The 133047-nt window shown below is 57.6% G+C and overlaps 39 protein-coding genes across 39 annotated transcripts; 16 read left to right on the forward strand and 23 right to left on the reverse strand.

Annotated features, from left to right (window-relative positions):
* Positions 1-4435: 4435 nt before the first annotated feature.
* Positions 4436-9881, forward strand: SLS55_001395 (uncharacterized protein; the record flags this gene model as incomplete). Its single annotated transcript, XM_066772889.1, has 7 exons — positions 4436-4753; positions 4805-5890; positions 5939-6360; positions 6591-7126; positions 7177-7534; positions 7590-7749; positions 8088-9881. 7 exons carry the CDS (start codon positions 4436-4438, stop codon positions 9879-9881), a joined length of 4674 nt encoding a protein of 1557 aa, XP_066635456.1.
* A 97-nt stretch (positions 9882-9978) lies between these two features.
* Positions 9979-13452, reverse strand: SNQ2_1 (ATP-binding cassette transporter snq2; the record flags this gene model as incomplete). Its single annotated transcript, XM_066772890.1, has 5 exons — positions 9979-10110; positions 10162-11763; positions 11813-11868; positions 11922-12136; positions 12185-13452. The coding sequence occupies 5 exons, from the start codon at positions 13450-13452 to the stop codon at positions 9979-9981; spliced, it is 3273 nt and encodes a 1090-aa protein (XP_066635457.1).
* Positions 13453-13944: 492 nt separating this feature from the next.
* Positions 13945-14473, reverse strand: SNQ2_2 (ATP-binding cassette transporter snq2; the record flags this gene model as incomplete). The annotated part of the gene is made up of 2 exons (XM_066772891.1): positions 13945-14253; positions 14306-14473. 2 exons carry the CDS (start codon positions 14471-14473, stop codon positions 13945-13947), a joined length of 477 nt encoding a protein of 158 aa, XP_066635458.1.
* Positions 14474-16578: 2105 nt separating this feature from the next.
* Positions 16579-18885, reverse strand: SLS55_001398 (uncharacterized protein; the record flags this gene model as incomplete). Its single annotated transcript, XM_066772892.1, has 1 exon — positions 16579-18885. The coding sequence occupies one exon, from the start codon at positions 18883-18885 to the stop codon at positions 16579-16581; it is 2307 nt and encodes a 768-aa protein (XP_066635459.1).
* Positions 18886-22948: 4063 nt separating this feature from the next.
* On the forward strand, positions 22949-24726 carry SLS55_001399 (uncharacterized protein; the record flags this gene model as incomplete). The annotated part of the gene is made up of 2 exons (XM_066772893.1): positions 22949-23519; positions 23651-24726. 2 exons carry the CDS (start codon positions 22949-22951, stop codon positions 24724-24726), a joined length of 1647 nt encoding a protein of 548 aa, XP_066635460.1.
* A 244-nt stretch (positions 24727-24970) lies between these two features.
* ABHD8 lies at positions 24971-25837 on the reverse strand (the record flags this gene model as incomplete). The annotated part of the gene is made up of 1 exon (XM_066772894.1): positions 24971-25837. The coding sequence occupies one exon, from the start codon at positions 25835-25837 to the stop codon at positions 24971-24973; it is 867 nt and encodes a 288-aa protein (XP_066635461.1).
* A 1495-nt stretch (positions 25838-27332) lies between these two features.
* Positions 27333-28185, forward strand: SLS55_001401 (uncharacterized protein; the record flags this gene model as incomplete). The annotated part of the gene is made up of 6 exons (XM_066772895.1): positions 27333-27416; positions 27469-27654; positions 27705-27727; positions 27776-27908; positions 27961-27976; positions 28022-28185. 6 exons carry the CDS (start codon positions 27333-27335, stop codon positions 28183-28185), a joined length of 606 nt encoding a protein of 201 aa, XP_066635462.1.
* A 357-nt stretch (positions 28186-28542) lies between these two features.
* Positions 28543-29085, reverse strand: SLS55_001402 (uncharacterized protein; the record flags this gene model as incomplete). Its single annotated transcript, XM_066772896.1, has 2 exons — positions 28543-28675; positions 28733-29085. 2 exons carry the CDS (start codon positions 29083-29085, stop codon positions 28543-28545), a joined length of 486 nt encoding a protein of 161 aa, XP_066635463.1.
* Positions 29086-31267: 2182 nt separating this feature from the next.
* On the forward strand, positions 31268-32458 carry SLS55_001403 (uncharacterized protein; the record flags this gene model as incomplete). The annotated part of the gene is made up of 1 exon (XM_066772897.1): positions 31268-32458. The coding sequence occupies one exon, from the start codon at positions 31268-31270 to the stop codon at positions 32456-32458; it is 1191 nt and encodes a 396-aa protein (XP_066635464.1).
* Positions 32459-33121: 663 nt separating this feature from the next.
* On the forward strand, positions 33122-34202 carry SLS55_001404 (uncharacterized protein; the record flags this gene model as incomplete). The annotated part of the gene is made up of 2 exons (XM_066772898.1): positions 33122-33236; positions 33376-34202. The coding sequence occupies 2 exons, from the start codon at positions 33122-33124 to the stop codon at positions 34200-34202; spliced, it is 942 nt and encodes a 313-aa protein (XP_066635465.1).
* A 577-nt stretch (positions 34203-34779) lies between these two features.
* Positions 34780-37080, forward strand: SLS55_001405 (uncharacterized protein; the record flags this gene model as incomplete). Its single annotated transcript, XM_066772899.1, has 1 exon — positions 34780-37080. One exon carries the CDS (start codon positions 34780-34782, stop codon positions 37078-37080), a length of 2301 nt encoding a protein of 766 aa, XP_066635466.1.
* A 3060-nt stretch (positions 37081-40140) lies between these two features.
* SLS55_001406 (uncharacterized protein) lies at positions 40141-44557 on the reverse strand (the record flags this gene model as incomplete). Its single annotated transcript, XM_066772900.1, has 5 exons — positions 40141-41960; positions 42021-43210; positions 43417-44018; positions 44196-44369; positions 44429-44557. 5 exons carry the CDS (start codon positions 44555-44557, stop codon positions 40141-40143), a joined length of 3915 nt encoding a protein of 1304 aa, XP_066635467.1.
* Positions 44558-45032: 475 nt separating this feature from the next.
* SLS55_001407 (uncharacterized protein) lies at positions 45033-47372 on the reverse strand (the record flags this gene model as incomplete). Its single annotated transcript, XM_066772901.1, has 5 exons — positions 45033-45474; positions 45521-45765; positions 45822-46256; positions 46310-46605; positions 46652-47372. The coding sequence occupies 5 exons, from the start codon at positions 47370-47372 to the stop codon at positions 45033-45035; spliced, it is 2139 nt and encodes a 712-aa protein (XP_066635468.1).
* A 2252-nt stretch (positions 47373-49624) lies between these two features.
* SLS55_001408 (uncharacterized protein) lies at positions 49625-50313 on the reverse strand (the record flags this gene model as incomplete). Its single annotated transcript, XM_066772902.1, has 3 exons — positions 49625-49819; positions 49877-49981; positions 50041-50313. The coding sequence occupies 3 exons, from the start codon at positions 50311-50313 to the stop codon at positions 49625-49627; spliced, it is 573 nt and encodes a 190-aa protein (XP_066635469.1).
* A 1173-nt stretch (positions 50314-51486) lies between these two features.
* On the reverse strand, positions 51487-52354 carry SLS55_001409 (uncharacterized protein; the record flags this gene model as incomplete). Its single annotated transcript, XM_066772903.1, has 2 exons — positions 51487-52077; positions 52346-52354. The coding sequence occupies 2 exons, from the start codon at positions 52352-52354 to the stop codon at positions 51487-51489; spliced, it is 600 nt and encodes a 199-aa protein (XP_066635470.1).
* Positions 52355-52933: 579 nt separating this feature from the next.
* Positions 52934-53429, forward strand: SLS55_001410 (uncharacterized protein; the record flags this gene model as incomplete). The annotated part of the gene is made up of 2 exons (XM_066772904.1): positions 52934-52940; positions 52981-53429. The coding sequence occupies 2 exons, from the start codon at positions 52934-52936 to the stop codon at positions 53427-53429; spliced, it is 456 nt and encodes a 151-aa protein (XP_066635471.1).
* A 1709-nt stretch (positions 53430-55138) lies between these two features.
* On the forward strand, positions 55139-58756 carry HST2_1 (Sir2 histone deacetylase Hst2; the record flags this gene model as incomplete). Its single annotated transcript, XM_066772905.1, has 7 exons — positions 55139-55258; positions 55320-55380; positions 55435-56483; positions 56528-56694; positions 56744-56892; positions 57320-57546; positions 57623-58756. The coding sequence occupies 7 exons, from the start codon at positions 55139-55141 to the stop codon at positions 58754-58756; spliced, it is 2907 nt and encodes a 968-aa protein (XP_066635472.1).
* Positions 58757-62057: 3301 nt separating this feature from the next.
* Positions 62058-63676, reverse strand: ERG4 (C-24(28) sterol reductase; the record flags this gene model as incomplete). Its single annotated transcript, XM_066772906.1, has 4 exons — positions 62058-62069; positions 62124-62341; positions 62409-63592; positions 63663-63676. The coding sequence occupies 4 exons, from the start codon at positions 63674-63676 to the stop codon at positions 62058-62060; spliced, it is 1428 nt and encodes a 475-aa protein (XP_066635473.1).
* A 1320-nt stretch (positions 63677-64996) lies between these two features.
* SLS55_001413 (uncharacterized protein) lies at positions 64997-66055 on the forward strand (the record flags this gene model as incomplete). Its single annotated transcript, XM_066772907.1, has 1 exon — positions 64997-66055. The coding sequence occupies one exon, from the start codon at positions 64997-64999 to the stop codon at positions 66053-66055; it is 1059 nt and encodes a 352-aa protein (XP_066635474.1).
* A 3692-nt stretch (positions 66056-69747) lies between these two features.
* On the forward strand, positions 69748-71653 carry SLS55_001414 (uncharacterized protein; the record flags this gene model as incomplete). Its single annotated transcript, XM_066772908.1, has 4 exons — positions 69748-69981; positions 70203-71076; positions 71172-71402; positions 71466-71653. 4 exons carry the CDS (start codon positions 69748-69750, stop codon positions 71651-71653), a joined length of 1527 nt encoding a protein of 508 aa, XP_066635475.1.
* A 425-nt stretch (positions 71654-72078) lies between these two features.
* SLS55_001415 (uncharacterized protein) lies at positions 72079-73782 on the reverse strand (the record flags this gene model as incomplete). The annotated part of the gene is made up of 2 exons (XM_066772909.1): positions 72079-73552; positions 73580-73782. 2 exons carry the CDS (start codon positions 73780-73782, stop codon positions 72079-72081), a joined length of 1677 nt encoding a protein of 558 aa, XP_066635476.1.
* Positions 73783-74243: 461 nt separating this feature from the next.
* On the forward strand, positions 74244-76919 carry SLS55_001416 (uncharacterized protein; the record flags this gene model as incomplete). Its single annotated transcript, XM_066772910.1, has 1 exon — positions 74244-76919. The coding sequence occupies one exon, from the start codon at positions 74244-74246 to the stop codon at positions 76917-76919; it is 2676 nt and encodes an 891-aa protein (XP_066635477.1).
* A 4083-nt stretch (positions 76920-81002) lies between these two features.
* SLS55_001417 (uncharacterized protein) lies at positions 81003-81727 on the forward strand (the record flags this gene model as incomplete). The annotated part of the gene is made up of 2 exons (XM_066772911.1): positions 81003-81471; positions 81537-81727. 2 exons carry the CDS (start codon positions 81003-81005, stop codon positions 81725-81727), a joined length of 660 nt encoding a protein of 219 aa, XP_066635478.1.
* A 533-nt stretch (positions 81728-82260) lies between these two features.
* SLS55_001418 (uncharacterized protein) lies at positions 82261-83443 on the reverse strand (the record flags this gene model as incomplete). Its single annotated transcript, XM_066772912.1, has 2 exons — positions 82261-82637; positions 82708-83443. 2 exons carry the CDS (start codon positions 83441-83443, stop codon positions 82261-82263), a joined length of 1113 nt encoding a protein of 370 aa, XP_066635479.1.
* A 5376-nt stretch (positions 83444-88819) lies between these two features.
* SLS55_001419 (uncharacterized protein) lies at positions 88820-90195 on the reverse strand (the record flags this gene model as incomplete). Its single annotated transcript, XM_066772913.1, has 3 exons — positions 88820-89296; positions 89422-89697; positions 89788-90195. The coding sequence occupies 3 exons, from the start codon at positions 90193-90195 to the stop codon at positions 88820-88822; spliced, it is 1161 nt and encodes a 386-aa protein (XP_066635480.1).
* Positions 90196-91532: 1337 nt separating this feature from the next.
* Positions 91533-95849, reverse strand: SLS55_001420 (uncharacterized protein; the record flags this gene model as incomplete). The annotated part of the gene is made up of 4 exons (XM_066772914.1): positions 91533-92303; positions 92365-92546; positions 92605-95749; positions 95802-95849. 4 exons carry the CDS (start codon positions 95847-95849, stop codon positions 91533-91535), a joined length of 4146 nt encoding a protein of 1381 aa, XP_066635481.1.
* A 4153-nt stretch (positions 95850-100002) lies between these two features.
* UGA2 (succinate semialdehyde dehydrogenase NADP+ linked) lies at positions 100003-101655 on the reverse strand (the record flags this gene model as incomplete). The annotated part of the gene is made up of 2 exons (XM_066772915.1): positions 100003-101481; positions 101542-101655. 2 exons carry the CDS (start codon positions 101653-101655, stop codon positions 100003-100005), a joined length of 1593 nt encoding a protein of 530 aa, XP_066635482.1.
* Positions 101656-104843: 3188 nt separating this feature from the next.
* On the reverse strand, positions 104844-105710 carry SLS55_001422 (uncharacterized protein; the record flags this gene model as incomplete). Its single annotated transcript, XM_066772916.1, has 2 exons — positions 104844-105642; positions 105691-105710. The coding sequence occupies 2 exons, from the start codon at positions 105708-105710 to the stop codon at positions 104844-104846; spliced, it is 819 nt and encodes a 272-aa protein (XP_066635483.1).
* Positions 105711-107885: 2175 nt separating this feature from the next.
* Positions 107886-108927, reverse strand: SLS55_001423 (uncharacterized protein; the record flags this gene model as incomplete). The annotated part of the gene is made up of 4 exons (XM_066772917.1): positions 107886-108294; positions 108375-108391; positions 108566-108839; positions 108899-108927. 4 exons carry the CDS (start codon positions 108925-108927, stop codon positions 107886-107888), a joined length of 729 nt encoding a protein of 242 aa, XP_066635484.1.
* A 1243-nt stretch (positions 108928-110170) lies between these two features.
* SLS55_001424 (uncharacterized protein) lies at positions 110171-110825 on the reverse strand (the record flags this gene model as incomplete). Its single annotated transcript, XM_066772918.1, has 3 exons — positions 110171-110526; positions 110578-110723; positions 110794-110825. The coding sequence occupies 3 exons, from the start codon at positions 110823-110825 to the stop codon at positions 110171-110173; spliced, it is 534 nt and encodes a 177-aa protein (XP_066635485.1).
* A 2479-nt stretch (positions 110826-113304) lies between these two features.
* Positions 113305-115456, reverse strand: NOG2 (GTPase required for pre-60S ribosomal subunit nuclear export and maturation; the record flags this gene model as incomplete). The annotated part of the gene is made up of 3 exons (XM_066772919.1): positions 113305-114222; positions 114564-115305; positions 115359-115456. 3 exons carry the CDS (start codon positions 115454-115456, stop codon positions 113305-113307), a joined length of 1758 nt encoding a protein of 585 aa, XP_066635486.1.
* Positions 115457-115776: 320 nt separating this feature from the next.
* On the forward strand, positions 115777-116727 carry SLS55_001426 (uncharacterized protein; the record flags this gene model as incomplete). The annotated part of the gene is made up of 1 exon (XM_066772920.1): positions 115777-116727. The coding sequence occupies one exon, from the start codon at positions 115777-115779 to the stop codon at positions 116725-116727; it is 951 nt and encodes a 316-aa protein (XP_066635487.1).
* Positions 116728-117216: 489 nt separating this feature from the next.
* On the forward strand, positions 117217-118398 carry SLS55_001427 (uncharacterized protein; the record flags this gene model as incomplete). The annotated part of the gene is made up of 1 exon (XM_066772921.1): positions 117217-118398. One exon carries the CDS (start codon positions 117217-117219, stop codon positions 118396-118398), a length of 1182 nt encoding a protein of 393 aa, XP_066635488.1.
* Positions 118399-120383: 1985 nt separating this feature from the next.
* Positions 120384-121496, reverse strand: SLS55_001428 (uncharacterized protein; the record flags this gene model as incomplete). Its single annotated transcript, XM_066772922.1, has 1 exon — positions 120384-121496. The coding sequence occupies one exon, from the start codon at positions 121494-121496 to the stop codon at positions 120384-120386; it is 1113 nt and encodes a 370-aa protein (XP_066635489.1).
* Positions 121497-122023: 527 nt separating this feature from the next.
* On the reverse strand, positions 122024-122737 carry SLS55_001429 (uncharacterized protein; the record flags this gene model as incomplete). Its single annotated transcript, XM_066772923.1, has 1 exon — positions 122024-122737. One exon carries the CDS (start codon positions 122735-122737, stop codon positions 122024-122026), a length of 714 nt encoding a protein of 237 aa, XP_066635490.1.
* Positions 122738-123637: 900 nt separating this feature from the next.
* On the forward strand, positions 123638-124381 carry SLS55_001430 (uncharacterized protein; the record flags this gene model as incomplete). Its single annotated transcript, XM_066772924.1, has 1 exon — positions 123638-124381. One exon carries the CDS (start codon positions 123638-123640, stop codon positions 124379-124381), a length of 744 nt encoding a protein of 247 aa, XP_066635491.1.
* Positions 124382-126291: 1910 nt separating this feature from the next.
* SLS55_001431 (uncharacterized protein) lies at positions 126292-129140 on the reverse strand (the record flags this gene model as incomplete). Its single annotated transcript, XM_066772925.1, has 6 exons — positions 126292-126707; positions 126801-127368; positions 127486-128073; positions 128140-128394; positions 128564-128919; positions 129077-129140. 6 exons carry the CDS (start codon positions 129138-129140, stop codon positions 126292-126294), a joined length of 2247 nt encoding a protein of 748 aa, XP_066635492.1.
* Positions 129141-130382: 1242 nt separating this feature from the next.
* SOD2_1 (Superoxide dismutase [Mn], mitochondrial) lies at positions 130383-131534 on the reverse strand (the record flags this gene model as incomplete). The annotated part of the gene is made up of 4 exons (XM_066772926.1): positions 130383-130505; positions 130692-130773; positions 130846-131246; positions 131487-131534. 4 exons carry the CDS (start codon positions 131532-131534, stop codon positions 130383-130385), a joined length of 654 nt encoding a protein of 217 aa, XP_066635493.1.
* Positions 131535-132153: 619 nt separating this feature from the next.
* SLS55_001433 (uncharacterized protein) lies at positions 132154-132656 on the forward strand (the record flags this gene model as incomplete). The annotated part of the gene is made up of 2 exons (XM_066772927.1): positions 132154-132359; positions 132419-132656. The coding sequence occupies 2 exons, from the start codon at positions 132154-132156 to the stop codon at positions 132654-132656; spliced, it is 444 nt and encodes a 147-aa protein (XP_066635494.1).
* Positions 132657-133047: the final 391 nt, after the last annotated feature.

The following is a 133047-nucleotide window of genomic DNA, read 5'->3' on the forward strand; positions in this document are numbered from 1 at the left end:
GGTGTTAATCTCTCTTAGTAATAATCTATCTAAAGGCCCCTAGCCTCGCTTTAGTTAATAATCGAGCCTTCGGGTTCTAATCTCGCCTTAGCTAACGGACGGGGGCCTGGCCCTAATCTCGCGCTTTACTTCTTTCTAAAAGAAGCGCTGGTAAGCGGATAGTAATAATCGGGCGAAGGGTATAGAGAAGGTAGCTAGTTAGGGGACGTTAACTCTACGAGAGGTCTTTCTCTAGAAGACTATCGCCCTGCGCCTAGAGCTTTAGGCGAGAGAAGTTATAGACTACGGCTAAAGAATAGATACGGGCCCTTCGGAAAGATCTCTTATTCTTTAGCCACTACTCTTCTTCTAAGTTAAGATCTCCTTAAATTCGCTAATCTATAACCTCGGCCCTGCAGCTAGAGGACCTAACCTAATACTACCCCCTAAGAATAGCCTCTAATACTACTAGCCGGCTACTGGCGCGCGCATCGGTTTCTTAGATGTAGCTAAGAGTGTAGTAAATATAAGAACGCCTAACTCTAGGGCTAACCCTCTCTCGGCCGTGCTATTATCCGCTAATACGCTCTTTTTCTAGAGCCTTCGCTTTAGTACTCTCTACGACGCATCTCTATTAGGCCCGTTAATAATTAGTATCGATACGGTTATTAAGAGGGCACGAAGAACGAATATAGCGAAAGCTTATCGCGATATTCTTTTATCTACTTCGTCTATCTCTCTACGCGCTGTTTCCCGCTTCTTTCTTACCGATAATCTACTAGCAGCGCCTACGGCCGATTAGAAGCTACTACTAAGCTACCGCCTAAATCTTTTTAGCTACGGCCGGCGTTACCTCTACGGCTTCTAATTTCGCCGCACGCATATCGATAAGAGGGCCTGCCTTAATCTACCTTAGTCTATTAATAAAGTAGCTAAGCGGGCTATTTTTAGTAATAAGATTAATCTAAACGATATTACACGGGTTAACTACTAGATAGTAAAAAAGAACTTCGTTAAGACGATAGCCGTTCTATATACCGCTTTACGTAAACTAGATATCTTATTTTCGAATAGAGCCTAGGCCAATTTAATATAGAATGCTACACTAGCCGGAGCTAATAATAGTAGTATAAAAGAGAAGTAGAAGGGATAGTTACTTTTCTTTCTATTTTCTTTATATTCTACTATTCTTTTCTACTTTTTTCTATTTATATATACTAAACCTACCCCGCCGCGCGCCCCCGTCGGCACCGTAGTCTAGAGTCTTTCGAATAAGGTTCTCTTTTAAGAATTTCTTCGAAGAAGACCGAGATTAGTAGAAAAAGCTAGGGCGAGACTTCGTAGATATCTATATAGAAAGGTCGAGATATCTAGTAGATAGTAGCTTCGGCCGCTAGGGGGTATAAATACCTACGAAGAGAGGGGCTAGAAAAGCGACTACGTCTTCGAATATTCTAGTTCTAGCGAGCTAGAGAACTTCTACCTACGCGTAGACCTCGGGCCTCGCTAAAGGCACGGAGAAGGAAGGGAGGAAGTAACGAGAAAGAGATAGAGAAACTATAGAGCCTAGCGAACGAGTAGATAGAACTTCGGCCTAGCCGACGTAGATAGTAGAGAGAAGAAAGAGGCTAATAATCGGGCTAAACGGGTATTAATCTCTCTTAATAATAATCTATCTAAAGGCCCCTAGCCTCGCTTTAGCTAATAATTAAGCCTCTAGGCTCTAATCTCGCTTTAGCTAAAGAACGAAGGCCTAGCCTTAATCTCGTACTCTACTCTTTCTATAAGAAGCGCTAGTAAGCGGAAAGATAATAAGCGGGCAAAAGATACTAAGATAGTAGCTAAATAGAGGGCGTTAACCCTATAAAAGGTCTTCCTTTAGAAAGTTATCGTTCTCCGCCTAAAGCCTTAGGTAGAAGGGGTTAAAGACTGCGGCTAAAGAAGAGAGTAGACCCTTCGAAAAAGATCTCTCTCTAGAAGGCTATTACTTTTCTTCTAAAGCCTTAGATCTCTCTTATCCGCTAATCTATAACCCTAGCTCTATAGCTAAAGGATCTAACCTAATACTATCCTCTAAGAATAGCCTCTAATGCTATTAGCCGGCTACTAGCGCGCGCATCGATTTCTTAGATGTAGCTAAGAGTGTAGTAAATATAAGAACGCCTAACCCTAAATACTCTTAGTAGAGAATACTAATAAATCGCACGTAATCTTAGCGCTTTAGATAGTTTCTAGAATTTTAACTTTCGACTTCTATCGCTACTAAGTAGTTATAATAACCGCCTTACTTACGTTCGTATCTTCGCGCCTATTTTCTACTTTCTAGATCTCGTATTTCTTACGAAACTATAATCTAACTAGATTATTAAGTTTCTACGGCCCTACTTTTCGCGCGGTCTTTTCGTTACGTATAGTCTTTTATTCTTCTTAGGTTCTCTATAGGCGTTCTTTTCGTACGGGCTTTAGCTACTATCTAAGCTTAGTCTCGTAGGCGCTAAGTTCTTCTACGCCCGTTCTTTTCGTACGAAATTTCTACTTATACGGCTCTATCGTTCGTAGGGCTTATTAGTTCTTATAGTACTTTCTTCCGTACGGGCTTTTAGCCCTTAGAATTATAAAGCCCTTATACTCTAGGGTTCGTAATATCTTAGCGCTTTAGATAGTTTTTAAGATTTCGACTTTTAGCTTCTATCGCTACTAAGCGGTTATAATAACTATCTTACTTACGTTCGTACCTTCGCGCCTCTTTTCTACTTTCTAGATCCCGTATTTCTTACGAAACTATAATTCGACTAGATTATTAAGTCTTTATAGCCCTACTTTCTACGCGGTCTTTTCGTTATATATAGTCTTCTATTCTTCTTAGGTTCTCTATAGGCGTTCTTTCCGTACGGGCTTTAGCTACTATCTAAGCTTAGTCTTATAGGCGCTAAGTTTCTCTACGCCCGTTCTTTTTATACGAAATTCTTATCTATACGGCTTTACCGTTCGCGAGGCTTATTAGCCCTTACGATACTTTTTTTTATACGGGCTTTTAGCTCTTAGAGTTATAAAGTTCTTATACTCTAGGGTTCGTAACAACTACTAGATAATAATAAGACTTAAATTAGTAAATAAATAAATTCTTAAAAGATTTATCTCTACTAGTAAGGCTAGAGAAAAAGAGATTATATATTAAGTATTATATAGCTAGTATATAATTCGCGTAAACTATATATATAGACTATAGATTTATTATATAGACTACGTAAAGTCTTTATATAGCGAGAACCTCGTCTATTAATTCTAATATAAAGTTTAAAAATAATTTCTTTTAAAAGAAAGATATTATTATATACTAATAGCTTATAGATAGTTAACTAGGCCGAAGGCTAAAATATTTAAACTATTAATAATTCTTAAATAGCTAGCTAAAGACTTATAAATAGCTTAAATATAAAGAAAAAAAAACTCTTTATATAAAAATAATTTATAGACTTTCTCTTCTTATAGATTTATTTATTAATTAGCAGCGAATATACTTTCTTCTACTATTTAATTCTCTATCTGCCGACGTATCTTATATATAGACCGTAGACTTATCGTATAGGCTACGTAGGGTTCTCGTAGGGCGAGAATCTTATCTATCGGTTCTAATAGATATTAAATATTAAGAATAGAGGTATTAAATTTATAGGCACCTAATATTACGGCGGCGGCGGCGGCGGCAGTAGCTACGGCAGCAGCAGCAGCGGCAGCAGGTTTAACACCAGGCCAAGAATCGTAACACTAGTAGGCGGCAGCGGTAGCGGCAGCAGCGGCAGCAGCAGCAGCGGCAGCAGGTTCAACACCAGGCCAAGAATCGTGACACTGGTAGGCGGCGGCGGCGGCAGTAGCGGCGGTAGCGGCAGTAGCGGCAGCAGGTTCAACACCAGGCCAAGAATCGTGACACTGGTAAGCGGTGGCGACGGCGGCGGCGAGGAGTTAAGCCTTACGAAACTTAACACCATGCCAAGGATCGTGCAAATTACTAAACGCTCCGTGGCGAGCATTACCGTCGGCGACCATTATCAGTAGCGAGCGGCGTGCACTATCAGCAGCGAGCGAATACTACTAACCACCAGCGGTATTACTTCCCACCGGTAGCGAGCAGCGAATACCGCTAGCTACCCAGCTACACGCTTCGCCGGGACACTTAACAGCCCGGATTGGTCGGCGATTAGGCTCCAGCAGTGCTTCTTCCTCGAAGTAGAAAGCTTTTCGTCGTCTAGAGTCTAAGTGTACAAGTTAAGCAACTAGTGCAAACAAATACGAGTGTTGCCTGGCGCACGACCACGTGAAGCCGCAACCACCATTACTCGGGAGCCAGAGTCCCGTCACTATAAAAGGGTTGCCAATTGTCGCCCTCTAAAGTTTTAAGACCACAGACCACTTCTCTCCATCACTTCCGCCCAGTCCAGCAACAGCCCACGAACAGATGGAGAGTGCTACCGACGGCGAACGGCGCCTGCAGCGACCGGGGGTGGGGCTCCCTATCGACCACAAGCCGGACGGGCCCACCTTCTGCAGCGCCGTGCTCGGCTGGAGCCCGCAGCCGTCGACGGTGCGCGAGCGGAGCATGCTCGCCGTCATGAACGCCCTCACCGACAAACCGGATTGGGAGCGCAAGGTCTTCGACGACACAATTGTCGCACGATGGCGCACCGAGGCTGTATATGGGCCGCCGCCGCTGAGTTCGTGGTCCGAGTGGACGTTCACCACGCGGCAGGGCTTCGACGATGCCATGTTCGACTTTGTACGTACACCGTCATGGAGCTGTGTCTACATGGCTGATCCTTTACTCTAGTGCATCGCCGAGATCCGCGATAAGGCCACCGTCTACGCCGAGAAGCGCTTCGTTCGTGTCTTCGACAATGCCGCCGCCGTGGCCAAGTCAGATGTCGTGGTTTCGGCCAGCCTCCGGCAGGAGCTCGTGCGGGTGGCGGCGGAACTGCTCGAGGACGGCGTGCCAGACTCGAAGAAAGACTGGCACCCGGGCTCGGACCGACAGGTGCTGGACCTGGTGCACCCGTCGCTGTGTCCTTTCGTTTACGGACGCTCCAGGATCTTGGGAAACAGCTGCACGCTCGGGTTAGATGACTGCTTGGCGGCGGCCGGCCGCGGCGAGACGGTATCGCGCTCGTGGAACAAGAAGATCTGGGGCTCCAAGAAAAACGTGTGCAGGTACTGGGACAAGTCGCTGTGGTCCAATCGCTTCCAGTGGCTGCCATGCGAGGTCGACTTTACGGAGGGGAAGGCGCGCATCATCAGTTATATTAACAACCTACACCCCGTTCGACAGAGGGCGTTGTACCCCCTCATTGAGCAAGTCATGGATGCCGCCGTCCCGCTGTGGGAGGAGATCTTAGGATATACCGGGACAGATCACAGGCCCGACACGTACCTACGCATGGTTCACGATAGTCCCTACTATATCTATGACGACAGGTACTATGACGATGACGAAGATGAGGACGAGGACGACGAAGACGAAGACGAGGACGAAGACGACGAAGACGAAGAAGAATACGACGAAGAACGTTGGGAAACCAACAGCAGAGCTGCTCGACGAGAGAAGCTAGACTCGAACCGCGAGCTCATACTTCCGAGTCCCAAACCTTACGCCCAGGACGACAGGGAAAACGTTTTCAAGGAATGCAAAGCCAACATCCGCCAACAAGGCCTCCAGGTCATCGTCAAGCTGGCGAACATCCACCTTACGCCCGACAAGCCCGACTACCCCGGCGGGTCATGGCACGTCGAGGGAATGTCAAATGAGTGGATTTGTGCGACTGCCATCTACTACTACGACTGCGATAACGTAACCGAGAGCTACTTGGGGTTCCGGCAGAATGCGGACTCGGAAGCGTTGGTCCAGGGGGCAGAGGGCCAGGTACGAGTAAACGCATCCCGATGCACCATGCTGGCTGACATGATCTAGTACGATTACGGTGGGATCGAGTATCTCTATGGTGTCAGGCAGGAGGAAGCCTGTGCTCAGAACTTGGGTCGCGTCTTGACGCAGGAAGGCCGGCTGATTGCCTTTCCAAACGTCCTGCAGCACCGCGTTGAGCCGTTCAGCCTGCAGGACCGTTCCAAGCCAGGCCACCGCAAGATCCTCGCTCTGTTCCTCGTTGACCCGCATCAGCGCATCATCTCGACAGCAAATGTTCCGCCGCAGCGTCATGACTGGTGGGCAGAGGAGGTTGTGAATGGAAGGATTGGAGAGCTTCCGGATGAGCTGACAGAGATGATCACCTTGAGTGCGGATGACTGGCCGATTGGTATGGAGGAGGCAAAGGAGTTGAGGGAACATCTCATGGTCGAGCGAACGGGGCATGTGCATCACGTTGATGACGCCGTGTTTGATGCGGTCAACTTCTGCGAGCATTAACAACTACCTATTCATAGATAAGATCGAGATCGAGGTACAAACATTCGTCACAGTAACAATCGGATTCAGCCAATTGCGTCGGTCCGCGATGGCGAGCTTCTGACCCCGCACCTCCGAGTGACACCTGGATTTGTAATCTACCTGTCAGACTATAAGTCAAGCTTACACGGCTGTTCTTTTCTGCCACGAAGTGAAGCAGTTCAATCCTGGAAGCGGACATGGCGAATGTCCAAATCACAACCCGCCAGGCCTACCGCCGGACAGACGACCACACCCCCGGCACACCAAAGGTGAAGCTTGTCACCGAAGACCTACCGCTCCCTCTCTCAGCCACCTCGGTACTGATCAAAGTCCACGCCGTCTCCCTCAACTACAGAGACGCCAACATTGCAAACGGCGGAAATCCTTGGCCAGTCACTCCCCATGGCGTACCGTGCAACGACGCAGCCGGCGAGGTGGTAGCCGTGGGTGAAGGTGTGAGAATGCTGACACTTGGCGATCGAGTAGCCCCGATTGTTGACACGGAGAATCTTACCGGCCGGGAGACGGCACGGTCCTGGCTGGCAGCGGACGAGGATGGGGTGCTGGCCGATTACCTTGTGTTCGACGAGAAGAAAATATGCAAGCTTCCAGCCCATCTGGATTGGATTCATGCCAGCATCATCCCTTGCGCCGGAGTGACAGCATGGGCTGCGTTGAAGGATGTTGGCTTTGGCAAGTCCGTGTTGATCCAAGGTTATAAGCCCACCACTCTCTGGCACCAGATACTCGCTAATGCTTGCAAGGCACCGGCGGCGTTAGCATGTTCGCACTGAAGCTTGCTCGGGCTGCTGGTCTGAAAGTCATCTTGAGCTCCTCAAGTGACGAGAAACTCAAGAGCATGAGGGAGCAGTTCCCAAGCCCGCCGCTCTTGACTGTCAATTACGCCAAGAACCCCGCATGGCACGAAGACGTCTTGGAGTTTACCAATGGCGCCGGTGTCGATCTCGTGATTGAAGTTGGTGGCACTCAATCATTGGTGCAGAGCATGAAGTGTACACGACGTGGCGGCATCATCAGCCAGGTCGGATATCTCAGCAAGCAGGATGCCAATGAGTTGTCGGAGCTTCTGCCACTCATAATCGACAGAAGAGTGAATTTGAGGTAAGGTTCAACTCTGCTTCGAATGCGTCGTGGGTGGAGCTGACTTCAACAACAGGGGAATCAATGCAGGGTCAAAGCAGGACATGGACGATCTCTGTGCTGCTCTGTCTGCCGCGGAGATGCAGTTTGACGACATCATAGACTCAGTATACCCATTTGAGAAGGCCGACGAGGCAATAGAGTACATCTGGCGGGGCAGGCAGGTCGGAAAATTGGTCATTCGTCTGTAGATCAGAGTCCCGACTAGGGAAGTAGATGGCACGTGCAGTAATGTGTATTTCTCTTTCCCCCTGGTCGGTAAAATTGGTTGCCTGTCTGCTGAGAAATCAACGGGCAAGATAAGTAAGCACATACCTGTCCATCCAGGACCATCCATTCTCCAATGTTCTTCACTTTCGTCTCCACGCCCAACACGGCGCCATCGAGCTCCAAGGGGCGGGCGCGCGTCCGGCACGCGTGTGAGCACTGTCGTCTTTTTCGCGTACGCTGCGACGGCCACCAGCCCTGCGCCCGCTGTCGCGCCCAGAGCCGCCGATGCCTCTATCTCCGCCAGTCTCGGAATGCTCCCAAGCAACAACTCTCATCCTCGTCCTCCGCCGACTCCTCTGCTCCGCCAGCTGCATCGCCTACTCCCGCCCCCGCCACCGTGGATGCATTGGGCCCCGAGTTCGCTGTCAAAATCAACCACTACTTCTCTTCCATTGCCACCGTCGTGCCCGAACAGGTGCTCGACAGCCCGCCACCGCCGCAGTACAGCGCCATCGCCTCGACCCTGCAGTGCGCTGACCAGCCTGCGCTGCACCTGACCGGGCCCCAGCGCGCTGCCCTGCTCCGCCTCTACGAGCACCGCCTGCACCAAGCCGCTCCCGTCGTCGACCTTGGCCAGCTCCGCGCCCGTTGCGACGACGAGAGCCCGCCGCCGTTGCTGTGCGCCGTGTTTGGGCTGTCCATCCAGCATGCCGCCTGCTCCGGTCTCGCCACGCGCATGCTGGACCTGGCCATGCCCGCCACCACCGCCTGTGGCGACGCCTCGCTGGCTGGCTACGAGCTGATGGCGCGGTGCAGGCGCGGGCTGGCCGCCGCCTCGCTCGAGCCGTCCTTCACCGACGTGCAGTGCCACGTGCTCATCGCCCTCTACCTGGTCAACGCCGGCCAGCTGCGGGCCGCCTACAACCTCCTCGGGTCTGCCGTGCGCGCTGCATCCTGCCTCGACCTGCGCGCCGATGAGCCGAGCCGCCGGCTGTGGTGGTGTCTCGTCCAGCTGGACCTGAAATGCTCGTGGCTGCTGGCCCGCCCGCCCGCCTTCCGTCACTCCGACATGTCGTGTCCCTTCCCGGCCGACTCTCACCGCGAGTGGAGCCTGCACGTCCACTCCGTCAAGCTCACTGCCGCCGTGCTTTCCGCGAGCAGCCCCGATGCCTACTGGAGCTTCGACGAAGCACACGCCCGAAGCCTTGCCGATCACCTGGGGCCTGCTCTCGAGTGGGAGGCCGCTGTGCGTCAGACGACGCTCTTCTCCGACCTCGAGCTGGACCCAGACGGGACGATGGCGGCATTCGAGCAGCAGCAGGATCTCATCTCTCCCGGCGGCCAAGACGAATGGTCCATGCAGCGCGTCCTGTTGAAGATCCACTACCACGACAGCCTGATGGCTCTCCTCCGCTCCTTCATCCGCTTCCCCTTCAAGTCCATCAGCCCATTGCGGAGTCCCGGCGTCGACCGCCACGCCACCGCCGCCGTTGCCCACGCACTCGCTCTTACCGCCACCGTCCTGGACAGCTTCCGGCGCGGCGATCTGCTCTACGGGTGGTGCGACGTCTACCAGTCTCTCTGGAACGCGCTGCTGACCATGGCCGGCTTCGTGCTTTCGTACCCCCTCTGCCGCTACTCGTGCAAGGCGCGCCGCCTGTTGCCCGAGACCGTTGCCGTGTTCGACATGGTCTCGCCGCGCATCTCCACCGCCGCGCGCTTCGCGGCCTTGGGCAGGGACCTGCTCGGCCGCATCGAACGGCTGGTGGCGTTCGTCAAGGAGAAGCAGAGAGAGAAGGAAGAGGCTTCGAGCTCGTCAGTTGCGATGAAGATGACGGTGCCTTCCTCGATGTCGGGAGAGAGCGTGTCGGACGCGTTTGGAGATGTCGAGGGGCAGGCCGTCATTCCGGCGTCTGCACAAACCGATCAGCAAGCCTTCCTCGACTGCCATCGTGATCAGGAGGACATGTGGAGCTGGATGGACATTGTCGACCCTTCAAACTGGCCCGATTATCGAGACGGTGCTGACCAACTGTTCACGGACATGACTGACTTGGATTTGCTGATGGACGAACCGTGGCGGGGAATGCAACAATAATAACTATTCTCTTCTATTTATAGATGATTAGAAATGTAGAAAAGAGCAAGTAGAAAGATTTAACTTCCATTAGTAGACCGCAACGACGCCTTTTCTTTTATGACTTCCTCTTGCGGATGAAGAATAGCCAGGTCACGGCAAAGACGATGGAGAAATTAAACAGGATAAAGCCGATGAAGATGCCGACGTTTTTTAAACGCTGCGAATACTCGAAATTGTACTGTCGAATCTAGAGCAAAGGTTTGGTCAGCAACGAAACGGGAAAGAAGGCTGCACATACGTATTGATCGCCATCCAGGAACGGGCAGTATTCACAAAGCCCCGTTGCCGAAGGATCCAGGAGGTAGCCGGTGGAGTTGTCGGCAGCGAAGTAGTCGGCGGCGTACTGGCGGCAAGTGGTGCCATGGTCAGGCGGAGTGAAGAAGGTGCTCCTCTCGGCGGGGGTGCAGGCGACGTGCTGGGCGTGCACGGCGTTGGCGGCCATGGCCTCGACGAAGTAGAAGAGCGGAGAGACGTCGTAGATCCAGCGCCAGCCGCGGGGGGTCAGCGGCGGCGGCGACAGCGGGCCGTTGAAGGTGTTGACGATGAGGAAGACAAAGCCGGTGGCCATGTGGGCGCCCTGCAGCGTGGGGAAGCTCGCCGCCGTCATCTGGGCGATGCCGGTGACGAACAGCGTGTACAGCTCGTACATGGCGAAGGCGTAGCCGGGGCGCGGGAAGCCGACGGCGAAGTGCCACAGCAGCCAGTACACGGCGCCGGCCGCCAGGGCCCACGGCAGCTCGACGGCCATGGCCGAGGCGACAAAGACGAGCCAGTGGTACGTGTTGCTGTCGCGGTCGCGGGCGAGGAAGTGGTCGCGCAGGCGCGTGAAGCGCGGCTCGACGGCCAGGGCGATGACGGGCCCGGTGATGACGCCGACGAAGATGGAGAACATCTTGCTGCGCGTGTCCGTCAGCGAGTCGCCCAGCTGCAGGTACGTCAGGCTGTTGACCAGCCCCATCCACACGTTCATCTGCACCTTGCCCAGCACGTAGTCCGGATCGCGCCAGTAGTCCGTGTACGCCCGCCGCGTCACCACCCGCAGCTGCTCCCACCACGATGCCGCATACCGCTCCGGCTCGTCGTCGTCGGTGTCCGCGCCGCTGCTGCCGCTGTCGGCCAACTTCTGCTGCAGCTTCTCGTGCTCCGGCGACGCCCGCCACACGCCGAACCAGTCGACATCGGGATTCACCGACTCAGCCAGGAAGTAATCCGCCGGGTTCTCCCACGGCCGGCACCTTCTCGTGTGGCGGGCGAAGTACTCCAGCACCCCAGCGCAGTCCTCACCCAGAGGCCCAGCGTAAGCTGTCTGGCCGCCGGGCACGAGCAACAGCAGGTCGTCAAAAGCGCGCATCAGGCGGGCGGCGGGCTGGTGGATGGTGCACAGCACGGTCAAGCCGGCGTCGGCCAGCTTGCGCAGCAGCCGGACAGCCGACAGGGCCGAGTCGCCGTCCAGCCCGCTCGTCGGTTCGTCGAGGAAGACGAGCATGTCGGGGCGCGCCGCCAGCTCGACCCCGATGCTCACCCGCTTGGGCCGCTCCAGGCTCAGCCCCGCCCCGGGCTCGCCGATCAGCGCGTCCGCCACGTCCGCCATCTCGAGCAGCTGCAGCACCGCCTCGACGTAGGCGTCCTTGGCGGCGTGCGGCACCGACGCGGGCTGGCGCAGGTAGGCCACCAGCTGGAGGGCTTCGCGCACTGTGCTGGACGAGAGGTGCACGTCCTGTTGGTGTACGAAGCCGGTGCGGCGTTTGAACGAGCGTGGCACCGGCGCGCCGTCGACGAACATGCTGCCGGTGAGGACGCCGATGCTTGCGCGTTGGGAGATGGCGTTGAGCAGCGTCGTCTGTCAAGTGTCAGCGGCAGAGCTAGCACAGAAGAGAAGAAATGCGGACCTTGCCTGCTCCAGACATGCCCATGAGGGCCGTCATGGAGCCGGGCGCGAGGTAGCCTGGTTCCAATGTCAGCACACACCGTCTTTGCGTGCAAATTACTGGTACTGACCGGACACGTTGTCCAACAGCCGCTTCACGCCATCCGCCGTCTTGACGTCGATGGACAGGTCCTTCCAGGCGAAGACGCGCTCCGTTTTGACAATCTCCGACGGCCACAATTCTTTGGGGGACTCTGTCTCGGCGTCTCCAAATTGCTCCACCTTCCCGCTGAAGAAAACGGTGGCGAGCTTCCCTGCCGGCATTTTGAACTGCTCCATTCCGATCCTGCGTCGTCACGTCAGCCTTCGTCTGGAGGGATGGAGATTAACCAACATGACGATGGCAGAGAAAGCCAAAAAGAAGGCCAGCATGATGCCAACGTTGCGCCAAAGATGTGTGGCGTGGAAGTCGTAGAAGGCGGCCAGGTAGGACTCGCCTCGCAGGGAGTCGGTGCCGGGCTCAAAGCCCTGGATGGCGCAAGTCTGGTACCGGCTGTCGTTGTAGCTCGCGCCAACCGGGACCGTGTCCGGCTGGCTGCAGCGGTACTGGGCCCCGGCAATCTCGTTGACCATGATGGCTTCGAAGCCGTAGTACATTGGCTGTTTAGGGTCAGCGTGCTGGTGGAGAGAGAGACGGGGAACACTTGCGTTCAGATACCTGATCCACCCCAACCACGCCTTCATGCCCGGCGGGGTGATGTAGAAGCCGGTGTAGATGATCAGCACATTCATCAGCATCCCGACGGGCAGGATGGCGCGAGTCGGCGAGATGGTAAACACGGCGATGGTGCGGAACATGACACCGAGGGCCATAACGGCGCAGTACAGGACAAAGAACCAGGCGAAAAACGAGCCCGCATCGCGCTGGAAGCCGGCCAGGAGGTAGACGGGCAGGTTGTACAGGACGATGGCTGCCTTCCACGGCATGTCGGCCAGGATCTGGCCTAGGGCGTAGGCGGCGGGGCGGTACAGCATCATGGCCTCGTGCCGCAGCAGGATGGGCCGCTGCGCGAACGTGTTGCCAAACTCGGCCGACGCCTGCAGCACCATGACCAGCACGTTGAAGAACAGGGCGGCCGCGCGCGTGTACAGACCGCGGGTCGCCGGCTGCTGGTCCCAGTACAGGGTGCCCAGCATCAGCGCCTGCGCCACCAGCCCCGCCGCCTCGGCCACCCACGGCCCGCGGTCCGTCAGCTGCACGCGGTGCTGCCGCAGCATGCACTCGTAGGCCTGCCGCCAGAACGGCAGCGCGTACCCCACGCTCCCGCTCCGCTGCGGCGCGTCCGGCGCGGCCGCCGTTTCGTCCATCAGCGCCGCCCAGTGCCTGCTCCGCCGGAACGCGGCTTCGAACTCCTCGGCCGTCGCTGGCGGCGGCGGCCCCGTGTGGTCGTGGCGCACCGCCCGGCTGCGGCGGTCGCCGGACATGGTGGTGAGGTAGTCGGTCAGGCTCATCCGCGCGTCGCAGTGGAAGCCGAGCTCCTCTTCGAAATACCGCCTCGCCTCGCCCAGCGGGCCAAAGTAAGCCTGCCGCCCCGCGTTGATGACGAGCACTTTGTCGAAGAGCTGCGCCATGGCGTCGCTGGCCTGGTAGACACTGGCCATGGTTGCGGCGCGGCGTCGGGTCGTGTAGCTGCGCAGCGTGTGCACGAGCTTGAGCGCTGTGCTCGAGTCGAGGCCGCGCGTGGGGTTGTCGAGGCAGAGGACACTGTCGAGGAGTGAGAAGAATCCCGGTGTTTGCACTCCCTAAGCTCACCCCGATCTTGTGCTGATTGCTTCCGCTACCGTCACTCGGTGGCGTTGGCCCCCGCTGACTCCGTGCTTGTAGTCGTCGCCGACTCTGGTGTTACGCACGTGCGAGAGACCGAAGAGGTCCAGCAGGCTATGCAATGTCCCCTCGACGGCCTGCCCCCGGTTCTGCGTCGTCTTGGATGTACGCGCGTTCACTGAGAATCTACACGCATTCGGTCAGTTCCTTGTGTCCAGGGCCGAGACGATTGCTCACTTGAGAGTCGTATCTACGGAGAGTGTTGGAAAGTGGACGTCATCCTCGCCTGGTCGTGGTCCTGTCAGCAATACCCCCTCTTCACTGTTGCATCACTTACTAGAAAAGGCGAATTCGCCAGGGAAGTCCTTCTTCATTCTGACTGCGTCGTCGCCGCCGACCAGAACCTCGCCGCCGACGGCATAATACTCCTGCCGCATGTTCGCCAAAGTCTTCAAGAACGTCGTGCATCCGCTCCCGGGCTTGCCCAGAACGAGCAACATCTCACCACCGCGCACAGTGCCACCGAACTTGTGGAGTAGCGTGCGTGTTGGAGCGGGCGCCCTAGACAACCATTTGGCCGGGTTGAGGGCCTGCAAATACCCGCTGATGGCATTCGGTACCGTGGGCGTCGTTTGTGTCTGTTTCCGTAGTCAGTAAAAAGCACTGTTGTGACTCCGCAATGGACCTTACCCCGAGACCTGCACCGGTGACGTCGAGATCGCGGAAACGGACGTTAAACCCTCCCTGGGCGTGCGGCGCCGGCGTGCCTTGGAGGAAGAATGCCACCTGCTCGTCGATCTGCTTCTGCGTGTCGTTGCTGCTTTTTTCATCTTCGTTGTTCATCGTCTCCGGTGCCATGTTTCGTTACTCTCTTTTGTCCTCTCGAGACGATTTGGAGTATGCGATTGGAGGTATTCCGAGATATTTAATGGCCCATTAGGAGCTGACAAACCACCCTTTCTTTGATCGTTAAAGTATGATGCTACCTGTTTAGGCGCTAATGCAGGCATTGTTTGGCCGAAGGTGCTTTGACCCGATTGCCGAAAGGGGAATTGCCGAAAGGAGATGTTCCCTTTCGGAAGTACCTTACTCCTTCCGGCGCCGGCGCGGAACGGCTGCGTTAAGTTCGTTCCACGCGGAAGCAACATCATTGCACATATGATACTGATGGGGGAGCATGTACATCTACTTTCTTCGTCTATGTGGGAGCTGGTAGTAGTCTCAACGTCAGGTCGCTTGACAACATCCCCGAAGGCGTTGATGCCGCCAATATCCACAGATCGTCTTTGGCGTTTATGGATGACTCTAAGGACACTTCGGTTAGAGGCACTGGTACTTCTAATCTTTAGAAGAGAGATTTTGCGTTCTGCTTGTAGTGAAGATTGAAACCTTTTGTCTATCTGTGTGGTAAAAGCCTCTACTCGAGCTCCCGAATATAACTACCACCTCCCAGTTCGGCGGCCCTTTTGGCATCTTCTTGACCGCTGTGTGTAGCAGACGAGGTCGACTGGCTGGCCTGGGTTCTCTTCTCAGCTTCGAGTGATCGGATTTTTCTCCTCTATAGAACAGAAATCCCGATGACCCCCAACAAGGCCAGGCCCAGAAGGCCCACCCCTACCCCGAGTCCAATCTGAAAGTGTCGTATATGAGAGTTGCAGGTAGCGATGTTGGAGCTGGAGGCGACTGGGGTGGCTGACAGGATTGACCGTCCATCGCGACTCAAGTAGATACCAGAGCGGGACGGGCAACACGTATCGTTTAAGCCGTTGCAGTAGAAGCTACCATCGTTACACTGCGTAATCACAAGGTAATTGTTTCCAGCATCTGCAATGCGTTAACCATACGAACTGTTAGGCAACCCTGCCTACTTACTGCAAGCTCTGATAAGCGGTAAGCACCCTTCTCCCCAGAATTTATCTGCGCACGAGTCCACGTAAAGCTGTGGTAAAGTGATGGCGGCCGATATACTAAGGCCCTAAGGAGTGCATGTGTCATTCTGGTATGAAGCGTTGGCAAGCCGATTTGTCCAGCAACACATTTGGGTGTTGAGAAGCGGGGGGCATGGCTGGGCCTTAACGCTAGGATCTTTGTCTCTATTGGGTTTGTAGCAGGTTGGGGTGGAAGACATGGGCGAAAAAGGCTGCGAGGAGACAATGAATTAAAGATATAATTGTTTTTATGTAGATGTAGTCGCCATAGGCAGGTATTGCATATAGGTTGTCAGGCTATAATTGTGCAAGAGGATGGGGCCGCATATCTTCTTATACACGTGTGCGGTAAATGTATTTCTAAGGATGAATTAGCCGATGTGGCGTCTCAACTCGGGAGTAACTAACAGGCACTCCTGCGGCCATATTTATGAGCAATATTTCGTACGAAATTCTTCTGCATTATCTGGGCCATATTTCTAGAAATCCAATTATCCCGCCTATCATGTTGGAGGATCCAGCTCAGCCAGCCACTATTCAGCTCCTCCTGCAAGCCCGATGCTTACAAACGGTTGTACAGATATCAGCCACTTCCAGAAAAACGCTGAGAGAACTAACCGGGCGTGAATATGGGGTCCCGGTGCAGTACTTGGCTGCTTCTACGAGAAATCATTACTCCTTATAGACAGTGTTTGTGAGGTGTAAGATGTAAAAGGCCTCGCGTGGGGGCGCATGCAACGTGGCTTGGCTTCGTGGCTTAAATCCTCCATTTTCTTTTGCCGACATAACCTAGTCCCCTTCCACAAAGAAGCCAATCATGCTTGCCAGACTCGGACATGGGCAAGGCTGGCTACAAATTACTGGACGTGGTACGCAAGTAGCTGCAACCACTTGCACGGCTCACCCCAGCGGCATCGGCGCGGGACTTGTTCGGTTACAGATGATTCCTCTATATTCTGTACTCAAACTCAACTGTAAAGCTCCATACACTGAGCTACACAGGATTCCATCCAGCGGTGGAAAGCTTTAACGCCACTATGATATACACACTCTGTGCATCCCCAAACACGACGCCCGAACAAGCTCTTCCTCGTCGCCATCGCTGCCTTCACCACGCTGAGACTTACTGATCACCAGCCTGGTCCCGTAGGCGCAACGCAGGACGTCACCTTCCCCACCGTCTTCCTTCTCAACGCTGCCACAAACCCCCAAACAAAGCTGCTGCTCGTCTCCCGGCAACTCCGGGCCGGTGCAAAGGACAAAGCCACAGCGATACGGTCCCGTCTCCATGCGAGTCCTCGAGACGGCGAAGCTCTCCCTACCGCACCGCAGCATCCAGTGGTCACCCTCGGCACCCTTCATGAACCGTCCCGCCCCACCATCCCCATCAAGACCGGCGCCATCTCCATCGACCAGCGCAAAAACCCAGAACGAATCCACCAAGCCATCCGGCGTGACCAACGACGAGGCAGTAGGGCTCATATCCCTGCCGCCCCTTTCCTGACCCGTCGCCACCGTCATGAACGTGGCGGGGGCCCAGCGGAAGCCGACGGTGTGCAGCTTCGGGCCGGAGAGGAAGACGACGGACTTCGGCACCTTGCGGACGGCGGCGAGGAGCTTCTGCATGCGCTCGGCGACGGGGGCGTCGAGCACGCGGCGTCGGGCGTCGCCGTCGCCGTCGTCGGAATCGTCCAGGAGCAGGCTGGCGACGGCCGGGATCTCGTCCGAGGGGCGGCTAGTGGCGCGCCAGCGCAGGGCGCGCGCGACGTCGGCGAAGCCGAGCGTGTTGCGGTGCAGGCGGAGCTTCGTCAGGCGGTGGATCTCGGCGGCGAAGCCGGCGAGGGCGGGGTTGGTCAGCAGGCGCTCCTCCGCCGGGAGCAGGCTGAGGAAGGGGACGACGGCGTCGCGGAGGACGAAGTGGAGGCGGCGGGCGAGCAGGGCTTCCTGCAGGGTCCACAGGCGGCGCATCCAGGGCGAGGCGAGGATGCGGAGGAGGATCTCCTCGCTGGAGGCGTCCTGGGAGCAGGCCTCGACGGTCTGGTCGCGGACGATGACGCACTCGGCGTCGCGGTAGGCGCGGCCCATGAGCCTGAGCGCCTGCTGCCGGGCGTCTTTCTGCTTGGGCACGCAGAGGGCGTCGAGCCAGAAGCGGCCGGTCGGGATCATGGCCTGGGCGAAGGCGGCGAGCTTCCACACCTGGCAGGAGGGCAGCCCGGTCTCGGTGTTGCTGCCCATGCCGTCGACCCAGACGTGCGAGATGGCGATGTAGGGAGCGTCGGAGCTGAGCGACACGGCCAGCTTTTCGCCCGACGCTGCAGCCTCGTCCTCGGTCGGTAAACGGATCACCGGGATGGAGCCCCTGGACAGTGCGCCCACGACGTCTTCGAAGGGAGGTTTGATATACGAACAGTCGCACTTGTCCTCTTCCTTTAGTATCCCAGAGTGTTTGGGAACGTAGTTCTCCACGTCGACTGACTGGAGCACGCAGGCATATTCGGAGCATTTGTCATGGCTTTCACCCCGGTTTCTCGGTCCTCTTCGGAGTGCATAGCGGAAAGCTGACACGTTGCTACGCTTGATCAGATACTTGACCGTAGAGGGACACCATTCCTCTTCGTCCAAAGAATGGCTCGGATCAAATCTGTCCGCAACGGGTACGTAGTTCGGAGATGAGAGGGGATAGAAGGCGAGCACAAAGTCCCACGCCAACGAAACGTGCAGAGCTTCGTCGAGTTCGGGATTCAGGAATTGCATTGCGTTGGTCAAGGCCTCTCCAATGCAGCCAAGGAAGCAGAAAGTAGCCGGGATGAGGTCGTCAACCGCGCCCTTGTACTCAAATGCTCGTGCACGCTTGAGATACTGAAGAGTGCGATGGGCATGGCTGAGACTCTTTACTGCACGTTCTCTGTAAGAGAGCATTTCAGTGGTGTCGTGTGTAGGGAGCTGGCTCTTCCAGGTCGACAGTAACGCGGGCAATGCGTGCAAGCTGAGCACAGGTCTGCCGTCCCTGGATTGACAGATGAGTTCGCTTTCCGGCACCGATCGCTCCAGCACAGCTTCCAAGAGACCAAACGATAGCCACGCTTGCATGAAGGCGGCGTGCTCCCGGTTGAACTGCAAGGGGATTTGGGTTCCACGAGTGACACGATACTGAGTGATAGGCACAACGCCGTAGCCATCGTGCTTGAACCTCAGCCACAATGGATCTCGCGCAATAGAAGGCACGTATTCCAAGCCCGTGGTTGCTGGTAGGCTGGTGTGGCTGATGCTCCAAGTTTTGGTCTCTGAAGAGAGGGTGGGGGCCGTAACAACGTTGAGCTGTGAGGCTTTGACGTTGGCCATCTTTAGCGGTGAGATGCTGTAGCAGAGAAATCTTTAGAGCGAGTCTGGTGTGAATGTTTTGTTCCACCGTTCACTGAGCTTGCAAGGTTGCAAGAGAAGAGTTGTGCGAACACGTCAGCGACGAGGCTACATGCCGCTTACCAAGGATCCCTGCAGGAGCCGAAGCCAATCAATACTCACATGCGTTATCCAAACCAACCAGAGACGTTGATCCGTGTTTGAGGCTGACAGCTTGCACTTGGTGCAGTGTGATGGGATTTGGGAACCTCATTACCCTGATATCATTGCAAGACGAATATTCTCGACACTTCAGCGTGTCCATATTATTGGCTTCGATGCACAAATCACAGATTGGGAAGTAATTTCGGGTGACAGACACCAAATGGACACATAGCCAGTATTCCGACATTGCCACACTCCACTTACGTCGGCATTTGAATGCTTTGTCTGAAATGTTTCCACAATGTGGAATAGAGATCTTTACGTCAACTACTCACGAAAGAAGACTGTACCGAAATGCATTCGATCCTTCGCTGCCCTCCAGTGCGGTGGATCCTCGTCACATTCAATCGAAGAGGGTAAGCCGAATTCACAACACAGGTACTTCTCACCTGAGACTTAAGACTAGCGGTGTTTTGGTCGCCCGGCAACGGAAGGTGTCACCGGTTTCATGGCTGCACCATTTTTCCCCATCAATCTTGGAACAATCTGGACGCCTGAACGATGATGGTGCTTAGGTCATGCGGTTGATTGGAACAATTGCCGATGTGTGACTACAGCAAGCTGACCCCAGTAAACGAGGCAAACGCTGTGTCAGCGCGCGGGCTATGAGGCAAACATGGGGGCTGTTTCTATCCTGCAAGATGTAAAACGTGGAACAGCGCTCGTCATAGCACAAGTCTAGCGTTGTACCCAGTCGTAATTCCGATGTGGGGCGACAAATCCTGAGCTCATCCCGACGAGGCTGTGACTGCTACTAATTGGGGTGGTGGCTGCGGGGCCAGCCGTCTCTCAACGCTACTTTCCGGCCCTTAAGACATTTATGTTGCACAAAGAATTGCCGATTCCTTCGATTAAGGCTTTTTGGGGCTCTTCTCATATGACAGCCGCAGACAGTTGAGTCTTCTTGTCCATGGAAGTTCCAGTGATGCACAGGATCGGCTGTAGATATGATCGAAGCCTTTCTTGCCTTCTTGAAGCATTGCACCTGAATGGATGGCGGAGTTTGCATGACAATTTTATAATCAAATCCAAGCGCGGCCACAACAAGAGCCGTCTTCTTTGAGGTGATGCACACAAGCCTCACAACGGATCAGCATAACGGTCACCAGGAGAAAAAGCAAGTTTGGAATGGTTCTGGGCGCATTAGTTAGATAGATGTCAGAGTTAAATCCAAGTTCGATTGCCAGCTCAATTGAAGCAATGTCGCGATTTCGTAACATGGCCGTTTCGCGTCATAAGACAGGCAGTATCTTCACTTCCAAGTATAGCCTCTTTCAAAACCGACAATCCCTCAGACACTCTAACTTGAGCCATTAAGGAGTTCCAGGATGTCGTACTTAATGCTCAGGCCGCCTGCGAGACAAGATGGTTAGCTTCTTTGTATCGAGCTTTGGATCTCATGACATACGAAGACATTGCTGGAAGAGCGGTTTCCTGTGAGAGTGGCTGAAGAACTGCCGGAACTTGTCGATGCAGTACTCTCTGTGACAAAGCGTTGGTGTTACTGTTGGCGTACTGCTCAAGCCAGTTGGGTGAGTGGAGCTCGACGTTCCATCATCGCCACGTTTGAAGCCGGCAAAAATGGTGTAAGTCTGCTCATGCCTGGCCTCGGGAGCTTCGCCTACAGCCCGAGGTGCGTACAGTCGCGTGAGTGGCGTGGCTGCTTTTCGCGGAGGATATCCAGACTGGATGAAAGTGTTTGGAAGGGTGTATGTCGTGGGAGGAAGCTGAATGCACGATGGTGGGGACGGACTGCCAGTGGTGCATGAGCTGACCGATTGAAATCCCTGACGCCAGGCATCACTCTGCGCGTCGGTGGCGGTGCAGGTTGCGATGTCAAATGGAAGAGAAATTGAGGGGTCATGGATGAGTGACTCGACCACCTTCGGCGGGACAGGAGCAAGGTTCCCCAGAATACCCGATGTAGGGTAGAGAATGGGGCTTTGCGGACAAACTGTAGTTGGATGGATGGTGCACTTGGAGCCACTGCAATCGCTGCTCCACGTCCCAGCTTGGAAGGTGCCGTATGCAACGTACGTGGTGGGCCAAGTCCTGATATCGGTTAGTATTCAGCCTCGATGTTGATCGGGAATGGATGGCCATACAAGCAGGTGCCGTTCACACTCCATGTGATGGAAGTCGTGCTGATTGGCCCCGTGGTCGGAGTGTATGCACTGTAGCCGTAACTAGTACAACCATCTGGGGCAACAGTGGTGTATCGAGTGGACTCTGGAACTGTCGAGATGATGTATATATCGACACAATAAACGGTGCCTGGATATGACAGCGCAGTTGGCTCAATCGCTTGAAGAACGCATCCCGTGCACTCCGGCCCACTAGTGACGGTGCTGTAGGAGGTTTGCGAAGGGACGGGGGCGACGTTAGACTTAGGGGAAGGAAGGGGAGAAGGTCCCTGGGCGAAGGCGTAAGCAGATAGTAACCCGAGGGGGAATATCCCCCAAGCGAATGACCGCATTGTTTCTTTAGTAAAACGATGGAGCGTGGTGAATTCCTATGAGAGATGCAGAGGCGGGACTTAAGGCTTTACTTCTTGTCTAGATTCTGAGCTGCCATTTCGGCTGCTCGCGGAGCCCGCAAAAAGACCGACCTCTACGGGACGTTACGCATGCCCCACTCAGGTACGTGCATTGAGTAACAGCTGCCGCCTGGCGATAATCACAGATACAGAGCGGTGACATTTACATGCAAAGGAATTTGGCCTCGGGTGAAGGGGTCAATGCCTTCCGGACTTGATAAGCCACAGCATCTAGAGGGCCAAGGAACCGAGAACAGTGTGAGCTGATGCTGCTATGTCCGCTTTGTACGACCACTGCTGACAAGTCTCACAGTGCTACAGCCCATCAAGCGGCTTGTCTCGAAGTCTCCAGCCCTGCATTGGTTTCCTGCGTGCCTGGTACAAACCTACAGCGATGCACAATCCAATAGATTGAAAACAACCAATGACGTTTCTCGTGGAGCTTTTGCGCAGTTGAAACGGTCCTTCTCCTTGTGGGTTGGTATAATATGGGCTTGTGGAGATTGACTTTCTGAGTCATAAGCGATGGAAACCAATTGAACTGGTAGAACACCCAGGGATGGTGGCGTCTCAGCAGGTTTGTGTAAGACGCACACCGGCCGAGCCAGGGTTCTCAACAGCCGGACGGTGCCTAGCCGTAAGGAGTCTGAGCCGCATTGCTGCCTGTGTGCCACTTTGTGCCTCAGGTGTCGGAAGCTGGCCATGGTACAGCTGAGCTACCCCGCTTCATTTCCTTTCGCGGCGCCGACTCTGGTGTAACAACACTCATCGATCTGGGAGGCGTGGGGTACCCGACGAAGTCAATGTAAGCACACTGGTAATTAACCATCGACCATATGGTGATTTCGCGCTCCACACAACTCACCGCAGATTCCACCCAGACTGACAGAAACAATGTCCCAGAAAGGCTGCACCGGGAGAAACAATGCCAGTTGCACAGTTTTAGAGGTACAAGGTTCACCGCATAATTACCACTGCCTTCTACGCCTTCGCTTCGCACTACCTTCCTCGAATGTCTAGCGCATCCGCCTACACCTGCCTCCTGGCTATACCCGAAGAGTAGAATGGTTGCCTTGAGCTGGCTGTCTACTTCGGGCCTGATAGCAGCGATACAGTACTCATACCCGTCAGCTTTCTGTTCAAAAGCGTATGTGCTAGGGTTGACACTTGACAGTTCTCCTGCCCCCCTCACGCGGACACTCTGCCTCACTCGCTAATTCAATCGTCCCAACGCATTCTCTTTGCCAAACAATCGCAGCTCGCTGTGGCCGTCCACGGTGCCACTCAATCCATTCCCTAGCACACATGTCGGCCAGACCGGCTCCAACACCTTACGCTGCCATCCGGTCGGAGAAATGGGACGGAATTGACGGGAATTGGTCAAGCTTCCGCATATCCATCGGCGACCCTGGCCAGAACTTCCGCGTGCTGGTCTCCACACGTGGAGCTGCGGCGTGGGTACCAGTTCCCGACGGTTGTCAGGGAGATGACGCGACCTGCCCTTCCTCACGTGGCGTTGAGCTCTTTGACAGCAGCCCCAGCCAAGGATTCGTGGGAAACCGATCGAACGCCTGGACCCTGATAAATTACTTCAGCAATAATCTCGAGAAAAATCTCGAACTCAAAGACAGCGGTGGCATGGATGGCTACGACGCAATCCAGTTCGGGTTCACCGAAGACACCGGCGCAGTGAAGGTGAATCAAAGCCTAGTAGTAGGAGTCATCGACACGGACTACTGGCTAGGCTTGCTGGGCATGAGCAATGCGCAGGTAAACTTGGACGAGAACGACAAGCCCCCAAGCCTGATCCAAGTTCTCAACGACACCGGCACAATTCCAAGTCAATCATACGGACACACGGCTGGTGCCCATTACCGTAAGTCCCCTGACTCCTTTTACCAGAATACTCTCTGACCAGTCTCTCAGGGGGCGTTCACGGAAACCTGGTGATAGGCGGCTATGACCAATCCCGCTTCCACCCTCCCGCGCACAGCTTTACCTTTGCAGAGGATCTCGACCAATTCCTCGTTGTTGGCGTTCAATCCATTTACACAAACTTCAGTCTCGCGGGCATGGGTGATCAGAACCTGGTCAGCAACGGTCATGGCCACCTGTCAGCCATTGATTCCACCGTCTCACAGCTCTGGCTTCCGGGCGACGTCTGCGACAACTTCGCGGCGGCCTTCGGCCTCACCTACGACAAAGACAGCAACTACTACCTGGTCAACAACACGGCGCACAACAAGCTCCTCGCCGAGAACCCAACGCTCAAGTTCCGGCTGGGCAACCACGCCAGCAACGACCCCAACAACAGCGTCGACATCGCCCTCCCCTACGCAGCGTTCGACCTCTACCTCGAGCCTCCCGCCTACCCAAACACGACGCGCTACTTCCCCATCCGCCGGGCGCACAACGACACGCAGTACACGCTCGGCCGGGTGCTCCTGCAAGAAGCGTACCTGACGGTCGACTACGAGCGCGGCAACTTCTCGCTCGCGCAAGCCAACTACAGCGACCCGATGCCGGCCAGCGACATCCGGACGATCCACACGCTGGGCTGGTCTCCGCGCTCCCCCTCCCCCGCGCTCAGCAGCGGCGCCAAAGTCGGCATCGCCGTCGGCGCCGTCGTGGGGGCCGTGCTCGTGCTCGTCGGCGCGTACCTGTGCTGGTGGAGGCCGCGGCGACAGAGCAGCGAGGACGAGCGCAAGAAGAGGCCGAGCGTGGCGAGTGCGGCTCCGACGTCGACGTACCTGCAGGAGCCGCCGCCGCACTACCAGGAGGGCAAGCATTACGACTACTGGGCGACGATGCAGCAGGGTGGACAACAGAACGACCAGAACGACGGGAGGGGGCGGCATAACTCGGTGATGGAGATGGCGACGGGGGTGGAGCATCAGGCGAGGAGGCCCGAGCTGGATGGGGTGGGGGTTGGGGGTGGGTCGTATGAGCTGCCGGTGGAGGAGCAGGGGAGGGGGAGGCCGGTGCACGAGATGGATGTTGGGGGTGGTGATGCTGCTGCTGTTACGCCTGCTGCTGCTGCTGTTGCTGGAGAGGGGAGTGAGGGTGTGGAGGCAAGAAGGTAGAGAGAAGGACTTCTACGAGATGCTTATTTGAAGGAACGTGGATTCGCCGCCTACTGTTACATAATCACGCCCTGCTTCCTTTCACGTTATTCTTCGCAATGCCGTTTCGTATGTAGAACATAATCGAATGCTACCCCGCCATCAAGTTGTAACAACCTCCAAGTGAAGAGGCCTCAAATAAGACTGCTTTCGGACATGAAAGCAACCCTCCACGCCCAGGAAAAGCCCATCACCCTCTCCAAGATCAAGGCAAGAAATCCCTCTCCCTCAACCAATCCTCCAAAATCCAATTGAACGTCTCGGCCCCCTGCTGATGCAACCAGTGGCTCTCATTCAGCACCTCGACGCGATCGCCCGGCCCCAATCCAATCTGTTCCTCCTTCTCCACCCTCGCGCGATCCTGCACGACCACCAACCGCGGCACGCCGCCGTCGCCCAGCCCCTCCCTCAAGAGCGGCTCCGCATTCTCCCACAGCCCCTCGCTCTCCGCGTCGCCGAACAACCCCTCGATCGCCCCCCTGACCACGTCCGCGCGCGTCCCCCACGTGCGAACGCGGCGCCACGCCTTGATCCACGCCGGCGTGCGCTCGCTGTAGCCGGCGCCACCCGCCTCGAACCCGGCGGCCGCGGCCTCGGGCGACTCCCGTCCGGCGGCCAGCAGCGGGGCGGCGGCGGACTGGTTGAAGTAGTACGCCGAGTCCACCAGCACCGCGCCGCGCACCTGCTCCGGGTGCCGCACCGCCAGGTCCGCCGCGATGGAGCCGCCCAGTGAGTGCCCCATGACGAGCGCCGGCGCGGCGATGTCGAGGTGCGTCAGCAGCGCGGAGGCGTCGGAGGCGAAGGCCGAGGGCGAGTAGTACTGCGAGAGTGACGTGTAGTTGGATGGGAGGGGCGTGGGGGCTGGAGAAGAGCGCCCGTGTCCCCGCAGGTCGAGCGATAGCACGCGGAAGCCGAGGAGGAGGAGGAGGGGGAGTTGGAAGGACCAGTCGGTCACGTCGCAGGTCCAGCCGTGGAGGAGGAGGATGGCTGGGGTCGTGGTGGTGTTGGGGCCGGAGTCGGTGTAGAAGAGGGAGGTGTTGGCGGCGGCTGGGGTGAAGGTGTGGCCGCCCATGGTGGTCGGGCTTTTGGTTTTGTGTCGGGGGTTGGGTTTGGGGTGGTGTGTGTGTGGGTGGTTTGGATGGAGGACTGCAGTTGTGCTGTGCGTGGTGGCATTTTTATATCGTTGAGTCACGCCTCCGGAATCGTGTTGTAAATCTTGCAGGCGGATTGTGCATGGTGGTGTGAGGTTCTACTTGGCGTCGGTCAGTACATGGATTGGTCACTTTGAAAGCAGTATGCGGAATTCAAGCCACTCGAGAACGTTTTCTGAGGTAAGCAAGGCATCTTGAGGTCATTTTAGTGCCACTTGAGCCTGGGGCCGGGGTTGAAAGAGCCTCAAACACGAGAGGATGCGGGATGCGAGCCGCTCGATTGGAAATGCTACCAGTGCAGGATGCCAGGAGCTTACAAATTGCATGCGTGACCGGAAAACCAGATTAACCGTGTTGTCTATCTGCAGAAGGATCGACGGCTTGGTCCGTCGTGGTTTGTCCGCATGACCATTTCATTAGCAAACAGAATAATGGCTCTGAGTGGACGAATTCCTGCAATTCATCTTCATTGGCCTCGATCAACGAAATAAAACGACAGATGCCGCTGGACCTGGCATTTCCCCGCCAGCTGGCCTTTGTCTACATGATTGTGTCATTTCGCTTACAAATCGGGGTGCAGTTGTCGTAAGATGGGGTCCAATAACGCTGATTGGCTCTGTATATGCCTGCCACTTTCACCCCCCGCTTCTGCATACGGGCCCCTGAAAGCTTCAGGCTTCCCCACCATCATTGCTTCCCGCTATAGAGTCTCTGGGTGACCATTCGCGGCCACAAGGGCCTTAATGATTGCAATGCGTAGCCCCTTCTTGCTTCCAAGTTGATTGCACGGGGAGCGATTGAATGTTTCAGGGGTATTCATTTGTTTCTGTTGATTCGGATTGTATGATAGGCCAGAATTTGGGAACTTCGCTGGAGTGGTTGGATGCGGAACACCTTGCACCGACGGGGCTTAAGCCTGTAAATCATCCGTTCCTCTGGGCCATATTTTCCGTATACCAAATATAGACGCGGGTGGGTAGAATCTCTTTTTTTGTAACACAGATGCCTTGTGTAGATATGGTCCGACATGCCCATGGCTTTGCGAAAGAAAATGGCCGGACATGTCGTTCGTTTGGGCTGGGATGCTCGGGTTTTCTCTACAATACGAAGGGCCTTGTGCGAATGAGGCAGGCAGCAAGAACAGCATCCCTACAGCCAAGGCCCCAGTCGTGCTATCGCTTTCACGTTCCATGACCGCTTTGCCACATAAAGAAGCTGTTCGTTCCCACGGGGCGATGAGGCATTGTTGCTTTCGTTCCTCGCTCGCCCGACATGCTGACGAAAATCGCTTTCCGGCTCGGCCTTTTGGCTTTTCTCGTGGGTGCGGCTGCTGCTCAATCGCGATGCACCACGCCGGATCCTCCAAGTGAGGTGCTGGCAAATGTGGCGGAGATGAAAGTGAAAGATGGCGGCGTCATGCGTGCCAAGGCGCCCATCACAATTGATGCGTGGTTCCACGTTGTCGCCGCTTCTGACGCTGTGGAGGATGCAAACATAACTGTAAGGAACCTTGGCCTAATTCGAATCCTTTGGTTTTCTAATCCCGTCGAAGGATGCGATGGTTCAGGATCAGCTCGAGGTGCTCAATGCCAACTTCGCTCCCCACGACATTAGTTTCACTCTTTTGGGAACCACGAGGACCATCAACAGCACTTGGTCCGACAACACCGACATCCTTTCCATGAAAACAGAGCTTCGCAAGGGCGATTATGCCACTCTCAATTTATACTTCACGAGGGTGAGTTGCTGGCCTGGAAGATACAGGACCAAAAACTGACGGGTAGGCAGGCGCTTCCCGGGGACTCATCAGGGTAAGCCATCATGATTTTTTTGTAGATTGATTGCTCATCCATCTGAAGCTACTGCACCTTCCCCGGAACGGTTGAAAACGGGACCGTAGACTTCTTCAACGACGGCTGCGTCCTTGACGCCCAGACGGTACCCGGAGGCACAAAGGTACCGTACAACGAAGGCAAAACGGCAACCCACGAGGTGCGTCCACTCCACTCAAACCATCTGACAGTCTCTGACCACGTATTCACAGGTCGGCCATTGGCTCGGTGTGTCTCCTCTACGACAGGGTACGACCTAAGCTAACGGTCCAGGTCTGTACCACACGTTCCAAGGCGGCTGCAACGGCGGCGACGGCATCGACGACACTCCCGCCCAGGCCACGCGCAGCGAAGGGTGTCCCGTTGGTCGGGATTCGTGTCCTGATTCGCCAGGATTGGACCCCATTCACAATTACATGGACTATTCAGACGAGTGAGTCGTGTTCCGCTGTCTTCCATGAGATTTTGATTGACACCTGCATCAGCGCCTGCTACGAAGAATTCACGCCCGATCAGGATGCTCGGATCCGATCCAATTGGGATTGGTACCGAGCCACTGCGCAACGCAGTGGAAGGTGAGAAGGGTCGGAGTTCACCAACGTTTGCACGAATTACCGGGCCGTGGGCGAGTAATTAATAGCTCTTTATGCGCGGCATTCGTCAATGGCATTGATATGGCACGTCAAATAAAGCAATTAAACCAAAGAGATTCGTCAATTATTTGTCTATGCTATGGTTACAGAAGAGGCTTTCGTAAAACCGTAAGAAGGGAACCGTCGATCGGCACCACCACTTCAAGCACCAAGCTTCTCAAGAGTGACAGCGAAGTAGACCTGGTCAGGGACCTGGCAGACGAGGTCGTTGATGGTCGAGCCGCCAGCACGGCAGATGGGCTCGTCAAGGAAAGCGCTGCCGCCAATGGTGTTGCTGCAAACAAACGGTCAGTACGTAAAGACGTTGAGGGTGCCGTCGGAGATGACTCACTTCTCGGCAATGTCCTGCCACAGGAACAGCTCGTTGGTCTGGTCGACGTCGTTGCCGTCGGTGTAGCTGAAGCTGAAGAAGGAGTTCTCGCCGCAGAAGTACACCTTGCCGCTCTCGAAGTGGTCGGTCGCGCCGTTGACGACGGGGTCGTAGGGCGAGCACTCGAAGTCGAGCGTGCCGCCGTTAGTGGCCAGGATGCGGAACGACATGGTGCTGATGGTCTTGCCGTCGTACTTGCGCGTCGTGAAGTCCTTGATCTGGTACGTCGTCGTCTCCTTGTCGGTCGACGCCGTGGGTGCGGCCAGGGCGGTGGCGCTGAGCAGGGCGGCGGCGGCGGCGGTGAAGAACTTCATGGTTGTGGTGGTGGGGTGATGAGTGCGGAAAGTGAAGGAGATGGATTGAGTGATGGATTGAGTGGTGGTTGGTTGGGATGTGACGGTGCTGGATGCAGACCACAGTGAGCGTGCGATCGGTCAGTATATATACGCACCAGCTCGTAAAGTCTGGTAGAGAGAGAGTCGTCGTTTACGAGTGGCGTTGGATGCGGGGAGTATGGACCGACGTCATAAACGCCAGCGTGGTGTCGTATTTTGCTCCAGGTGCCGTGACCAGCCGGCCCAGCGTTACTTCGCCCAAGGCTGGCGTAGGGCTGCGATTGGGTTCTTGGCGAGTGCTCGTATAGGCGGGGACGGCGGAGCTATACGGATGATCCGTGGTTGTTCCGGTGGGAGACAACTACGTCACACGCCTGAATGATGTCGGACAGGTTGGTCGTCCCAAGCCGCAAAAAGACATCGCTTCTGGCATAACACAGACGCAGCAGACGCCGTGTTTCGGTCCCAAAGCACATGCATCTGGGTTCGTAAAGAAGCACGCCGGGTTGGTTTGATGTTTTCGTGACCTCGTAAACTAACGCAAACTAAGAGTAGCTAACCCACACTCGCCACCCAAACGGTCCCTGTTCTTGAAGATCGGAGGTAAAAATAGATTTCGCCTCGGCAATTGAGGACAGCACGCAGTAGCAGCTAACGAAGCCTCGACGTAGGTCGTCATGCCACAAAAGAGATCCTAACGGCCCGAATGAGGACTGCGGTTCTAAAGAGTAGCACCGTCATCAAAAATAGACTGAGCAATTCGAGATGAATACTTTCCTCACAGGTGTTTGTGTAGTGCCTTCAAAATCCGGAAGTAGGTATGCGCATTGGAAAACTGGGGTTTACGTCCGGATATTGGATGCAACTACGATTAGGAAGAACGTGTCGACATCTCTCGCACTGCGTTCCCGTATTCTCGACATTTCGCGTACCAAAGAAAGATGGTCCCGGTGATGGCCACGACCGTGGTACGTATGACAATCTAGAATTGCTGCCGCTAGTAGGCTGGGCTTAATTTATAACGAAAGGAGATGGTTTCCGGTAATTCTAGTGAAGGTAACGCAGAGATGTGGACGCAGGGCAGTGGAAAGTATCTCGCTCTACACTTCTACCCGTATTACGCCTCCCTTCCCTGGTCCCCATCTCCGGCAACGAGATATCCACAACGCACGGTGTATTTGAAGTTTGGCGCAGGTATAGAGGCACACAAATGCTTGCAGCAGAGCAGCTGCTACTGCGAATGGAATGGGACTGTTAGCTTGGTGATGCGGTGCGATCATTTGGGTTGTAGCCGCCGGCGATGGAACTTTCCGTTCAATCAAGAGCGCAGATGTAACTGCATCGTTGAACCCCTTCTGATTTCTCAGCGATGACGATGAGGCACGATGCGGTGTGGCGCTTTGAAAACGGTTTGAGTGTGGGCTCGTGATTGAATTATGGTGTGCCAGTAAGGGCTGCTTCAGACTACAAAGAGGAACTGATATGGACTGTGGGGAGTAACAATGAGGTATTAGATTAGTGAGATCGGAAGCTGCTTGGACTGAGCTGGAGCGAGTAGTGGGCTCTGAAAATCGTTGTGTGGGTCATTTTTTAGTAAGTCGCACTTTACTGTGGCACCGATGCATACGGAATCACCTCGAGCCATGCTTGTGACATGACTATCCAATTCAGACTCAATGCACAATGGTCGAATCTTGCCGTCGCAGTCGTACTGCGTGCGTTTGGCTTCCCTCAACATATCCGGCACACCAGGTGCCGCATTCTTGTGAACTTGCCAAGTTTGTTTCCATCCTTTGGTTTCAGAAGACTCCAAGATATCCTAAGGGATGGGATATCAGCGTGTGAGTATAGTAGAGAATGGTTCAACACGAAATATCGTGCCTCAATTTGTTCGCAACGTGGTGCAGACCCTGCGTGGGCCGAATTTTCCGGACCCTTGTTTTGCTGTCCAGTCAGAAACCTGATCGCTATTCCGGTACGGTGATGTATTCGTCCCCGTCCAGCCTCATCTCACTTTCGCCCGCTGTCACCCTGTAAAGCTTATATGACGGCGTGTTCTCTGTTCTCTCACGCTACTTTTTTCTCACCCATCAACCCACGCGTCCCCCGCAAACGTAGCACGCAACCCGCAGCCTACGTATCAATCAAACGAAAGGCCAAGATGACGGAGAGCACCTACCCCAACTACGCCGACGGCGATGTCACAATCACCGTGAACAAGGACCTCACACTCCGGCTGCACAGCCAGAAGCTGCGCTCGGTCAGCAGCTACTTCGCCCTCTTCATCGACACAGCCACCAAGCTCGGCCTGCTCCCGATAACTTTCGAGCCCCCACCCTACCGCGGCCACACCGACGACGACGAAGGGGGCTCCGCGTTCGTCGTCCCGCTCTGCATCGACGGCTCGAGGCCAACAATCCCCGGCGTTCCCAACAACAACCACGAGACGATGATGGCGCGGCGCGCCCATGTCGCCAACGACGCCGTCTTCCGCGCGCTGTACAAGCAGCCGATCGCAGACGGCATGACCGCGGCGGACTTCCTGGACGCCGCCGAGCTCGCCGCCGCGTACGGCTGCCTGCCCGCCGCCCGCGCCGGGTTGATCTTCGCCGTCATGCGCCGGCCGGCGGAGGCACTCTACCCCAAAGACCCGTGGAGCATGCTGGCCGCGGCGTACGCGCTGCGGAGCAAGCTCGTATTTGAGGAAGCCTTCATCCACGTCGTCGGTCGGTGGTGCGAAGGGGAGGACGAAGAGAACAAGAAGAAGAAGCGGAAGCTGCCGAACGTGGTGGCGGCGATGGTGGCGCGGGCCGCGGGCGGGATGGAGATGGAGGTGCAGCGATGCTGGCGGGCGGTAACGCAGCTGCCGAGTAAGTGGCCCAAGGATCACAGCATCCGAAGCACGCTGGCCGTGGCCGTGTTCCGCCTTTTCCTCGCCCACTTCGTGGGCGGTAAGCTCGACGGCAGCGCGCTGCGGCCCGGGGTGTACCGGGTGCTGGAACAGCTGCACCAGATTGATCCGGACCATGATGATGTGCTGGTTCAGTTCGACCCGGACAGGTGGCTGATTGAACGGGCGAACGGGCGGGGAGTCCAAGAGGGCGGGACCATCGTCTATCAGGCTTTGTCAGATTATTGGTTTGGTTACAGAGGCGGTTTTAAGCGCGAGCGCGAGCGCGGCCCCGGCCTCAGGAGCGAGCTGGAGGCCATGCTGCGGTTGATCCGGCCCCTGATCAAGCCGCTCTTCAAAGGGGAAAGGCACCTGGGATATTTCTCCTACCTGGGCTTTGAGGGGCCATTTCCATGGGAAGGCGGTGAACCAACTGAGAACTGTCGATACAGCTTGCCTTAGTCTTGCTTGACTAAGTTGAATGCACCATGAAAGTTTCAAACGCGCGCAGTTGGTCTAGATTTCGAGTTTACTTTGTACTTGGTTGTTTTGAGGGGCGTTATGGCGGCGGATCAGTCAGGAGATTCAATCAGATAGTCTGTTATATACCACAAAGCAGAATGCACGTTACCGCTCATATGTACGTTGACTCTGTCTACTCTAGCTGATTAATTCAGTGGCTGTCCGTGCTGTGCAGGGGCGCTACCCAGCGAAAGAAGAGCGAAGCCATTCCGTGCTTACAATTCTTGCAGGTCCGGAACCATTCCGACATGTGACCAGTCCCCTCTGCTTCTGTCCAAAATACTTCGGGACACTGCACTGGAGTGTTTGGGAATTGAGTAAACATGCTGGAACGTGGGTCTTCCGGAATCTTCCGGAGGTCTCTAATGATCCAGCTCACCACTCTTTTCATGGGTATTTGTCCACGTGAGAACATTCTGAGCTGAGTGACAATAGTGGACCTATGTAGGTATCCTGCTATGATGACGTCGACTTACCCGAGGTCGGAAACAACCCGGTACGTGCACGTGCCATTCACTACTTAATAGCATCATACCATCATCACACTCCACACCACTCTACACCATCACCTCTACACCATCCACTCTACACAGATCCAACACCATGGGTGACCATGTATATGATTGGCTGAAATACACGGCCAGTGGCTGGGACCAGCAGGTCCCTGTGAACAAAGTCGACACGCACCACCATTTCGTGCCGGACTTCTACCAAAAAGGTTAGCGCCTCAGAAGTGCGTCCGATTGAGTTGTACGACTAACTCGGCCATCAGCCGTTGAAGACAGCGGGGGTAAGGACACTCTCCCTCTCCCCCCGCAACCCCTCTGTAACCAGCACTGCTAAATGAGCAAACCAAGGAGACCCAAGCGGCTGGCCCACGCCGCGGTGGACACGTCTCAGCTCCGAACTACTCATGATCCGGCTCGGCATCCAGACGTCCGTCCTGTCCGTCACCGCGCCAGGTCCCTGCATCCTGCAGGGCCAAGCATCGTCGGAGCTGGCGCGAGCGCTGAACGACCGCGCCGCCTCGATCCGCGACGAGCGGCCCGACCGGTTCGGCTTCTTCGCGTCGCTGCCCAGCCTGCTGGACACCGAGGCCGCGCTGCGCGAGCTGCAGTACGCGCTGGACACGCTGGGGGCCGACGGCGTCACTCTCTTCACCCGCTACGGGCCCGCGAACACGTACCTGGGCCACCCGTCGCTCGAGCCCGTCTGGGCGGAGCTCAACCGGCGCCGGTGCGTCGTCTTCGTCCACCCGACACACTCTGTCGACACGTCCAAGGTGAACCCGCGCATGCCCCAACCCATGATCGACTACCCGCACGAGACCACGCGGGCGGCCATGGACATGATCACAATGGGGACGCGGGAAAGATTCCCCGACTGCACCGTCATCCTCTCGCACGCCGGAGGGACGCTGCCGTACATCGTCGGCAGGGTGGCGACGCCGCTCGACGTGGCGCCCGGCTTCCTGGGGGGCAACGCGGCCTTCGGCGGGAGCGGCATGACGCACGAGAAGGTGGTTGCGGCATTCCGCAGCTTCCACTACGATCTCGCCCTTTCCGCGAGTCCGGCCGTGCTGAAGCTGCTCTTGGACATGGTGCCGCACGAGCATATTCTCTACGGGGTGAATGATCCAACCCACTGGCGAATCCGCCGTCGCTTTCTCAAAGGGGAGCGCTGACATGTCTTCCCAGAGCGACTTTCCTTACGCCCCGCCGCCGGCTTACCCGACCTTTCTGCGGGAGCTTGAATCTTTCGAGATGGACGAGGACTTGAGGAGAAAGATCAACTACGGCAATGCGCAGAAACTGTTTCCGAGGCTTGCGAAAAAGCAGAGCAACAGCAGCCACGTGTAGGGCTATCAATGGCTCACTCCCCCTTGTGTATACCAATCGCGTTGCGCAAACCAAGGTGTTGGGAAAGCAGAGCTGGGGAAAGCTTTGAGCGTTACGGACAGCAAAGTGATCGGCGCGGCCCCCACACAGTCTTCGCCGACAGTCGGAGGACTTTCCGCACTTGAATATGCCTGCCTGTGTGTTGTGTAACATTGAGAAAGAAACTGTCAGCTGCCACCCAAGGACTTCCAGGACAATCCGAACGCCGCCATCCGTCGTACTTATACTGCAATCGACCAATAAGAGTTCTTCTTGAAAGCCATCAAGCCCCTCATCCAGGTGGGGGCTGTTGCAGCCTCGCCATGATAAACACAAGTACTTGTTCGCAGTCTCATCTGATACGACACAGAGTCCTACGCCAGTATGGAGCATCTACTACTCAACGGAGAGAGTATCGCGCCTCTGTCGATACCCTACATGGGCTCCAAATTCGATGGCGGTGATTTCTTTACTTTTCCAGATCGTAGGGGATGGAATGTGTCGTCCTGGGAGTATGCTGACCCCGAGACGAATGGATTCGACTTGAACGACAAGAGCGTCCAAGAGATGGCATCATTTCTCCAGGCTTGGCTATTTTTCGGCATGCTTACTGCTTTTTTCGGCGACGAGTGTTCTCCAGACGACTTCATCCGCACAGACGATGCGGGGAACAAATTCATCACCACCAAGATGTTGGACAGCTACCTTGCAACATGGAGCCGGAAAATTCAAGACCCAGCAAACGTGGATGATCTGGAAAAGCAGGAAGATCGATTGCAAAGTTACCTGATGAAAGCAAGAACGGTTAACAGCACCCTCAACTTTGTGCTGTTCTACGAGAAAGAGCCCTCGGATTCGGAGCCACTGAGGCAAACGCTATTCGCTCAAATGATTTTGTTGGAAGTATTGTTCGGGGTTACCGCAGACGTGTTCGCGGTTCAACCTTTCAACGAACATCTCTTTCACGACACGTATCTTCGAAATCACTTGATGCGGTCCGGATGGTGCGTCACCACATTGGAATACATGCAGTCAAAGCTTCCCCTCCAAGTTCAAGCGTATGCCTTGACCGTCGGTAGTACGAGAACTCGACTGGATCATGGGGAATGCTCGCAGTACGATCCCGCCGGGTGCAAACGGAACCAGATGGGCCCTGACTTCAAACAAAAGCACGCTACTCCGGACTGCAAATGTGCCCAGATTGCAGTTCCAACAGATAAACTCGTCGGTATCCTGCAGCAGGACAGGATCCCAGTTGTGGCCATGAAGCGGCCAGAGAGCTCTCCACTTCCGATGGAGTTGCTACTTGACGGTCTGGACCTCGACCATCCCGATTTCGAAACCTATTCTCCGTATTTTGCCTTTTCTCACGTTTGGTCGGACGGTCTCGGAAATGAGAATGATAATGCGCTGTATCAATGTCAGCTGGAGAGACTTGATAGCATGCTCCAGTCTTTGGAGGGGGACCGAGTCACCATCGCAAGGCACGGCTTCGATACGACAGCCAGAGAGCTTGGTACGGTAGCCTTCTGGCTTGATACCCTATGCATCCCGGTACAGAAAGAACACAAGGCCTTTCGAAGTTTTTCCATCCAGAACATGCACAATATCTATAGCAAGGCGGCTGGAACTGTGGTCGTTGATCCAGACATCCAGACGGTTTCCGCAGACGCAAAACCAGCGCAAGTTCTGACTCGAGTGCTTTGCTCAACCTGGAGATCTCGCATGTGGACTTACGAAGAAGCTGCCCTCAATCCATACGTGTTTCTTCCCGCAGAGTCTTCATGTTTCTCCTTCCAGAGCGAGGATCAGCTCTCCGAACTTCCATCTTGCGCTCCACCGTCCTTGGTGGAACGGCAACTTCTCCGTGCATGCTGGGAGAGATACTGCGATCTAGTTTGGGACAACCTGGCCAGCTTCTGCATTGCGAAGAAACCTGCAAAGTCTTTCGTGCGCATGGTCACAGCGGCCTCCAACCGGAACACCACAAAATCAGGCGACGAGACCATTTGCTTCGCCACATTTCTCGGCCTCGACACGGCCCAACTTGTCCAAACTCCTGTAGAGGACAGGATGCCGCTCCTTCTATCGCTACTTCCTGCCGTCCCATCGGAGATACTTTTTGCTTCAGGTCCCCGCCTCGAACAGAAGGGGTACCGTTGGGCACCCAAGTCTTTCCTTAGCCCCTTTGGACTTCGTGAATACCTACAAGTTACCATGCCTCGAGACTACAGTCCCGAGGGAAATCCCTCCAACGGCAGGATACCTATCCCCCCACCGTTCATCCACCCCCAGAATCTCGGCCTTGGCGTTTTCCTCTCGGGGATTCAGTTCCAGCGCAAACCTTGCGTTACCACTCCGCTTCTCTTCACGATTGAAACGCAGAGCCGCACGACACATGTGGTGGAGGCTGTAGACACCGGCTCCGAAGTTCCTTGGATGCTTTCTGAATCAAACCCCGGGATTGAAACGTTTGCCATCCTCTTGACAGACATCAGCCAGTGCAGCGTTGGGCTGCTGGTGAAGGTCACGGGCGAAACTGCGGATGGTAAACTGTTGTGCAGATGGAGCAGCGTCGTGGAAATGACTAGCAACGAAGATGCGGACGAGCCGTGGATAGGCTCGGCGAAGAAGTCTTGCTTTCAGGGTGCTTGTACTGCGTTTCAATGGTGGCTGGTTGACTGAAACTCTCCATGAAAACGGAATGCGATATCATTGTCCTGTGAAGTGCGTAGAAATATGGTCGTGATTTGCGTAGCCGTCCTGGTCGAGCGTTTGCAGCCAATCAGAACCTCCGCACGCCGCAATCACCCGGCGTATATCGATACATGTCGACTGCATACTAAGGTAAAAGACAAGAGTACTTCTCCCTCACCACAATCATAAGGCGAGATCCTACATAAACCTTGTTATAATCATTCTCGCTAAAGCTGTATTCTATGTGAATAATCTAGCGAAGCCTTCCTCGTTGTTAATAAATGTTAACGTAAGTGGCTTGAGGACTCTGAAACTCCTCACCATTGACACCATAGGATAACCAATCAGTGACTCCCCACAAAAAGCACTCGCCAATTAGAACAACGCCATCCGCGGAGGGTCTGCAGAGAAAGACGCCTTTGGAAAAGAACCACACTTGGTCTCCCACTCTTCCTTTGTTCATGCTGACCCCGAACGAAGTTTTAGTAGTGAACCTGCAGTAATTTTTCTCTTCAGCCCAATCCAAGATCATAGCTATCCATCCCTGGTAGCGTTCGCACCACTGACCTACGCTCAGCAAGTGATCAGTCAGATCAGCCACCGAACCAAGACCAGTCACCAAAGCCAGGCATTGGCCGCGGATCCTCAACTGTCGCCCGCTTCCGTAGCCGGCTTCCACATCGTCTTCGACTCGTATATTTTCAGGGACCACATACCGATATCCAGAGTTCGATCCGACCAGTTCCTTAAGTTGCTTCTCTAGTGGACATTCGCGTCTGGTGCTCCAGTCGGGTACCCATGAGGGCAAATCCAAGCTCGACTGCTCGCCAGCTTAAGCGTACAAGAGGATTCTTAGGTCTTGTTGCTGCTCTATAATATATCGAGCCACCTCGCAGTAGACCTGCTCGGGAGGTTTGCTGTAATCAGCTTCGAGGCCATGGTGGGCCGCGCCAACCATGATCCCGTAGAGCGCGAAGACTTTGTCTCTAGGGTCTCCCGCATTGCATCCATTCGCGAGTACCAGCAGGTCAAGGAACTGCTTCGGACTGGCGAGATGTCGTAATTGGAAGTTAAGTGGTCCCGGAAGGGTTAGGCGAGCCAGCCTGCCGATTGCTGAGTCGGCGGCGCTGGCATGATCAATCACGAACACCAGCGGGCCAAGGGACTGCTCCTGACTGGCGAGATGTCGTAATTGGAAGTTGAGTGGTTTTGGAAGGGCTCGGCGAACCAGCCTGCCGCTTGCTGAGTTGTCGGCGTAGGTACGATTCATGAAAGCCTGGAAAAGCTCCCATCGGATGCACGCGTCCGAGCTGAGTAGAATGGCTTCCTTGGCACAAGCTATTTCCTGTAGAACCCAGACGCGAGTAAACCATGGGCAGGCTAGAATTTCGTGAACTTCTTGAATATCGAAAACAACTGGAACTCTCTCAGGCGCGCGAGCCAAGTCAAAGTTGGGCTCCTTGTGAAGCAAATCCTGCGACTTTGCTGCCCACGATAGGAGTGCCGCACCAAAGCAGGTGTTTCGACCGAGGTGTACTAGGACAAGAGCCGCTCCAGCATATATTTCCGGCATTAATTCGACCTGATGACCTCTCTCTGCTACGTCGGACTGATCAATGCAAAGTTGGTCCATCCAGATGCGTCTGGTTTGGTGGCGCAGCCGCACTCTCTTCAGTGCATCCTCGCAGTTCCTTGTGATTTGAATTTCTTCTTTCCCGCAGCGGATTTTCCGAGAAAAAGTGTAGTCCCCTTTCTGATCGGCCCAAGTATACGACACGGCTTCGTAGCTCGGCTGATTCCAAGATCCCAGAACCGTGTGAAAGATTCTGCACGTGACTGGATCTTCCAATTGGCCAGGCTCAAGATAAACGAGACGAATCTCTTTTTTGTTCATTTGCAGAGCGGTGAATCCGTAAGATCCCTTTTGTCTGGCGAACTTCTCGTTCAATCCATGTGGTTCGAAAACGGTGGCGGCAGACGATTCCTCAGCCCGAATGTCCCATACATCGTCATCCGGCTCGTTTCTTTCGATTTCTTGCTCTTCCTCATCCGAGGTCGACTCGGACCGTGAAGTACGTGGCAAATGGGAAGTCGATGTACAATCCACTCCGCAGCTGAGACAGCATCTTGTTCCGCCGAATTCTCTAATGTCCGGGTGGCCACAGCAGCGGGGCTTTTTGGTGTGCAGATGGAATGATTCGTCGCTCGGGTCGGATGTTGGACTCTCTTGGTCTTCGTCAAAGCCCCGCTTGCATCCACGTTCCTGCTGTTCCGACATGCCGTTCATGATGTGCGAGGCAAAACTCGGTAGAGCGTTGGGGGGCGTATGTGGAACTTGGTCGGAACACCACGGGTTCCAACGGCTAAGCGGCAGCTTTTGATATCGAGTCGTGTCACTGTAGCAGAGGAAATCAGGTTGACGTGAACGTGTCAAAGATGGCCGGACTTCATGGGGTGATACTGTCATGTCCACAAGGCTTTCAACAAGGCAGCTCGACCCCACTTCAGCCTCACCGCGTGGCATGACACGATAGGTCCGCCACCAATGCATGTTACCTAGACCCAGCAGTAAGCTTACAAACCATGTTTATCAGCATGAGCGCCTCAGATCTTAACCACTCAGCCTCGTCCTTAAGCACAATCTTAGCATAACAGTAGTAGTAGCCATCGAGCTTCACTCCTGAAGCTGGCCACTTCGAAACATTTTCAAGACAAGCCATGCGCACATTCCGCCTTGTTCCAATACCACACCGACAACGATCAGCCTCGCCCCAATACCAAATGTACGGATCAGAAGGCTGAGAGCAAGGTCGAGACTCTCAACACGCCTAAGCCCAAGACTAATGGCAAGGCACAAAACGACGAGGAAGGATTCCAGGCAACAGCCACCAAGATCGCTGAGCTGGCGTATCAGCTCTCAGCCTCGACGATGGATCTTGTATCTAAAATACCACGATGACCCAATAGAAAATCGACCTCGAACAGCCATATTCAGAGCGGATCCAATGCCATTACAAGTACATATACACACCCACCCCCAGCCCACCCCTACACATCCCGATCCAACCCCTGCGCCTCGCACATGCCGCGATACAACCCGCCCACCCTAGCAATCAACTCGCCATGGCACCCCTCCTCCGCCACCCTGCCGTCTCGAAAAACATATATACGATCAGCATTTCTGACCGTGCTCAACCGATGCGCCACCGCCACCGTAATCCTCTTCCCACCCCCACCACCGTTCCCTCCCCCACCACCACTCCCTCCCCCACTCCCACCACCACCACCTGCCCCACCACTTCCTCCCTTCGCAGCCTCATCCAACGCCCCCAACACGACCCTCTCGCTCTCCGTATCCAACGCGCTCGTCGCCTCGTCCAGCAACAGCACGCGCGGCGCGCGCACGAGGGCGCGGGCGATGGCGACGCGCTGGCGCTGGCCGCCCGAGAGCGCGACGCCGCCGCGGGCGCCGGCGTGGGTGTCGAGGCCCTCGGGCAGGGAGGCGACGAAGTCGGCGAGGTTGGCCTGCCGGGCGGCGCGGGTGATGTTCTGGTTTCTCTGCTCTTCCGATAACGTGTCGTCGTCGTCCAGGCCGAGGGCGATGTTTTCGCGGATCGTGCCTTGGTAGAGTGTCGGTTCCTGCTGGACGAGGGCGACGTGCTGGCGGTACAGGCGGGGGTTGAGGGTGGCGAGGTCGGAAGAGGAAGAAGACGAAGAGGAAGAAGACGACAAAGTGATGCGGCCGGACGACGGGTCGTAGAAGCGCTCGAGCAGGCCGATGGCGGTCGACTTGCCGCAGCCGCTGCCGCCGACCAGGGCGACGAACTGGCCGGGCGCCACCGCCAGCGACACGCCGCGCAGCACCCTGGCGTCCGGGCGGGTCGGGTACGTGAAGCCGACGGCGTCGAGCGACAGCGAGAGGTCGCCGTCGCCGTTGCCCGGCGGGAAGGGCCCGTTGTCGCGGTTCGCGGCCGTCTCGGCGACGGTGGGGCGGAGGGAGCGCAGCCAGGCGATGTAGTTGCCCGCGCCGACGGCCTTGGTGATGCTGGTCGTGTACGAGAAGAACTGGCCCGCGGCCTGGCCGGAGAAGAAGACGCCCAGGAAGACGATGTAGAACTGCTTCATGTCGTACTCGCCCGTCGAGAGCAGGCGGCAGCCGTACCAGAAGCCCAACGCCATGACCAGAAACTCGATCGACTGCGTCAGCGCGAACCAGAACATGGTGTGCACGATCGACGGGATCGCGACGCGCACGATGTCGTCGACCCTCTCGCGGTAGCGGTCCAGCACGTTGCGCTCCAGCGCCAGCGACGACACGGTGCGGATGGCGCCGACGGCCTCGCCCGCCAGGGCCGCGCTGTCGGCGAAGCGCCTGGCCGCGTCGTCGTTCATTTTGAACTCGAGCCGCATGCGCAGGTAGCCGGCCGACACGAGCGGCGGCATGCCGCCGAGGACGACGACCAGGCCCAGCTTCCAGCCCGTGGCCAGCCCCAGCGCGCAGCTCGCCGTCACGTTGACCATGACGATGAAGATGGTGGCCAGGTTGAAGCCGAACAGCTCCTGCAGCTGCGTCGGCTGCGACGACAGCCGGCTCGCCAGCGCCCCCGTCGTGTTCTCGGCGCGGTCGAAGAACTCGATGTCCTGCCGGAGCGTGGTGTCGAAGATGACGCGCCGGTAGAAGTGCGTCATGTGCTGCGACACGACGTTGGCCACCCAGCCGATGATGAAGTATGCGACCAGGTTGCCGATGGCGATGACGAGGAACATGAGCGAGTAGAAGTCGCCCTCGTCGGTCAGCTTGCTGCCCGTGTATGCGAACACGCTCATCAGCTCGCTGAGGACGAGTGCCTGCCCGGGGTACGTTGCGCCTGCAGAGCTCCCGTCAGTCATCGGATATCATCACCCTTCCCCTCCGCACCATCACTCACCTCCAATCAGACAGGCAACCGCAATGAGAGCGAACCACGGCCACAGCTCCCGTTGCTCCCTCAGCATTGCGACCACCACCCACAATATCCCTCTCTGCTCGTGGTTGCTGTAGTCCAGCATCTCCTGCCGTTCCCTCGACGAGGCGTGAGCGGTACTCGCCCGCGTCGGCGTTTTGGACATATCAACCTTCTCCGCGACCTCCTCTTTCTCCTCGACATCATCTCCCTCCTCTGCGCCACCACCCCGACCATTCTCCTCCCCACCGCCCAGATCCTGCGCCCGCACCAACCGCGCATACGCCCCGCCCGCGCGCAGCAGCTCGTCGTGCGTCCCCTGCTCGACGATCCGGCCCTTGGCCATGACGACAATGTTATCCGCATGCCTGACGGTCGCCAGCTTGTGCGCGATGACGACGGTGGTGCGGTGCTCGGCGGCGCGGTCCAGCGCGCGCTGCACCACGCCCTCCGAGTGCGGGTCGAGCGCGCTCGTCGCCTCGTCCAGCAGCAGCACGTCGGGGTCGGCGACGACGGCGCGCGCGATGGCCACGCGCTGCTTCTGCCCGCCCGACAGCAGGCCCGCGCGCTCGCCGACGGGCGTGTCGTAGCCCAGCGGCAGGTCCGAGACGAAGTCGTGCGCGTTGGCGACGCGGCACGCCTCGACGACGCGCGCCATCTGCTCGGCGCGTGGCGCCTTCTCCCACGCCGTGCCCGTGAGCCCGTACGCGACGTTGTCGAAGACGGTGCCGTTGAAGAGCACCGGCTCCTGCTGCACGAGCCGGACCCGCGTGCGCAGCCAGTTCAGGTTGAGCGTCTCGATGGGCCGGCCGTCGAGCGTCATCGTGCCCGTCGCCGGGTTGTACCACCGCTCGATCAAGCCGACGATGGTGCTCTTTCCCGAGCCGCTGGCGCCGACGAGCGCCGTCGTCTTGCGCGCCGGGAAGCGCAGCGTGAAGTCGTTGAGGACGGGAACGTCGGGGCGCGTGGGGTAGGAGAAGTTGACGTCCGTCAGCTCCATCTCGCCGTGTACGGTTGAAGGCTGCTCGCCACCGGCTTCGAGCGGGTTGATAAGAGAGCGCCGGTCGATGGTCTTGAAGAGGGCGGAGGCGGCGGACGTCGAGTTGGCGAAGGCTTGGAAGTAGGGCGAGATTTGCGTCAGTGAGGTGGCGGCGATGACGACGGAGAATAGAACGCTGGTTTTCTTGTGTCAGCTTTGGCTCTTTGGACTGGAGTGTGGAAGGGTTGGGTCTTCCTGAGCCCTGCCGGGGGTGCTATGCTTGGTCGATGTGGCTAGTTGAATCCGATGTTGAAGTCTACTATCCGCACAAGCATGGCGCAGTGTGCCTATAACACCGAAGGAGATAGGCTCAATCCTCTCGCAGCAACCGGTGATACTCACGTAATAATAACACCAGGGTCCTCAATCTCGCCCTCAGCATACATGTGGACGCCCCTCCAGAAGGCCAGGGCGAAGCCGGCGTAGATGCAGAAGAACTCGACGCTGAACATGAAGCCCCAAATGGGGCTCTTCTTGCTTCCCAGCCGGTGCGCCTTCTGCAGGTAGCCGTCGTACTTCCTGACCAGCTTCGGCCGCATCCAGAACGCGTGCACGTTGCGCACCGACGAGAAGACGTCCTCGGCGAGGGCGCCGGCCTGCGAGTAGACGTCCAGGATGCGCGCCTCGAGCGCGGCGTCCATGCCGACCGTCACGCCGATGACGAGCAGGATGACGGGCGCGATGGTGATGGTGATGAGCGTCAGCTTCCACTGCGTCGCCAACGCGACGACGACGGCCGACACGAACGTCGCGATGGCCTGCACCGTGAAGCCCAGCTTCTCGCAGATGCCCTGCTGCACCTGGTTGCCGTTGGTCGTCACCTTGGCCGTCACGGACCCGCCGTCGCCGCTGTCGAAGTAGGCGATTTCCTGCGAGAGCGTGGCTTGCAGGAACCGGTATCGGATGTTGCGGGTGATGCGCGTGCCGGTGATGGTCATGCACATCTGGAGGGGGCGTCAGACTCGGGACACGCTCCGGAGAGCACCGGGGAAGAGCGCACCGTGAAGATGTAGACAAGACAAAACCTGCCGATGAAAATGTACACGAACCATAGCCTGCCAGCATGTCAGAAAACGGTCCTTCCCACTCGGTCATCTCCACACGTACGCATATTTGCCAACCTCCTGTCGAAACTCAGCAGGCGTGCTGATTTCTCGCTGGAAATCCGAGATGACGCCAACGAAACCGCCAAAGACGAGCTGGATCAGGGACATGGCGACGCCAGAGCCGCAGGCAGCAGCAACGGAGATGGCATTGAGCAGCCAATCCGTCTGCTCGGAGAAGCTGAATATCCTCTGTCGAAGCCGAGTCAGTCTCGCCCAAGATCAGACCAAAGGGCGGCGTGAAGAATCACCAAGTAGGTTGCAAACGCTCCAGCATCTTTCCGAATCTCATCCGATGTATTGATCCTATCGTTTGATGAGGTGGAATCCCCTTCATTCGAGGTCCCGTCGTTGAATTCTTCTGCCGTCTCGCGACCCATTGGCGTTGACGAAGGTGGCGCGCAGGGCCGATCAGAGGAAAAGATGGGCTGGTAGCGAAAGGGGAGCGACAGGAAAATCAAGAGAGAACAAATGTGTGTGGCATCCTTGACCAGGTCGAGGACAGACCATGGAATATAGCCGGGGCCATTCTTTCATCTACAACAAGACATGTCGTGGTTGCGTGGAGAAGGCAACGGTGTGGCGGACTAGTGTCCACGGACTCCGCGGACTCCGCGTGCGATGGTCCGGTGCGGCCAAGAGCCCTGAGCTTGGCACCCATGCCGACCGCGTTTGCTCGGACGGCCCAGAGGTCCGCGGATTGGCCCGCCGTGAGTTCGAAAAGAGCTCTGAAAGTGAGTCATGATAAGTGGGTGCCTGTCCCACGCCAACGCTCCCGCTGTGAATCTTGAATTCCGTCAACGCCTCCACAATCACCGCAAAGTCGACCCTACCAAGACGCCAACCCGAAGTGTCTTACATGCCCAGCTCTTGGTCCGTCCCGTCGAGGTTCAGCATGTCCATGACCGGCCTGTTTGCGCCCAGCCAGTTGCCCAGAAACATTGACATGTCCATATTGCCCGCATCCAGTCCATGCGCCGGCACCGGCCACGTCGGCCACACAAAGTCTTGGGCGGACATGGGTGGGTGAGGGTCCGTCACGGCCGGAAACACCAGGGAGCCGTCGTCGTGCTGCTGCATCCCGGTGAGCGTCTGCCGTGAGTTTATCAGAACCTCGGCTGCGTCCGTAAACGCCTTGCACACCGTGTACAGCCGCAGCGCGCCCTCCGAGACGTGCTTGGCCTGGTCCAGGGTCCCCGTTGTCTCTTGCAGCAGCTTGAGATCTTCCGTCGACATTGTCGCAATCGCATGTGTGAAGATGACGACGAAAGGGGTGAAGGTGGGGTAAAGTAAAATCCTGCTCCCGTCAGCACATCAGGACAAGAGGATGATTTGGGTTCCACTGCGCGAACCAGGTAACATAGTCCATCTGCTCAAGCATGCTGCTGCTCTGGAACGATTCGAAACATTTCAAATGCGCTTGCAACCCAAGCCGTGCCGTCTCGAAGCACTTGGAGCTGATCTCCGTACCCGTGCCGGTTGAAGTTTGCGCTCGGTATATGGTGGTGAGGACCGTGTACGCAATAAAGTCTGCCGCATGCACCATGCTATCAAGGTGTTCTCCATACTCGGCCCCACTGGCGTCGATCTGATGTCAATATGTCAGCTGTGCATTCAAACAGCAAAACGGGACGTGGTCCGTACCGCCACCAGCTCGTTTCGCAGGTCCACCATTCTTTGCGTCAGTTCTTCTACCGCCAACAATCTCTGCTCGGAAGATGCTTTGGATGCACCAATCGAGTATAGCCGATCATAAACCTCGCCTTGGACTCTCGCGAAGCGGATCGATGCATGCGCAATCTCATCCCACGCACGAAACCTGACATTCGGCGAGACTTTATAAAACTCAACGTCAATGTCATCGTCCTGGAAATTGCTTTTCCGCCCGAGACAAAGAGAGAGATTTTTGTCCAGCATGTAAAGGGTCCAGAAAGAGTGTCGTTTTACTTCAGCAGTCTCGAAATTGTCATTCTTCAGGTGTGACGCTCTGTGGTAGCCGAGAGTCTGGCACATGGCGTGACCGGCAGCTACGTATGTCCAGACCAGCTGGACTTTGGACTGCTCTTGCGCCCTTGTAGCCTTCCAGGAGTCAACTCACAGCCAAGAACAAGCTGGCAAAGGAGGGTGCATACCGCAAGCATCAAAGACTGGATGTTCTCAAGCGTTGGGACGACAAGGCTCTCGTATCTCTCCAGGCATTGGTAGAAGTTGTGCTCGCAAAGCTCGGCGTAGGTATGGAGGTCCCAGTTAGAAAGGGCGTTGTCGTTTTCAGTTATGTAGTCTCTCAAAGTGAAGAAAAGAATGCCGTGCATGAGCGTCAGGGAGCCGGGTGCAACAGAGTCGGAGGGGAAGTAGATTTTCTGGCAGAGCTTCTCGAGCTGCTGAAGGTCTCGCCAGCAGTAGCCGACGAGCGAGAAGGGCGGGTGGACTGGGGTCGAGGTCAGTATGGCCCGAGAAGCATTGACTAGACGCACCCTTGATCCTCCGCACAATGGCCACAACAAGCTCGACGGGCGGCAGGGTTAGCTCGGGCGGGCCGGCGCGGGGAGCGGATGGGGAAAGGTAGGCGTCGTGCACGCGGGTCGACGAGTCGTGCGTCTCGAGGCTGTCCCGCAACGACGAGAGCGCACTGCGCACCTCGGCCGTCGAGGCGCCGCCAAGCACACGCGCGATGGTGCGATCGGCCGCCTCCCCGGCCTGCAGCGTCTGCGAGCCGAAAGAGGAATCTCCCTCATAGGCGGCGATGAGGGTCGAGGGCGAATCGTGGGCCGAGGCCGAGGGGCCGCGTTCGTTCCCGGGCGACGAGCGAGCAGCAGGCGTGGTGCCGCGCGACAGCGAAATGTCCTTGACGCTCCTCTCGATCGAGGCAAGGCGCTGCTGGATCAGTTCGATCTGCTTTTCGTACTGGCTGGAGATGACAACACGCGGGCGGTGCTCGGCGGAGCGGGCGGCGGCCTGGCAAGCGATGCCCAGCGTCTTGCAGCTGGAGCACGGGATGGCTTTGTCGCATCTGATCTGGGCTGTGTCAGTCCATGCGGCGCGGCGTAGGCAGCTGGAGGACACACTTTTCTCAAGCGACAGTTTTCGCACTGTAGCAGCAGATGGCGTCAGCACGTGGCGCAACAGGGAGGGCGTCGTGCATACCGCTCGGGACAGGAACGAGTTGCGCTGAGCGCCATTGGAGGATTCAGACATGGCTTGGTGGGGGGATGGTAGCGTGGCAGCGAGGAATGCGAGCCTGTCGCTGCAATGGAAGCTGTGGAAGGCGGAGCGAGGCGTGCTGGCCGCTTTCTATGGGCATGACGGCGTGCGGGTTGAATTGTGGCAGCCTGGCCCGCGCGCAGCAGCTGGAGAAGCGCGAGGAGCGAATCGAGGCTGTGCGGGAGAGCTTAGGAGAGCTTGGAAGCCGCCGAGTCGAAGCTATAAAATCGCGCGCTGACAAGGCCTTAGGGTGCCCCATCCCTCAGCCCTACCACGCTTGGCCTCTTTGCGTGCTGCGGCGAGCTGCCATGCCAATTGACTGCAAAAGGATGCCGGCGTGAGGCGGAGGATGCGATGGTTGTGCGCGAAAAACGGCCCGCGACAACGGCGGCGAAACGACGCCCCTGACTCGCGTCGCGCGCCGAACACGAGGCAGCCCATCCTCTTTCCCAATCTGGTAACAAATTTGTAACATTTCGGACGTCATCCGCCTGGAAGCGGTATCATTGCTGCGGTTAGGCACTGGATCAAATGCCCAAGATTTTGATGAAAAGGCAAGTCCGCGCAGGCGTCTCGATTACGGGTACTACCTACCTCGGCTACACCTCACCCTTCCGCGCTCCATTCTGCACTTCTCAGCTAACGTAATTGGCCAGCCTCACACTAGTGTAGACTCTGCACTACACTGATGCAGGCTGCACTGTCTGAGCTGAGTGGCTGAATTCCTGTATCACTTGCAAGACCCCGAAGAAATAACGACTCAATTACCATCACCGAAAAAGCGGAGACCAAATACGACATCTCTCATTGCTGTCGGGGGGTATCTCATTCTATATCGTCGACTCTCATTCACCAGGCGAGCGCCGCCGCCCATCCGACGTGGCACGCGTCGCCGGGCCTCCTGGCATGTCATGCACTCCCGACGGCCAACCAGCCCAGCCAGCTCGCTACAAAAACAGCAAATCACGTGGCGCGACGGATCGCCCTGCATACTTCGCCAGCTCACTTCTGCTTCTGCGGCTGCCAGCAGCGTTGAGCCGCACCGCGTAGTCGACGACCTCGCCTGAAGCTTCCGCCTCTGGTGCCGCGGCTGCAGGTGCTCCAGCTCCTCCGCCGCAGCTGCCAATCCCCTCCTCATCCACCTCCTGCACTGCGTCCAAATCCAAATGCGGTATCGCGTCGCCGAAGGGCCCCTCACTGTGCCTCAGCACCATTCGCCGACGGGATGATTGTGGCGAGGGGCGAGACGATGCTGCCGCCGGTGGTGCGAAAGGCGGCAACGACTCCCACCGCTCTTGAGGGAGTTGTTCTTCGGACAGGATGATCGCCAGCTGCAGCCCGAGCTGGGAGTCGGACAGGGTGCGCATTTCCTTGTCGGATCGCTGCCGTTTCGCCGCGCGTGGCGAAAAGGGAAGGAATGCGGAGCAGGCGGCAGCCGACGTTGTATATTGCTTTCCTCCGGGTGTGATGGGTGTGATGGGCGACGGCGGACTTGATGAGTCGCGGGTCGACAGGCCGCTTTCGAGCGCGGGTGGTGATGAGGGTGATGATGAGTCGAGCGAGAAGCTTGACAGGATCTGGCTGCAGTAGTTGAGGGAGTTATAGATGGTGCGGTTGCGGAGCAACGCGAGGGGCGGCCCAGCGGGCAGCGCCGGTTGCTCTTTCGGGGAGGCGAGGCTCCAGTCGGAAGGGAAGGGGTTTGACATTTTCGCGTGTGAGTCGCGGTGCGGGTGTTGTGTCTTGGGGAGAATGAAGGCCGTCGCTTGTTGAGACAGTGCGATGGCGGCGGATGGGCGCGGCGGTGGTGTGGTGAGGGGGGCAGTCGCTGCTGGAAGGCGCCTTCTTAAAGTACGACAGACGGGGAGCAAAAGTACGGCTGTGAGAGAAAAAACGACCTCTCCGGCGGGAAGGAACTGTTTTCAATTGGCTCTGTTCTACTTTGGCCCGTTGGCAGGCGACGTACCACGTTCAGCACCGGGGCAGTCAGAAGTAGAACCATGGCGCCCATCAGCACAGCGACAACGGTAGCGAGCAGCGAACGGAATGTAAATTGGTACAGCTGGAGATAGCAAAAGGCGTGAAGCTGTTTGGATATGGGGGCAAGCAGGAGAAAAGAAGCCACGCCTCGCTGAAGCCCTGACATCGTACCACGTCAAGCCATGTTAACCTTATTTGAACCACGTCGAAAGGTGCGGGCTGAAACAGTGGACCCTGGTGTATGTGTCCGCGCCGCAAGGGGAGACGCATCATTCGTCTTCCTCACTCGTCGCTTCGTGATTAGCCTTGCCGCTGTCGCTGCCAGCCTCGTCGCCGGCCACAGCACTGCCCGACCCTTCGAAATTCGGTCTTACCACTGTCTGACCCATTTTTGCCAGAGCGGCCTCAACCTCGGGGAGCAGGCCCATCAGCGCGTTGTACTGGTCGAGGCTAAGAGAGATTCCCTGCAAGGGTCGTATCAGCCAGGGTACGAGTGTGGAACGATGGGGCGGCCGACGCACCTTTCTGCCGGGCATCTGCGCGCCCTCTTTCTCGTAGTATTCGCGGACGCTAATCAACGGCTTTCCGCTGTACTCGGAGACGGTGACGCGGCGTCTGCTCGACAGCTGAGTGAGAGGCGGGTGGGGTCAGCACAGTCTCAATTGCGGGCGCGTTTCGGTCTCACCTCCCAGTAGACATTGCCCTCGTTGTCCACCTGCTTTCCTTCCGAGGGCTGGCTGTTCTTCGCTTTCTTGGCCACGGATCCCTCGTCTGCTACGACGAAGCCATCGTCCTCGTAATCGTTGGCGGCGGCGCGTTTGCGACCGCGAGCGGCGGCAGTTCCCTTGGGCATCTCGTCGTCTCCGTACAGGTAGCGGTAGCGGCCGATAGTAGCAACGCGCGAACGGGTGGAAAACCGCGCGATTGGGCTGAAGCGGCGAATGGCAAGATTGAGCATGGAGTTGGTTGGATAAGTGAGAAAGGGCTTTGGCGGAGGACGCGTTTCGTGCAACAGCGCGTCGGTCGCAATGACGTGATGTGGGGCCCAAGCTTCTGCTGTGCTTCCGCCCCCGCCGCCACGCTTCACTTACCCAAATCAACAATCTCACAAGTCGGGCATTGAAGTTACGAGACAAGAGAGTCGCGGGGAAAATCAGTTGATAACTACTGCAAGAAGACCTTTCTTTTCCCATCCGACAACACAGTTCCATTACAGCCGTCCGCCACCACCCGCAACAAGCAAGCGTGCGTTTCTTTCCGTCAAGCGCACCAAAGCAATGCCACCGAACCCCGACTCAACAAATCCACCCACCTCTCTCCAACACCTCAGAACAACCTGAACACGGCAAAGAACCCGGGGAACTGATACCGCCGCGACGCACCACTCGACGCGCTCGCCGATGCCGCCATCACCGTTCCCGAACCCGAGCCCGAGCCTGAAGCCGACCGAGTCGCAGACCGAGTCCCTGTCGTGGTCAACGTCGACGTCGTCTTGCTCCCGAGCGTGATCTCAACCGTCGCGCCCGAGGACGAGCGAGTACCGCTGCCGCTGCTGCTGCTAGTGGCCTGTCTCTTGGCGACAGCATCGTCCTTTGACGTCGTCGTCTCATCACTTGGCTCTTCCGTCGTCGACGTCGTTGTCGTCTCAGACGAGTCGTACGTCGTGGTCTCATCGCTTGGCGCGACCGTCGTCGTTGATGTCGTCGTTGACGTAGTCTCAGATGAATCGTACGCCGTGGTCGTGGTCTCCCCGCTTGGCTCGTCCGTCGTCGTCGTGGTCTCCTCGCTCGTGGTCGTGGTGCTATCAGCCGGCGCTTCCGTGGTTGTGGTGGTCTCCTCGCTGGTTGTGGTGGTATCCTCTGGCTCTTCCGTCGTCGTCGTCGTCGTCTCGTACGACTCGTCCGTCGGGCTGGCTGTGCTCGTGCTCGTCGTCTCATACGACTCGTCCGTCGGGCTGGCTGTGCTGGACGTCTCGTAGCCAATGTCGGCCCACGACGCCGAATCCAGGACCGTGCTGGTCTCGTACGACGTCTCGACCGCCTCGTCGTCGTCGTATTCAACATCGCCGCTATCGATCGTACTGTTGGCGCTATCGTCGACCTGGAACAGTTCCGCGGCGGCAATGGGAACACTACCAGCCGTGCCCGTAATGGTGGTCGAAGCAGATCGAGTCAGCGTTGATCGAGTCAACGCAGATCGAGTCAACGTAGATCGAGTCGACGTAGATCGAGTCGACGTTGATTGAGTTGACGTGGATCCAGTCGACGTCGATCGAGCCAACCCAGATCGAGTCGACGTAGATCCAGTGGACGTAGAGCGAGTTGTCGTAGAGCGAGGCGGCGTCATACCGCCGTACGTCGGGTCGGAGATGTGGCTCCAAGTCGAGGGGTCGACACTCGTGCTGGTCTCGTAGGAATGCGAGGCCCGCAGTGTCCGCGTTCGCGTCACTGTCCGTGTCACTGTCCGCGTCCGTCGCGACCGCGATGGCTTTAGGGTGCTGGCGATGCTGATTTGGGATGGTCTGGATGTCTGGAAGCCAGTGCTGTACGAGTACGACGACGATGACGGCGACGACGAAGACGACCAAGACGACGACGACGACGATGATGATGTTGAAGACGACGCGAGTGTTGTTGCCGCTGCGAGGGTTGTTGCCGCTGCAGATGTTGCTGCAGCGAGTGTTGTTGCCGCTGCGGATGTTGCTGCCGCCGACTTTGATGCACTGTCGTCGGTCACTTGACAGTGCACGGCGGTGAGGGAGAGGCTGCTCAGGAGGAGCAGGCGGCTTGGGGCTGTGAAGCGCATTTTGGATGTTGGTTCAGTGTTGGCTTTGAAGAGATGGTCTTATGGGCACGCTGGAAGATGCGGTCGATGCTTGGTGAGTGAGTTGGTGCTCAGACAAGGTTTTATACGCTGCTTCAACAACAGCACGGTAAGCTACCTTCGTTTGACAGGGCTACAGTTGATGGGGAAGGGGCCACCTGGGTAACCCCCTGCATGAAGACAACGGTTTCGGCGAGCTTGGCACGTGATAGCGCCAACAAGGGATGTCGCGAACGTAGCCTCGTGCGAATGTGGCATGTCCGAGCCGAGCCAAGCAGGTAACAGAGAAGAGTGATTCGAGGACGCGAGGCATCAAGCGAACCCGGACCGGGTATAGCATGCCTTCCTCTTTCGGCCTTTTGTTCTTGGTCCAGGTTTGGCCATGGCACTACTGACAGGGCGGGTGAAGTCCACACCATTTCCGATCATCCCTTGCCCTGTGGTGAACACTGACGGACTTGAAGAATAATTGCGACATCTTCGTTCGACTTGAAGAATGTGGGAGTGTCAAGAAGAGAGTGTCTATTTTTACAACAATGATCAACACTGAGGGTTTGCCTGCGATAGGTGGAAGGTCAGGCGATCAAAAGGTGGAAGGTGGCGTTTTTAGTAGCAAAGCTGAGAAGCTCGGGTATAAGTCGAGCTGTCTCCGACTCCGGCACAGGCTACAACGACAACGGGAACGATGGCTGCGAAAATCATGATTCCGGAAACCGATCATACGACCACTGCCCAGGAGAAGGGAAGTGCGGTCCATGGGTCGTCAGCAACCATCGAAACGTCGGAGATGGCTGACACGGAGCACTTTACGGCAGCCGGCCGGCCGTGTGTACCTTCCCGCTGTGCCCCATGTCTATTCCGCTCACAACCTCCTGCAGGAAACCGGACTTTCACCCGGGCATCTCGAACATGGACTGCGGATCGTTTAGCGGCAGCGGTGCGCCGAACCTGCTGCCATTCAGGTTCACCGACGAATCCATCATCAACGTACCGATACCCGCAGAAGACCTGGAGGATCCGGAGTCAGAGTCCCATCCGCCGGCAACCGAAAGGCGGTCGTCGTGGATGGCAAAGCTCGGCAGGAAGCTTGGTAACAAGGGAAAGCAGCCGATTTTGAACGTGAAGATGACGCGAGGGGAGTACTTGAAGTACTGGGCCAAAGACGAAAACGGAAATTACGTCGGCACTGAGCCTGAGGGAGAGGGCAAGCGGATATGGCGCGAGAAACTCGGAGCTGAGCGCAAGGCATGAGCCGGTATTATTGTTGGGATCTGTGAATCTGTTGATGAAGATGCGACTCGGGGTGGAATTTCCGGCAGTCGTCAACCTGACAGTAGATGAATTTGAGGACAGAGCCAGAGTCAAATGCGTATCATGACGCCGGCTAGTCACGACCGGACATGACTCGCGTTATCATCTTGAGCTGTCCGGAAGGACTTTGCGATTGGCCGTCAGTCTGTGCCGCAGCCGCGCAGGATTGCTTTGCGGCGAAGGATTGCACTCGCAGATCGTTTCGACCACAGGTATAAGACGCCGTACCCACCCACCTTTCATCGCTTTGTCGCGCGAAACATGACCACGAAGATGCACCTACCGTACCGAGGCGAGAGAAGGCGCTGATTATCGGAGATTTCGTTGAATGGAAGTCGGATTTGAAAGCCTATGGAAGGTTCACGTGAGTACCAACGCGACATCTCCGCGATAGCAAGAGTTGAAAGAGGAAATACATGTCATCGTTCGGCTTTCAATATCAGCCTGTTTGCAGAGAATCTGACGGACGAACAGGGCGAATGGCAATGGAGCATTGGCGACAGTTGCCGAAGCGTACCGAAGCGAGCCGACAGGAGCGCAGAAATGGACCATTCCAAGCAATGCAACTCAAGAGCGGCCAGTGTCGTGGCTATGGCATACAGTGACAACCTCCGCGATAAAAGACGAGGGAATGTTGGATCATAAGAAGCTTGGAAGAGCAATGGGTGGGAAGAGAAGAAAGCAGCAAGAAAGTGGGCATTGGCCGTTACTTCGGCAGCAACCCGACAGGGGGGCAGCAACACATGCTCCGAGACCCGCATCACATCTGTCGCTTTCCCCGGCCACGGGACCAGCATGTCCGTACACGGCTGCACAATTTGGCCTTGACATGGCACCGGTGCTTCGACCTTGGCCATGAGGCCTGTCGCGGCCTACACGAGCTACCCCGCTCTGCATCTATAGGCGGCCTGATAAAGTTATAGCGGCTGACGGCAGCACCGTCACCCAGAAGTACGCTGCTGATCGACAAGGCGGTGCACCTGCCCATGTCTAGCGTTGCTTCGCCGTTACACCGTTCTGCTTCGTCAGCTCCGCATGTGGGATTATCCCCGAGTCGCACCATCCGCGACAGGCCATCACTGATAACCGGAACGAGGCATAGTATGCCATCGAAACGGACGTATCCACTTTCTGCGGCTCCAGTTTCACCACTTCATCCTCCACCATGCACCTTGACGTTACTCGCCCACCCGGGCCAGAGAACTGCCTCATCCGAGCCAGTCGATTGTGTCGATGGGATGCGGGGTCGAGATTGGGAGGTCATGGACCAGCCTCGGGGGCTTGCACTGCGCACCCGTTTAAGATCTGGCTCCCTGCGGCCCGCCACGGCGCATCTCCCGTCAGCCCACTGAGGATGCCAAACACGGCTTGGCAGCGGCAAGGCCATCTCCCGCCTGCCTTACTCCACACTAACACCGATCCCTGCAGTGCCATCACCGCCTCGCACAAAGGCCGGGTTAGTAGCCACCCGTCTTCCGTTGCAGCAGCGACCAGCAAGGTCCCAGGGAGTTTCGGCAATGGATTAGGGCGCTCCGTGCCGTGGGGAGTGATTCGTGCTTGGCCTTTCGCAGGCCTATATAAACCCCAACAGTTGGGACGGGACCAGAAACCAAATTCCCGTCACCAACTCTCCCCTCGTTACCGCCGCCATGGAAAGCCTGGGTTCCCGAAACATTGCGGACTTGGGAAAATTCCCGATTCAACAACTCCCATCCCGGCTTGTTGTTCTTCAGAACCTGCCATTGCTCTTGGCCGGCGTTGCGTCCCTGGTATGCTGACCTGCCTGCTTCCCATGCTCCCGAAGTGGGCCGCTGATGTGTGCCATGGCAGATCGTTGTTAAGCTCATTGCCACGGCCGTGTACAATGTCTACTTCCACCCACTGAGTAAATGTGAGTTACTCGGGTGTCAAGATGGATCTCGGTCGAGTTAACGATCATCGGTAGTCCCAGGACCCAAGTATGCCAGTGTGAGCTCTCTGGTCTGGTGGTCCATCGGCTTCGGAGGTCGCATTGAACGATGGACCCAAAGGCAACACGAAAGGTACGGCGAGGTTGTCCGGCTGGGCCCCGACCGACTCAGCTACATCAGCCCCCAAGCCTGGAAGGACATCTACGGCCACCGGACGGGCGGGCGCAAGGAGAACGGCAAGGACACGCGCTTCTACGAACCGGATCTGAACGGCGAGCGCCACCTGGTCTCTGAGGGCGACATACAGGAGCACGGGGCGGTGCGGCGCATCTTCTCCAACGCCTTCAGCGACCGGGCGCTGAAGCTGCAGGAGCCACTGATCAAGGGGTACGCGGACCAGATGGTCGCCAACATGTACCGCACGATCAAGGCGGACGCGGCGGGCAAGCTGGGCATGGTCAAGCTGTACAACTGCGCGACGTTCGACATCACGGGCGACCTGACGTTCGGCGAGCCGCTCGGGCTGCTGGAGCAGAGCGAGTACACGCCGTGGGTCAAGGCCGTGTACGGCAACATCAAGGCGCAGCACATGACGCGCATGCGGCTGGAGTACCCGCTGCTGGGCAAGCTTTGCAGCCTGTGGCTGCCGCGCGGGCTGGGCGAGCAGATGATGCTGCACTTCCGGCACGCGTACGCCCGCGTCGACCGGCGGCTGGAGAAGGGCGTCAACGGCAAGCCCGACATCTGGAGCCTGGTGCTGGAGAAGCACAAGGGCCGGCTCAGCGTCGGCAAGATGCACGCCAACTCGTCGCTGTTCATGATCGCGGGCACCGAGACCACGGCCACGCTGCTCAGCGGGCTGACCTACTACCTCCTGCGCAACCGCGACAAGATGGACCGGGCGGCGGGCGAGGTGCGGGCGCTGGCCGAGGACGAGCTCACGGTCGAGCGGCTGCCGCGGCTGCCATACCTGAACGCGTGCTTCGAGGAGGCGCTGAGGATGTACCCGCCCGTGCCCATTGGCCTGCCGCGCGAGACGCCGGCGGGCGGCAACGTCATCTGCGGCGAGTGGGTGCCCGAAAAGGTATGTGTTGCCCTTGGCAGCGCTGGCGATGCTGACCTGTGTAGACGCGGCTGTCGGTGCACAACTGGTCGGCTTACCGGTCGCCGCGCAACTTCAAGGACCCCGACGCCTTCGTGCCGGAGCGCTGGCTGCCGGACACGGGCTACGACGGCGACCGCAAGGAGGTGCTGCAGCCCTTCTCGTTCGGGCCGCGCAACTGCCTGGGCAAAAAGTGAGATCCCCCTTCCTCCTTCTCCCCGTGGCGACGCTGACGTCGACAGCCTGGCGTACCACGAGATGCGCATCATCATGGCCAAGGTGCTGTGGCACTTTGAGCTGGAGCTGTGCGGCGAGAGCGCCGACTGGGCGGACCAGGACATCTACACGCTGTGGCAAAAGCCGGAGCTCTGGGTGACGGCCAAGCCCATCCGTTGAGCGGCAGACGCGCACATGCAGGCGGTGGACGCACGGTCGGGGATGCTTGTTGGTTTCGGCAGGCGGTAGGGATGTAGTTTAGATGAAATGCAGATGCTTGGTTTCAGCAAGCTTGTTGTTGCAGCGTCGTTGTCGTGTCACGGCGTTGGTGTCACTCGCCGCACGTGGGGGTGAGACGCCCGACTCATGTGCGCCGGCGGGCGGTGCGGCATGACTCGTGCGGGCGCGCGGGGGCGGGACTCAAGCTGAGCTATGACGCTCGTTGCGTTGCGACTGCGCGCGAAGAAATCCCATCATTGCTTGCTGCCTGCTACAACTCCGCGACCATCGCTCCGCTCCCTGAACCACTGCCGTCGCCTTTCCAAGCTCGCGGCCCGTCGTGTATCGCCGACTCCGCAATCTCGTTTCACTCGCCACCATAGGCCGCAAGCACAAGCCGCACCGCCAGCAGGCCCCCCAGGGCAAGCCCGGCAAAGACAAGAATCCGAACCGCGGGAAGCCTGGACGAGCTGGGCGTGGCTGGAGAATGGGCCAGGACGAAAGCTCCGTCGTGGACGAGAGCGTGCCGCCCTCGACCCTCGACTCCCGCTCCCTCGACGGCATCGCAAAGTACATTCGCGATGGCCGCGCCAAGCGCGTCGTCTTCATGGTCCGCCTCTCTCTCTCTCCCCCTCCCGAATAAATACGCCCAACCACCGCCGGCTAACAGACACGCCCATGCCCAGGTCGGCGCCGGCATCAGCACCTCCGCGGGCATCCCCGACTTCCGCAGCCCGGACACCGGCCTCTACGCCAACCTCGCGCGGCTGAACCTGCCCTACGCCGAGGCCGTCTTCGACATCTCCTACTTCCGCAACAACCCACTGCCCTTCTACACCCTCGCCCACGAGCTGTACCCGGGCAAGTACCGGCCCACCATCACCCACTCGTTCATGCGTCTCGTGCACGACAAGGGCCTCCTCCACAAGCTCTTCACCCAGAACATCGACTGCCTCGAGCGCGAGGCCGGCGTGCCGGGCGACGCCATCGTCGAGGCCCACGGCAGCTTCGCCGGCCAGGCCTGCATCGACTGCGGCCAGGACTACCCGGACGACGCCATGAGGGAGCACATCCGCAGCATGGAGCCGCCGCGCTGCCGGCGGGAGGGCTGCGACGGCCTCGTCAAGCCCAAGATCGTCTTCTTCGGCGAGCAGCTGCCGGCCGCCTTCTTCGACGCGCGCGACGCGCCGGCCGAGGCCGACCTGTGCGTCGTCATGGGCACCAGCCTCAGCGTGCAGCCCTTCGCCAGCCTGCCCAACTTCGTCGGGGACGCCTGCCCGCGCGTGCTCATCAACAAGGAGCAGGTCGGCTCCCTCGGCGCCCGCCCCGACGACGTCCTGCTGCTGGACGACTGCGACGCGGGCGTGCGCCGGCTGGCCGAGGCTTGCGGCTGGCTCGACGAGCTGGAGGCGCTCTGGGCCCGGACGGCGCCCAAGGCTGCTGCGGACTCGGGCAAGAAGGAGCCGCCGCGGACCAAGGACGAGGCCGTCGAGGACGAGGTCGAGCGGCTGAGCAGGCAGGTCGACCACATGCTCAAGCTGGCCGACAACCAGCACAGGTGGCTGGAGAACCACGTCGAAAAGAAGGCGGGAACCGCCCGCACCACCGCCGGCCCTCCTCCTCCTCCCGGTGCCGAACCTGAACCCGAAAAGGAAGTCGCCGCCGCGCCCGACTTGGGCAACGTGGCGGACGACGGCGAGAGCAGGGTCGAGAGCGCGGGCGATATCAGACCCGACGCCACGCCAAAGGTGCCGCGCGACCAGCATAATGGCAGTTTGGCGCACGTTTTTTCGCATATTGCGAATAAGCCGTCGCTGTAGGGGGATGAAGCTTGTGCGAGGAATTGAGCCCGTGACGATGCTCGGGTGGGATGGGTGAATCCGTTGGCCTGAATGTGGTAGATGTGAGTATTGGATGCGGATGTGTGTTTGGCTGGTTGTTGGACTTAATTGCTCGCGCAGGAAGAGTGCATGAGTGTATAGAATCATGCCCACGCTCTGTTTTGTCTCCCGCCTCAGTCGGTGCGGCCCACCAGCACGCCTATCGGCACCACACCAATGTCTTTCCACGTGGACAATTGATGCAGATGTCCCGATGTAGATGCGAATTTCAACCCATACAGACTTATATACGATCACGTCCAGATAGAATTTCACGACCTATTTAATTTTCAACCCGCTGTCGCACGTTACTGGCAGATAGTCTTGCAACCCGTCGGTTGGAGCGTCCATGCACATTCTAAAGACTGCCGAGACACGGCGAGGGTTCGCACGCCGATAGAGGCCAGCGGTCGGGTGGTTTTCCGCCAGAGAGTCACAAAGCCATGCAGCTCACGTCACGTAGGGCTTCTACTCTAAACCAACGCTCGCGAACCGAATACCCGGAAGTACCTGCTGCAACGGTGACGCCACTCGTCGGTAACCCAAAGAAGGTCTGCGGCGACGACGAGTGAATGCATTTCATCCCCGCCGATGCCCGGCCCCGCGTCACCGCAGTACTCACCTACGGAGCGGGCACAGCCGTCGAACACCGAGCCCAATCTCGACATGACGCTGCGCAAACAAGCCGATCTGGCTCACCGCCACCGCCGACACCGCTCCTCAAACACCCTCCTCCCAAAAAAAGGTCGACAGTCGAAGTGCCTTGTCTTATCTGATGATCAACGACAACGATCAGTCAGCCGCGGCCCGCCCGCCGTCCGCCTGCGAGTGGCTGTCGTGCATGCGGGTTATCCGAGCCGTCCCTTTCCACGACTTCCCAAAGTGGGGTAAGCCCATGCAATCAACCGCAATGGCGCAACCCAGCCGCTGACATCTGACCCCGCCCCCCTTCGGCAGGAGACGCCGAGGGCGGAGCGTGTTAAACGGCGACCATCTTGTTCCACACGAAGAATCATAAAACATGGGCGCCCTCTGATGGCCTTGTCTCCCAATCGAGCTGGACATCGACCGCCCAGCTTTTCCGACACTTTCTGTCTGGAAACCCCGAAGTTGGTACCAAGTTGGACTTGAGCTTCGGCACATTTCGTACCTGATTCTCGCTCATTGTTGCTACTTGCCGCTTCTGCACACCATCACCGCCAAGCCCCGCCATCGATCCAAAGAGTTAATCTTGCAACGATGGGCAACGACACGGAAATCTCAGGCGTCGCCGCGGCCGCCACAGCTACGACCGACCAAGCAACCACCGACGGTAGTAGCGTCATCGTCGAACAAGACCCATCTGCCGCGCCACCGGATGGCGGATACGGCTGGGTGTGCGTAGGTTGCGTCTTCTTCTTGAACGCCTGCACGTGGGGCATAGCAGCCGTAAGTGAGATCAAGATATTCCGTCCATCTATCCATGTAGCAGCAGCCAGCAACAACCTCGAACTTTCCCCTTCCGACCTTCCAATACAACATCCTTCCGAGCCCCTCGACCGCCACACCTACTCACACATCTAACACCAAAAAAAAAAAAAAAAAAAAAGACCTACGGCGTCTTCCTCTCCCACTACCTCACCTCGGCCACGCACCCCACCGCCACCCCGCTCGACTACGCCTTCATCGGCGGCCTCCAATTCGGCTGCGCCCTCTCCCTCGCCACGCCCATCACCGTCCTCACGCGGCGGTACGGCATCCACGCGCCCATGCTCTTCGGCACCTTCGTCCAAACCGGCGGCTACCTCCTCGCCTCCTTCGCCTCCTCCTCGTCCATCTGGCAGCTCTACCTCACCCAAGGCGCCCTCGTCGGCGCCGGCATCGGCCTCGCCTACCTGCCCTCGGCCGCCGTCACGTCGCAGTGGTTCGCGGCGCGGCGCTCGCTCGCCAACGGCATCGTGTCGGCGGGGTCCGGCGTGGGGGGCATCGCGTTTTCGTTCGCGTCGGCGCGCGTCATCGACGCCGCCGGGACGGCGTGGGCGCTGCGGATGCTGGCGATCGCGTCGGGCGCCGTCAACCTCGTCGCCATCGCGTTGGTTCGGGGGCGCAACGAGGCGGTGCACGCAAGGATACGCGGGTTCGACGCGGCGTTGTTGCGGAGGGAGAAGGTCGTCCTGCTGCTCGGCTGGGCTTTTGCGAGCATGCTGGGGTATATGACGCTGCTGTATAGCTTGTCGGCGTTCGGCCGCGACGTGCTGGGGCTGGGGGATGGCCGGGCGGCGGCCGTGACGGCGTTTTTGAATCTGGGGACGGCCGTGGGCAGGCCGGCGTTGGGGTGGGCGAGCGATCGGTTCGGCAGGGTCGAGGTCGCGGGCGGGGCGACGGCGGCGTGTGCGGTGCTGGTGTTTGCGGTTTGGGTCCCCGCGGCGTCGTACGGGGTGTTGGTTTTCTTTGCTGTTGTCAGCGGCGCGATTTTGGGGGTGTTGTGGATGGTGAGTTGTTGTTGTTGTTGTTGTTGTTGTTGCTGCCCCGAATTGACCTTCTTTCGATGCGGCGGTGCTAACTGTTCTTGGTATTGTTCAGACCATCTCGCCGCTCTGCGTCGAGGTTGCCGGATTGAAGGATCTCAACTCCATGTTGTCACTGGCTTGGGCGTCGACCGTTTTGCCTTGCACTTGTACGTTTGTTGTTGTTGGAAGGAAAGAAGGAAAACAAAAAGTTACCACTCGCGGGCGTTGCGAACGGAAGATGATGAGCTGAAACTCCTTTTTCCTGTTTTTAGTTTCCGAAGTCATCGCGCTCAAGATCCGCCGGCCTGACGCGGATCGGCCGTACCTATACCCTCAGATATACTCGGGTGTCGCCTATGCCGTTGCGGCCGCCATCATGTTCCGCCTCTGGCAGGTGCAACGCAGGAAAGACCCGGCGGGGTGTAGGTGCAGTGGGGTATAGGGGGGAAGGGGGAATGTTGCGCTGTGGGTTCATTTAATGATGACGGCGCCATCGGTCTTCAGAGGCAGTGCGCTCGGGAACATGAACGGAACGGAGGGTGGGCATGGTCCTATCTTCTCTTCAGTCGGGGCAGTCCACGCTACAAGGTCCACGGCACTTCCAAGTGGTACATTGTGCCAGGTGTAGAGATGATTGATTAGGAAGGTATATTAGTCGCTGACGCACACTAGATACAAGGAAGCTAGTTCGGCCGCAAATGATGCCAATACGTGGGTAGCTGAACGGAACCGGCGAAGTGATTCCCCACTGTTCAAAAAACGTACTGAGAGAGCGTTAGGCAAGGTTCCAGTCCGTCTCCGATATCACAGTGACTTACCGGGATGAAGAGATACGGCACGCGGCGCTCGTACTCTTTCCAAGCCTCGCCGTACCTTTCACGGCACCTCTCGATATCCCTCTTGGCGCGGTGGATGATCATGGCGGTGAAGAAGACGGAGTAGAACCAGGGAAACGGCGAGTTGAAGCCGGTAATCAGGCCCCACGAGAAGGCGAAGAACCAATCGCACGTGTAATGGATCTTGCGCGCCATGCCATCTGCAGAGAAGAGAGTTCGGGTCAGTTGCTCGCCACATTTATATCCGCGAAGAGAGGATGGACTTACACCAGCCATCGCACATGATGTTGTCGCCCGTCTTCGTTCGGATGACTTGCGGGTTCTTGACGTACTTCCACGGCAGCTGCGGAAACGTCTTGCGGTTAAGCGCGGTGCCGCGCTCCATGGCGCGGAACATGTTCTTCTGGCTATTACCCGTGTCCCACACCCAGTAGGCGAACAGGTAGGCGGCGAACCATACGACCAGGACGGCGCGGTTCCAGCGGTACTCGGACGGGTGGTGGTTGGCCAGGTAGATGGTGCAGTGGCAGTAGGTCAGCGGCACGCCGGCGAGGTTCCAGAAGATGAGCATGAAGCCCCACTTCTCGTAGTACATGTCCCAGCTCGTGATGATGAGCTCCTCGCCCTTGGCGCAGGCGTTCGCATACAGGGCGTGCGCCATGAGGATGAAACAGACCTCGCCGGACACGTAGCCCAGCTCTTCGTACTGCCGCAGCGCGGCGCCGAGCGACAGCAGGAACAGCGTGTACCACGGGATCCGCACCTCGAAGAACATCTTAAAGTCCAGCCAGCCCAGCAGCCGCGGATTCAGCTCGGCGCCCATGAAGAAGTCGTACACGACGTTGCCCGTCATGCGGTGCTGCGCGCCGCGCGCAACTGCGGATACGTACGCGGCCGCCGCCACCAGGAACCCGCTCAGGATGGCCACCGACATCAGCGGTCCGAACTCGTCGAGCAGCGTGTCCAGCTTAAACACCCCCGACACGTGCAGCGCCAGCGCCGCGCTCACGGTGATGTACCACGACCAGATGCCGGAGCAGTAGTACGGCAGCTGGGCGCCCAGGTGCGGCAGGTACTTGCCCTTGCCGTACACGCCCGGCAGGTACAGGTAGCCGAGCCCCTCGAGCACCAGGAAGGTCCAGTAGATGGCCCACGCCTTGGCGTGCGGGAACGCGTGCGTGTAGGCCAGGGACGCGACGTGCGCGGCGAAAGAGGGCAGCGATTGGCCGGCGGCGGGCAGCGGGAGCGCCCCGTCGTAGCAGATGGCCCCGACGTACATGTACCACATCAGCACCGGGAAGCCGACCATCATGGCGCTGACCCCCAGCGGCCCGCCGAACTCGTACCCGGCGTGCGAGTCTGTGTCGGCGGCGGCATCGATGGGGAGGGGTTTGGTTCTCGTTTGGCCTGATGTCCGTTGGGGTGGTGCTTCCCTGCGCTGCTTCGGCTCACTGGTCGAGGCGAGATGATGATGTCAGTGGATGCATGTTCGGCATCGAAACGATGTCTTTTTCCACGAACCTGTGGATTGCCATGATGCTTGCAGCTGGAAATGTCCTCTCCGAAAACCCAGACGTCCTGATCGGCTGCAAACAACATGGCGGCGGCCGCGGGAGATGTATGTACCCTCGGCCGGAGTCCGCGGGGTCCGTGGAGTCCGCGCGCCGCCCGTCCAAGGAGGTTTAGCCTCGGATTCGCTGTGTAGTTTAATTGCGCCCTTGGGCCGCTGCGCGATAAACAGCCGCTGGACGGGGTATTTGCGAGCGACCTGGCCGTCGATTGGTCGGGGTGTTTTGTCCGGTGGTGGTACAATGGTCAGTGCACCACACCATCATCAGACTTCAACGCCCAACTACAGACACGATTGGATGCGCTGGCAACGGTACCACTACTACTTCACCTGGCGAGCCGCGGAGATGAGCCTTATGGCCGAGGGTGAATGAGCGTGTTCAAGGAATGGTCACTCTCAGTTGTCCGCCTCTGCGCAGAGCACGGACCACATATTGCCATGGTGTGGTTATCTCAGATGAATTGAGCTCACCAGTCTCTACCTCATGGTGACTTTGCGCCGTACTCAATTTCAGGTGAGTCTAACGTTTGGGCATAATACATGTGCGTTTTTGAACTCGTTTACGTCCTAATACAATCCAGCTATACGGATAGTGTCGTCGGTGGTACTTACAGCGCTCAAATATTCTGTCACCTGCTGTATTGGTGTAGTTTCGTTACCCCGTAACTGAATAAAGCATTGCAGTCCGGAGAAACACATGGATTGGAATATTGTTCTACAGGGTCTTGGTTTACTGAAACGAGATGACCAGAATGAAGAGCCCTCAATTTGTGGACCAGTAATAACAATCGTAGAAACACTAATATCCATACTACTAAGCTGTTGAGGGAGACGAGGCACACCGCCTAATTGAAGTATTTCGATAAACATTGTCTCTTTTCTGTTCAAGTCATGCTTGAGGCCAGTTCCAGCCATGAACACCAGCAAAGGCAACCCCGCCCTACTGCCTACCTGGCTCATTGAAGAAACGATGTGATGGCGGCAAATCTCAAAAGGTGGGGTGATCGGTGCACATCACCGCGTTCAGAAAGACAGCCGACGGGCCCGAGTCGGCGGAAGCGGAGGAGATCCACCACAAAATCGAGACCAATTCTCGTCGCGCCCCCCTAAAGACCATGTTGTCTGACCGTCCCGACGCCGCGCAAGCGGAGCACCACAGCTCCGATGAATCCCTCCTCGGCCGCCATCTGGAGGTGGACGTACGTCGCGAACACTGCCATCCCGCCCATGCGCTGCTGACCCAACCATCCTCAGGACGCCGACTCGGCCCTAGGAGACGACGAAGATGCTGACTCGTAAGGATGATCCCGTCCCGAGACCGGTCCGCCTCGTTGATGATCGGCGCAGGGCCTTTACGTCTGCCGCGAGCAAGGCGGTCGAATCGCGATTCGAGAACGGGCGTCGATACCACGCCTACGACGACGGCAGTGCGTACCCACACACCTCCACACCTCCCACCACCACCACCAGCCTGACCCCCAACCCACAAACCCCAGCCTACAACCTCCCCAACGACGAGCTCGAGCAAGAGCGCCTCGACCTCCAGCACATCATGTGGCTCATGACGCACCACAACGCCCTCCACCTCTCCCCCATCTCGCCGCAACACACCCACCGCGTCCTCGACGTCGGCACCGGCACCGGCGCGTGGGCAATCGCCTTCGCCGAGCGCCACCCATCCGCGCGCGTCGTCGGCACCGACCTGTCGCCCGTGCAACCCGCCTTCGCGCCGGCCAACTGCGAGTTCCTGGTCGACAACGCCGAGCGCGACTGGGCCTTCTTCGACGAGTACGACCGCGGCGGGAGCAAGAAGAAGTTCGACTTCGTCCACGCGCGCATGCTGTGCATGGGCGTGCACGACTGGCCGAGGTTCCTGCGGCAGTGCTGGGACAACCTGGCGCCCGGCGGCTGGCTCGAGTTGCGGGAGATCACGTTTCCGTGGGCGACGGTCGACGACGACGACGACGACGGTGGTGGTGGTGGTGCGGGAAACGACTCGTCGTCGGCGCTGTTGAGGTGGTCCGAGGACGTGAGGAGGGGCGCGGCGAGGGCCGGCATCGACACCACCGCCTGCCGCGTCTTCGACACGCATCTGCGCGCGCTCGGGTTCGTGGATATCCGCAAGGAGCGGCCGGCGTGGCCGTTGGGCGAGTGGCCGCGCGGGCGGAGGGAGAAGTTGCTGGGCAGGTACGCGCTGAGGAACCTGGAGACTGGGCTGGAAGCCATTTCCACCGCCGTGTTTAGCAGGTACCTGGGGATGAGCAGGGAGAGTATAGAGCTCAGTCTTATGGAGGCGAGGAGGGATCTGCATGATCCGACCATGCACCATTATGCGCCGCTGTAAGCTTGATGGGTTGGTGGTGTGTTTTGCGTTGCAGCGTTTGGCTGATTGCTGCTGCAGGTATGTGTACTCTTGCCGAAAGCCCGTGGGCCCAGAGAGCCGGCCGGAAGACGCTTGAGAGACGATGATTTCGATGGTTTCTGTCGGTTGATTATCGTGTGCTTCCGGAACCTCCAACGTAGGAGGGCCTGGAAACTTACAGCTGTATCGGGTCATCTTTTTTTTGATAGTCTATGATGGGGCTGGACTACTCTGAAATATACGTGGTGAGATGGCCCTTTAATCCGCAAATGTTTCAATAACAAGCTGAAGTGATCTTACATGGAAGCATCCAATACCACATTTGACTTTAATCTTGCAACCTACCGATTCTATGGTTATTTTGAAGGATTTTCACGGCATAAGAGGACACTATTTGCTGGCTTCATCAGGTCTGTTTGTTTAAAGTGGGATCGGAAAAGTTTCCGCGCTCCATCAACAGTACAGAAGGCTGCTAGTAAAACCCCACCAGAATAGCGTTCATCATATTTGTCCTCAGTCCAAGAGCAAGACAATATCAGCCCAGGATGGCCGTCGGACGCTTCCACAGCTTAGAATTGGATGATGGAGGCTATAACTTTGCAACGATGTCTACGTTCACTACTCCCGCAGTCATTTCTAGCCGCTGCGCTCATGCTCAAGGGCGAACTCGGCTACCGATCCACTGCGCTAGTCTCAAGCTTGACACTGCTCATGCCCCTGACTTGATGCAGCCGAAATGGAAAGCGGAAGCTTGAATATCAAGCTACGGCGATAGACGGACTACTCCGCCTTGAGACCTACAAATACCTCACGATCCATCGTCCTCACAACGGAACGATAGACTAGAGACTGCGACACATGGCATGACTGTCTGCTCCGGTCGTGGCGAGGCCGAGGTCGAGGGCGAGGGCTGGGCCATGGGAAGCGAGGGCGGAGGGCGTTGGGGATCCACCCCGTTGCGCGGAGCTTCTGCCAGCGTCGGCGGCCACTGATCGGGCTGGACATCGCTGGCTAAACATTAAGAGGGAAGGAAGAGAGCTGCACACTACTCCTGGTGGTGGTGGTGGTGGTGGTGGCGGGAAGGGGGGCATGGGAGAGGGTGGTTGGAGGAGCAGGGGCGTGGGCAAGGGCAAGAGCAAGAGGGGACTTGGAGAAGGCGAAGGGGAGGTGACGGCGCATGTGGAGAGGGTTTGGGGGTTAAGAGAGGGAGGGAGGGAGGAGGCAGAGAGATGGGGTTTTGGTGAGAAGAGGTAAGGACCTATATGTTGATGGCTTCAGTTGCAATGCTATACGCGCACTTGCTTGTTTTCCGCGCTGCCGTGGCGAGAGATTGAGCTTGTTGTGTGGTGATTTGGGAAGGTGTTTCTCCCCCTCGTGATCTTATGTATATAACACTTCTTGCAGATCGTAGCGTTTTTCTCCGAAATATAATGGTTTATGCGTCGTGCACTACACCAAGCCACTATAAGGGTCTCACTGAGGGAAAGTGACGGGTGGGAAGGACAACATAATTCATTGGCGCGTACAACAAACAAACATACGTACTTGATGTCCGTAGCACAAGATGTTTCACTAGCTTCTCCTGACATGTGCCAGGTGTGTGGCATCACTTCAAAAATGCTGGCAGTTGCTTCATTTTAATGGTCTTGCGGAGACACGGACACTAAGTCACTGTCGAGTAGATGGTGATTTAGTCTAAATGGGATTTTAGTTATGGCTGTCCATGTACTTAATGGTCGTTTATCTGTTGACAACTTCTTGCCTGAACACGAGTGGCCACATATACACCCCATACCGACAATTCCACACTTTGGATGGGCCAAGATGTGTAGAGAACAAAGTCATTGGTATCCATTCCGCTGGTATCCTTTACAGATTATCGGTAAATGTATCGAAGTGATTTTAGTAACCTCGAGAAGGTGTTTGGTATAGTAGAGTATTTTGAACTTCAAATTGTTCTTGTAGAGTGGTGTGTGCGCACCGCCGTCTGGTTTGAAATTTTGTGTGAATTCCAGGATTGTAGGAGTGTGGTGTTAATAATGGAACTCCAGCATGGCAGGAGGCTACTCCACGAGTGCGCATCTTGTGCTTGGGTATTGTGGGCTCGTGGAGCTGTGAGCCTATCTCAAAATCTCAAAATTGAAGTTCAGATTCTACCGGTGTATGTTGATGAATGACAATATCACAAGACCGGATTTTACACACCAAAAAGACCGGTCAATATGGGACCCAGCTAGCAGTTGCCACACTCGCCAGATACGAGCCTGGTCTCACATCTTGCGAGGTCGAATTTGTGTGGGGTGAAAGTGCATTGCGGCAGCTTTGGGACTGGTGGACTGTAGTGGCCGCAGTCGTTGAACCGCTCCCGGATCCAGTTACAAGTGCACTCGGTAACCGACATTGTGGGGCGTGTCAAACTCAGGAGAGCGGATGTGTCGTGTATTGGATAGGCGTCGTGTGTCTTGAGGTAGATTGCTGCATTACGCGCAGTGGGTATGCTATAAATACTGGAGGCGCCAGAGAACCCGGCTTCGCTCCACTGGTAAGCCAACTCGCATTTAGACACGATGAGGGGTCATCAGCTGTAGAAGGTCTATGTTGCGACTTGCAAAGCATGCCTAATCACCTCTTAACAGGTAATCAAGGTACCACGACAGAAGCGAACACGGCTGTAAGTACCGTCAGCCTATAGGTGAACATGTATGGCTCCATCAGACCTCGTGCATGTATTGTCAGGACAGACAAAGGCCTAGAATGTAGTCGGTGAAAGGTAGAATGTGGGGCGGCAAGCTGTTAAAGACATAAACAAGACGTGTCTCTCACTGAGGAATGTTCGTGGTGGAGAGAACGACTACGTATAAGAGTGGAATCCAATTTGTATGTACCCTCCGCTCACGCTTGCGTCATGACTGTGGGTGGGGTGACGTGGGTTGTTGTTGCATGACCCAATGGGAAGTGTGGTCGGAAAGAAGAACACGTCGACGGGCTGCGGGGCGCCTATTTTGTACGGGTGCTTTGTATATTGAATGGCTGGCTCGGCATGCTTGTTCCGACGACGCAGCAACGAACATCCGTGGCCCGGGTTTCACGGCAGCCCGGGGGTTGCTTGGCCAGGGAATCCGAGATGACGGGATGCTGGGATACGAATGCGAGGGAGCACAACGAGCACCAATGGCCGAAAAGAGATTACGCACCTGCAGATCGTCCAGCCAAGACGAGTTCCAGTCCCCTTGGCTGCAGGCGATTCAAGGCACTTCTACTTTGCGGACGGCCTGAGTCAATCACTATACACGCATGCGGTAAGGAGAGACCAACACCGGAAGGCAGCCTCCCCTTTCCCGGCACGAAGTCGCGACCCGACGAGCGATCGGCAGGCGGGACCCACGGTGCCAACGCCGTCGCGTGCGGGACCGTACCTGCCAGCCAATCAGCGCCAGTGCACTACGAGGACCCGCGTGCAACCCGCGCGCGGACATCTCTCCAGCTAACCCTTAGCCTGTCTGAAACGACGATCGACGGTTTGTGCAAGCGGGAGGGCTCTGATCCGGCTCCCGCGTGCGCCGTTGTTTCGGCTGCTACGGGGTCGTTGCGGGCCGTATATATAAAACGTGGGAGAAGCAGTCTTTAATCCAGAACCGATCTACGCTTCCTCTTCCGGAGGCCTACTTGCAAACATGGTCTTCGACGTCATTTCCACCAGCACCGATAGCAGCACCCTCCAGTTGGGGTCGCTGCTCTTCGCCGGCTTCGTTATCATTGTTTCTGTCTTCAGCTACTACGCAAAGGAGGAACGGCCGTATCCCGGCTTCAAGCTCGTCGGGAAGGAACCAGGAGAATGGACCAATGCAAAGGCCAAAGCACGCTTTGTCCAGAGCGCTGTCCAGATCATGAAGCGGGGCATGGATGAAGTAAGTACCCGTACAAGTTGCAAGAAATGCGCCCTTTTAACCTTGGTCCAGTGCAAGGGGAAAGTGTTTCAGGTCATCGGTAGCAACGGGCCTGTCATCATCATTCCTCCTTCCTTTGCGGACGAGCTTCGGAACAACGAGCACCTCTCACTGACCGGCTTCGGCGAAAGGGTCAGTCAAGCAGTCTCCAACCGTTGCTCCCACTAAACCATCCCGCTCAGAATTTCTTTCCCACCTACCCGGGTCTTGAGGTGTTCGGACACGGCATTGGCGAGGATCACATCTTCCACGATGTCGTCCGCAAAAACCTCACTCAAGCCCTCGGTACGCTCTACACTACCCAGTCAGCACTTACGCTAACACTCGCAGGCGGAATGACGGCCAGCCTATCCGAAGAAGCCACAAAAGTCATCGGCGAACTTATCCCCCCCGCAAAAGGTAAGCTCTTCGAGGGACATCCAACACGGCAGAAGAAGCTGACGAAAGAAACAGACTGGACCCCGATGCAATTCGCCCACATATCCCCCATGCTCGCGGCGCGGCTCTCGGCCAAAGTCTTCCTCGGCGAGCCCATCTGCCACAACCCAGCCTGGCTCGCCATCTCGATCCGCTACACGGTCGACGCCTTCAGCGCGGCCAAGCGGCTGCGCACCTTCGCGCCGTGGGTGCGGCCTTTCGTCTACCCCTTCCTCTCGGAGCTGCGCGTGGCGCAGGACCACATCGCGCAGGCGCGCAGCATCATCGAGCCCGAGGTGGCGGCGCGGCGCGCCGCCCGCCGCGCTGCCGCGCTGGCGGGGACCAAGACCAAGTCGACGGACGCCATCGGCTGGTTCGAGGACGTGGCGGCGGGGCGGCCGTTCGACGTCGTGTACGCGCAGCTGCTGCTGTCCGTCGTCGCCATCCACACGACGTCGCTCACCATCACGACGCTGCTGTACGACCTGACGGCGAACCCGCGGTATATTTCTCTCTTGCGCGACGAGATTGCGCGGGTGCTTGGGGAGGACGGCGGGTGGAAGAAGACCAGCCTGTACAAGATGAAGCTGCTGGACAGCTGCATGAAGGAGAGCCAGCGCGTGCACGTCCTCGGCGCCAGTAAGTCGTCGTGCCCCTCTTCCTTTTCCCGCCGAGCCTTGTTGCCTTTTGTCGTCGTGCTCCGTGTGCTGATGATGGGGGGGAAAACAAAACAGACGTCATGACCCGCCGCGTCGAACAGGCCGTCACCCTCTCCGACGGCACCCGGCTGCCCAAGGGCTCCCACATCGCCATGCCGACCTTCCAGATGTACGACCCCCGACACTGGGGCCCCGACGCCGACAAGTTCGTCGGCCACCGCTTCTTGGACATGCGCAACGAGCCCGGCCAGGAGAACCGGTGGCAGTTCGTCACCACCAGCGCCGAGCACATGGGCTTCGGTCACGGTAAGTGTTGCTGTCGTGCGATTCTCTCGGTGCGTGTTTTCTGATGTTATTTGAATGTTCTAGGACAACATGCCTGCCCCGGCCGCTTCTTTGCCAGCAACGAGATCAAAATTGCTGTTGCGCATTTGCTGTTGAAGTACGACTGGAAGTTTGAGGGTGAGCAGCCGCGCAGCTTGACCGAGTCGGAGTATGTGCCGGATCCCAGCGCAAGGATTCTGTATAAGTCGAGGGAGCCGGAGATTGAGCTGTAGGTAGGATGTTTAGGGTATATATATCTGTTAATAGGGATTAGCATGATTGAGCCATGAGATAGTGAATCTGTCCCATTCGCACCCCGTCTTCCTTAAAGAACTGGAATGTACCGGTGCTTGAAGCATCCCTCTTTTTAAGAGACGAGCCACATATATGGCAATACTAAGCCTCTGTGGCTGACTTTTTCATTACGTGCGAGACACGCAATGGAAAGCTACATATTGATCCACTTGACCGGTCAGCGGCAAATTTAGCGGTTGATAGTTAAGATGGCGTCTAGATATCATCATCGGGTTCGAAAAACTGGACGTAACTCTATGCATTTACTTCAGCTATCCATAAACCGGTATAGTCGTGCGAAGGGAATGCAAGGCCAAAGTCATTGCAGACCAATATGCCCCGAGCTCGACCACATCGCTTCCCTTTACGGATCCTTCTTTCCTCGCCCGTCCACCGCCTCAACGGTCAAGCCTGCACCTTCCGTCACGCCCTCAACAATCTCCTCGACAGTCCTCCCGCTCTCCCTCGCAACACGCACCAGCTTCCTTTCCTCAACATACTTCCTACAGTTCTCCCTCCCCTTGTCCAGATCCACGAACCAAATGACAACGCTCGCGGCGGCGCACAGGGCGACCAAGAACGGGAAACCCAGCCAGTTGTTGTTGGTTTTGTTGACGATGGCCTGGACGACGTTGGGGCCGATGATGGAGCTGGCGCGGTTGGTGATGCCGTAGAGGCCGAAGAACATGTTCTCGTAGCCGCGCGGGGTGACCTCGCTCATCATGGTCTGGGCGTAGGCGTAGTAGGGGGCCTGGAAGAGGCCGAAGGCGACGTTGTACAGCCAGAAGTCGTAGAGGCGGTGGTAGCCGACGCGCGCCGTCCACAGGCCCAGCATGCCGTAGAAGGGGATCAGCACCGAGAAGGCGTTGGTCACCATGAACATGCGCTTCGTGCTGATGCCGAAGTACCGCTGCACGTACCAGAAGGCGAAGGTGGAGAAGGTCGAGCAGACGGCTTGCGACAGGTTGAGGTAGGTGATTTGCAGGAAGCTGAATTGCACTTGTGAGGCTTGGATAATGCTAATAAGCGCGCCCGTCGTGTTGAGGCCGTCGGCGAGCAGGAAGAAGGCGACGAGGTAGGTGAAGGTTTGCGGCAGGTGGCGCACCTCTTTGAGGGCGAGGGCGACTTGCTTCCAGCCGATGGTGGCGTAGCTGGAGCCCTTGGGGAGCTTCGGGCCCGGGCGGCGCTGCTGGAAGATGAACCACCAGATGCCGAGGGCGATCCAGTAGGTGTTGGTCAGGAAGTGGGCCCAGTTGTTGGCGTAGTCGTTTCCTTGCAGGGGGAGCAGCACGCTCAGGTTGATGGCGAGGGTGAGGAGGTAGCCGATGTTGGAGTGGGCGGTGGAGATGTTGGACAGATGGTTCTTCTCCAGGCTCTCGATCTTGTCGTACTCGTCCTGGCTGATCCTGCCCTCCTTCAGGTCCTCCTCGCGGGCCTTCCTCACGTGCGGCATGTACCGGGCCAGGCGCGGAAACAGGGCGGCGTAGAAGACCAGGGTGGCGCCATAGGCGATATAGCTCACAACGAATAAAGCCATGGCCGTGTGCCATTGATCGGGGCCCTTGACGCTCATGAAGGCGTACTGGAAGACCCAGCAGATGACGGTCAGGACGAGCAGCAGCCAGCGGCCGAAGGAGCCGTAGTCGGCGGCGCTGCCGAGCCAGACGAACAGCAGCGTCATGACGGCGAAACAGAGGCCGTTGGCGATGAGCACGACCGAGGCAACGCTGCGGGTGCCGCTGCCCCACGGCACGACGCACGCGCCATCGCCGCAGTTGCCGGCGACGGGCGGCGAGACTTTGGGGTCGTGGCCGGCGGAAGTCAGGGCGGACTGGAATCTGGTGGGGTCAAGTCAGTGTGGGGACACAGGCGAGGTACCCGGCGAGACTTGCAGTGTCTGGCTGTAGGCGCCGGGGCCCACGCCGTTGTCGCCGTTGTAGTAGAGGTAGTAGGACCAGAGCTCCCTGCGCGTGGTGGTGGGCTGGTCAAAGGCGTCCTCGTCGGCCCCGAACAGCTGCTCGTACTGCTCGAGGTTGTCACGCAGCTTCTTGTCGTTGGCGTCGGTCATGGCGGGGGCTGGGGGCAGCAACGGCTCCAGCGACGGGCGGCGAGCGGACGACGAGGAGGCATGGCCGGACATGCAGCGGGGTCGCCAGATATGTAAGGTACGCGGGCGAGGGAAGCGAGGATGCACAGCTGGGCACTGGGTCCGGCGGGTGATGCTGTCGTGGAGTCGCCGGCGTCGATCGGTCGATAAGCCCCGCCCATGTCATTGCCCCCCGCGCCCCACTCCCGACCACATCACACCTCCTCCAACCGCTATCTCCTCACCACCTGCACCGCGTTCCATCAGAGCTATCATCCGACAACTGACTCGCCCGATCGCCCTCGCCGTCCGGTCGAGATAAGTCGCCACAGCTGGCCAGTCACATGCAGCCTGTCTCATTCCCTCTTCTGCTGCTGCACGCTTAGTCGGGCCCGGAGTTGCCATATAAGGTATCGCGTTGGACCCTGATACACTGCCTGATCATGGCTCCGGACGACGACCGCCTGCGACGCCTCATTGGCCGCTTGTTCATCGTCGGCTTCCACAGCCAAACGGCTGACGAAAACATCAAACGCCTGATCCGCGCTCCCTACTACGTCGGCCAGATCGTCCTGTTCCAACGCAATGTCCGCGACGCAAAACAGCTCCAAGCTCTCACAGCCGAGCTGCAGCAGATTGCCAAGGACGCCGGCCATGATCGCCCGCTCACCATCGCCATCGACCAGGAGAATGGTCTCGTTACGCGCATCACTCCTCCCATTACTGCCCAGCTGCCCGGCTCCATGACACTGGGCGCTGCTCGCTCCTCTGATGACGCCTACAATGTCGGCTGCGCTACGGCAAGAGCGCTGCGAGCCTTGGGAATCAACATGAACTACGGCCCCGTCTGCGATGTCAACAACAACCCTGAGAACCCCGTCATTGGCGTCCGCTCTTTCAGCGACGACCCCTACGCCGTTGCTCGCCTGGCTTCCGCGAACCTGAGCGGCCTGCGCGCCGAAGGCGTCATTCCATGCGTCAAGCATTTCCCCGGCCACGGCGACACCGCTGTAGACTCGCACTACGGCCTCCCCCTCATTCAAAAGAGCTGGACTGACATGGAGAAATGCGAGCTGGTGCCCTTTCGCCGTGCCGTCACTGAGAATGTCCCGGCCGTCATGACTGCCCACATCGTGCTCGGCGCCTCGAAACTACCCGCTACCCTGGATCCCGCCGTCCTGCGCACCCTACGAAACGACCTCAACTTCGCAGGCGTTATCGTGTCTGACTGCCTGGAAATGAATGCCATCCGTACTGAATGCGGCGGTACTATTCAAGGCTCCGTCACCGCCCTCAAGGCTGGCTGCGATGCCGTCATGATCTGCCATACCATTGACCTGCAAGTCGGCGCTCTCCATGCTGTTTTCGATGCCGCCAAGAAGGATCCGGACTTCGTGCGCCAACTTGAGCAGTCCTATGCCAGAGTCGGTTCCTTTAACGACGAGCGATATACCCGCTCTCAGAAACCCCTTGATCTTCCAACAATAAACAAGCAAAACTCCGAGCTTGCCTCGAAGGTGTATGCCTCAAGTACCACCGCCGTCCGCATGGAATCAGATGTCCTCCCCCTGACCAAGAGTCAACGTCTCGTCTTCATCTCGCCCGGAGAGAAACCTGTTGCCAGTGGTGTGGTCGAGTACGGCCAAGTCGAATCGCGTGGTCCATACACACCTCCTGGATTTGTCGACATACTGAAGACCCACAATCCTGGAATCCAAGGTTTTCGTTTCTACGAAGATGGATCAAACCTGGACGAGGTGCTCAAGGCCGCGAAGGCCGCAGACGCCGTCATTTTGGCCACCAGGAACGCGCGACTTGCACCGTATCAAAAAGACATGGCTCTCAAGTTAGCTGACGCTGTCAAAAAGCTGGTCGTAGTCGCCACATGCGATCCCTACGATTTCCTCTCCACCGAACGGATAAAAAACTATTTGGCAATCTACGAACCAACACCAGCCGCCTTCACTGCCACCGCCCACGTTCTCTTCGGCATCAAGAAAGCACAAGGCCATCTCCCCGTTGAGCAAAAGGCCCAATACGAGCACACCGTCCAAGCCTTCTCGCCCGAGCGAGACATGGATCAGGTCTGCGCCCTGTGGCATGAAGTGCTCCCAACATATCTAGTCTCCAAGCCGCGACTGGCAGACCTCCTGACCCGGCCGCGCAGCGCCCACTTCGTCGTCCGCCGCCACGACACCGTCGTCGGCTTCATGGCAACCCACACGGAGCCACCCCCTCCCAACGCATCCGCCCACGCCCCACCCAAAGGGCTCATCAGCGTCCTCATCGTCCACCCCTTCCAGCAAAAGCTCGGCATCGGCACCGCGCTCCTCGCGCACGCCCAGCACCGCCACTTCGGCGCCAGCAGCCCCACCCTCTCCATCGGCTCCTCGTTCCCGCGCTTCTTCCCCGCCCTCCCGCGCGACATCGCGCCGTCCAACCGATCCTTCTTCCTCCACCGCGGCTTCGCGCCCGGCACCCGCGACTCGCCCCACGCCCGCTCCGCCCGCTGCCGCGACCTCTGGATCGACCTCGTCGCCACCCACACCCCCGACCCGGACTCGTCGATGCGCATCGCCCGCGCCGGCTCGAAAGGCATCGCGTTCCGCCCGTGGACGGCCGCCGGCGAGGCCGAGTGCCTCGAGAAGCAGCGCCTGAACTTCGGCGCCTACTCCGGCTGGGTCGAAGGGTACGAGGCGCTGGCCAAAGCCGGCCTGCACGGCCAGGTCATGGTCGCGCACGACGACCGCCGCAAGAAACGCGAATCGGACCCCGCGGGCGAGCAAGTCGCCTGGACCATGATGCTGGCGCCCGGCACCCCCGTTTTCCTCCCTGATCTCGCCTTCCCGGAACTGCTGGGCGCGGAGCAGACGGGTTTGATCGCGTGCGTCGGCGTCGAGGCCGCGCGCAGGGATGCCGGCGTCGGGCTTGCGCTTGTTGCCGCCGCGCTCGAGGAGCTGCGCATGCGCGGCGTCGGCCGCTGCTTCGTCGATTGGGTCACGCTGGACGGCTGGTACGAGAAGGTCGGGCTGAGGACTTGGAGGGAGTATCTTAGCGTGGAGTGGAGGAGGGCGGGGAGTGGTGGTGGTGATGGGGGGAGTGATGGGGGCTCTGTGTGAGTCGTTGGATTGAGTGGGGGGGATTGTGGGTGGAGGTGGGGGGTCCAGGGTGTTGGAGATGTGTCGGTGCTGGTGCTGGTGTTGGTGTTCGATGTTCGAAGTTCGAAGTTCGATGTTCGATATTCGATTTCGAAGCAGAAAAAGAATGGGGAGGGAGGGCAGGGGATTTCTGTCCGGGAATGAGGGCGTGGTATCGTGATCTCCCCAGAGAGCCTCTATGCACAGTAATGTATGTATGTACGTGGTTGAAGCGGGAGAAAAGTCCAGCCATTTCGCCGGCAGAAAAGAAAGATAAAAAAAAAAAGGAATTACAAGCAAACAGTAGCCCAACAGAGCAGAGAAAAATTAAAGTCATCTTCATCTGTACGACCCGATGCCGACGCGCTCCTGTGTGTTCTGTCCTCCGCATGGCTTAAAGAACCGCCAGCATGTTTCTTTTTTTTTTCCCCCTTCGTCGAAAAAGCCTCCATCCTCGCTACGGGGAGTTTTTTTCCATTTTGCGCTACCAAATCAAACTCCCGACCCGTGCACAATATGACTGAAACCGTCGTTTCGTCGTTATTGTTCATGTACCCCGCAAATCATCAAGCAAATTGTCGCCCGACGACGAGGAGTCGTACATCCTCCGCATCCGCTCCCCCGAGCGCCGTTTTTGATGTCTGTCTAGGAAGTAGACGATGGCGCCGATCAGGGTGATGGCGAATGTTCCCGCGATCGCGGCGGCGACGATGGTTTTGGTGTCGCTCCATTCGGTGGAGCTGTCGTCGGAGGAGTCGGAGGAGCGTTTGGGGAGGATTGGGATTGGGAGCATTCTGTGCTTTGGCGTTTGAGTTTGCTCTTTATCTAGTGTCTGGTGTTGGAAGGAGGGGTGGTGTTTTTGTGGTCGTTGAGAAGGGAAGAAAAGGAATACGTAAGGGCGCTGCTGTTATTACTTCTGCGCGGGACAGCATCGTTAGGTATATATTAAGCCTCGGCCCAGGACAGGGATTGGCCAATTCGGTTGAAGCAGGGTACATTCGCGGCGGCAAGACGGGAAAGCGTCACGACGAATGATGCTGCTGGTAACCCCCCGGTGAAAGTGGGCCGTGCCCTCGTATTGGAATCCTTCCTGCCGCAGCAGTACCAGTTATGTTACGATCGTAGAGCTTTTTATAGAGTCGTTTGTCGAAAAGTATATACGGCGATGACTGGTTGACGATGATGCAGAATCAGAATGGATTTCGTGAGGTGGTGCTGCGGATGCTATCTGCGTTTGAAGTTGGTTGGACCGTTTGCGGTGTTGATGGATGGTCGTGCAGTTTGAAAGCCGTGTTACGACATTCTGCTCTATATATTGCAACTCAAGCCTGCTATTGGAGAGCTCCGAGCGAACAACATAACATGTGTTGTGTTGCCTACAGCACTCCTACTCCCTGCAACCAATCAGAACCTCCGCACGCCGCAATTACCCGACGCACACAAAGCCGCAGCACGTCGAGCCAAGAGATTGCTCGCACTGATTTCTAACTTTCGTTTCTGTCCATTAGAGAATTTTCAATCTGACTCTTGGATCAATTCATATACCGTCTCGTCTTCCATCTTCAAGTCATTCACTTCTAGATTTCAATGCGGGCCGCCAATGGAAATCACGGCAACAACGAGGTTTCAAAGCTTGTCGAAGAGTGCCGGATGGTACGGGGCAAGCGGGCATGAAAGGCACTGCAATGGCAAAGCGGAACAGCAGAAGCAAGTCGAGATACCAAGCAGCTACTAATACCATGCCCCGACGGCACATATCGCCCATCAGACCACGGTAGCTCCGGAGGAGGTGTCGAGTTGTTGCCGGTCATCCTCACGCATGGTCAAGCTCGTTGGAACTACTCAATAAGTGTCGATTCCGGCCGCGCGCGCGTCTGATGGCGAGCAGCCGCGTGTTTGAAGAGATCTAAAAGGTTCAAGTCACTCACCGACTACGTGTTCGCGGGGTGGGAATCCCAACCGAGTAGTCTGGCCGATGCCCGCAGTGTCGCTGTCCGCAGTGAGTACCTCGGCAGCAACAGCAGTAGCATCAAAAATAGCACACCGCTCGCAATGCATATATGGTTGTGGGGTGATTCGCAGCTACGTATATCTGGCGCAGCTTTTTGCAGCCCGACGACCGACCGCGGCAACGGGCTGCTCGCCCATCGAATCTGGCAAAGCTTTCCAAGCGACGCGACCCTCGCCAACCGTCTTTTTTTTCTCTTTCACCGCCATCGTTATCGACACCACTCTCGGAATGACTGCCTGCCGCATTCGCCGATGACGGCGCAGCACCGCGCCGTCGCTGACAAAGTGACGACTGCACAGTGTGCGCACAGCTTGGGTCGATGCCAACCAAGGCGAAAAAGATGGTGAGGGAGGGAACGGGGGACGGAGGTAGAGCCCGCTCACGACTGATGCAATTTCGCCCGTCCAATCCAAAGTCTTCGTTCGGCGCACATTCGGTCGTTCATGCATGGGGTGTGTTTGCTGCTGCGAGATGTACACGTGCAATGACTTCGGTCTGGTTTTGCAAAGCTCCTAGGTTCGTCGGGGATGTGGAAGTAGATATTGGACCTGTTTGACTTGGTATGTAGGTACATGACCATTCGTTGCGAAGGCGGCGTACGCGACATCTCCCGGGTGCCCGCCGCACGATCTAGGAACCCCTCACTTGCCATCCTATGGAAATCCGAAAGACTAAGCCGATAAACTTTCCTCATCCCCGATGGCGACTTGAGGTTAGCAGTTTGGCACCTACGCGCACGCGTAACAATATGCAGTCCCATACATTATTCACAAGATGTCCCTCCGGGACGTTGCGGCGTGCGGAGATTCTGATTGGCTGCGCGGTCGTGATCACCATCCGTTACATAGTCGCGAACAACACAGCGGGCTGCGAAAAGATTGCGCTTACCTATGTTGTCGCATAGAGATACAAATCCAAATGGGAAGGGGGCTTAGTCGTCTTGAAAGTGTCTTGTTGAGAACTCGCATTTACTTCCAGCTATTTACACCTGAACGAGGCACATCATCGACACTGAACTCTACTCTGGAAGGTCTTGTCTATCGCAGATCGTTTGTCTCTGGTGAGCAAAATTGAGGAGGAAACTGATCCAGAAGATTCGAAAAGCTGAGAACACGGTTACTGTTCTCCATGATTTGGTAACGAACAAAGAACAGCGGCCGAACTCAGGAGTATTGATCCTCAAGCAGAAGAATGCGAACTTTCAACTTTGTGTTGAGTCGGTAGGAAAACTCATGAAGGAAGCCTATAGTCAGGAGAGCAACAGAATGAAAACTGTCAATGACGAAAGCGGAAGCACTGCTTGGATACTAGCGAACCAACATCTCTCACCGAGTGCGTAAGTTGAAGACTTCTATTCAAGGGTCTGAAGTACAGTACATTGCAGACGGCTTACTATGCATGAACCTGACCCGATTTACGTTGCAAAACTGCGCGGACTGACAATTCAACCCCGTTTTCATACAATGTCACGTTGGAGATTTAAGGGGTACTTTCATCTTCTGCTACGCCAATCGACTTGCTGTGTGGCGCCATCGGCTACGACGGCATTTTGCACGCCCATCTCTCTGTCGTGCACAGCCAGGCTCGAGCTTTGGAAGTATGTGCAGCTGAGCGCAGCAAAGAATGTTCGACGTTCGGGCGGATACCGCGGGGTCGGGAAAAGCGAAAAAGCCAGCTGTTACACAGACAGCCGCTAGAAGACATTGCTTCATGCCTTTTGCGGAAATTTTCACCAAAGAATGTGGAAGACAACGGGGACGGCAAACTACCGGCACTGGGAAGCAAGGGGGAAGGGATTAACGTTTTGACCAGTGGAGCGGCCCGCTGGCACCACGCGAGCTTGGTGATGCTTTCGGACATCAACATTCGCGCCTGGTGCAGTTCGGCATTTCCTTCAAGTTCAGTTTGTAGAAGCCTCCATGAGACATGTATTTAATGCTTGCTGCAGAGGACATGCTTCTCCCAGAACACAACATTCACAGTTCCTCTTCATCAAGGCATCACTCCAACCCAACAGTCCCCCCTCGTCAAAAACACTCCCACGATCCGCCAAAATGAGAATCACCGCCGCCGTCGCCGTGGCCTTCGCCACGCTCGTCTCCACCGTCTACGCGGTCCCCGTGATCGACGACGAGCTGCTCAGCCCCGTCTCCGAGCCGTTCGACATGGAGAAGCGGCAGGTCAGCGCGTCCGGGTCGGCGTCGGTGTCGGTGTCGGCGTCGGTGTCGGTCAACGCGGTGCTGTTGTCCAACTACGACCAGGTGCGGGACCACACGGGCAAGATCAACGACACGCTGGCGACCATCAACGAGAACTCGACGTGGGTGCAGAAGAACAACGCGATGATGATCATCCGCAGCGAGCTCAACGCCATCGGCGCGGTGCTGGGCGCCGGCACCACCCAGATCGGCACCCTCGGCGGCCAGCTCGGCGGCGACACCGTCACCATCGCCAACTCGGCCATCGCCATCGTCAACGAGGTCCTCTACACCCTGCAGTACGCCGTCAACAAGCTCGGTTCCGGTAAGTTCTTCCTTCGCCCCCTTCACGTATGATGACGGTGGATCGAACCTGACGCTTCTCGATAGGTGTCTTGATGGTCCTCGGCATCATCATCAACAATGTCATGAGCATCCTTGCTGGCCTGCTGCTTTCGGTCAACATCCTGGTTCACGGGTCGCTCCCCGTCGTCAACTCGTCGCTGAACGCATCCACTTCCACGCTCTCGCCTGCCATCCTCTCGCTCATACAGGGCCTCAAGTACCTGATCGGCTATTGAGCGGAGGAGATGAACCACAGAGCTGAGGAGTGCAGGAAACAGTCTAGGGGATCTGGGCGGCGTGTGAAGGAGGCTGACTGGCTTAGTAGTAGATAGAGATAGAACACCAAAAGTGTCGCGGAACCCTCTTCTCATCGCTTACTTTTGTGACACTTGGCATGTCTGTGTAGCCTTGTTGACAAGTGGAGCTGGAGTGGTGACCCGGAACGAACGTCATGGATTCCTAGGGAAGTGTCTGCGCTGCCAAGGCCCGGTCGTATCCTACCCTCCCCTTAGCCGGTCAGCCCGGTGGAAAACGACTGGGTAAAAAGAACTCCATCCGCCAAACAGAACGCGCTCAGTGTATCAGTGTGAGGGTATTAGCAACTTATTCGCCTCCCTCCCAAACCTTGCCGTAGTGAAAAAGAAAAGGCCAAACCCCAATTAAACGGCACGAGCTGCGGTCCCAGCATCCCCCAGGCACCCAGCCCCCTTCCAACCCAAACCCCCACCCCAAGCCGCCCGTCATCGTCTGCTCCCCCTCCCCCTCCCCCCTAAGAGAAGTGGTCAGGGTCACAGACGATGACGGGCTGGCCGGCATCCAGCGCGAGCCGCTCGGCCGCGAAGTCGCGGATCACGGGCTCGCAGTCTCGGCGGCAGCACTCGTCGAGCTCGAAGCACTCCTCGACGTGCACCTTCCGCAGGGTGGCGGCATGGCGCAGCAGGAGCCGCTTGACCGGGTCCGGCTCGACTTCGAGCCCGCTGATGCTGACTTCCCGAAGGTTGGGGCACCGGATCGCGCCCGCCAGGTAGTTGGCGCCGACGGCGGTGCCCCGCCAGAAGCCGCCGTGGGCGTTGGTGAGCGAGAGCGAGGGCACGCCCGGCAGCCCGTTGATCACCTCCAGCAGGCTGTCGTACGCGGGCTCGGTGTCTAGGTGGTGGTCACGTATTATCTAACATTCAAGAAGTGGTGGATGCGGGGTGCGCAGCAGCAGACTTACCGACGTTCAGCGGCAGGCCGACACACAGGCTCTCGAGGCCGGCCAGGCCGCCGGCATCGACGGCGCCGGGCAGTCGCTGGCGGCGGCTGCGGAGCGAGCCGGGGAGGTGGTAGTTGTCGCCCAACACGGTGAGGTGTTTGAGGCGGATGTCGGCCGCGGCGGGGAGGAGCAGGGCGCGGCTGAGGGCGTTGACGGCCCACGAGGCGACGGGCTCGTTGCCGTGCACGACGTGGGCCCTCCACCACGGGTCAAAGAAGGCGTCGCGGAGTTCGATCTCCTCCAGCGCCGGGAAGCGCGCGAGCGCGGCGGCGAGGCGCGGCACGAAGGCGGCCGTCACCTCGCGCCGCCGCGCGAACACGTTGTCGGCGTTGTCCTCGACCCACAGGTCCGCCTCCGCCATGTAGTCGGGCGCCCGGAAGGCCGACACGTTGAAGCTGAGCGCCGGCAGCACCGGCCCGAAGACGGTCGTCGTCGCGAAGTTTTCGAGCACGCGCAGCCCGGTCATCGAGAAGTCTGCTTCCAGCGTGGGGCAGTGCTTCTGCGGGAAGTCCTTGTCGATGAGGTCGCGCAGCGAGCGGCACGTGCCGCGCATGCCGCAGAGGCCGGCGCAGTCGAGAGAGTCCATGAGCACGAGGAAGACGTCCTTGGGGACGTTGGATAGTGGCGAGCGCCCGTGAGCAGGGGGTCGCGAGACGCGCGTCAGCCAATCGGCGTTAGAGGAGGTGTTCGGATTCATTGTGGAGGGCGTGGAGTGTGTTGTTCTGATCGTTGGTTGGAAGAACGGTCAGAGATCTGGAAGATCTAAGAGTTCGCAGGGAGGTAGAGAAGGTTGTATACGCTCGTAGCGATTGATTCAGGGGTGAGGAGAGGGCGTGTATGGTTCTGTGCTGATCGTCGGTGCGAAGAAAGGTTGTGGATGACGAGGAGGTGGAGTCGGCGGATCAGTCACCACTAGGACTTTCGATGCGCGGCAAAAACGCGTGCGCCAGGCTCCAGGTTTTTGCGCGCTCGCTTAGCGAGGTCCGTGGCCTCCTGCTCAGGGCTGCGCTTGCAACTCTGCCAACGCCTATCAGCCGCCACCGTTCTTCCATTTCCATGCCCCTGATGCCCTCCGCCTTCCGCCTCGGCGTGTGACTGGACAACTACAGACATCTCTGTTCTCCAATCACCCTGCAGTATACAGAGAGAGCTATACCAGGAAGCTGCCTTTAAAGTGTGCAACAGAGATCGGTGCCACAGCGCGCACATTTTGGTACATGATTTCATACCCTGACACGACAGACAGTGCCAGTCAACGACAGCATCTGCCTTCTTCCAAGCTGCTTGCGCTATTCTACGGCACTATGTGCACTCCTGCTACCTTTCTACAGTGATTGCTCGTGAGGATCAAGTCTTGATGCACTTCTAGCACCCGCTTTGCCGTCGCTTTTACAAGAATCCTCTCCATGGCGTACCGCCAGGCAGGCCCGCTCATGCTTGCGAAAGTACCTTACCTACAACCTACTGCTAACTCTTTCTGATGTCAGGTTAACCGCCTCATCGCATTTACCAAACACTCCTGCCGCTGAGCAACCAGTGTGCCTTCCAGCGCACAGCAAGCGCGACAGCCCCTCTGACTTGCCGAACATGGACTCCATTGTGTCTGCCACCTCTGCTCCCCTCGTAGTCCCTCAGCCGATACTCGTCAGCGTCCCTCAAGAGGTGTTTGACGAAATCTGCAAGCACATGGTCAGCAGCTTGGATCAGCTCGAGTTTGAGCTGCGCCCAGCTCGTCCCGTCGAAGGCATCCTGGCCTTGCGTCGTACGTGCAAAGATCTTGATTTGACCGGGACCGGGACCGAGGCGCCGTGCCAGTTGAATTCATTTCTTGCTTTCGTGTCCTAGTCCTGCCAGGAAGCGGACATGGTTTTCTTTGGGAGGGGCTTGATCTTCTTTGCGGTGCTTTTTGGTCATGGAACGATACTTCTCGCTAGTTCGCTTCAATGCGTGACTCCGTCTTTGCAAACCTACTTCGCTGACATACGTAGAGTGCGCAAACATAGCGCCTAGCAGCAGACAAACGTCTTGGGAGGGCGATGCTTAGCGATGCGAAGGGATTGCGTCAAGATTAGAGCGATTGAAAAGCTCCGGCAACACCTACTTGGTCCTGTCAGCTGGGGCGAGGTGCGTCCAGCAAGATTTCCAGCTATCCATTAGCCAGAAGCACTTCGGAAGTGAGGTGACTTCGTGTCTATGCGTTCCTTAGCGCGTTCGCATGCCTCTAAACTCTCGAAGCTTCGACCCATCTACGTTCGCTGCTCTGCCTGCGCTTCTTCTCGCCTTAGCTACGCCCCGCCCCTCGCTTTCCCCGTTTCTACGCTTCGATCGTCGCCCGCTTCCACCGTGCCCACGTTTCGCTATCTACGCTTCCTCGCCTCCTTCTATCGCGCCTCCGCTTTGTTATCTATCTTCGCCAGCTACTCGACGTACTCCGTCCAGTTAGCCCGGCGCCCGGCTACACCTCGCTTCGCTAAGGGGGGCTCACATGGATGATATATCTAGATGGAACGAGAGCAGGAAGGTCGCAGTACCGTTACAGCAGCAGCTCACGCTCGCGATTCATAGATGGCCGCGGGTGGTTCGCGCAACGGTAGCGCGGCTTGCAGCCCGAGCGCGGCATGGCGGTGCTTGCGCATGGCTGCGTTTGCGCATGTCGACAACGCTGCGCTGCGCTGGGCTGCGTAGAATTTGCATCTAAGACCTTGAAGCCCAGCGCACAATAGCTGGCTGGACGCCTGTAGTACCATACCGATTGTGGTACATAGCCCGCTAGGCGAAACAACATAGCGTTGCCGCGAATACTCTCGCTGGACTTCGAGGCTCCCTCTGTAGACCGGCCAGACGCTAAGTGCGCGTTGTTCCTCACTGTTGTAACTTCTCGTACTTCAGCTGGCTTGCGTAGCTAGGCATTTTCGAGCCACTGCCCTGCCTCGTCTTCGACTCGCGTTTGAGCATAAAGATCAGTTGGGTCAGGAAGAGCGTGCTAAAGAAGCTGAATTCGCTTGCACGCCTGGAGCGCAACACTCGTTCCGACAGCGCTGCGCTGCTACGGGCTATGCTGCCTGCGGTTCTGGCTGCGGCGGCCTCGATGAAAGCCGAAGGCGGTTAGCGCGACGCATGGCTGCTCTTCTGCCATTTTTGCGCGCTCGCTGAACCACGCCGCCCCCTCTCCGTCCCGCCCTCAGCCCTACCTAGGTAAGCGATGAAAACCTCCGTGTCCCGCTTGCAGACTCTGCCTGCCGACATTGTTACAGCCATTGCCGACTTCCTGGACGTTACAGACTGCGGCAGCCTCCGCATGACATCGAAGGAGCTGCAAGCCAATTAGTCCACCTTCTCCTTCGTCAAACACGTCGCCGACTTAGGCTTCTTCTTCCATCCTCTGCGCATTGCCGAGCTGTGCATTGTGTTGCACACTCCAGCCATCGCCCAAGCTATCCGCAATCTGACCATCTACGACTGTCGTCGACACCACCAGGGAGTCATCTTCCAGCCCGACGACGACCACGACGACGATTCTTGTCAATGCTATAGATAAGCCTAATTCAATTCTATCGATGAGGCGGAGAATGGCACCTAGAGAACACTTGCGGCGTCTAATCGCTCCTGTTGTCCTATGGGAGCCTACAGCCTACTTCTCGAGGCCACTCTCAAACGGGTTGGTCAAACCCAAGCCAACGTATTACTCCCAACTCACGCTGTCCAGAGAGCTCTTGCGGTGCCGTGGCCCGGAAATGCCCAATTGCAAGATGCACGGCGCAATCGCGAGCTGCGCCTGCGTCTCACCGATCAGCGAACATCGGGCCTCCGCTCAGCCTCCGCCTTTAGGTACCACCACGGGTACGTACGCCCGCTCTCTCGTTCCCCTCCCTAACGTGCACACTGAAAACCCCTCGTAGGCCATCGCACGCACTACCACCCCCTCCCTCCGCCGTGATCGCTCTCCGACACATCGTCATCACAACCGCACCAACCCTCACCCGACCCTCCTCTCCATCCGCGGGCCCCTGCACCGCTTCTTCTTCCTCGCCCGCTGCCAGCTGCCCTCAGCTCGCCGTACTGGGTGGTAGGGGATATGCTGTTGCTTATCCATGCGGATGAGCAGGCCGACGTCGACGTGGGTGGCGGGACATCTTGATCGACGTGTGCGACACGTTAGGAGGGGACGACGGCGACGGCCTTGGGGAGTTGGTAGTGGTGTTTCGCGATGACAGGTGTGTCTACCTAGCGAGTATGCCGGCGGCTCGTGAGGGAGGGGCGGCTAGCTAGCTGGGTGGGTGGGCAAGGTGCGCTGGGTTGAAGGGGGCCGGGGTTGATTGGATGGCGGATTGTGCGGGGAGGAGGAAGAGGGCTTCGGTTTGCCTGCCATCGCTGGCGATTGGAGCTGTTGGACTGCTGCCCCCATATGCGCTTGCACGGCAGACTCGATTACGGCGGATGATACGTGGCTGGGGTGGTGGATTACATGAGACGATCAGGCTGGATCTTTGCTGCAAAGTGAGATAATGATTTGGTTGATTAAGAGAAATGAGACTCTTAGCCAAGCTGGCTACTCAGGTCGAAGTGCTGGAGGAAGCACTTTTCTTGCCGCAAGGACCAATAGTGGACCTCTCAAAGGGGAAGCTCGCCGATTGTCGACGTTGAGGCCCCAGAAAAGGCTTATGCCCTGCGCCAATGATGCCATTTCCTTACGTGGGACCATCAAAGTAAACGTCTAGACATTATACTTAAATTTTTAAGTCTCGGCGTTGGCCCACCTGGATGTCCGTCACGGCTCGGGGGACTTTTACGCGCGTGGAATTTAAAAGAATGGATCTGAATAAGTCTACGGACTATAAGATATAACAGATAATTTCATCATCTATCGAGACACTTATGCAGGGAGTCCTTAAGCATAAGATAATCGTGTAAAGACAGACCTATTAGAGTCGTCGCTTTGATTGTTCATACTGATGAAATGAGAATGCATGATGGGTACTTGCCGGAACTTCGGGATTTCTGAGATGATATGCTCTACACTTCTTTCCGAACATCTACTTCACAGGGAGACGGAGACATGCAGACTTCTTCGCTACCAAACATCTGTTTCCTTCCTCCTCTCAACCATTTACCTGGTTGCTCGAGCCACCTTTGATAGCTCTGCGGATGGGACGGGCACATTGGCCAGTTGATATGGAGCTCGGACAGAGCGAGCCGTCTCAGATCGACGCCGCTTTCGCATAACACGACGCGGATGGGCCAGATAGCGAAGTCAGGGGATTTTGTGACATTCTGCTGGAGTCTCTATTCCAATCTGAGCTATGTCAGAGTGAGCCCTTCATCTTGGGAATAAGTGATGCTCTCAACAGCTTTGAAGGTGCTGAAGATAAGTATCACCATGTCCGCCAGCTGGGTGATTTTGCTCTCCAGATCCGACTGTAGAGACCTGGGCGTGAGTTGTCTGAGGCGTCTGTCATCCGGATCATGATCGGTGCGATGACTTCGATAGACGAAGGTAACGCCGGGTATCATGAGAAGCCCGATACGAGTGTTCTGGGCAATCTGTGCGATGGAAGCGGGGCCGCATTTCCTCTCGAGGTAGATCTTGAATCGGCCATCGCGAGGCTTGTACATACCAACGCAGAACCTCGGTAGGGTGCATTTAGCCTTCGGCAACCCGATGTTGGCAGGTGCGATCGACCAGGAGGTTCACTGCCTCTTCGGCTCAGCGTTACAACCGACACTTCACCTCCTCACCATCCACACGGACCCGCGGCATCGCCGACCAGGACGACTTGACGTCTACAAAAGTGCCCGTAGCATCATGGCTATGCTTGCGAATCAGCAACAGAAGCTCGTCGGGAAGGCTGAGCAAAGGAGATGTGTGTTCTTAGCGGCTGGGTTGGCTTGTAGCAGTCTTACTGAGCTAACTCATGGCAGTCTGGCTGGTGTCGGAGACGCGCGAAAACAGCCAGCAGAGACGCGAAAGAAAGCGAGTAAACTTCATTTTCCTGCATGTGCAGTGTTGACATGATCCTAAAGCGCGGGCGGGCCTGGGGCAAAGCAGGCCATCGAAAGAAAAAGAACAAGCAATTCAAACAACCTCCTTCATCTCCACACCCAACCCATTCCCCCCCGCGCCCCCACCTCCACTCGCCCTCTTGTCATCCATCACCCACCCGCCACCGCCGCCCCCCACCTCATCCGCCCACCCCACACGGCTCAAATGCCTCTGCAGCCCCACATCGCCGCCCTCATGCACCGCCCTGCCCGTCCCGAGCTTCGCCAGACTATCCCTCAACACGAGCTCGTAATAGCACGTCGCCGCAAACGTCGCGGGGACGTTGACCAAGATGGCGATCCAGCAGTACGAACGGTACGAGAAAGCCTCGCCGCCGAAGAAGATGGCGGCGACGATGCGCGTGCCCAGGTCGCGGGCGAGGTTGGTCGAGATGGAGATGGATGCGAAGCCCCACACCATGGCGGCGTAGGCGAAGCCGATGACGAAGGGGGCGGAGGCGGGCGAGACGAAGGGGTTGGCGGGGTCGAGGGCGGACCAGATTACGATTGCCTGTTGGTTTCCCCCGCGTTGGTCGATCGGTTCGGTTCGGTCGGGGGATGTATGTGGGGGGGGGGGGGGAGTAGGGACGGATGATGGATGGGGGTGAGGATGATGGGAAGGAGAGAGAGGCTTACGATATACGCGTCGACGAAGAACTCGATCAGGAACAGGTAGCCGAGGTTGTGCTGAGTCTCGCCGGGGAAGGTGCACAGGATGCTGGCGGGCCCGCCGTTGTAGACGGACGAGCCGACCTTGGCCAGCGACGCGGCGTCGAAGGCGGCCATCTGCTCGTGGTACTGGCCCATCAGCACCATGCCCGCCATGAAGGCGCCGAAGATCTGCGAGAAGATGTACACGGGCACCTTCTTCCACGGAAAGTCCTGCCAGATGGCGAAGCAGATGGTGACGGCCTGTGCAACGATTTTATCGTCTCTTGGTCAGCGATGAATCAATCGTTGTGGTGTTGCGGACTCTCTCTCTTTGTTGGATTGGGAACGTACCGGATTGAAGTGGCCACCAGACGTGGAGGCGCAAGTGATGATGGCGAAGGCGATGCCAAACGCGTACGCGAAGCCGATCTGGAGCAGCGACCCAAACGCCGGCTCCGTCTCGTTCAGGAAAAACGACGCGGTGGAAGCGATGCCCGGGTAGACTGCGTACGTACACGCCACGATGAGAAAAGGGCGTCCGTCTACCCAATCAACACTCGGGTCAATCATACCGTAAAAGAACACCCCGGTTGCTTCCGCCAGCATCTCCCTGAGCCACCGCGGCCTCTTCTGCTCGAACTCGAGCTTCCGCTCGGACACGGGCCGCCGTTCGACGATGCGGCGGGCGTAGTGCTTCTGCACGGCATCGGTCGCGCCCACCTCCAGCGTCTGGAGCCTGTGCAGACCGGCGTCGCTCATTGTCGTCTCCGATCGAGTCGAGTACTCAAAACAATAGATGCCGAGAGGGGAGCGGGAATTCCGGCGAGTAGAGGAAAGAGGAATAAATTTAGAGACAAAGCAAGCAGCAGCGGGCTGCAGGTTGAGTAAGTGTGGAGAACGAATTGCGGAGAAAAGGATGCTTAATCCGGGGGAGACCTGCTCTTTGTACCCGCACGGCGTTGTTGTTGTCCCGCGCTGCGCCTCATAGCCAGAGGAGACGGGAGGGGCAACATGGTGTCACTGTGCGGCAGCCGCAATGCCGAGGCCATGGCAGTGTCCTGCGGGGGAGATACGCCACGACGGGCTCAACAGCCATGCTCCATTGGCCTGCAAGAGAGGACTGGCGCCGGTGATAGTCGGTGGGAAAGCGGCGATATCAACAAGATGGACGCTAAGTGGCGGTTCGGCGGGAACGAGAGGGGCGAGAACAGGTTTGATCGACGGACCATGAGAGCCGCCGCGTTATCGTCGCCATGTGGCTTAGGGGGCGCCGGGTCGGCGGGTTGGTAAGAGGATCCGCAGAGTCCCGGGAATTGCTTATGCGGCCGGGAATGAAAGCTTGATGGCGTCTTTGTCAGCGTTGATTCGCAGGCGGGCGCGCGGCTGGCGGAAACGGCTGAGAGCTTGGTTGATAGTGGCTTGCGTTACCCCGCCTTTTCTTGATACAGGAGGAAAACCGGTCTGGGGGAGGGAACACGTCGCTAACTGGAAGAGGGATGTGGATGACGGGGTGCGTGGTTCAATGCGGAGACGCGGAGTTGTGACAGCGTGACGTGTGTGGAGGATCGGCAGTTCGACGCGGGGAGAGAGAACTGTATACTTTAGCCTATTTTGACTTCATTTCATTGTGTGAAACGATACCCACTGAGCACCTTTGCTGTCCGCATTGAAACCGTTTTCTCTTCAGCATCGCTGGCATGTATGCATCTTGTTTGACCTCCTTTTCTTCTCATTCATCGATTCTTGCGAAAGTCTTTTGCGCAAGGCTGGAGGTGCACGCCGAAGCTCAGTCGTCTCTTGGAAGTTTATCCTAGCCAAAGTAATTGCTAGCGTTATCAATGAATAGACTTACGGATTGATTGACGTACAAAATCCATCAAGGTGTCGGCTGGTGATTTCCACCTCTCATGGATGGCCCTCGACTCAAGTTGTGCGTCAAAACACCAAAGACAGACCACATCACCAATGCCCCACCTCAAACCAACAACAATAAAATCAGGGTATGTATGTATATATGTACAAACCTCCACACCCGAACCTGATACAAAAAGGAACCCCCCCAAAACCCAAACCCAAAACCAAACCAAAAATCTACTCTACTGCGACGTCTCCGCCGTCTCCGCCCTCGCGGCCACACTCCCCTTCCGCCACGCCTCGCGATGATCCTCCCTCCTCACGACCCGACTCTCCTCTCCGACCCGCCCCCAGCCACCGCCGCCAGGAGTATTAATGATGATGCGCTCGCCCGGCTGCATACTGGCCGTATTCTTCGCGCCGAGGTTGACGAAGCGCCATTCGCTTTCCTCTACTGCCGTCGCCCCGTCGTCCCTCTTCCACGCGCTCCCATTCCCATTCCCATTGCCGTTCCCATTCGTAGCGGTAGTAACGGCGTCGGCATTCTCGTCGGACCGGCCGACGTGCCTGACCCAGACGTTCAGCCCGCACGCCGCGTCGCCGCCGCCCTCGAGGCCGTACGGGTGGTAGACGCGGCGCTCGGACAGGATGGAGACCATGACGGGTATGCGGAACTCGATGTCGCGGACGACGCCGTCGCCGCCGGGGTGCTGGCCCTGTCCACCGCTGCCCGCGCGGAGGCCGAATTCGCGAAGAATAACAGGGTACCGGCGCTCGAAGACCTCGGCGTCGGTGATGCGCGTGTTGGTCATGTGCGTGTGCACCCCCGACGACCCGTTCCACGTCGGCCCCGCGCCCGAGCCGCCCGCGATCGTCTCGTAGTAGCCGAAGCCCTTCTGCTCGGCCTCGCCCGCCACGTTGCCGCCGTAGCCGAAGGTGAGGTTGTTGCAGTCGCCTTGCGAGGCGGCGCAGGCGCGGAACGCTTTGAGGACGACGTCGGTGACGCGTTGGCTCTGCGAAGGGAAGAAGGTTTAGATGATGGTCGGAGGGAAGGGGGCAAAGGGGAGAACTTACTGTGAGCACGTTGCCTCCGACAACCGCGGCTTTGTCCGATGGTGAGAGGAAGGACTTCTTGGGGATCTTGACTTTGATCGGTTTCAGACAGCCTTGGTTGAGAGGAATGTCTTCCTTGATGAGGCATCGGAGGCAGTAGATGATCGCTGAGTATGTGACAGCTTCCGGTGCATTGATATTTCCTGTGATAGATGGGTTAGTTCTAGGCACCACAAACAGCAACGCATCAGGTTTACGTACCGTAGACCTCAGGGCCGGTTCCCTCAAAATCAAACACAGCCTCTCCCTTCTCGGCATCAATCGTGACCTTCAGCTGGATCGGGCTACCGTCGTCCATGTAGTCGACTGCGGAAAGGTCTTGGCCTTCGAAGCGTTTGCTGACCTCCTTGAGCAATTGTTTGACGCTCTGCTCAGCATTGTCCTGAATGTTATGCATGTAGAACTGGACGACATCTTCTCCGTAGTCCTCAATCAGCGTGCTGATGAGGTTGATGCCCTTCTGGTTGGCGGCAACTTGAGCTTTCAGGTCATTGATGTTGTCTGCCAGACACCTGGTTCCACTGCATCCAGGATACTGGGCGGGCTCCTTGTGCAAGAGTTCTGTAATACGCTCCTCGTTGAAGTGACCTTCAGAGACCAGTTTCTCTGTCTTGATTGCGGCACCTTCTTGGAAGAGTTCCCGCGAGTGAGGGGGCATCGATCCAGGGAGTATACCACCAATGTCGGCATGGTGAGCGCGAGATGCCACGTAGAAGACGATCTTGTCGCCACTGAATGCGGGCGTGATGACGGTGATGTCAGGCAGATGTGTTCCGCCGAACATGGGGTGGTTGGAGACGAGAACGTCACCACGCTTCAGTTTTCCCTTCCAAATACTCGCCTGTTTCCGCACACAAGTAGACATGGAGCCAAGATGGACTGGAAGATGCGGTGCGTTCGCGACAAGGCCACCCTCGGCATCGAAAAGGGCGCAGGAGTAGTCGAGACGCTCTTTCACGTTTGTGCTCACGCTGGTCTTCTGCAGAGCCCTGCCCATCTGTTCGGCGATGGCCATGAAGCGGTGCGCAAAGATACTCAGCATGATTGGATCAACCTGCTTCGTGTCGACCTTCTTCTCCTGGCTGTTGGTCTCTCCGATATTGATGACAACATGCGTGTTGATGAGGAGAGCCGAAGCGTCGGGCGTGACGACGATGGTTTGGGTGCCGTCGGCGATGATGGCAGGTCCCTGCAGGCGATCGCCGGTAGCGAGGTCTTCCAACTTGTAAATTGGGGTTTCCTGCCTGCCACCATCGAAGTAGACGGAGCTGGTGCCGTACTGTTTCTCACCCTTGGAAATGTCGTTGGGCTTGATCTCCTGCAGTTGGTCGTCGACAGTCTTCTCCAGTCCCTCGAAGGTCTTGCCAATGCCTCTCGCACGAACATCATCGATGATGATGTCGCGGTCAGGAAGAGTGAAACCGAACTCCTGCTCATGCTGTTTGACGAAAGCCTTGCCGAACGACCACTGTTCACCGCCATACTCCTTGTCGGCCTCTTCCTTGGTCGGCTTGATCACCATCAGAGCGGATTCGGTGCCACGGTAGCGCATGTTCAGGTATTCCTCGAAGTGAATCTGCTCTTCAGGGAAGCCCTGGTCTTTGAGTGTTGCGGTTGATTTGCTCTTCAAGTCCTGCATCTTCTGCTGCAGATACTTCTTGGTGTCCTCGTCCGTGTCGGACCAGACCTTGGAGTCCGGTTCCTGCCTCTCGTCCACCACGTCGGCCAGTGCCATACCGTAGGCGGAGAGGACGGAAGAGTAGCGGTGGATGAGGATCTGAGACACTCCGAGAGCTTGGGCGATGGCGACGGCGTGCTGGCCACCAGCGCCACCGAAAGTAGCCAGCCGGTGTTTTGAAGTATCGTGACCTCTGGCCTCAGTCAATGAACGAATGGGTCTTGTCATGGTCTCGTTTGCGATCTTGATGAAACCATAGGCGACTTCGTCCATGGACATGTCCTTCTCCTTGGGGCCACCAACTTCCTTGTTAATCTTCTCGGTCAACTCCTCGAAGAGCTTCTTGCTCGCCTCGGCATCAAGTGGCTCGTTCTCGTTCTTGCCAAAAATCTTGGGGAAGAAGTCAGGCAAGAGTCTGCCAAGGAAAAGGTTGGCATCGGTGATGGTCAAAGGACCGCCCTTGCGGTAACATGCTGGGCCAGGGTGAGCGCTTGCAGATTCGGGACCGACGACGAACAGGCCGTTCCTAAAGAACAAGCGGCTGCCACCTCCAGCTGCAACAGTGTTGATGTCGAGTTGAGGGGATTGAATGGTGACGCCTGCTGTTGTCGTCTCGAAGACGTGATCGTATTTGCCGGCACCGTAACGACTGACGTCTGTGCTGGTACCACCCATGTCGAACCCGATGACGGGGATCTTCGTCTTCGGATCATACGAAGTGAGGGCGTATCCAACGACACCACCAGCGGGACCGGAGAGAATAGCACGGAGACCAGAGAAGATGTCTACATCGACGAGACCACCATCGCTCTGCATGAACTCGCAGCGTGCACCCTTGTTGCCGGCCTCTTTCTTGACGCTCTCAGTGCCCAGGCCACCGGCGAAACCTTTTGAGAAGCCGTCGATGTACTTCCTGATTGCAGGGGTGAGGTAGGCGTCGGCACAAGCAGAGGTGGCACGGGGAACAAGCTTGATCATGGGCATCAGCTCGTGGCTCAGGCTCACATGGTCGAAGCCGATCTCCTTGGCTATCCTGCCGACAAGCGCCTCGTGGTGTGGGTAGGTGTAGCCATGCATCAGGCAGACAGCAATGCTCCGGAGGCCGCTGTCGTAGACTTCCTGCAGCTGTTTCCGGATGATGTCGTCTTCAGGCCTTTGCAATATTCTCACGGCTTCTCCGGAAAGGCCGCGAACGAGATCGGCGTTGGGACCAGCTTTTTCGAGAGGCTCGGCCTTGGTCTCTGTTCTCTCAGGATCCTCGGCGTAGTCCTCGAGAGTCACGCGCTCGTCGATCTCGACAACGTGCTTGTAGAGAACCTCGGGTTTCCGGATATCCAGGTCGAAGATGTTGGGTCTTGACTGGTTGCCGATTTCCAGGCAGTCCTTGAAGCCCTTGGTGACGACCATGGCGATGTCCTCTCCTTTCCGCTCCAGGAGAGCGTTGGTGGCGACGGTGGTGCCCATGCGGATGCTCTCGATGTTGGAGGTGTCGAGGGGCTGGCCGCGCGGAATGTCGTGGCCGGTGAATTTCTCCAGCAACCGGCGAATGCCTTCCAGCGGGGCATCATCGTAGTTCTGGGGGTCGACGGAGAGGAGCTTGATGATGACATCGTCCTCCATCTTGCCAGTTCCGGGGTTGCCGACGCAGTCGGTGAAGGTGCCACCGCGCTATGGGATAGCTGGTCAGTAGGGATGGGGGGTTGCGGGCGGAAGTGCGTACGTCGATGGCGATGCGGATTCCCCGCTCTGCCTTCTTTTCGGAACCCATTATGCTCTACTGGAAGGGAAATTGGAAAGGCAGAAAAGAAGGAAAGACTGCTGACGCGCTGGAAGACGGCGGGGTGTCTTGGTGTGCTTTATAATGGGCGTAGAGAGCTAGGGCTGATGCTCGGTGATCGGGATCTCCAGCCGATGGATTTCGCGGCCGGATTTGACGGACAGGCGCAATCGACCCAGTGAGATGGCGCTTTGGTGAAGCAATGGCGAGAGGATGCGATGTCAGCAGCTGTCTCCCGCCGAGCGCAGAGGCGCGTGAGGAGCGGTTCGGGAGTTGTTGCGGCAGCCCCGCGGTGGTGATGCGGCTCGGTGGATGACCTCACCGTGACTCGTTTTCTGCCACCGCCCGCCCATCGGCCACGCTTTCCGACATTCCACCACCACTCTCCACTCCCACCACCATCATCTCCATCTCTCGGCCCACCATCTCCGTTACGCCCCGGCAACCCATGCCCTGCTGCCGGCCCTCGGCCAGCACGAACAACCAGAGTACATTCATCCTGTCGAGGTGGACACGAGGTTGATTTCTTGTTGCAGTCAGCAATTAGTCTGGTCGCCCGTCTTATTCCCAGGCTCGTTTCACGTGCGTTGCGGCAGGAGCCACTACTGGCACATAGAGTGGCTGTGTCGCTGTGGCCAGGCTCGCATTAACTTTTCAGCATCCTTGTGGACTGGCTCCATCCCTCATACGTGCAACACCCGCCAATCCATCTGTGAACTCACGCCACGCTGTGTGCTTGCCCCCCGCACCGCCATGCCAGCGTTCCATCGACCTGCGATTTCGCCTCGTCGCTTGTCCGTGAAAGAGTCGGACAGCTGTCCAAGGGCGCAATGCCGAACAAGATGGAATATGAACTAGAGCGTTGCCGCCACGCCCGTGATCAAGGAAAAAATATCGTCGATTCACCTACATCAAATGCGAGTGCGGCCTCTTCCCCTACGTGTATCCATCACATGCGCGTCCAACTACACCCTCCTCATTCGCCGCCCGCACTTTTACGAGCCGAGGCTGGCCTTCTATGATTGTTGAAATACTCCTTACGATTAACTCTGCTCTCAATCTCCACCTTCTCTTTTCGCCAAAGCAATTCTGACGATCAATAGTCCCGTTTCCTTTACCATGCGATCATCGTCTCTGCCCCTTGAATCTAATTGGTCGATGATGAATAGGCACTTTCCACTTCCAGTTGGACTGAGACAATCTCGGCCCGCCTTGCTCAGTTCCTGCTACCACGTGAAATCCAATTCTCACCCTCCACCGAGGCTCTGCAACTCCCCATGCCCGACGTCACATGTACTAAGCTGCGAAGAGTTAAACAGCCGCCCTGGTCCGTGCCTGGTTCCTGGCAGCAACAACTTTAAGCTTCCCCGCATTTCCCCATACGCACCCCCGTCCCCCTGCAGCAGCCAAGCTAACGTCGGCATAGCTTAGCCCTCGACCTACCCAAACTCTCAAGCCCCCCCGTCGTTTCGATACTTTTTGCCATGCCCGGCCTCAGCTGCAGATACACGCCAACCCCGCTCGCTTCATTGTTTCCTGTTTCCTGACTGCGTCCATCTGGGCCTCGTCTCCGCTCCGATGCCTGACCATCATATATCCTTTTCAAGTAGCCTTCGGGGACAATGACCACTAGAGCGTCTCTCGGAAGCATGTGCTTCGCCAAGGCGCAGTGAGCTTGAAGAAGATATAACATCGATCCTATATCGACAATTCGAATCAGCATCAGCCAACATTCATCATACCGAGCTGTTCCTCCTCAATCATCTTTCCTTCCCCCCTACAAACCAATCGCTGGTGTGAACAATAATAATAACAACAACAACCATCCCCACACTTCCCCGCTGCCACCATGAAGACCACCGCCACCACAATCCTTGGCAGCATCCTCTTCGCCGCCCTCGCCTCAGCGCAGGCCGGCTGCGTCAGCTCCGCGCAGTCGCTCGTCCCCTCGTGCGCGCAGTCGTGCCTGCTCGCGGCCAAGTCGTCCATCGGCTGCACCGTCGAGACCGACTACGCGTGCGGGTGCTCGTCGTCGGCCGCGCTGGCCACCAACTCGGCCCTCACCCAGTGCGTGCTGAGCGCGTGCGGCAACAACATCGAGACGGCGCTGCAGGCCTCGTCGGGCGCCCAGTCCATCTGCTCGTGCGTGGCCACGGCCGCCTCCGCTGCCGCTCCGACGACCGAGGCGTCGTCGTCGCCGCCGGCAGAGGCTACCAGTAGCAGTACCCCCGAGGCTACCTCTGCAGCTGCCAGCAGCACGCCGGCGGCGTCGCCGTCTGCGTCGGCGCCGGAAGCTACGAGTATGTCTATCCTCCCCATGCCCCCACCAGCCATCCCGGCTTTTCATCAGCCGCGACCACGGGTCTGTTGTTGGCTACCTGCCTCGTCATGGTCTCTCGTATCCCCAGAATCCTCCCCCCTCTCCCCCCCTCTTCGTCAACAATCTTGCTATTGTGATGATCACTACTGACCAACCCTCTCTCTCTCCACCGCCCCACAGGCTCCGTCGCCCCCACCACTCTCAGCACCGTCGCCACTCCTCCCGGCACCGGCGGTTCCAGCGGTGAAGGTAGCAGCAGCGCCAGCGCCTGCAACCCCGGCGGCGGCCAAGTGACCGTTCTGATGACCACGACAGTGACGGCCTCCGCTCCGGCCGGCGGAGAGACGGGTGATTCGTCGGGGGCGCCTGGTTACGGTGGCGATGGATCGGGTGAGGCTGAGGGAAGTTGCAAGGGGTTGAGTGGGATGGACCATCTGTGAGTTTTTCTTTTTTTTTTTTTACCCCTTGTTGTCCATCGTATTCCTTGACCTCTCCTATCCGTCTGAGTTGTGTTTGTGTGTGTGTGTCTTCCACGACGCCCCTAATTCGGCGTTCTTCACCATCCGCGCGAGAGTTTTGCTGACTGTTCGGGATTTCTCTTCCCCTGTGATGCTTATCAGGGTCTGCTGCGCCTCGAAGATCTTCACACTGGGCAACTACTGAGTGGTGGTTTTGCGCCGCGCGTCAACACGGACAATTTCCTTCATTTTTCCGTTGGACCTTTTGTGGTCCTGTCGGGAGGAAGAGGGAAGGAAGGGTAAGAGTCCATACTCCGGTTTGTCGGTAACATGAAACGAATGACGTTATTTCTTTTTTTCTTATTCTTTTACTCCACCCCCGATGTCCGCTTGCCGATCTGCCTTCTCAACTGACGGACAGAGGGAAGGGGGAAAAGGGTTTTGTATATACAGGGTATATCCTTTGTTTCGGGTCTATTCCCTTGACATCATTTCTTCACTCGCTACCAAAAGCCTTGCTCGGGCAAAATGGAACTTTTTGCATGAATTCCGCAACCGTGACGATAGCATTCCAATATGGTTTTTTGTACTGTGAAGATAGCGGGCCGTTCGTCCTCATCTCGACTTGGATGGAGGAGAGAAAAAAAAAAGGCCGAGGACAACAACACTCGAAGCCTCTCCTCTTCTACGCCCTCGACCCTATGTCTATCCCGACTGCCTGTCTCCATAATTGACCACAGCCAGAGTTTGAAGAGCGGGCAACGTGACGAGGCGGAAAAAAAAATGCGTAGATGGAGAGCCAATGTTCCATAATGCGTTTTCTCGCCCCCCTACCTCTTTCTTCGCAGCGTTACGACGACACGGCGAACAACAGTACAAATAACGAAGACGAAGGTTGGGAATGATGATGGCTATCGCCCAGGAGGCGGGTTGCGCGCGTGAACCCACAACGCAGAAGCAAGCACCAGTCAATCGCACACACAAATAAAAAAACAACGTTCAACAAGGTGCGCTGAGGGTAAGTTGAACAATTCTGTCTTTCTTTGAGATATGTTCCTTTTGGCAACGTTACATTTGTGATTTCCATTCGATCCGCCATCATCCAATTCCCCCTCCCTTCCTCCCCACGATGCATACATACATACCGCGAAGGAAAATTCCTTCCGTCCGCCGCCAATGTAAAAAATAATACATAACAAGCAATTCATGATATCCCACCCTTCCTTCCTTCCATCCTTGCCCGTTCATCCATCAAACCCTCGAGGGTCCAACCATTTCTTTGCTTTTGTTTTGCTTTGCTCTGTTTCGTGTTACAAACAAGCCATCCAGCCATCCCTTCCCCCTTAACCCTCCTCCACATCTACATCTACGACGATCCCTGCAACGGCTCGCCCATACCTCCAAGCGTAATGGTCTTAGTAACAACATACTCGTCGACGCCGAGGAAGCTGCCCTCGCGGCCGAAGCCGCTCTCCTTGACGCCGCCAAAGGGGCTGGCGACGTCGGAGATGAGGCCGGTGTTGACGCCGACCATGCCGACCTCGAGGGCCTCCGCGACGCGGTAGCAGCGGTGGACATCTTTGCTGAAGAAATAGCCCGCCAGGCCGACCTCGGCCGCGTTGGCGAGGCGCACGACGTCGGCCTCGGTGTCGAAGGCGAACAGGGCGCCGACGGGGCCGAACGTCTCCTCGTGGGCGATGCGCATGTCGTTGGTGACGTCGCGCAGGACCGTGGGCTGGAAGAAGTTGGCGCCCAGGTCGGGCAGCTTCTGGCCGCCGACGAGCACCGTGGCGCCGTGCTTGACCGCGTCCTCGACGTGCTCGGCCACCTTGCCGACGGCGCGGTCGTGGATGAGCGGGCCGTGCGTGACGCCCTCGTCGTAGCCGCCGCCGACCTTGAACGCCTTGACTTTCTCGGCGAAGGCGGCCGCGAACTTGTCGTAGATGCCGCGCTGCACGTAGATGCGGTTGGCGCACACGCACGTCTGGCCCGAGCTGCGGAACTTGCTGGCGATGGCGCCGTTGACCGCCACGTCCAGGTCGGCATCGTCGAAGACGATGAAGGGTGCGTTGCCGCCGAGCTCGAAGGAGAGCTTCTTGAGCGTGCTGCTGGATTGCTTCATGAGGAGCTTGCCGACGTTGGTGCTGCCGGTGAAGGACACCTTCTTGATGGTGGGGGACGTGGTGATGAGGTTGCCGACTTCGGGGGTGTTGTCGAGTGCCGTGACAAAGTTGACGACGCCCTTGGGGATGCCGGCGCGGTGCGCGAGCTCCGCAAGAGCGGCGGCGGTCAGAGGGGTCTCACCAGGAGACTTTGCGACGACTGTGCAGCCAGCAGCCAGGGCGGGACCGATCTTGCGAGTGATCATGGCGGCGGGGAAGTTCCAAGGCGTAATCAGGCCGCACACACCGACAGGCTCCTTGCGGGTGAAGACGCGGTTTGCGCCGACAGTGGCGGGGATGGTGGTGCCGTAGATGCGCGGCGCCTCCTCAGAGAACCACTCAAAGAAGTTGGAGGCATAGGCAACCTCGCCCTTTGCATCCGCCAGCGGCTTTCCGTTCTCCCATGTTATGAGCTTGGCGAGGTCGTCGGCGTTCTCGATCATCAGGTCGTACCACTTGCGCAGGTAGCGGGCGCGTTCGCGGCCGGTGAGTTTGCTGAAGGCCGGCAGGGCTGCTGCTGCGGCGTCGATGGCCTTCTGGGTGTCTGCCGAGTCCATCTCAGGCTGGGTGGCGATGACTGCGCCTGTTGACGGATCGGTGACCTCGAAAGTCTTGCCGGATGCCGCGCCAACCCATTCGCCGTTGATGTAGGACTTGGTCTTGAGGAGCGACTTGTCGCTGAGCTGCCACGCGCCGAAAGGGTCAGCCAATGCCTGGTTGTAGACAACCGTCCGTCAACTCACCGGAGGGATGTTGTGGCCCATTGCGTATGTTCTTGAGCGGAGGACGGGGAATGAGACGGGATTGAAGCGCGAGCGGACGGCGGTCCTTGCTGCGAACGCGAGGATGGGCCTCATGATGTGTTATGTAGTGCGGGGCGAGCTGTGATGGGTCGAGAGTGGGAGAAGGGCGGCGGCGAAAAGTAGCTCAGCCGGCGGAGCTCAGCGGGAGCTCGGGCTTCTGATTCGGCGATGGGCGAGCTGCAGCGGCGAGATGCGGGGAGCTGCGATGACGGATGATGACGTTCGGGGATTGCAGCAGCTCTGCTGACGCGCGGATCAGTAAACGGAGGAACAATGGTGGATTTTGGGTCAGCAGCAGCGGCAGGCGTGGTTTTGAAGCTGCTCGAGCTGTCGACTGGCGGGTATCTCGTCGCGGGGCGCGTCAATGGCGGAGATGGGCCGACGGACGTCAGCGTCAACAGCGGCGAGCCGACGCGACGTGCTGTGGGGTCGTCGGGTAACCGCTGCACGGGCCCCGACTTCGGAGAAGCCCTATTTGGACTCACCTCGACAACATCTCCCGCCATCACCACCTTTTGCGAGCTCTGCCAGCCACCACCCGTAATCATCCACATCGAGGATACCGACCAGACAATCGGTGCAGACCGCAAACGTATCCCAGCCCATCACGGCGGCCGTGCACGGCCTGGTCGAACGCTGCAGCTTCTGTTTTGCACCTGCCGAACGGCCTGGTCGAGCGCGCGAAGAGAGCTCCAAGAGGTCGCTTTTCGCCCAGATGAATCATGTGAGAAGCTGGTCGATCAAGGCGTGAAGGAGGCTGAGGAGTGGGCAAACGTCCGAGAGGGGGGAGATCGAAAACTACGTCGGCGTACATCAACACCAGCCTTGTGATCCTCAACACCACCACGGAGGACCATTGGCCGGGTGTCACGAATGGCTTCGGGAGCTGGTGGAGGAGCTGGACAGAAGAGAGGAACACCGGTCACCGTGCAGGGCAGGTCGTGAATGGAACATCAGAAGTCGTCGCGGCCCAATACCGCCGTCGCGTGCCAGCCCACTGGCGGTCCGCCGGGTTGGTCTACCCGGGCCATTCGTGGCATTGTTGATGGAACAAAAGGATGGACCATCCTCATCTGACTTCGAATGGCACCTTTGTCGGCTCCCTCCTTCTTCTGCACAAACTTAGTCTTCGCGCTCCATGACGATTCACATCGTACAATCACTCCGGCCTCCTCTAACGCTGACAAGACTTCTCCTTGGTATTGACCCTTCTTAGACATGTAGAGGGGCATGGATGCTGCCTTCGGTTTCAAGTTCGCGTACGTCGGGAAATGGCGCGCGGGTGACAAGGAGCTCTGCATCGGAATCTGTGGAGTCCGATTTGATCGTTACTGGGGCCCTCTCTGCCAGGTTTTTGGCCCGGATCATGAAGTCCTGGAAGGTCATTCTCTTCAATCCCGGAGTCCGGCCCGGATCGTCTTCCATGTCCTCATCCGTTGAGTCCGAGCAGCAGACATAATGGGTGGTGTCTGCGTGCAGTTTGGACAGTACGAAACCAAGGACCAGCTTACCCTCCCAACCAAGGACAGGCCTACCCGCAGGCAGGCAAGGTTACCCTCCGGCGACAGGACAAGGCTTCCCTCCTCCTGCTAATCGGCAATGCTTCCTTTGTGCTGAACCAGGTCACATCGCCAGACTCTGTCAGGCGCGGGACCTACCTGTGGAGGAACGTCGCAAACTGAAGGAAGAGAATGAGAAGAAATACGGCAAGCTGCCTCTACCTCCGCAGCGTCAATCTCTACCGCCTGCGGAAACAAGTGCAAATGCCGCTAAATCTTCCGAGTGCATGGTTCTCGAGGGCCCGCGGGAGGAGCATGACCGAGTGTACTTTTCTTCTGTAGAGCTAGCGGATCAGTATGTCACGGCTGCGGCAAGGGACTTGACCGTGGATTTCTCAGCGCTTAGTGTGGAGATGCCGCAGGATTGCGACTGGGCTGAAGCCAATGCGGCCGGCGGCCTGGGACGTTCGTACTCGACGGCGCAGGTCCTCCGGGACGCCTGCTCATCCTTATCCTCGAGGCTCTGTTCACATGCACGTTCGGGGCAATGCGATTCCCCAAGGGCCACAACGGGATGGCCCGCCTCTGCCGTTGGGACCGGAACGTCCTGGAGTGGGACGGGTTCTGCAGTCGTTACTCTTTGAACGAAGGCCCCGCCGGCGACCTTGACCTTTCTCCCCGCGGAGGACTTGGAGACGTATGCGCAGGACATCGTGAAGGAACGGAAGGCTCTGAGGGCCCAAAGTGCCCGTACGCCTGCAAACGGGGACGCGCGACGACCTGCCCGCCGAGCCAGCTCCAAGAAAAGTCGCCGTGTCGCTGTCCGGGCTTGATCGGCTTGTTGGTGTACGTACTTTGCAGGCGCGTCCTCCGGGCGCTGCCGGTCCACCTTCTCCCGGTGGGAGATGCTTGTAGCTCTGGTCCTCCAGGTGATGATGCTTGTTTTTGTGCGCTGGCTGTTGGTCGGTTGAAAACTTCCTTGGGTACGGGATTACCGAGAGTTGGGCATGGTTGCTTGTTCGTGGTTGGTATGTTGTGTAGAGGCGATGAAGAGGCGTGCTGAGCAAGATCTTCCGTGCCCCCGCTATTCAGAGCCGCAACACCAAGCTGAGCTCTCCGCTACAATCGTGAAGTCCCCAATTGAGAAGCCTGGCATGTCCTGAAGCGGCAATGATTTGTTCGAGCATGCAGAGTGGATTTCTTAGCAATCTTTGACCACGATGACACCTCCAAGCTGTGATACGATGTCTCGATTTGCATATCATCTACATAAAGCCAAATAGATGCTCCAGGCGGGTATGTCGCGAGTTGACCGAGACCCGGAGCACGCGTCTCCAGAGCAGACAGTCTTTCGCTTTTGATCAGCTGGCCTTCCAAGAAGTCCTGGTCAGCGTCGTCCAGCTAATCTGGCTGCTACCGTTCAGAAACCTCACAGACAGAAGCTACTGCCTCCATCTGTGCCCCCATTCCAATCCCGCCTCGTACCATTGTCCCGTCCAATCCTCCATACGGCAAGTACCAGGAGTGAATTAGCAATTATAATCAGAAATGAAAGGAGGAGGGGGGGGGGGGGGAAAGAGAGGAGTGATACTGACCAAGAAAGCAAAGAAGTCTGATTGGCAACTTCACGAAGGAGTGAAAACGAAAGGAAAGTCAAAAGCCAGGATGGAGTCCTCGGAGCTGAGGTGACAAGAACAGTGATCGCAGACCAGCGTCGATCGGGGCAGCCAAGGCGTGTTCCTGTCAAAGTTCGGTTCCTCCGAGTGCGGCGGCAGCTACTTGGGAGTCTGGAAGACCCTCAATGGAGGTGCCAGACGCGGCCCGCCAAAGCATGGCTCTGCTCCACTTGCTGCATCCTGACTGTGCTCTCGCGAGCATGTCGGCAGCTAAGTTTGAAGAAACTCCGGAGTGACCCTTCGTCCTGTCAAACACGCAGCGCACGCCATACGCCCTCAGCGTCGCGACACTCAGGAGGATCGAGATATTGCAGTAGTCGTAAACACGACGTTGACCAGTTTTTAGCTGGTATTCGCCGAGCTTTGACAGTGCGTCGGGCGAATCGCACAGTGCGACAATGGTCTTCCATGTCGACTGGCCGTTAGCCCTGCGCTGAACAACGATCTTGGCTGCCTCGGCGAAGCCCCCGGCAAGAGCTCGAAGTTCCATCTCGAGCGACTGGACTTCATCTCCTGCGGTGGAGGCCTTGGTGGCCCACGAAGGCCTATCAGCCTTCGTCATGGAGCCAGACGCGAAGTAGAAGTGTTTGTCTCCCTCTCCCGACTGGATTACGGCCCAACCACCGCGACGACTCTGTGAATGAACAGAACCGTCCGTGGATATGACCAGTAAATCTTCGTCGGAGATTGCCTGGTAGTGCTTTGCGACTTTGACCACATCCTCGTCTGGCCTCATGATGACTTGACAATCAAGTGCACCATATTCCTCTGAGAGTGAGAGAGCTCCTTTCCAGTAGCCGACTTCCAGCTTCGAGTTCATCTCCCTCATGAAGTTGTCGGCGCACCATACGCCATCGGCTGTGTAACTGATCGCAGTTATCGAGTTCTCAATATAGGACCAAGGAACAACTCACCACTCCTGGGAGGAAGGCATGCTGTCAGCTTGACTGCAGGGTGGTGTGCGCGTAGAAGAGGAGGAAGAAGAAGATCTGCGAGCAATGTTACCAACTGCACGTATGTGGCGGGGGAGACGGTGTGGGTACCTGTGAAGAACAGAGAGAGAGAGAGGCGGGGAGACGGTTGCGCGGACCTGTGCAGAAGAAGGAGAAGAAGAGGCGGCGGCGGCGGGAGAGAGGTAAACAACACCAACCCGGTTGCCCGTCGCGACCACGCCGGGAAAACCAACTGTCCGCGTTGCTTCGGGCAGGCGCGCGCGGGTTGACCGCCTTGGGTTCGATACTGCCGCCGCGCGCTGCCGCCGCCGCCCGAGCCGCTCAATGCTCGCTGATGGTGCTGTAGAGCAGTCCTGGACAGTGCTCCAATGCGGTAGACATATACGCCCGTCGGACGCGCCGTCATCGTCTGCCGAGAGCTGTGACAACACCGCCACGCTGTATATGACGGACCAGACCGCGGCCTTGATCTATATACCCAAAGAGCAAGCCTTCGACTCACAGTTGTTGCCGAATCAGGCTTGGACAAAGTGGCGCTTGTTTCGGAGAAGTCTTCGATTACCATGTTTGTCTCCGAGCAGATCTGATGATGCCCCGCATGGTAAGCACAGCGGCGGAGCTGAGCCCAAGGGCGCGTTCAGCGCGGCGATCGGTCCAGAGAAAGGCAGGGCAAACAGCGATCAGAACTCTGGCCAGCATTCGGCGCATCTTGTGTCCAGGCATCGCGTGTTTGCTAAAGCTCTCTTCGTCCTGAGAGCGGAGCGGACCTCCAAACGTTCCCAGCCGACCGGCCTGTTCGTCTTTCCGGTAGGCAATTGTGTGAGTTCGGTTCTCCGCGGGGTCCCAGAGCGTCGTCGTCGTCGCTGGCCGCGAAGTCCGCCCTCTGTCTCCGTCATTTCGCAGATTCGTCGTGGCGCTTTTCCGTTCAAGTTCCCCGGGCGGCCGCGTACAGCAGCTGTCTCTGTAATCTGGCAAATGGAAGCCATTCGCAATTGAGCGGGTAGAGTTGGACAGACCGCGGTGACCTTACAGCCTGATGTACTCAGGTTCACGAAAGCTGGGGACCCATTCCTCCCCCCCTTCCTCCTCGATATCATCCTCGTCATCCTCAGGCCAAGTAACTTCATTGAAGAAGAGCATTTGATGACGGGAGGACTGGTGGTTTCTACTTTCATGAAACTCTCAGTGCCTGATGAATGGTAATGATCTAAGCACACCTTTTTGCTCCGCGAGAAGCAGGTAGGCAGCTTTCTCCTCCTCCTCCTTCTCCTCAGTGACTTCATCGGTGTTCAGTGCCTGGCGGAAGGGGAAGCGGCCGGGTGGCTTGAGGCTTTCAACCGGCTTATCTTCCTGCTTCCCGGAGCGCTCAAGACAGACCAGGGCTTCATACGCGATGTGCCTGCGCGCGCGGAGGTGGTTGCAATGTGCGGCGGGTGGCATCACGGCGGATAAGGACGGTGTTTTGCATCGGGTTCCTGACCGCCAAATGACATTCAATGGAGGGGAATCAATCATTCATTGACTACGAGGTATGTCGCGGTTGGACTAAAGACACGAAGCGTTTGGAGACGCCCGTGTCATAGGTCCTCCGCTTTTGATCATCGGCCTGGCCAATAACTGCAATGTGTCCATCCAGTCCTCCTGGCAACTACCGCTCTCCTTCTCTCCCGATGTCCAGCCACCACCGGGCATTCGGCAATGAACCAGGCTGCCCCGGCCTCGCTAGAGTAAGCCGATTAGAAATTAGCGATTAGAAATTAAGCATTGAATAAAGGAAGACAAGCAGCGCAATTAAACAAGGAAAGGGGGATGGGAAAGTAAGGGAAAAAAGAAAAGAAAAAAACAAAAGAATAACAAAAGGAAATGAGGGAATGGGGAAAAGGCAAAGGAAAATGGGTAACTTCCCGGCAGCAAGCGAGACGACTTCCGGACCATGCGACTGCGCCTTGGGAGATCTGCCGGTGGCCTGCGTATTCCGTTGGTAGTGAGGAAGTTGGCGAAGGGACTACCCAAGGAACGTTAGCGAGGACACATGAGGTGTCAAGCACAGGGATGCGTGTCGGTGGACCGAACACTGCGTGGACGCGACCAGATCGACGAAGAGGTTCCGTTGGTGAAGGAGACATCGGAGCTGCTAGGCGCCTCCCAGTGGCCACTCATGAGGACACTGCCTGTACGTTAGCCGCAAGACCAAAGTAGTAAGCAAGTTCCACCGGGTTCCACGGTTGACCAATGTAAGCAAGCTCCACTGGGTTCCACGGCTGATCCGACTTCGCTTGCTTAGCGACATAGTCCGCGGCCTCATTGGCAGGAATACGGGAGTGTCCCTGTGACCAATGGCACTTGACGTACACGCCGTATTCTTTGAGCTTCCGGGCGCACTCCAAGATTAACCGCAGTATCCACGTGTTGGGGTAAGCTTTCCAGTACTCGGAATCACCCGGCGCCCTGTACAGGCGAAGCTTGTTGAGGCCCCAGAGGCAGTCACTCCAGAGCAGCAACCGACGGGTAGTCAAGTCGGCCAGCATCCGGACTTCCACCTCGACAACTGCGTACTTGAAGCCCCTAAGTATGGCAAGCCTGTGCAACGCGTGTTCAGAGCATCTCTTTGTCCAAGGGGTAGTCGGGTCAAGGGGAAAACTTACAGCTCCAGCTCCTCCACCTGCAGCAACGGGAGGCTGATGAGACAGTCACTCGGGCGGTTCCCGAGTGAAAACAGCTCGTGTGTCACAACTTCAAGGAAGAAAGGTCTGGCTCTCATCCACGGAGTTGTCTGTCCCTCGCCCGCTGTAGCGCTCTGGTCAGCTCGGGGCGGCAAGACTCGGACCACGGCCACTCCTCCTATGGTACGTTCTCCCTGCTCGCCGGGGAGTGACGCATCCGTGAAGAGGGCAATGTCCTCGTCTGCCGGCGGCTTGAAATGGATCCTCTCCGCGACCCGCCTCGCGACCTCCTCGTTGTGCTTGACGACATCGAAGTTGAGGTCGTCCATGTCTCCGCGCTGAGAGTTAGTTCGACCAAAACCCTCATGTTCCTCTTCCAACGCCCTGATGCCTTCGCGTTCGCTCTGCGTCAGCCGCTGGTTATACGGGGCGCTCTGGCGCCAGCTCCTGTGGGTCTGTGTAATGTTATTTCGAACTTGGGGCGAAGATAAAGAGCAGAGGCATACCCGTTGTTAGGCTTGTGTTGTCTCGGCATGGTTGCGGAAGGCGTGAGGAGAGGGGAGGGTCGAGGGCGCGGTCGGTAGATGTACCCTCCCCGCCGGCCGACGCGTCGGCGCCGCGTCGGCACGACAACCACAACAACAACAACAAACGCGTAAACACTGAACAGGGCAGGTGCGGCGCGGTGCAGCCGAGTGCTGCGCACAGCGTGCGTCAATCTCACAAGCCGACGACGCCCGGCATCCGGGTGTCCAACTCCCGTCACTGAGTCATAAGCATGCATGAGGCGGTCTTACTCTACATGTGGTGGTCGGACAAGGCAGTTTTGACCAGAGTACACGTTTTCTACTAGCATAGCTACGCCAGGTAGCAGTTTGTGAGAAAGTGACTCGACTCGCCAGCGTCTTACATAACGCTGCGGTGACGGCTGTGCTCGTCTGACAGTTTCACCATGATGACGGCTGTGTGGCGGTGACTTGTTTTTTCAAAGCGCGCTGGGCGAGCGCGCCGGAATATCTGAAAATTTTCGTTGCTTCCAAACGTGGCAGGCGCGGGGTTTCCGGGCAGGCACTCCGTTGCTGGGCGCCAACCAACAAGCCTCTTCATGCAGCACCTCAAGGCCATCTACATACGACGACACTCTATCTGCAGCACCAATGCTCCATGGCTCTTCCGCAGTGGGCGTGTCGACGGATCGGGACGCGGCAGCGGCCACAACGCGCGCCGACAACAATTTCGGATCCAAGTGGCTCGCACCAGCCCACCGCAACTTGAAGCAACCGCTGGCGTGACAAGGATATATGTCCCAGAGGAGACAGGACATTGAAGTGAAGAAGGTGAGCTGCTGCCGCTGCGCAAGGATGCTGTTGCTGACTCGGATGTCCAGGTGATTCGGTCCAGCGCCGCGAATACTCGAGGTCGAACAGTATGGATAGTGAGAGAGTCCCAGGCACAACACACAGGCAATGCGAGCAATGGAAAACATAATGCGCAGTGTTCTTACGCTCGATCGGTTGGCATGAATCTACGAGACGATACTTGACTCTCCCGAGGCCATTGTAGTGCCGCCCACCATCCCAAGGTCCATGCCCACTATCCCCAGCCACGAGACACCCAACCGACACACACCAGGACGGAGGCGCAATGCATCGCGTGGAGCAAAGGACGACGTGAAGTGAGCGAGGCCGCCAAGGCGAGGAAATACGTCGCGCCGCTCTCGCACCAATCCCCAAGCGGCATCCCTTCCGACATCCCTGCCCCCCAGCATTATTCCTGCCTCACAACTTCGCGCTCTCCTCCCTCATCTCGCGCTCCCACGCCTTCCTAGCCTCGGCCTCGGCATCGTGGCTGTACAGCCAGATCTGCGTCGTCGGGTCGCTCAGCCCGTTTGGGCTCTGGATGTAATGCCTGCCCTTGGCCTCGGCGCGCATGGCCTCGTCGCGCGCCCGCTGCTCGGGGCCGTCGGGGAAGTGGAAGATGCGGCCGTTGACGAAGCTGGCCTGCTGCACCTGTGCCGTGCGCGCGATACGCAGCTCCTGGAAGACGCGGAGCGCGGCCGGGAGCTCCGATCTCGACGACATGGACGATATGAGCGTGGCCAGGCTCGCTCCGTCTTCGACGGCCTGCGCGGCGCCTGGAAAAGTGAGCAACGTGCTCCCTCCTGCGACACGGAATCCTCGCCTACCTTGACCCATGAAGGGCAACATGGCGTGTGCTGCGTCTCCGATGATGACCACTTTGTTCGACTCGGAAACCCACCGCTCCAGCGATTGCCCTGCCATCATCGGCCACTTGAGCGTCTTGTCGATCAAACTAATGAGCTTGGTGACGCTACGGCGGCGCCGGCGGTCAGCAGGTAGCTGCATGCGCCCATGGTCCAAGCCCTGGTGCCGCAACTCACCTGCGGTCCCAGCCCACAAACTGCTTCTTCATGTCGTCCAACGCAGTCTCCTGCTTCCACGTGCTTGGATCCGACGGCTCCGGATGGATGAGAACCACGTTGACGGCTTCTCCGCCGGCGATGGTGTATGTAACCACATGCCGCGCAGGCCCAAGCCTAAATCCGCATCAGCTCGGTTCTCCAACCAGAAGACGCCGCCACCGACCAGCCGTTCTGAATGTAACTTTTCAGCATCCACGACGTATCAGGGTCGCTCTTGATCCTCTCCGCCGGAATCGTCGCCCTGTACGCCGCCAACCCCGTCAAAACCGGCGGCTGATCCCTGTCCCCAAGCACCGCCTTCCTGCCTTCCGAATAAATACCTGCATGTGGGATCCATGTCAGCAATCCAGGATACCTTGGGAAACAAAATGCCGTGCAACGCCGGGCCAGGCGGGGGTGCCAACCACCACCTCCGCTCCCGCCGCCGCCGCCCGTCTCTCCTCCCCCTCACCCCGAACCGAACCGACGAAACCTGAAACGCAAACGCTACCAGAAAAAACTCAACTCACCATCAGCAGCAACCACCAAATCCGCCACCATCACCCCCTCTTCCTCGCCCTCGCCCTCGCCCTCGCCCTCCCCTCCCCTCCCCGCCTTCCCACCCACCTAACCCTCCCCGCCCCCTCCTCAACCCCCACAACCCTCCTCCCAAACAAAACCTCCACCCCCAGCTCCCCCGCCCTCTGATACAACGCCTTCTGATAATCCGCCCGATGCACAACCCAATACGGCGCCTCTCCCTCCCCCCCTTCCTCCCCCTCGCCCGCAAACCACCCCCCAATCTCGGGCATCAACCCCGCCCGCCCAACAACAGCACCATCGCACCACCGCCGGAAGACGCTGGCGTGCGGCTCGACGACGTGTCGGCGCAGGAAGCGCCCGACGCCCCAGCGCAGCAGGAGCCGGGTCGCGTTGGGCGGGATCTGCACGCCGGCGCCGATTTCGGAGAGGGCGGGGGATTGCTCGATGATGGTGATGTGAGGGGGGTGCTGGTGGTGCTGGTGGTGGTGGTGGTGGTGGTGGTGGCGGAGGGCGATGGCGGTGGAGAGGCCGCAGATGCCGGCGCCGATTATGAGGATGGTTAGGGGGTCGGCGGCGCCTGGGTTTGGGTTTGGGGAGGATGGTTGGGTGGCTGAGGGGGGAGGGGGAGGAGGATGGGGGTTGGTGGTGGTGTTGGTGTTGTTGGTGTTGTTGGTTGGCTTTTGGAGCGCGGAGAGGAAGTGGAGGGAGCGGGTGGGGTAGTTTGCGCGCTGTTTTTATGTATAAGTGTGTGGTTTTTCAGTTTGTGCTTACCCAGCGCCAGGTCGGTGGTGGTGGGGGAATAGATGGGGAGAGGCTGGATTGATTCCGAATTTGCAGCGAACAGTGCTGCTGCTGAGAGGAGGAGGTCGAGGTTCAAACGCTTACTTACCAGCGGCCCATCGTGTAGAATGTGGCTCGCGCTGTCGACCAGCCCGGCCGTCTTGTCCCTGTTGCGAAAGGAACTCTTCGGCGCCGCCATTTCTCAGTACACTCACTCACTGCAAAATCAAAAAAACGAATCTCACACAAAATCTCCGATCAGCAATGCAAGGTCGGCTGGTCTGTCGGCGGTGGCGGCGGCGACAGCATCAGCAGCAGCAGCGCGCTCCATCCCATCTATATATGTATCTATGGAAATCAGCTTAGTTCCCCGATGTCTCGGCTCCCATTACCCGGCCGGCTGGCCACCCACCCACCTCCACTAGCTAGGTACCTAGTCCCTGACTGCGGGGAGGGGGGGGAGCTGCACGCCCGCCCCTGCCCAGCCCAGCCCAGCTCAGCCCTGCTCTGCCGTGCCCGCTCCCGACGACGCCCGAACGCCGCAGCCGTCGAACCATCAACCGTACCTATGCAGTCATCATCATACTACTACTTCTTCTTCCGAACCCCCACCACCCCGCGTATCATGCACCTGAGGAACCGATTGGTAGGCAATGTAGTACAATACACACGTAAGCTTAGGGTGAAACCAGGAAGCTAAAGGCTACCCCACATTTTTTTTTTTTTTTTTGGTCTGCGTCTTTTTGCCGCAACAGATGGTGTATCTATGGAACGGACGTGTTGCTTTATTTCCCCTCGTGTGCGCGCGGGGCGGAAGCCGGCGGGAAATGTAGGTGGGCAGGAGGCAAATTATGGGGGAATGCTGTTGGGGTGGGGAAATTGGTGTCATGCGAGCATCGGGCTAGTTAAGTCTTGCTACACATGTTTAGCCAATAATAACTACCCAATTGTGATGAGCCACGATGTGATGGTAGGGCTTCCATGCGGAATTTCGCGGGTGTAACTGTGCCAGTGTTCATCGATGGAATTGAGTGCTTCGAGACAATCTGATGATGATATGGATTTTTTACAAGACACCGGACCAGTTGGAATAGAAACAGTCAAGTAGCGCAGTAGCGCGCAAGAGCGAGGGGTATCATGATTGCAGCTAATAGAGGTCTACACCTGCTATGTCTTTCTCTTCTTCTTCGCACTGGCCAGCGCTTCTGATATCCGCGCAAGATCCGCTTCAACCTCCTCGTCATCTTCGTCTTCTTCCTCAGCAACCAATGTCTCGGCATCGCCCTCCTCGGAGTCTTCCTCAGAACCCTTGCCCTCCTCAGACTCGAAGCCCTCGAATGAATCGTCCTCGTCGTCTTCGTCCTCAGCTTCTTGAACTTCGCTGCTGGCTGCCGACTTCGACTCCTCTTCGAGCTTCCTCTTGCGAGGCATCTCACCGAGACGGCCTAACCGACCTTCGCGGTTTCCGGTCTCGTCATCTTCCTTGTCTGGCAGGGGAGTGTACCACGGAATCTTGCCACGCATGAACTCGGTGAGCACCATCTTGGCAACACTATCCAGATCAGGCTCGCCTCCCTTCAGCAGTCTTCCTCCCTTTCGGGCAAGCTGTTCCAGTAAGTCCGTGTGATCCTTGTAGTCCTTGAGCTCGTATGTCCGCAGAACATGCTGCTTTTTGCACTTGCTCAATGCAGCGGCAACGTACTGCTCCGGGTGCTCGGTCTTCTCAAGACGCACGACACCACGAAGCAGAAGATCGGCATCGGTGTCGTTGGCGTTCGGGGGGACGATACCAGGGCAATCAATGAGGTAGATCCTCTTCATCAGTGTGACGTATTGCCAGACCTTGGTCTCACCAGGAATGGGCGCGGTCGTGCAGACCTTCTTTTTCCTCAACGTGTTGATGATGGAAGATTTGCCGATGTTGGGGTAGCCAATAAGACCGCAGGAGATCTGCTTACGATCGGAGTGAAGGGACGAGAACTGGCGGAGAAGAGAGATCAAGGAGCCTTTTCCGAAGCTGTTGTTGATCGAAGCATGGAAAGCGAGGGTGGGGTAGTCCTTGGAAAGATAGCGGACCCATGCAGCCTGTTGATCATCAGTGAATGACCTTCGAAAACAAATACGAGAGGTGTGTATGGGGAATATATGAAACATTACTAAGAGAACCGCCACGGAAACCACTGAACGCGGAGGCGGCCCTCAACTCAAACGAATCATTCTCAGACCCTTGCGGACAAACGCCAAGACGGAGATTATCCAACTTCGAAGCCATGACGGCCAGAAGCGGCGGGCGAGCTTGATCTCCCAAAGCTGTAACGGACCTTTTCCATAGAGAGTTGCAACGAGTGCAGGAAAAAGCCCTGACTTAGCAATGGGGCTGGTGGGGAAATGGTGCAGAAAAGAAAATGACGAAATGTGTAACTTACCGCAACCTTAGTCGGCACCAGATCGCACTTGTTCAAAACGAAGATCAGGTGCTTGTGGGGTGCCTCTTCTCTGATGTACTTCTCCACAGACCGACACCTCGTGCCAAGGGGGTCTCTTGCATCCAGAACGTGTATTACCACATCGGACGAGTCAATGACCTTGTACAGCTCGTTCCAGATACGCTTGCTCTGACCCTTTGAGAAGACGGCCTCACGTGCTGCAGAAGAAGCGCCGGTGTCCTCATCATCATCAGCGCCAGCGCCAGCGTTTCCGCTGAGCAGGTGGGCTTGCTCGAGACGATCCAAGTAATCATCATGGGACTTGACGGTCTCTCCGGCGAGATCCTCGATGCTCGAAACACCAATCTTGACCCGTTTCCTCTGCGCCTTGGGGCCGAAGGTGTCGCTGAAGGGAGCCGTTTCGATGGCCATCTTAGCCTGGTGTTGCTTGACGCCATTGACCTTGTCCTGGCCGTCTCTGATCAGGGACATGGGCAGCTTGTTTGACTTCAGCAGCACCGAGTATGGGTCGGTGGCACGCTCGGCCATGGCGGTGCGGAACGCCGCGAGGGACTCTTGGCTGATGACGCGGGAATTGGTGAACCATTTGCGGTTCGGCTCGATGCGGGCAGTGGGCACATCCCTGGACTGGTAGATGGCAGCTTTGGTGATATCACCGCGAGCGTTCCTCTGTGCTTTGCCATCCGTGTACATGTTCAGAAGCTTCACCCTCTTCGCCGAGCTGTGTGCAGGTTAGCCCCAGGCCCACAGACCGTCGTCAGTGCTTGCACTTACCGGTAGAAGTTCTCGCCCTTGGTCCTGACATTGCTCATGCCATCGCCGGTCTTCCCCTGCCGCTCCTTCCTGGAAGCCTCTTTTTTCCCGGTGCCCATGGTGGCGAGACACGCGGCGATGCGCTCGCAGCGGCGGTTGCTCGAGGTGGGAAAGGGAAAGGTTGGCGCGGGCAATCCACCACGCGGCGCTTGCAGAAGTAAATCTGAAGGGCGCAGAGAGGAAGAAGAAAAGGAAGAGAAAAGCGCGCAGTGGGGAGTTGAGTGTGCTGCGGCGCTCGGGCGCGCTCGATCTTTTTTTCGGGGCTTTGGCGCCAAGATTTCACTGCCAAGACAGCCGCGCCGAAGCTCCGCCGGCGAAGCGTTTGAGAAAGTCTGGCGGCAACCACACGCGCTCGACACGCCAGCGGCCGCCATCAGCCATGCCGCCCTCACATGCCCGGACCGCCTTGTCGTCCTCAATCCGGTGCAATGCCTGCGTCAATTCCTCCGTAGCGCGCCGCGCGTTCGCTTCCGCGCCTGAGTCGCGCCAGGTTCCACCCGAATCTCCCAGATACCTCGAAGTCCCGAAGCCGCCGCAGCAGACGGCGCCCTACACGCCCGTCATCAAGGGCGCGCTGCCCGTTCCCCGCAACATCTTTATCAACCGAAGCCGGCTGGAGAAGGACTCGAAAGAATTCCTGGACAATGCTACACCGGAGCCGTCCGCGGCAGCGTTGCCCACCGGACTCCATGCCGACCGCCTTGCCTGGAAGCAACGGCTAGCCGCACTGAGAAGGAAGAACTTGCGCGAAGGTGTGACTTCGTTGCACAGGCGCAAGCAAAAATCGGATTCGTACTTGGCCAAGCGCGGCGCCCAGCGCCAGAACCAGCAACTGAGCCTCATCAACGAGCCGCCGCGCGATGACGAGGTCTTCACCAACCCCAGCGTGTCCAAGGTCGTCCGCGACTTCCTCAGCGGCGGGTACAATACCGCCGCCGTCTCCCCGGAGAGAGTGGCGGAGAAGAAGGCGGCTGTCGCACGCAGGGAGGCAGAGAAGTCAGAGCACCGGAGGGAGGCTCTGCACACGCTCTACTTGCACGCGAGAGAGTACATTGTCACGGAAGAGCAGCTGTCCAAGGCCATTGAAGATACGTTTGGCACGGAGGACAACCTTCCGGGCTTCGCCGCCGGCAATTCCAGGGAGGGTCGTAGCATCTGGGCCAGAGGCTCGTTGTTGAACACGACCCAGATGTTGGCGACAGACCAAGGCAGGAGCGATAAGGCGGTGAGCAGGAAAGGCACTACTGAGGAAGTGACGCAGAACCGCATTCACCAGATCGCGGAGGAGCTCACGGGCGGCAAGATTGCGCGTGTGGACGAGATCGATTGAAGTCGGGTACACTAAAGGCTAGTCGCGGGAGAGGGGACCAGTGTACTTTACATTGCAATTCCGTTGGTGACGGTATTTCTGACTGCTATCGATATTTGCAACCAAGGTGACTCAGAATGACGCTGCTTGGAGTGTTGAAACGGATCATTTGATTGATTTTGGTTACGTGAGTAAGCTGCGTCGGATAACACATTGAGCTAGGGCCCGTGCTCCTTCTCGATTCGGCAATCTTCAATCACTGCCGGGCTCCGAGGTATCTCTGGGTCCAGTCGCACCAAACCCCGGCCTCCTCCTCACACCAAACATCCATCCTCCACTCAACCACCCTGCCTCGTCTTTTCCAACTGCGCGACACACCCGACCAACCTGGATAGCCACCCTTGAGGGGCCCGTTTGCTCGAATTGCCCATTCGACTCGCCCGCCTCACTTCAGCTACGTTGACTCAGGCGCGCGACAGGATGGCCCACAGGCCGGACTACTCGTTAGGGATGGTCACTCCACCCATGCTTGACCACGAAGAAGATCTCAGTGAGAAGGAACGTCAGGAAGCAGATGATCGGCTGGAGCAGCAAACCTTCCTGCCGCGGTTCGGACTTCCCCACCCGCCCCCAATTGTCACCTCCGCCACCGTCATTCCGGACCCTCCAATGATACCCTACTGCGGCGACCAGCGACCCAAGCTGAATATCCTCCAGCTTATCGCTCTTGCGATCATTCATCATGTCAACCGCTCACCTACGGGTCAAGAAGTGCTCCAGTGGATCGAGGATCAGTACGATTACTTCATGTGGCATCCAGTCGGCCTCGCTCAGATCAGGACCAGACTCACGGACTTCTTCTTCGAGTACGACCCACCCATTGTTCCCTTGAGCGACAAGTATCACCACTTTGCTATGCCTTGGGAGGTGAAACTCCATCTCACCCTCCGCTACGCCGTCGTCGTCGGTCACTTGAAGATTCTGTTTCCAGCAGACACTTTGCCATCGTTCCGTTTCATGGGGCTTCCCGCAGAGCTGCGCCTCCAAGTCTACGAATACGCTCTGGGATTTCCTTGCAAGCAGTTGTCAAAGCTGAGCCGTAGAGACAAGAAAGCGCAAGGCCGCATCCACAGCAGGTGTCGCTATGATGAAGACATACCCTCGGGATGGAGGGGCACCACTTTCTTCACGGGTCCGAAAGGCGTTACTGCCCTCGCTCTGCTGTCGGTGTCCAAGAAAGTTCGCGAAGAGGCATTCCCTATCTTCTACCGCAACAACAGTTTCTGTCTCAGCATTTTCCTTGACACTAAGAAAATCCTGTTCGACATGGGTGCCACTCGCCGCAGTTTCCTTCGCAACCTTACTATCGAGTACTCCACATGGTTTGATGATGGCCATTTGAGTGAAGTCCTGGGCTTGCTGGCCGATTTCGAAGAGCTGGATAACCTCACTCTCCGCTTTGTTCGTCCCGGAGCGCTACAGGATGATGACCACGGCCCTGGTGGTTATCGTGCCTTTAGCACCATCCGAGGGATCAAGAAGTTGGCGATTCGCGGCAAGGTCCCGCAATCGGAAATTGACAAGATCAGGGCCTACTTGGAGCCGCTGTTGACCCAGCCACGCGTGAAGTCGGAAGAAGTTGCCATCGAAGGGCCCGCGAGGAAGAAGCTCAAGATGGACAACACGGCGTGAGCAGATAGGGTCTAACTTCTGACAGCAAGAGACAGCCAGAAGTATTACACTGGCGAGGAATGGGGGAGGGATAAACACAAAAGACATATTCCGGGAAACGGGAAAGGTACAGAAAATTTGGTGGATTCAACAGTGGGAGAGGAACCCAAGGGAAAAAAAGATAGAAATAATGAAGATTCAAGGCTACAGTGCCATCATGATTTTGTCAGGCTTTGAGAACTGTGCTTGAGCTGCTTGTGTGGAAACTTGACGCGGGGTGTCGGGAAGGAAACCCCACATGCTGCCCTTCCCTCTCTCACTTCCGTCGCCATCGGCAGATGGGAGACGGTCCCCTCTCTCCTCTGCCGCTGCAAAAGCTGCTCCACCTCCAACTGACCTACAAAACCGCAGTTGCTCGACACAAGAAACGGGACCAGCCGCGAAACGTCTCGTCGTCACTGTCTATGGCAACAGGTATTAGTGGATGCTCCGAGCCGACCCTGCGTTGGCGTTGGATCATTGTTTGACGACGTGGAAACGTTCCGTCTTTCTTTTCCTCTTGCTGTGCTTTCGCCCTCTTTGGCACCGGAGGTACGTACATGCTGGTGGAATCGTCCGAGGTCAGATAGCTTTGCTGGTTACCTACGGAGAGAACAATAGCATTGTGGCCAAGGAGAAAGGGAGAAAGACCAGGTTCCAAGTTGGAAATGGGGAGGGCGCCGATCGGAGAGAAGCCGGAGGGATAGGCGAAGGTTTCCGTTCGCGAGCGGAATGAGATTCCAAGAGCTATTCGTCGAGGCGGAAGTTCTATTTGTGGTACGCATGGTTACGAAATGGTAGCTTCGGGCGGTGGCAATACAACAGAGGAGAGAGAGCATTAAAAGACTGCTGTTCAAGCTCATAGACGTAGTCATCGCTTAACATCATCATTTTCGTTCCCACCCGCATGCCTGCCCCTACCGTTACAACACCCATAAGCATCACCCACCCTACTTCCCCTCCCCCCTCACCAACCCCTCAAACAACCCCCTCCCCACCTCCCCACCCTCCCACCTCCTCTTCACCGCACCGAGCGGAATCCCGCCCTGGCCGTAAACATGCGGAAACAGGGCGCCGCCGCGACTCTCCTCCCACTTCACGACCGCGTCATCGCCCAGCTGCGTCAAGTCGACCTCGACGACGACCAGGTCGGACAGGTCGGAGAAATACCGGTCGAACGTCTCGCCCGCGGTGGATGCGGTCGACAGGTGGATGTAGCCGTCGGCGAGGTCGATGCCGGCGCCGGCGAACAGGCCGCGCGGGTGCTGCTGCCAGCCGGCCCATTGCGGGGCGGTGAGGATCTTGTAGGCGGTTGTTGGGTGGTTGTGGTTGGCCATTTTTTGGGGGGGGATTTTTTGTTGTTGTACTGAGAGACGGATGATAGGTAGAAGAGAGAGAGAGAGAAAGAGAGAGAGAGAGAGAGAGAGAGAGTTGATTTTCTTTTTTTTTTCTTGGCAGGTGAGCGCGTGAGTGATTGGCAAGGGGGGAGATGCGTTTTGTGGTGGTGGTGGGGTAAGGTTGTAGGTTTGTTCGCGTCGTCGACCCCGCGCCGGCCACGAAAAAAAGGCGTGCTTTGGGCTGGCGGGGGTGTGCTGCTGGGCTCTGATTGGTTGGATTGGCCTGCTCTATACGGACCCTGCCGCGATGCTTCATGTCAGGGTCTGCAGCCATGTAGATCGAATCCGGGGTCGGCGATGATGGTTTTGTGATGGACGGACCACCAACTAGTTCGAAGGTCTGGCAATTGTCGTGCCATGGCGATTGCAGTCAAGACGTGCCCGGCCCTTCGCAGCAACTCCTCAGCATCACAAAGGTTGTTATTTTCTAAGAAACACAATCGAGCCTTCCTCTCGCAAAATCTTCCATATCTGAGCTCTAACGATCGAACAAGTGATCGACACAAGAAAATCCAAGACAAAGGGTATACTGAACAGCTCCTCCACGCAATCGTTGCATCGACATGCACTTCAAGCCCTCACGCTCCCCACGCCCGCGGGCACGCCCCCCTCCTCCCACGCATCCCTCACAAACTCCACGGCCGTCTCAAACGTGACCTCCCTCGCCCTCTTCTGCTCCTCGTCCAGCCAGCCCACCGGCATCTGCGTCCAGCCGTGCCTCATGCCCTCGAACCTCTCGACACGCAGGTGCCCGCCCCGACCGTCCTCGGCCACCTTCTTGACCCACGCCTCGCTCTGCTCGGCCAGCGAGTCCAGCTCGGGCAGGACGAGGTACATGCGGGCCATTGGGTGCAGGCCGCCGTCACGCAGGTCGGCCAGGCCGGGCGACGCGCGCGGGTGGGCGGCCTGGTCGCGCGGGATGTACGTCGGGTGCAGGACGTCGAAGCTGTCGCCCCAGAACGACTGCTTGAGCGGCAGCTTGGGCGGGCGCGTGCGCTCCGACGGCAGCTGGCGCGCGTCGAAGGACGGGTAGTACAGCAGCAGCGGCACGAGGCGCGCGTGGTCGGCTGGGATGCGGCTGGGCCAGGGCGCGGGGACCTGCGGCTCGCGCAGCGACAGCGCGAGGTTGAGCGCGAGGTTGCCGCCGCTGCTGAAGCCGGCGAGGCAGAGGCGCGAGACGTCGAGCGTGATGGTGGGTTTGGGGGCGTCCGGGCTGGGGGCCTTGACGGCGGCGGCGATGCCATCGCGGAGGGGCTTGTGGGCCGGCGAGGAGGGGTCGAGCAGCGCGCTCAGCACGTCCTCGCCGTCCTCGATGGCGGCGGGGAACTTGTCGATGGGCCCCATGCGGTAGTCGACCGAGATGGCGACGCAGCGCAGGTCGCGGGCCATCTTGGCGCAGAAGGGCGACTGCTCCAGGCACGAGCCCATGACGAAGCCGCCGCCGTGGAAGTCGAGGATGACGGGGTAGCCGGCGGGGGACGGGGGCGGCGAGGGCGGGACGAAGACGTAGACGGGGATGGTGTAGGCGCTGCTGCGGGACGGCAGCTTGAGGACGAACGGGTGCGGGCCTTCGGGCGAGGTGAAGCGGAGCGTGAGGTCGGGGACGGCGCGGGGCAGGCGCATGACGGCGGTGCGCCATTGCACGTCGAGCGGCTGCGAGAAGAAGCGTTGTAGGCCGGACATGATGGATGGTACGTGGGCGGTGGTTGCGGTCGGGGAAGCCTGCGAGGTAAGTGTTCAGGTCACGGAAACAAAAGGAGCGGGACGAGGGAGAAAAAAGTGATCTGCGACCGGGAATATCTTGCCATGACAGACGGCGGGCTGGAACCGGTCAACACGCTGCTGATGAAGCCGGTATGAGTTTGGAGGGCGGATGACCTCATCATGCAAGTTCGCTTGGCGCTGGCCCCGCCGATCCCCTCCGCTCTCGGCCAAAACCTTCGCCCAACTTCACCTCAAACAACCTATGCATGTGAGTAGTAGCTGAAGCAAGTGTCTCAACGCAAGTCTGAGTTTTCAGTCATTCTCTACATGGGTATCTAAAGCAAATGTTCGGACGCAGATGCGAGGCTTGATACTACGCAAAACCGTCGTATTTCGAAGATCATAAGTATCTTACAAATTTAAATGCATGTGGCTAAAGCAACATCCCATGCCCCTGGCGGTTCCTATCGTGTCTAGTCTGGGCATTGCACTATTGGGAGGTAATGTCACCGGTGTAGCGACTCGAAGGCACTATCGACTTCCCGGCCGGCTCGCAGAAGGCCCCTGATCCTCGCGCCGACAGCCGGTCGCAGATAGCGGAGGAAGGTGTCCAGGTCAAACCTCCAGATCATGTCACTGTACTCGCCGCGGAGCAACCCCGAGAAAATGCTTTCAACCTGATTGGAGATCTCCTGCGGGGCGCCGGCTTCGATGACGGCGGTAATCAGCCCGAAGTAGTGGTTTCTGAGGTATGACAGCTGGCGCGTCATGTCGGCGACCATGGCTTCCCGCTGGGGTCTCCGTTTGTGCTCTTTGAGCGCCTCCTTGACCATGATGTCGGAGACGGCCTTTTTGATGATCTTGGTGTGGGTAGCCACGTCCCCTCCGGCCCTGATGGCGTCGCTTGCGGCGCTGATGTGGGCTAGGCAGAAGTCATCCCGGCAGAGGATGCGCATGATGCTGTCGAGGGTGTCGCCTACCTCGTCCCAGTGTGTCCCGGGCCGGGGATGCACCGTTTGCAGTATCTCGACTAACTCGCTAGGGCCACGGACGTAAGATAGGCGGGCAAGAGGAATCAAGACGTTCATCGGCGGCTCATAGGAGATGTTTCCCGGCGGAAGAAGATGTGTGCAGCCCATACTGTGAAGGACAGGAAGTGCTCCGTTGGCCCAGTTGCGCTGGAAATCTTCATCAAAGTGCGTGGCTCTGGGGTCCGACATGATTGTAAGGCAGCAGAGTGCTTCCTTTCGGGTGTGAAAACGGTTTGCTGCGCGTAGGGCTGTTTGGTGGTATTGATGTGCGTCGACGTAGAAAGATCTGTCAGTGCACTTCGTCGATGAAATGCGTTGCGGAAGTTGTGTGGGAAATGTGTGCGAGAGCGGGTCTCTGGAACTTAAAGTAATGTAGAGTTGCCGTGGTTGTGAATGTTCGCGACAGTGTTCTTCTGACTGACACATTCTTGATTCTTCGACCCCCTTCCGCCAGCCACGGGCTGTGAGTGCCCGGTCAGGGCTTCCAACTTCATGGGCCCCTTGGATTTGGATATGCCCGTGTATTCTGGACTGCGACATGTCTGATACACTCACGCTTTCCAGCAGTAACAGATTCCGTAAATAGCAAATTTCAGTGACTTCGTCCTCCAGGATTGTGGAAAGGAGTAAATCAAGTAGACCGGCCCATTCTACAGATTTCCTCGCCACATTGATTATCTGCAGCTGGCTAGTGATATTCTACGAACCCAACTACTCCTACGCTTGTCGATGTTTGCCAAAAGTTTGCCTGTTCGTGTACGGCTTAATCTTCAAACCCTTAGACTCACTCAAAGTTGGTGAGTGAAGCAACCCGTCCACGCACAGAACCCAAGAGAAGCGCATGTGACACGTGCCGCTACAACTTCCCGCCGCCTACATGAAACCAACCTTCCGCTCCTCTACCCGCTCCTCCACCCAACCTCGAAAAACTCCGTACCATCCACCGTACGGCCGTCAGGTACCCAGAATCTCTCCCGCTCCCGCCCCGCTCTCTAACCCAAACCCACCAGAAACGCCACCGCCGCTTCCAACTGCGGCACGCACTTCACTCACTTCCACTCCACCGCGAGAAAAAAAAAAAACCAAAACATGTCCGCCTCTCCCCCCAACAGCGACGGCGGCATCCCCGTCCACGAGGGCGGCACCAAGCCCCCCAACAACTCAAGCGACAGCCTCTTCAACGACAACTCCGACGGCCATCCCGCCGCCGCCGCCGCCGTCAGCAAGGAAGACGCCAGCAAGGAAAACTCCAGCAAGGAAGACGTCGTCGCCGCGACCCCCGCCATCAACAACAACAACTCCGGCGACAACAACAACAACAACCCTGCTAGCAACAAGTGCGGTAGCTACGACCCCTTCGACACCGAGTTCGCCTCGACCAGGCAGTCCCTGCACGCCGCCGGCATCCCGGACGCGCAGCTCATCGGCATGGCGGCGCAGATGATGCAGCGCCTCGGCCCGGGGGTCCAACAGCTCTTCGCGCAGGGGTACGAGGGCGCCAAGACGCGTCTGTCGGCGCTGCAGGCTGAGAATGAGGCGCTGAAGAGGCGTGTTGAGGAGTTGGAGGAGAAGGACGACGAGAGGAAGCGGGAGCTGGAAGGACTCGTCGCGGAGACCAAGACGGCGGAGGTCAGGGACGCGCAGGCGAAGATCAGGGACGCGCAGGCGATGGGCAGGTACGAGCATGCGAAGCTGCAGCTGCAGGTGAAGGACGAGGCGTTGCTGGCGTTGAGGGAGAGGGTGCGCGCGCTTGAGGGCGTGATCTCGCGTGATGATAACGATGAGATCGCGGAGTGTCGTCGCATGCTTGAGCGCAATCGGCTCGATGAGTGAGCTAACGCGCAAGGTGGTGGGCGGTGAAGTTCGTATTGAGGCAATGGAGCGAGGGATATGCGAAGGGGCCTGCCTCCTCGACTGGATGGATGGGAGGCCGTCGCTCTGGACAGTGTCTGGATCCTAGACATGATACATTCGGAGACTCACAGAGTCATGAGAATTCTCAAAGAGCCAGCCACGACGGAAAGCTAGCTGTTAATCTGATCAATTGATGATTTCGGTTGCAATGAGATCAGCATGGAGACGTGAAGCTTGTTGTTTGCCACGAAAATCTCGGAAGCACCTGGCTCCTCAAAAGTATCCAATGAGGAGACGGTTCGCTGCCGCTGCTGCCGCCTCAGCCGTCGCTGCCATCGCAAGCCTGCAGCTCCAATGGCGTGCCCAATTGGCCATCCTGCCAGGTAACTTCCCCTTAGACCATGTCAAGTGCCTCATTTGTATGCGGGATCGGCCCCGACATGTCTTATCCACCCACGAGCAGGGGGCCCTCTATCATGACTTGTGGCTGTCGTAAAGTGGTGTGAGTGGTGGGCATCGAAATCACCTCATGCGTAAGATTACGGAGACTTCAAGCCCGCAAAAGAAACAACTAGTTTAAGAAGACACAAGAGACTGAGGAGTAGGTGTCGTGTAGTTGGCGCCGTCGCGGTGACCGAGGCGGTGCGGGCGTTGATCGAGACGGTCGGCGCGGGCGCAGATGGGCTGAAACAGCCAAGCAACCACGCCCTTGGAGAAAAAAGACCTGGCTCATACTGCGTCAAAGGCTCCTTTGAAGCATTTGCGCGGGTGCCCTGCACGTGCGTCAACGCGTGTGGCTCGTGACTCGGAAGTGTAGGTGAGCCAGCCGGCGGGGCCGCTCGTTGTCGGCAACAGGCCGCTTCTCTTCTCAAGGGAGTGCGGCTACGAGTAACCGACAGTATGTAGGACGGTGATGAGATAGAGCGGTTACCGTCACTCGGTAGTTGAGAGTTCTACCTGGGTATATAAACCAAACAGCGAGCTTCCCCTCTCGCCGGGTCACGGCACACCGAAAGGTAAAAAACACTCAGCCGTAATGGCGTAGGTTTCTTAGCAGTTCCCTCCCGCTGCCGACGGCCGCATCAGGTCCGAGGTTCGATTTCGGGTTGGGTGGGTAAGTTTTGCCATTTTGACCTCTGTTTTTCTCTTTTCTTTTTTGGCCGCTCTATTAAGAAGCTCCCTCCGCTTAGATAGACAACCTCACGAGGCCAACGGCTCACAATGGTATTTCCGTTAGTCTACTCACTATCACTTACTATAGATCAATTATCCGGGTTGGCGACGCGGACTGGGCGGGTGAGGGCGTGACGCTGCCGGAAGAGGTGCGCGACGACGTCAACAACGGCGAGCTGTGGGGCGGTCGCGCTCAACCTGCAGTCCGTCGTGGAGATGGTCGGGGCGGGCGATGACCCGCGCTACGTCGAGATCTTGCTCTTGCGTCGTCTTGACCGACAGCCGGAACGTGCTGGACTTTCTGAGAGAGGGTGAGGAGCCCGAGGGCGGCGTGGAGTGGGTCGACCGCGAGGCGCTGCGCCGGGCGCTATGTTACCATATGCCGCCGACCGAGCTCCTTGGCAAGGAGTTGGAATACCGCTGGGTGCCCGCCCACTTGGGCGTTCAAGGAAATGAGGCTGCGGATAAGCTGGCAGGGACCTTCCGCCTGGATGTCCTCATGCCGGAAATTTACAAGCTCCCGCATATTGCGGTTATGGACGCTGTTCTGGCTAGTTGGAAGCCGTGCAAGACACTGCGTGCGCTCTCGAAGCGACTAAGGCGGCTCGACGCAGCGAAAGGTCGAAAGGCAGATTGAGAACCGGTGAAGCATTTCTTTTTCAAGCACCCGAAGAATCCTCCATAACAGCCAAACACACACTACACACTACACTACACTACACCACCAACGTCCCCTCCAGCCTCAAATCCCTCGAACTCGCCGCCACGGCAACGCCAAACTCACCGGTTGGCAGCACCCACCGCTGCTCCCCGACGCTCCAGTAGCTGGCGTCCTTCCTCCTCAAGACGAACTCCACCGCGCCGCTCTCGCCCGGCTGCAGGGCGATCTTCTCGAACCCGCGCAGCTGGCGCGGCGGGGCCTCGATGCCCTCCGGGAGGGACAGATACAGCTGGACGACTTCCGCTCCCCCGGCGGCTCCCGAGTTGGCAATCGTAGCCGTGACGGTGGCGATCGGGGCGTACAGGTCGTCGGCTGCAGCGGCGGTCCCGTTGGCGTACGGAGCGGCGGTGGATGCGTTGCTCGCGGCGGCCGGAGAGACGACGAGGTCCGAGTACGTGAAGTTGGTGTACGCTGTTGGTTGGGAGGAGACGACAGTCAGCACTTCCATCCATCCATCCATCCGCCATCATCGCCGACAAGGGCCTGCAGGGGGTAAACACTCACACAGCCCGAACCCAAACTCGAACCGCGGCTCGATCCCCGCCTTGTCGAAATGCCTATAATCGATATACAGCCCCTCCTCAAACCCATCATCGACGTCCGGCCCGCCGATCTCGACGCCGTAGTCCGCCGCATCCTTGGCGATCGTGTACGGCAGCTTCCCGCTGGGCGCGACGTCGCCGAACAGCACGTCCGCCAGCGCGTTGCCCTGCTCCTGCCCGCCCAAGCCCGCCCACACGACCGCGACGACGTTGGGGTGGGACAGCACGCTCTCCAGGATGACGGGGCCGACGGAGTGCACGACGACGATGACGGGGTTGGCGGCGGCGGCGGCGGATGCGACGGCCGCTACGAGCTCGTTGCCGGCGTGCCACGGGTCCAGGTCGTTGCGGTCGCCGTCGACGCCTTCGACGGTCAGGTAGCCCTCGCCCGAGTCGGACGTGATGAAGACGATGGAGGTGGCAGCGGCGGCCGCGGCGGAGGCCCCAGCCGTGGCGTCGTCGGTGGTGGAGGCGATGATGGTGGTGTTTGAGGCGCGGGCGCGGATGGCGTCGATGGGGCCGATGAGGTACTGGTGGGGGCGGACAGCTTGTTAGCGCTTCGTCACCGAGAGGGGCAGGCAGGGGATTGGTGTCGTTGTTGTTGGTTGCGAGAGCGAGCGGGGGACGGAGGCGTCTTCTTCACTTACCGGGAACTCGCTCGTGCCGGAGCCCCATGCCATGGCCAGCGTGCCGTTGTTGCAGGCGCGGTCGACGCACGCGTTGGCGCCGTCCGGGTTGACGCGCGCGTCGTCGCCGACGATGGCGAGGCTGGCCGGCGCCTTGAGCGGCAGCGCCGCGTTGTCGTTCTTCAGCAGCACGATGCCGTCCCGCGCCACGGCCCGCGCGATCTCATTGTGCTGCGCCTGCGGCGCCGCGTAGCCGCCCTTGTTGCCCTCGACCCACGAGTCGAACTGCACCTCCGGATAGGCCGGGTCGTCCTGGCCGAGGGCGTACCACGCGGCGAGGATGCGTAGCACCATGTCGTCCAGGCGCTCCTGCTCGACGGAGCCGGCGTCGACGGCGGCGGTCAGATTGGCGCCCCAGAACAGGCTCTCGGGCGTCTTGTTGTAGTCGGTGCCCGGCATCGACATATCCAGCCCCGAATTGGCGCTCTCGACGGTAGTGTGGTGCGCGCCCCAGTCCGTCATGACGTAGCCCTGGAAGCCCAGCTCTTCCTTCAGCAGCCCGTTCAGCGCCTTGTCGTTTTCGCACGCCCACGTGCCGTTGAGCTTGTTCTACAAGGGGGCACTATCAGCAAGCAGTCTCCTCGGGGGCTGTGGGGGAGACTTTGGGAGACTCACGTAGGAACACATGAAGGATGCGGGCCCGGCTTTGACCGCGTCTTCGAACGGCCAGAGGTACAGCTCGTGCATGGTGCGATCATCGATGTTCTCGGATATGGTCGTCCGGTTCAGCTCTTGCTCGTTGCCAATGTAGTGCTTCGCGCACGCCTGCACCCCGCCGTCCTGCATGCCGACAATCGTCTCGAACATGGAAATGCCCGTGAGGTAGGGATCGGGCGAGAAGCCTTCCCAGTTCCTACCGCCTTCCGGGTACTGTTTGTCTCGTCAGAAAAGCCCGTTCTTGGAAGCATTCGTTTTCTCGCTGTTCTGAAGCGCGCCATTGGCTCTCCCGCCTTCCACCGCTTGAGGCCTGAACGAAAGGAGAAGGCAGATGAACAGGAAGCCAGAAGCAAAGCAAAGAGAAAATGGGATCCAATCTCACCTTCCCCAACGGTCCCGCCACCGGGCCCAACTGCACATGCACGCCCAACCCCTTCGCCTCCTTGCCCAACGCGAGGCCGCGTTGGTAAATAAGCTCGCGATCCCACGTGCTCGCCGCCTGCACGCCCGCCGGCAGCGCGCTGACGTTGGCCGCATAGCGCACCCCCAGCGGCCCGTCCTGCAGGCACAGGCTCGGGTACCCGATCTTGGGAACCGCGTACGTGTTGCCGACGCAGGGCCCGTTGCCCCAGCCCACGCCCGTCACGATGCCGGCCTTTTCGGTCTGGTTGAGCTGGGCTAGCGCAGCACTGGCCTTGACGTAGGCGGCCGGCCAGTCGGTCGAGGGCGTGTGCGTTGCTGTGGGAGAATGGGGTCAGTTTGGTTGCGGAAGTTTGCGATTCAATTGTGTGTGTTGTTTTGGGGTTTTTTCCCTTCACTTCTTTTCCTCTCTCTTGCTTCTTTTCTCCTGTCTTCTGGCTGTTTCTCGGGGCGGAAGAAGGGGGAGAGAACTTACTTTGCGCATTGGCGATGGTGGTGCCTGTGGCGGCAAGCGCCACAGCAATTGATGAGCTCTTCATGTTGCACACTTTGAAAAAGATCAAGGTACAATGAGAGAATCAATCGACGAGAGGAACCTTGGTGCTGACATCAAACGGACGAGAGCGCGTTCATATAAGCAGCCACAGTTTTCCGCTTTCAGTGCGGCTCAATGCAGGCCGAGGATGGGTAATTCGGGCAGCATGGTACAAAGGTCTATTTCTTGACTCGCAGGCAAAGCGGAGCGATCAAGTCATTGCCGGCCCGCGTGCGCCTAAATGGGGTGCAGCATGGCCAGCACTTCTGGGCCTCGAGCGGGGATCGGCAAATAAGATACAAGGGTACATGGGAAACGCCGAGCCAAAGGGGATGAGGCCAGGCGGTCTGGGCAGGGGCGGCCGCGTCGTATTAATTGGTGGATGAATCGCCCTTCTCCGCTGTGGAGCGGAGCGTTGCGATGGGGTAAAAGGAGGGGCAGCGCCGGAGCGAGAAGCGGGATCTTGGTCGGCCGCCGTCGGCTTGGGCGGAAAGCCGGGGTTGTGTCAGAGCCCAGAAGTGCAATCTCCCGGCTTAGCCGCTAAAACAGCTAATCACGACATCATCAGAGCCTAAACACGGCTGCCTTTCCGGAATAGTAGACGGAGAGCCAGTGCCGGCATAGACCACATGTTTCGGATGTTTCGAGCGGTCTTTGATGACTTTTAAACTTTTTGAGAGTCCGCTCTCGGCCTTCGCAAGGAACAGCCGGGGCTGTTAACGTCATGATCAATAAAGGTAAGTGTAGCCGGCCAGTAGTAATCATGTTGCAATGCTGAACCTCGTATTTGGTGATCTGAGTATGAGAGAACCCCGCCGGCATGTCTGTCGAGAAAGAACCGACTTGTTAGCCAAAGATGTCCGACGTTCCAATGTAGATGGCTTGGGCCGGCAATACAGCGATCGACTCACCAGTAGATCCCCCCATCCCTTTAGTCCGCCACGCCGTTTACCATCGCTCGCATAAGTCATTCGTCGCTGCCCATGGGTCGATTTTCACGCTCGCCACTGCGGAGGACGGAAGTAAGTCACGGACAGCTGGAAATAGCAGCCTTGGTCGAGAACGAATGTCATTAACATCATCTACAGTTGTATCATCGCGTTTGTGTATGTCCATCTCCATGGGCTCTGCTGTAGTGCTGTCCTGGACCGACGACGAAGTTTTCCAAGTTGGTTTCCATTCCCGACGAAAACCTTGCTTATCGTGATCCAAAGCCTGAGGAGGCTGGTCGCGGAAATTCTGCCGTTCAAATCGACGCCTTGAGGGTCTTGAACGCATCGGCGCGGGTGCCGAGGAAGCGCTCTTCAGCCGTCTTCCAGTTGAGGACGCTCCAGATGTTCTGGACGTACGCAGCCTTGCCGTTGAGATACTGCAAGACGGGTCATAAAGTCAGCGCTTGCAAGCTTCGAGAGCAACGCATCTCAAACCGATAGACGGGAAGACGAAAAAGTGACAGGAACAAATACAAACGCATGACAAGATGGAGGGGAAAAATAGAAAAGGGTAAACACCGCCGAGAAGATGCCAGAACGGGAAAGCGAGGGGAGTCTCTTACCTGCAGGTAGTACGCATGCTCCCACATATCGACGCCAAAGATGGGGACCTCGCCGGGGCCGACAACAGGATCCTGGTCCTTACTGCAACATACCGCACGTCAGCCCAAAACACTCACCACTCAGAAACGAGAAGGAGAAAGGAAATTCACTCACGTCGTCACAATCGCCAACCTGCCGCCCTCGCCTTCGACCTTGACCAACCAGCCCCATCCGCTGCCCTGAATCCCCAACAGCGCCTTCCCAAACGCCTCGCGGAACGCTTCCTCGCCGCCCCACGTCTCCTTGATCCTGTCGGCCAGCTTGGGGGCCGCCGTCGCCAGCTTGACGTCGCTCGAGTTGGCGGGCGCGAGGTTCTCCCAGAACAGCGAGTGGTTGATGTGGCCGCCGCCGTTGAACCGGAGCGCGGCCTGCAGCGAGATCTGCGTCGGGATGTCGCCGGCGGCGGTGGCGGTCGAGTACGACGACAGCGCCGCGTTCAAGTTCGTGATGTATGTCTGGTGGTGCTTGCTGTGGTGCAGCTCCATGATCTGACGCGAGATGGCGGGTTCGAGGGCCTTGTTTTTTTGGCGCGCGTGAGAAAAACTGATGGCATGGTGTAGGGGGGAGATGGTGAATTTCAGGGCGGGCGTTTCGGGGATTGAGGGTTCGGGCGGGCAGGCGGCTCTTGACGGCCGTGTTTGGGGAAGTCACGGGTGGTGCGCGTTGGAGAGACTGAGACGAGGGATGGAGTGGAGTGGCGCGGCGCAGGCATTCTGGTCCGGGCGCAAGAAGGAGAAATAGCGAAAAGAGCTTACATCGTAGGCGTAGGGCAGCGGCGGGAGGCTGTACTTCTGGACAGACATGGTGGTGTTGGTGCCGAGGGTCGGGTTGTTGAAAAAAGGCAGCTGGAAGGCAGAGGCAGAGGTGGTGAAGAAGCAAGCGATGAGGGTCAGAGAGAGGGCGATTGCAGAGAAGACACTCTGGTGTCGGGCGGCGGAGGCGGGGTTGCGCTTGCGTTGGTCGCGCGAGACAGCAAGGTTACGACACCGTGATGTCCGGGCAGCGGGCGCACTTAAAGCGCTGGCAGCGGCGCGAGGAGAGCGGATTGATTCCATCATTGCGATCGAAACGACGCTGCGAAAGAGAGGTCGCGACAGTGTAAGGTGCGCAAATTCCAAGACGACTCAAACTTGCTCAAAATCCGCTCGAAACGTGCTCATTCGCGCGCAGCTGAAGGCCGGGTGAAACACCGAGTGCGCCTCACAATCAAAGGGCGAGGTTATAAGCAAGCAAAGAAGAGCCGGTGCTCGACACTTCCAGCAGACAAGACAACCAGTGCAGCGGCACAGAACAGCGACGAGAAGTTACGAGAAGTCGACGTCTGGTGGTGTTGACACTTGGCTGTTGGGCGTGCACCACGACCGACCAATCGGAAGCGCCGCAGCGACCCCCCTCCCCCGCATCATTCCACAACCTGAAACCATGTGCAACGGCAACTCGTCACGCCTTTCCGCCGGCGGCACCATCGCTGTCCTGCGCCCTCCGCCTCACGAGTCGCAATCGCCCTCCGCAAACTGCAACCTCTTCTTCCAGAATCCCGGCGAGCTCAGCGGCCGCACGCGCGCCGTCTTCCAAGCCGACGACGGCAGCTGCTTCGACCATTTCTCGGGCTATTTCATGTTGATTCAGTACGTGCATTCAATTCCTTGGTACCCTATTGTGCTGACGTGATCTCCTCCCCCAACAGCCGCAACGGAGACCTGCTCTCGCGACCGCCGCTGAGCGAGGCCGCCGGCGACGCTCTCCACGCCATCCAGCTCCGGCCCGCTGTGGATGAACACCAGAGCCTCGCCCAACTTGACCTCGCCAACGCGCTCGAGCTGTCTGTCGGCGGACAAGGCGTCATTGGTCGGAAAGTGTCCATTGTGACGGATCTGAAAGACACCGGCACCACCGTCGCTGAGGGAATCATCGGCTGGAACTGATCTCGGGCATCAGCATGGCAACGGCAGCGACGTGCACGGCAAGGCGTTACGGACTTTTGATATCGGCTGGCATGGGAGGGTGTTTGGAGGGAACGGGAATACCATCTTGTATAGCACCATCTTCATCTTGCAACTTTTCAATTCATCGCTTTGATTTGACCAGCATCTCACTGCTTTGAGCTCCGAGATCCACAAATGAAGCTCCCGCACTTCCTACATGGGTAGCTGAATCCGATATCCAGATGTAGATGTAAGTCTTCAAGGCGTCCAGCTATCGGATTCAACTGACCATATGCTGTGGCGGAGAGCGCTGCGGGAGCCGATGAGCGTTTGGTTACAGGCGAGGCATGAGAGCCGAATCCAATGACCCTGTCTCTTTTGAAATGCTGAG

Source organism: Diplodia seriata, assembly GCF_021436955.1.
Source record: "Diplodia seriata strain FDS-637 chromosome Unknown scaffold_2, whole genome shotgun sequence".
In the NCBI taxonomy this organism is placed as follows: Eukaryota; Fungi; Ascomycota; class Dothideomycetes; order Botryosphaeriales; family Botryosphaeriaceae; genus Diplodia; species Diplodia seriata.